Here is a 144,179-nt window from a genome sequence, read left to right as displayed (position 1 = left end):
CTCCACACCCTTCTTTCCTTTTTAACCCCTGACCCATGAAGAGGGCCCCTGGATATGTTCGCCTTAGGCCCCAAAATTGCCAAGTCCGCCACTGGCTGCGAGCCATTTGCTGTCATGTTGTGGCAATTGGGGATCGTGTTGTGGCAGTTTGCATTCGTGCTTTTTCCTTTTGCAAAGCGTTTGCAATTGGGGTTCGTGCTTTTTTTCTATTTGCAAAGTGTTTGGACATTGCATTTCGCCTGACACCTCTCGGCCACCGTACTAATTCGTGTGAAAAACAAAAGTCCCAGTGAACTTGAAATAACTTCATCATCTGTGGCTTCACAGACACAAGCAGAAAGTAAGCTAAAAATATGCTAAAGACTTGCGGTACAAAGTTTCCCAAGGCCAGAGAAAGGAAATAGACAGACAGTTTCTCCCTGACCCTGTTGCCCCTCCTCCTGTAACCTCCTCTTAACAACCCCCATGGGGGATCCTGTCTCTATGTGTAAAACAGACAGCCAAAAAGCATCCTGGAAACTTGAGAGGAGGAAAACAAGAGGAGCTAGGAAGTCCAATAAGCTTGAATGTAGACAGCTCAGTCAGTGGATAATCCTGTGGCCACACAGACCAGGTGCCAAAGCCAAAAGCCTGAAAGCTGCATGGTCATTGTTGTCTTGGAAGCCAGTGGTGTGAAAGCCACCACGCTACTTGGGTGTCTACTCCAGATCCTTCTGCTGACATACAGTGCAGGTGCAGGCACCCAATGAGACTGCATCAACTTTAAACACACACACACAGAACACGCAGGGATATATGCACCATAACATATCTACAATCTCTCTTAATATGGGCAACAATCAGCAAGGCAGAGTTAACACAGGGCCCACAGAGATGCAAACAATGTCTGGATTCTTCTGGCCTGAAGATGGCTATGGGAAATGGCAGGGATGCCAGCGCTGATAAGTGACCGAAGGGGCCTCAAGTTACTTCCAGCTGTCTACAGCCGTGCATGCCTCTGTGGAACGTATAGCTCACACGTAATGCAAACCATTTCATTTGCACAACGCTTATAAAAATCTGGCAGGGCTGTTCAATGAAGTCAACAGGCTCACACTTCAGCTTGGTTTACATCACGGGAAAGAATTTCCAGTCTTCCGAGGATGCGAAGCCATGCATCCTCAGCTGAGAAAACACAGACGCTTAAAGACTGTGACCTTGAAAAAGAATAACTAAATTCAATAAAACCTGCATGGCAAGAATGAACACAGCATCTGGAGAGAGTCTTACTCACACTGTGCGGCCAATTACGGTGCTTTAATAGCCGTACATGTTAAATAGTGTCCACAGAGAACTGTTTATAGTGTTGGCTGCGCTCGTTTTTCCACTTCAACCGTAAAAATCTAGAATTGCAAATAGACAGCAGAAAATGATTAACAAATTGTCTTCTTGTATTTTGAAATTAAGGGGGAAAATAAGGTTTCAAGCAAGCCAATAAAAAGGTAAACAGTATTGCATACAGACAACTAGAAGTGGGAACCTCTTGGTACCTCATGATACGATACGATTTGCGATACAAAGCTCACGATAACGATGATCTGACGATATGGTGATGCAACGATTATCGATCCATTGGTCAGGAAATCATTCTAGGATATTCTACAACAACTAATAAACAGAAAAACAAGCTTCTGCTGCGAATTGGAATGTGTTTATCACCAGTAAATAGGGGTGTAACGGTACACAAATATCTCGGTTCGGTACGTATCTCGGTTTTGAGGTCACAGTTCGGTTCATTTTCGGTACAGTAAAAAAACAAAATGCAAAATATAAATGTGCTAGTTGTTTATTACACACTTTTGTGCTTTCAACAATTGGAACATTAGCCTACACAAAGCTAGAATTCTGCTCAAAAAGTAGCTGGTATTTCAAGATAATCCAACATCCAAAGCTTTCTTTCTGAAAGAAAGAAGAAAAAAGAAGTCCTGTGCTAAAGAGAAAAGCAAACCCAATGACAAAGATTTTAACATGTATTTTACAAAGGAAATGCCTCAATGAAATATTTTTTTTCTTATGAACGGTTTTCAAAAGCTTTATTGGTGGATTTTCTCAAGTTAAAGCGCCACACAGAAATTAATAAATTTAATTGTCTAAGCAGGATGTGTGTATTATTCTTATTATTTAATTACAGGTGTTTTAGCTCATCTCAATTTATTTTATCTAAATGGGCAATTACTGCTTTTAATATGTGTTTATATTTTACAAATGTGATGTAGTATTCATTTATACTGTATATTTTATGTTGTATAACTTTACTTCCTATGCGAATATTAGTTCCTACTTGTTTTGTTGTGGTAGGAGGTTTTGTATTGTCCACGGGGCCGTGTTGGTTTTTTTTATAGCAGAGAAGACAGCAGTAAATCAACAAAGACAAGTCAACTGTGCCCCGATCTACCACTCAAGAGATCTGATGGACTCAAAAAGTGGGTTACGATTGCATATTAGTTTGAAAATCGACCGGATCCACCATATTTTTACACGAGTGACTTCCGGTCTGCCCGGTCTGCTAGCTAGTAGTATTGACACAGGAGGACCGCGTCTCGCGTCAAATAATAAACTCTGCCGTTCTTTTTGCGTGCGTCGCGTTGAGCCGCTTCTGGGACGCATCTAACGTGCGGCCGCACTGCGACTGGTGTGCATTCCTGATTGACTCTAATGCCCGCGTTTCACTGCGTTCTCGCGGCGGCCACGTTGTCGCGCCGTTGACGTTTCTGTCCTACCGTATTGGTCCTCATTATAGTAGAGAAGACAGCGTAAATAAGTAAGTAAGTAAGAGTAAGTAATCTACACAAGGAAACTGTAACCCGATCGACTCACAGCCTCGAAAAGTAAGGGTTATATTACGTCAGAAACTCGTTTGGTACGCGTCCGTTCCGAACCGACTACCACGTACCGAAACGGTTCAATACTATTACATGTACCGTTACACCCTTACTAGTAGACGTCCAATCCATTTGAACCGGGAGGGTTGGCAGCGAATGAACGAATGTTCATTCGCTGCCAACCCTCCCGCTTCAAACGGATTGAACGTCTATGGCCGTGAGTGGCAGCCAATGCCAGACAATGAGGTTTTTTTGGGCCATTTAAGGTCATTTACCTGTTGATTTTCAGATACTTCCTGTTGATTTTGGGGTATTTTATGGGTCACTTCCTGTTTATTTTGAATTACAGAACAGGAAGTGACTTGGGAATCACCCAAATAAATAGGCAGTGACTCAAACTCAACAGGAAATGACCTATAAATGCCCTAAAATGAACACCCAGTAAATGCCCTGAAAATCGGACAGAATGACTTGGAATGCTCTGGTTTCGAATGAACGAACATTCCCAGCCTAAATGGATTGGGCGCTGAGCACTGTCAATGCAGCCTTAGATTTAACTGAGACACTATTTTGGTGGAAGATTTTGGTAGCAACTTGTTGGTTCCTTTTGATTTTTTTTAGACATTGACACCTTTTTTAAAACGATATCTCGATTCTTGGCAGGCGCATATCGATAACCTTTTAGGATACAAAGTATCACGATATATCACCATTTCGATGTTTTGTCACACCCCTACAGACAACACTACTTTGAAAACTCACCCCCAAAACTCATTAGCATCATCTCACCGGTGAGGGCCTTTTTCTCCCATTTTGAAAATGTACGTACATTTTCAAGCCAGTGCACACTTCAAAAGAAGCGCGTTCAGCTTTGAAGTTGTCAGAAAATAATGCACCTTAAAAGCATCCTATACAATACTGAGAAATGTGAACATGTATTTCAGACAAGAGGCTCAATGAACCCTACCTGGCAACTACAGAGCTATTTATAAAGGTTTTATTATCCTTAAAATGTTTTAGCCTTGCAAAAATATTACTAAGTGGCTTTTGCCGATGAAGAATCACCACTGTCTTTTATTCAGGAAAAAATACATATTATCTGTCGTAGCCTTTAGAACAGGGGTCCCCAACCTTTTTTGCACCACGGACCGGTGTTATTTGGTTTTTTTTTTTTCACGGACACCGCGCTCACCATTAACGACTTCGCCTTGTCGTTAAACATTAATTAAGAAGCCCGCTTCACAAAGATACGATGTTGGAAATTGTAGCAAGGTTTTCAACGCTCTTGTCGGGATGTCAGGATATTCCAGAATGACTTTAATCCAGAACCTCGGTAGAGTTGATGTCTCAAATGTACGTTTAGTAAGGTCGCCGTCATTTGCGATCTCTCTGTTTATTCACAAACGGGTCACGAATCCACTCCTTCGCAGTTCGTGGGTCTTCGAGGTTGTAGGCTCGTCAGGTGCCCTTTTCGCCGTAAAAATATCCTTTTCGCCGAAAAAATATTTCCAAAGACGTCTGTTTTCCTGTTATCTTCGCTCGTGTGGGGGCTAATTATTTCCGGGAACAAATGTGCTGCGCCGCGGCCTAGTAATACGCTATTATCGAGGACAAGTGCGCATAGATATATTATATACACAAACAAGATGTACTACTAGCAGTCCAATCAATGGACTTCTATGACAATATTGTAATCTATCCCGTAGTATTATATCTAGAGTAGACAAAGATATTGGTGTGTTAAGCAGGGGCACAGGGTTAATTCCGCCAGAATGCGGTCGTTATTAAATTATTTTTTCTTTGCGGCCCGGTCGCAAATGCGCCACGGACCAGTACCGGTCCGCGGCCCGGCAGATGGGGACCCCTGCTTTAGAAACATGCAAGATCAAATTCAGCAAAACTGTGGTCATTCATAGATTTAGGGCTTACATTTGGGATCAAATTGTAAGGAACGCCAACCGATTCATATCTTAAGTTTTCCACTGACTGTTGAACAGAGGGAAAAGACTCCCTTGTTGTGAAATCAGGACCCATCTGGAAAAGGTATCCTGTGAATGCAATACTACACCAGAAAGAAGGAGAAAAGCAGGAGCACGACTTTGCAACTAAGTATTTTGCCCCCCCACCCCCACCCCACCATCATCACTGTTTAGTGTTTCAGTTACACCCTACAGGCAGTAAAAACTGTCATCTAATCATATACTCACACAATCTTAAATGTTATTTACTCCCATACCAGCCTGGAAACGCGACCTATCTATGGATTAGAACGGATGTAAGTTTGTTTTTTTTTCTTCAAGATCCATGATTGAATGTGCCACTCCCAGGCAGATGTAGTGCAATAACTGAGGAAGTGATCTTCTGTACGGCATATGTACGGCACATGGTGTTGCAATTAATTTTGTAAATTTAACTCTTATGTTGGGGAATAATTTAATATTTAATGTTTGTTTAAGAAAATGCGTAACAATTGCATGACTGATCATTTACAATGCTGTTGACTGTTGATTACAAAGTAATTGAGGAAGAAAGAAGTTCTCGACTTGCATTCCACAACACAGGAGCTGCTGACTCACCCTCAACGTAAAGTCAAATGTGGGAAGTTGCGTTACACCCACTCCACTAAACTTTGCCTTGTCAGTATTAATTGGATCAATTTAAGGTTGAAACCTGAGTTCAAAGATGGATAACACAACCAATAGAAAGTTATACCAGATAGCCAAATACAGTGAGGAAGATAAGTATTTGAACACCCTGCTATTTTGCACGTTCTTCCACTTAGAAATGATGGGCAGTTTTAAAATTTTCATAGTACGTGCTTGTCCACTGTGAGAGACAATCTAAAGAAAAAAAAATTAGAAATCACAGTGTATGATTTTGTAACAATTTATTTGTATTATACTGCTGCAAATATAGTGGGGCAAATAAGTATTTAGTCAACCACTAATTGTGCAAGTTCTCCCACTTGAAAATATTAGAGAGGCCTGTAATTCTCAACATGGGTAAATCTCAACCATGAGAGACAGAATGTGGGGGAAAAAAACAGAAAATCACATTGTTTGATTTTTAAAGAATTTATTTGCAAATCATGGTGGAAAATAAGTATTTTGTCAATACCAAAAGTTCATCTCAATACTTTGTTATGTACCCTTTGTTGGCAATTGTTGTTGCCAAACGTTTTCTGTAACTCTTCACAACCTTTTCACACACTGTTGCAGGTATTTTGGCCCATTCCTTCATGCAGATCTCCTCTCGAGCAGTGATGTTTTGGGGCTGTCGTTGGGCAATATGGACTTTCAACTCCCCCCACAGATTTCTATGGGGTTGAGATCTGGAGATCTTACGAAACCACTCCTTTGTTGCCCTGGCAGTGCGTATGGGATCATTGTCATGCTGAAAGACCCAGCCACGTCTCATCTTCAATGCCCTTGCTGATGGAAGGAGATTCTCACTCAAAATCTCTTCATACATGGCCCCATTCATTCTTTACTTTACACAGATCAGTCGTTCTGGTCCCTTGGCAGAAAAACAGCCTCAAAGCATGATGTTTCCACCCCCATGCTTCACAGTGGGTATGGTGTTCTTTGGATGCAATTCAGTATTCTTTCTCCTCCAAACAAGAGAACCTGTGTTTCTACCAAAAAGTTCTATTTTGGTTTCATCTGACCATAACACATTCTCCCAGTCCTCTTCTGGATCATCCAAATGCTCTCTACCGAACCGCAGACGGGCCTGGACGTGTACTTTCTTCAGCAGGGCGACACGTCTGGCAGTGCAGGATTTGAGTCCCTGGCGGCGCATTGTGTTACTGTGGTCCCAGCTCTCTGTAGGTCATTCACTAGGTCCCCCGTGTGGTTCTGAGATTTTTGCTCACCATTCTTAATATCATTTTGACGCCATGGGGTGAGCTCTTGCATGGAGCCCCAGATCAAAGGAGATTATCAGTGGTCTTGTATGTCTTCCATTTTCTAATAATTGCTGATTGCTGACAGTTGATTTCTTTATACCAAGCGTTTTATATATAGTATATAGTATATATATAGTTATATTTATAGTGTTTTTTATACCAAGGGCTCCATGCAAGATCTCACCCCGTGGCGTCAAAATGATAACAAGAACGGTGAGCAAAAATCCCCAAACCACACGGGTGACCTAGTGAATGACCTACAGAGAACTGGGACCACAGTAACAAAGGTTACTATCAGTAACACAATGCACCGCCAGGGACTCAAATCCTGCACTGCCAAATGTGTCCCGCTGCTGAAGTATGTACACGTTCAGGCCCGACTGTGGTTAGCTAGAGAGCATTTGGATGATCCAGAAGAGGACTGGGAGAATGTGTTATGGTCAGATGAAACCAAAATATAACTTTTTGGTAGCAACACAGGTTCTCGTGTTTGGAGGAGAAAGAATACTGAATTGCATCTGAAGAACACCATACCTACTGTGAAGCATGGGGTGGAAACATCATGCTTTGGGGCTGTTTTTCTGCAAAGGGACCAGGACGACTGATATGTGTAAAGAAAAGAATGAATGGGGCCATGTATTGAGAGATTTTGAGTGAAAATCTCCTTCCATCAGCAAGGGCATTGAAGATGAGACGTGGCTGGGTCTTTCAGCATGACAATGATCCCAAACACACAGCAAGGGCAACAAAGGAGTGGCTTCGTAAGAAGCATTTCAAGGTCCTGGAGTGGCCTAGCCAGTCTCCAGATCCAAACCCCATAGAAAATCTGTGGAGGGAGTTGAAAGTCCGTATTGCCCAACGACAGCCCCAAAACATCACTGCTTTAGAGGAGATCTGCATTGAGGAATGGGCCAAAATACCAGCAACAGTGTGTGAAAAGCTTGTGAAGAGTTACAGAAAACGTATGGCCTCCGTTATTGCCAACAAAGGGTACATAACAAAGTATTGAGATGAACTTTTGGTATTGACCAAATACTTATTTTCCTCCATGATTTGCAAGTAAATTCTTTAAAAATCAAACAATGTGATTTTCTGTTTTTTTTTTTTTTTCCCACATTCTGTCTCTCATGGTTGAGGTTTACCCATATTGACAATTACAGGCCTCGCTAATATTTTCCAGTGGGAGAAATTGCCCAATTAGTGGTTGACTAAATACTTATTTGCCCCACTGTACCTCGTAGGTGCTAAATGATGGGGAATGAAGAGTGGTGAGGAAACACTCAAGAACTACACAGGGGGAGCTGGTCAATGACCTGAAAAGAGCTGGGACAGACCATTTCCAAGGTTACTGTTGGTAATACACTAAGACATCATGGTTTAAAATCATGTATGGCACGGAAAATTCCCCTGCTTAAACCAGCACATCTCCAGGCCCGTCGTAAGTTTGCCAATGACCATTTAGATCAGGGGTCCCCAAACTTTTTCCTGTAAGGGCCACATAACTTTTCCCTTCTCTGATGAGGGCCCGGGGTCAGTTTGTAACAGAAAAGTGTGACGATTGCAAGAGTGCCAAAATGTGAAGATTTATTGTTTTTCAGAACGCCACAATCAAATAACCCTTTCTGGATTCTTCACGGAACAAAAGTAGATAAAATAATAATATAATATATTAATAAATAGTAATACCACGATGAATTAAATAGATAATAACCAAATAACCCTCTCTGGGTTCTTCACAGAAAAAAGCCAGGAAATAAATAACACTATTGATAAAAAAAAAAAAAAAAAAAATTCACATTTTTTTATTTTGTTCAGGGGGCCGGACGGACCAAATGTGGAAGCGGGCCGTAGTTTGGGGACCCCTGATTTAGATGATCCAAAGGAGTCATGGGAGAAAGACATGTGGTCATTTGAAATCAAAATGGAACTTTTTGGTCTTATTTCCACTTACAGTGTTTGGAATATGAAGAATGACGAGTACCATCCCAAGAACACCATCCCTACTGTGAAGCATGTGGTTGGTTGCATCATGCTTTATTATTTTTTTTTCTGCATATGGGACTAGACAAATGCACTTTATTATGGAGAGGATGACAAGGGCCATTTATGGTGAGATTTTGGGGCATAACCCCCATCCCTCAGTTAGAACATTTAAAATAGGTCATGACTGGGTCTTCAAACATGACAATGGCCCGAAACACAGCCAGAATAACCAAGGAGTGGCTTCGTTAAAAGCATATCAAGGTTCTGGAGGGACCTAGCCAGTCACCAGACCTAAACCTAATAGAAAATCTTTGGAGGAAGCTCAAAAGACGTATTTCTCAGTGACAACCCAGAAACTTGATTGATCTAGAGAAGATCTGTGTGGAACAGTGGTGCAAAATCTCTGCTGAGGTCTGTGCAAACCTGGTGAAATGTTACAGGAAACGTTTGACCTCTGGAATCGTAATCAAAGTCAACTGTACCAAATATTAACATAGATTTTCTCAGGTGTTCATATATTTATTTGCAGCAGTATAATGCAAACAAATTGTTAAAAAAAAAACCATACACTTTGACTTCTGGATTTTTTTTTAGATAATCTCTCACAGTGGGCAAGCACCTACCATGAAAATTTCAAATCCGCTTATCATTTCTAAGTGGGATGATAAATAAATAAAACTCAAAATCGCAGGTTGTTCAAATACCTATTTTCCTCACTATAGCTCTTACATCATAGCATGCAGTATCTACCGTACATAAAATTATAAACATGGATTTTGCATTTCACGTTAGACCAAAGTGGGTCAAATCCTATTTAATCTAATTGGGGTCAACCTCGGAGTTGCTTGTTTGGTATTGGTAATCTGTCATATTGTTCAAGATAAGTGAAGAAAACTTGCTTGAGAAGATTTCTAAGATACTCGATCTATTTATAGTTCACACTCAATCACAGCAACATTAACCATATTTGCACACATGAACATGTAACAGTGTCCAATGTGAAAATTGTATTTTAGGGTATGTAAAATGTCAGAATTTTTTAATTATGATACTGTTCTATACCATTGAAAATAAAACTACATACAATACCTCCATCTATTCATAATCTCTAACTACTTATATTGCTGAGGGTGGTGATAAAGCATATCATTGTTGGCTTCGGGCTAAAGAGACAAAGGAAGTTGCGTTGAGTGGAGCAATTTAGCATCGGTGGCAATAAGATTAAGTTACAATAATTGCATCAACAAACATGTGGATAACTCTTTCAAATACCAGGAAATCTAATATTTTAACTTTAGAATACCCTCGGGCCAGACATACATGACACATACAAATGTGCATACACTTTCAATGTTACAATGACTATTTCATTTTAATCATTTGATTTAAAGAGCATACGACAGGAGAAAAAAAAGTCTTAAATAGCATTATTATGTGAATTAGAATCATATTTTGAGACGATTCGACTATATACGACAATTTAGCAAAGCGCAGATGACGAGAAATTAGTCTTTTAATCTGCCGGTTAGCCACGCCTACCATAATAGGGCTCAAGCGTCCCCAATAGGTGGATGACGTCAGCGGGTGACTGGGCTCATCGGTTTTACTATACAGCCCATTGAGGGGGAATTATTCAGAACGAGGAAAACGCGACGAAGAGCGGGAAAATGTCATTGTTTCAGTCTCTCTACTCCAATATTTTTACAGGATATTCTTTTTATCCAAGTATTTTTCCCCAATAGCTAAATAAATGGCTTGAGAAGGACCAGTCAGCCCGTCGAGGGGGAACTATTCATAACGAGGAAAACGCGACGAAGAGATCTGCAAAATGTCATTGTTTCTATCTCTCTACTTCAATATTTTTACAGCATATTCTTTTTATCCAAGTATTTTCCCCAACTGCTAAATAAATGGCATGGTCATGACAAATAACAGTCTTGTGCTAAATGGAATATGAAATAATAAAAATACACTTATTCAGGACGACATAGCAAAATTACTCTAAAATGGTCAAAACTGTCGACTTCACCTTTACTGTCGCACCTCCCGAACGATATTTTATGACACCTAAATCGGACATATGTCATTTCCCTTCCCCGGCTTCGGAGAATGTAAACAAACCAAGAGGCGTGACAGCTATCCGATATGCTAACCCGAACCGAGTGATGTTTCAACGTCTTCGAAGCGGAAAATCACACATAACTAGCCCGGATTATTTGACATGACGACTGGGTCGTCGATTGTCTTTGTGGATTGGCAAACCGCCCGGCGGAGAGCAATTTACAGCTCGTTCCTCGGAGGAGGGCGGCTGCAGTTGTTGTGCAGCTAACGTGCAGCTAATCTGCACGAAGAGAGCTTTTTACATGCCAATCAATGATCAAACGTAAGTAGTCCTTTATTTAAAGAAAGTTTGTAGTGTTTACTTTGTAAATCGCTGTATTCGTATTTGACATAATTCACAACAAGATGTTTACTCACTTCCTTGTAAGTCCAATGGTCCCACAGAAGTAGGGCTTGTTTTGGGCAATATCCACGGTGAATGGGAACCTTTTGAAACTCCAAAAAGGCGCACACGCCTCTCCCTCATACAGCAAGATTTTTCTGCAGCCGTTTGGCTGGCGTGATGCGAAAAATAAACGTATTAATCCGAAAAATCAGCTGAATCCTTAGTCCTCATACACAACAGTACGGCTGTATAGTGAAGAGGACGCCTTCACCCGTACACGTCACAGCGCCCTCCTCCTCAATGCCAGACCGAAGCCGGAAGTCACTCATTTTCATGGCGCGGGCTTAAAAAAACTAAATAAATATAGCGATCGCTTCCACACACATCCAAGCGGTCCATATCATTCAGGAGCATAAAATACCGCGTGTATTATGAAATAAACATGCTTTTTCGTGTCACATGGACTTTAAATCAGCAGTTTAAATTAACATTGTTTAAAACTGAAATAGTCTATCACTGATTTGCAGGGAGAAATAATTCTAAAGATAAATTAGCTCTGTTGGTATTCAATTGTATTAGAATGATTCAAAGATGACTGTGGCACCATTAAGAGATAATAAAGAGCAATGTAGTTCACATAAAGTAACATTTATGGTTCATATTGTAGTATTGTACAATGTGTGCTCTACATAAAATAAATAAGCATCACTAGAAAGCATTACCCAATAGCTTTGACCTGGCAAGACGTGTTGGATGCACTGCAGCAGATCAGAAAAAAAAAAAAAAAAACTCCTTTTGTAGGTCGCAGGTGAAAATATGATGAGATGGAAATTACTGCTGAATTAAAACACCACTTTGATTGGAACGTAACTGCCCAATGGTTGGCAAAACATGAAGGATGACCTTGAAATCTCAGAGGAAGTGAGGATTGGCTCGCATCATCTCGACCCCCTCTTTTCATCTCCTCGCCCTGCTGAATTTTCCCTCCAACATGACAGCACACACACACCACCACAAATACCTCGTGGAACACAGATCAGTATTTGCGGCCTTTTCACACTCGTTAAAGTGCGAGAGGAGAATGAACCAGTCATGTATGACATGCCAGAGCAGAGGGAGTAACTTCAAAGAGAGGCAGCTGTAGGGACAACATCCTGTGAATACATTTTTCTGGCCACCAGTCAGTCTGCCCTCGAGCAAAGATTGCGCCTGTTCAAATCTCTTCTGACCCCTCATCATCTCGTCATTAAAATAAATTCCAGTCCAACAGCACAGTTTCAGGTGGAATTTTAGAATATTATGGTAAATATGATACGAGGGAGGCAAAAATCTCCCGTTTACGGCCGCTAAACATTTATTATCTTGCATTTAGTGCTCCAATTATTGTTTGAATAGTCGGTTCATCCCTTTTTTTTTTTGTTTTTTTTAACTGATCAAGGAATTGGATTGAAACATTTTTCATTTCATCAAAAAGAGCACATTTAATTTAAAAGTGCACATGTTGCTGCGTGAACATCACAAAGGTCTGAAAGTAATAATGATAATCAGTAATTGTCAGTGAAACGCTAGCACATACAGTGCCTTGCAAAAGTATTCGGCCCCCTTGAATCTTGCAACCTTTCGCCACATTTCAGGCTTCAAACATAAAGATATGAAATTTAATTTTTTTGTCAAGAATCAACAACAAGTGGGACACAATCGTGAAGTTGAACAACATTTATTGGATAATTTAAACTTTTTTAACAAATAAAAAACTGAAAAGTGGGGCGGGCAATATTATTCGGCCCCTTTAATTTCAGTGCAGCAAACTCACTCCAGAAGTTCAGTGAGGATCTCTGAATGATCCAATGTTGTCCTAAATGACCGATGATGATAAATAGAATCAACCTGTGTGTAATCAAGTCTCCGTATAAATGCACCTGCTCTGTGATAGTCTCAGGGTTCTGTTTAAAGTGCAGAGAGCATTTTGAAAACCAAGGAACACAATGATCCAAAACATAAAGCCAAATCTACAATGGAATGGTTAAAAAATAAACGTATCCAGGTGTTAGAATGGCCAAGTCAAAGTCCAGACCTGAATCCAATCGAGAATCTGTGGAAAGAGCTGAAGACTGCTGTTCACAAACACTCTCCATCCAACCTCACTGAGCTCGAGCTGTTTTGCAAGGAAGAATGGGCAAGAATGTCAGTCTCTCGATGTGCAAAACTGATAGAAACATACCCCAAGCGACTTGCAGCTGTAATTGGAGCAAAAGGTGGCGCTACAAAGTATTAACGCAAGGGGGCCGAATAATATTGCATGCCCCACTTTTCAGTTTTTTATTTGTTAAAAAAGTTTAAATTATCCAATAAATTTTGTTCCACTTCACGATTGTGTCCCACTTGTTGTTGATTCTTGACAAAAAATTAAAATTTTATATCTTTATGTTTGAAGCCTGAAATGTGGCGAAAGGTTGCAAGGTTCAAGGGGGCCGAATACTTTTGCAAGGCACTGTAATATTAAAAAAAACAACTACAGGCCATAAGCGGAGTTTCACTTTTGGGGCAGGGGGGCACAACATGTTGATGACCCCGAAACACAGTGTCAGCAATAAAATTAACTTACAAGAATATTTATCATAATAAGTTGAAAATAAGCGTTTTTTTGTTTCCCATTATTCTTGAGGGTAATTCTAAATCAGGCTGCTGGCAGGACAGCTATACTTTTCACCAAGATCATCATCCATTGAATATGGTACGCCCGCCGGTGTCGTGCCAATATAGTTACCTCAGTCAAAAATTGTATCCCCTGGGAGGAGCCATATGGAGGTAGATTTGTGTCTTCATTATTCGATTAAAAAAAATGCTTCAATCAAAACAAAAAGTTGCTTCAATCAAAATATATTTTTTCAATTAAAAAAAGTCACTTCAACAAAAAAATGTGTTTGAATGCAAAAATAAATTTGAAACCCCAAAAAATGCATTTGAAAGCTCTTTTTATTTATTGATTTATTTTTGACTGAAGCAGCTTCTTTGATTGAAGTAATGTTGTTTTGTGTTTGGACCACATTTTGGCTAGGACATAATCAAAAATTAAGTTGCTTCATACAAAAAAATATATTTTCAAAACAAAAATCACTTCAATCAAAAAAAAAAAAAAAAAAAAATTCAATCATAAAAATGTTTTTGAATGCGAAAAAATATTTGAGGTTCAAAAACTTGGTTTTGAACACTTAATTTTTCATTTAAAAAGTTTAGCAGATTTTAGCAATCCTTTTTGTGTTTGGGCCATATTATGGGTAGGACATTTGTGTCTAAATTATTCAATCCCCCAAAAAGTTGCTTCAATCAAAAAAATATACATATTTTCAATCAAAGAAAAAATAATTTGAAAAATAAAATTGCCCTCTCCTATTTTTATGGGCCACACAAGAGTCGTTACATTTTTCCTATTTATTCTACATATTAGATTTTTTTTTTTAGTAGTAGTAGTATTTTTAGAGTAGCTCTTCCAATTTCACCAATGCGATGTCGCAACAATAATCACATGACTCCATTACACTAATCAGACTCGAGCTTGCCATTCTAAGATCACGCCAGCCTGTTCAATGACGTGGCGTCTTTAAAGCACTGTAAAAAATGAGGTATTTGACATGGAACGCTGCCCTCAACGTGACTCGAAAGTCCGTATTTAAACTTCTCTCTCACTTTTTATTTGGCACCGATTGACCACGGAAAACCGGAGATATGATCCTTTTAATTTCATAAAAGTACCTATAAAGGAACTACAGTATTTACTATCCAAACTAGGAACTATTTTCTTCACTAGAGGCCACTCATGCTCTTTGGACGAATAATGCTTCATTTCTGTCTTATTTTGTCTCTCGCCGGAATTCAATTATTATTATTATTATTTTATTTTATTGGTATTTCTTTGGCTTAATTTGGTTATTTAATGGGTTATTGTACAGTATCATTATAACAACAGTTCAGATAGATAAGTTTGTGCTGAGAGAAAAAAAATACCATTATTTAAAAAAAAAAAAAAAAAAAAGGCAATTACCGTATTTTTCGGCCTATAAGTCTCACCTGAGTATAATAAGTCGCCCAACGAAGAGGAAAAAAACATATGAGTCGCACTGGAGTATAAGTCGCATTTTAGGGGGATATTTACTTGATAAAATCCAACACATAGAACAGATATGTCACCTTGAAAGGCAATTTAATATAAAAATACAATAGAGAACAACATGCTGAATAAATGTACAGTATGATAATGTTACATGATGCATGAACAACGAAATGAATCCTGCTGCTTCTAGTCCAGTGCAGCTTATTTGTTGATTTATTTGGGTTGATAGGTAACACATGCCTCCTAGCATGCATTGCAGCGCTACAAATGTATATAACAATCAAAAATCATGTTCTGTGCTAATTATTTATTCAATTACTGTTTCAGCTGTTTTATTAATCTTTCATTATTTAATTATGGTATTTGGTAACAGTTTATTTGACAGTGGCATCATAGGACTGTCATTCAGTAATGCCCATGACATTATCATGGGCATTACTGAATGCTTATGACAGATGTTATTATATATCATCCGGGAAATTATGTTACTACTAACACCATTTATGTCCAGCTTGGATCTTTAAATCCATTCAAAAGTGAGATAATTTGCCGGATAACACTAAATGACATCTTTTACAAGCATTCATTGATGCTCGTAAGAGTGTCATGTCATAATTATGTCTTATAACGCCACTGTCAGTAAGTGTTACCAAATACCATAACTAAACAATTAATGGAACAACTCGAACAGTAATTGAATAAATAATTAGCACATAACATGAATTTTGATTGTTATTTACATCTGGAGAGCTGCAATGCATGCTAGGATCCATGTTGAACAACAACAGTGTTGACAGCAGGTGGCAGAAGAGGTTAACTGCGTCCTGCAGGGAGCAGTGATGGCCAAATGAAGCTTCTTGAACTAATTAAGTTTTGCAGCCAATTGACTCAAAGCTTCATGGTTGTTCATTTGGTCTTACGACAGTCATGTGATGCCGCTGTCAAATAAAGTGTTACCAGTTATTATCTTTTGGTGTAAATATCCCATAATACAATGAGGACAGCTGCGGCCTATAGTCCAGTGCAGCTTATCTATGAACAAATGCCGTTTTCGTGTCACATTTGGTGGGTGGCCGCTTATAGTCAGGTGCGCCTTATAGTGCGAAAATTACGGTACTACCTTATCTGAAAATAATAATAATAATAACAAAATCCAGGAAACACTTAGTGGGCATATGCAGGTGGGCATTGGTGGAGATGAAGAAGCAGTAATGCATTGTGGTCCACTATTGTTGATTTGTTTGGTATATGGCGGAAAACACAGACAAGACTGAAAAAGCAGTTTCTGCTCTTGCACTCCTCTTTAAAAGAAACTGCAGTTTTTTAAGCCAAAAGAACTGTTGTGTTTGATAGAACAATATGTCTATATGCTTCCATAGCAGATTCATGGCGCATCACGCCCCCGAACTATTTTTAATTTGTCCGTTTTACCCTGAAAACCCCCGTTTACAGACTTCGCGCAACTGCTTTTGTTTCAACCTAGCCATATAAAGACGGTAAGTAGTCGTATTTATTATTCAAAATGTCTGTCATTTTTAGCTTAGAATCATTAATTGATGTCTAATATTTAGTTTAAAAAAGAAAATAACTTTTAATTATTCACTCGCATATTTTAAACTTTTAAACAAATTGTCACAATGAAAAATTTGGCGTCTGTTAAAAAAGTCACGGTTATCTACCTCATAACTATTGCTTAATTGTATTTTTTTGTTGTTGTTACTGTCGCATTTTCCCCGATATGTAAGATGATAATCGATCCACACAAAGAAAAATTGAAACATAACGTTTAAAAGGGCATTTATGTGAAAAAGAAAATCTCAACCACTCCTTGTTGTCTGCGATTTCCACATCGCGACCCTTGTTATATCACCATGTTTCACCCGTAAAATCCCCCAAAAATCTGGTTGTGGCCACTCACAGCTGTGTCTTGACACTCGGTGATACATGCTACATGGAGTTTTTGGATCGAAACATGGTAGGTACGCGATAACGTCTCGTTAAAATCGTGGCGTCTTTAATTCTGCTCTTGCGTGCTCTCGCCTCCAGTTAGGGTTTTGCTGTTTAAAATTTTTTTTTTTCAAAATGACCTCCTGTTCAAAATTTTTCTTCCCCCACAAAATTGAGATTTTAAGCTTTCCAATGATGTATCACACATGCATATCAGACAATTTTGAAATTTGGCCAAATGGGGGGTCTCAGAGCGGAACTTCAAGTCACCTGAGTGTTTTCCGCCATATACAGTATTTTCACGGGCTCAGTCTGAAAACTTAGCATACATCTTTACTATTTTCACAGACTGTTTTCAGATTCTAAAATGAGGTGTGTCAAAAAAATTTCCAATCGAAATGTTTTCAAATGATTGTTGTTACGTTATTATTGTGTATTGTGTCTAAAAGGATGTTGTCATGTTAATGAATACCTAAACTGACTTGTCCTAATATGATTCTTTTCTCCTTTTTGTTCAAACTGTGATGTCCTTTAGTTTTCATTTTCACTCCAACAACCACTTTCTGCTGGAATAAAACATCTCGTCTAAGATTTGTGCATTTGTCACTAGTGTGTTATGTCTCACTGTGCTGCTACATTGTACTGTGTACAACTGGGTTCTGCCTTCATGTGTATGCTAGCTGAGATATAGCATATAACTGACTGTGATACTGTACCGCTATTCTCCAATGACGAACGCAGGCTTTAATAATTTATCTGCATCAATTTGTTTTTGATATTTGATTTGCACTGTTAATTATTTATAAGCTGTGAAAAATAACAGTTGCACCTGCTGGGGGGAGCATGCTTCTTGTCTATTATAACCCTAACCTTCTTTTGAATGTTTCCCTTTGGACTTCTTTGAGGTGAAAACAATTTAGTTTGTTAAATACATCATGGTGGCAATAAACATTTTCAGGGAAAGTAAATACTGTATGTCATTATATTTGGTCATTACATATAATGAATTTTATCATTCATTGCATACTATAGCTGATGAAAACCAAGATACTGTATGCTAGCCTGGGGGCAAATAGCCACATATGAACTGGTGAATGCAAGTGCAAACGTGTATTTATGCAAACAAGCAAACTGCGACCCTCAATGCAATTTTCAGTGATGCAGTCAACTATAGGTTTCTTTTCACAGAATACAGTTACACGCGCACACACCCAGGGGCAGTGGACATCTAATGAGGCCCGTGGAGACATTGGATTGTCAGTCAGTCCTCAGTATCCTGACACACAGGCCATAACATGAAGGAGGTCTTCTTTTCAATAAGCAGAAATCTGTCAAATTGCATCAGAACTTTGCAGTTCGTTGGATGTAAAGAGATAAAGTATCTAAATCAGGATTAGGGAAGCATCATGGCGTCAACTGTAACAATGCTGTGTTTTTGTGACCCCACATTTGAAAACATATCTGCGTGTCCACGATTCTGATTTATGAGTAGGTTACAAGAAAAAAATATTCTAACCACTTCCCTTGTTCCATGACTGCTTGCAACACGGGCCCTCCAATTCTGTTCCTCAAATCAACAATGTGGTTCACAGTATTTAAGTCTTGTGTGAGAGGAGGCCTTGGATGGTCCCAAACTTGTCTTTCTTGCCTTGAGTTGCGCCACCAACATACTGATCCCAGGTGCTCACTCTTGTATCCCTGCCAAATTATTGCTTTACAGCACATGCAATTATGGCAGCATGTAATTATGACACCCTTACTGTGCTTATGACATGTCAGTCATTTAGGTGGAGTCCACTAGGCTTTGTTTAGTCTTGACAACATGGATAGATTTCTTCCCAAGTCTGGCACAAGTAAAACTTTAAAGATGAAGTATATTATAATATTGACAAAACAATATGGTATAAACATAAAGAATGTTCACTAACCACAATGTTAGGCACACTTTCATTAACTTCCCATACTCTACAATAAACTTAACCCAAAATGTTTTAGTTTGGTTAAATATACATTTATCATATTTACTGTATGTCAACTAAACACCAATACAATAAATAGGTACAGGGTAGTCAAAAAGGTACAATACTTCATCATAGAAGGGAATGTTATAATATTTCGTGATCCATTAGGAACACGACTCATTATGACAAAATGGAGTGGTTTACCATTGCAAATCATAACTATAATAATGAAAATTTAGTAAAACAATACACAGTATACGAAAAAGAAACTTTATTTAGCCTACCTGATAGTTTTAATATATATATGAGGATCTTTTGTGACCTCATTAGTTTATGTTTCGTGTTGCATGATGTTAACGTGTGTCAAGAACAACCACATTTGATATGTACTATAGTTCGATTGTTTTGTACGTTTGGAGGATGATTTAGTACGTAGATGGTTCACTCTTGCAAGTTCCGGTGGAGCCCTGATAGAAACTTTTTTCGAATTCCCACCAAAATAAACTGCGGAAAAATAAAATAAAAATATGCGGGCGATCAGGTGATTAAATCCAGTGTTCTGTCAGTTTCGCATACCGGTATGCTTTTATAGCTCTTTTCCTTATCTTAAATGTTGCTCAACTTAATTATACTTGTTAATTTACAGACATAATTCTGGACTAACCACGTACACTGAACTGCATTTCATTAAGAACAAACAAATAATGTATTTGTTGTTGTTTGTTTTCTTCTTCTGTCTGCTTCCTTTCTTTCTGTCCCCCCTAAACCCCATCGTGTTCGTTGCTTTCTCCTGATAAATAAAGGATAACGAACAACCACAATGGGAACAAGAGAAGTTTAACACAACAACAACAACAAAAAACAAATCCAGCATTGTACCAACAAGACCAGTACAAAAATGAAACAAAACAAAAAAAACACGTATTTGTTTGTTTGTTGCGTTACCAAACAACATACAAACAAAAAAATATATTATTTGTTTGTGTTTTGGTACTGGTCTTGTTGGTAGAGAAACCAGCATTTGCTGCATTTCTTGGCAATCCGCGATCGGGTTGTAGAGCCAGCAGCTTCAACAGGGAAGCCCAGACTTCCCTCTCCTCAGCCACTTCATGCTGCTCTTTCGGCGGAATCCCAAGTCATACACATGTGCTTTTTATGGAAAATAATTCAAATATTTTTGTTCTGATGGTAATAATGTTGAGCTGTGGCTGTGGGTTTCGGCCCACTTAAAGGACTGCATTTATTTAAATTTGTTTTAACTAAGGCTGTCAAAATTATCGCGTTAACGGGAGTTAATTAATTTTTTAAATTAATCACGTTACAATATTTGACGCAATTAACGCACATACCCTGCTCAAACAGATTAAAATGACAACAGTGTCATGTCCACTTCTTGTGTTTTTTGTCTCCCTCTGCTGGCGCTTTGGTGCGACTGATTTTATGGGTTAACATCAACAATGGCGAGCTACTAGTTTATTTTCTGATTAAAAATTTTATTAAAACGAAAACATTAAGAGGGGTTTTAATAGAAAATTTCTATAACTTGACTTTTATGTACAGTATGTTGAATGTATATATCCGTCTTGTGTCTTATCTGTCCATTCCAACAATAATTTACAGAAAAATATGTCATATTTTATAGATGGTTTCAATTGCGATTAATTACGATTTATATAATTTTTAAGCTGTGATTAACACGATTAAAAATTTTAATCGTTTAACAGCCCTAGTTTTAACTTCACATTTTACTTATGTTCCAATTTGCCACTATGTTATGAAAAATAAAAATACTGTTCAATGGAAAAAAGTTATTTTTTTAAAACCCAGATATCTCAAAAGCCCTTTTCACGTTGGCTGAAACACCGTTAAAATCCTATGATTTACATGGGCAGCCCTTGTATGTCAAAGCAATTTCCCGGGTCGACTGACACGGCAATTACACCAACAATTTCCCAGGTCGCGTCTTGGTATGTGAAAACAATCGTTAAATTCCAGGGTCACAGCACGATGGCTGATGACATAAATATCATGGCGGGTTGATCTCACTTCCTCTTTCTTTCCATCATTTTTGAGGGAAGTTCTAACTCAGGCTTTTCAGGACAGCTATACTTTTCGCTAAGATCGTCATCCATTGATTATGGTACGCCCGCCGGTGTTAACAGGTGTTCTGTCAAATTTTGCACCCCATCAGAAATTGCAACGTTGTGTTAAAAATGAACAATTAGTGTCTTTAGTGGGGCAAACTGAAACTCCGCTTACCATTTTGGTGGAGCTCTCTGGCTTTTTATGGTCCAGATTTTTAATCCTTGGTTCTTGCTCAGTAGTTGTTGTCGCTTTTGAAAGCTTAGATTTGAAAAAATTACGCACATCCATCGTGCCTCTTCGTTCCTCAGGTGGTTTTGGTGAAGCAAAGCTAGTTGTGTTACTTTGTATTTGTGGGTTTCTTGAATAAAACAACTTACTGAAAGGATTGATTGTTTTTTACTGATAGATCTTTAGTTACCGAACAGAAGAGAGGCATCATCAACATTAACTGTCCACTGGTGGGCTTTTTATCAGCTATCTCGAGCTTGCTGCGTATCGTAGGCGTAGCAAGGGTCCCCGGGGGCCCCAGGCAACAAGCAAAATGGGGCCCTTCGAGCGTGTGCAAGTAAAGGGGACAGTTGGACTTGGAGCAATAGGAGAAAGAGTAGCAACACAAAAATACCACCATTGGATGCGGAGGTATGTACCTTTGTGTGAAATCAGTAGTCAGATTGGCCGTACGACCCACTAAATTAAAATTATTCCGTAAAAACCACTGATTGGTGGACTACCAACCGAAATGAGTATTAAATTTGCTAATAAAATTGTTTAGGATTATTTTAGATACATATATGTTATATTTTTCGGATAAAGTATTTGACGAGGAATATGATAGACCCATTAATTGACATTAATAGCTACTAATAATAGCTCAGACTGGAAAAATCACCATTTCGTTAAGTAGTCACATGAATAATGAGGTGGCGTGTGAAAATCAACGTGAAACAACTCGGCAAGGACTTTTCAGAGAGTACTTAGTGAGTCACTCTTTCAACAATCATGTGGTATTAGTAGCTGATTGGACTTTCTTAAACATGAATAATCTACGTGACGTGGTTAGTGCTGATTGGGATTGATAACAGAATCGTTTGATAATCTGTCAAATGATTCCATGGTATTGAAACACTCCCTACACTTGTCGCTGTGACAGTGCAGTAAAGCTGCAAGTGCTAAATCTGTTGGCCCTCTGGGGGCCCCAGCTGGCTGGGGGCCCTGGGCAATTGCCTGGTTTGCCTAATGGGACGCGATGCCTCTGCGCATCTGTGACTTCCATGTGCTGTGACAAGCAGACATTTCTAATCAAACATGCAGACACGATTTGCTCATATCATTACAATAGTCACATGATCTGTTCGAAAAATAATTTTAACCCATTATAATTTTTTTTTTGCTCATTTCATTCATTTTTATTGTTTGTTTTATTGCTTTACAACTTTTATAGACAATATTTTACCGGAAAATTTTTCATTTTAAAATCATATATGGGGAAAGTCAATTACATGCAATGACACTTTTCGGCCAACTGCCCCCCCCCTCCCTTCAAAACCGCTTATGCCTGCACATGCCTAATTGATGGATGTTAACCTATTTATTTATTTATAATAGTTTTTTAAGAAAACATCTCATTAGTCTGTGCTGGTGCGCCTTATTTTGTGGGAAGTTTAAAGAAGCGCAAAAGCTGGATGTCCTCACTGTGTGCTGGTGCCTCGAGGGTTAAGAATAGCAGTTTTGCTGGACGATTAAGTGTCGGTTTTCAGTTAACTCCTCCTCTATACGCACGCTGGGGCTGCACTCTTTCACTTGAGCAGCCAACTTGTTATCAGGGCGCATTCTCGGGCTACGATGTGGAGGGAAAAGGGGACCGCGGCCAGATAAAAACACGCTACTCTTGACTTATTATCGTTATTGACGAACGAACAAACAAAAACAATTCAAACAACCTACTTAACTCTTTTTCTTTTAGGAGCAAAACAGCAACACGTTGGCGCAAACTTCGGGAGGCAAGTTTAGCCGCACATTGTCGCGGTTGTTTTTTTTTTTTTTTTTTTTCTTTCTTTTTTTTTTTTTTGGAGGGCGCTGTAGCCATTGTTTCCTAACACATGGATCTTTAGTACATCGAGGAGCCTCTTGCTGGCTTGGACTGCTGTAGTTTTTGTGGCCCCCGGGGCTCTACATGAGGACATCCCACAGTGGGGACGCACGCGCTTCCAAGGAGACCCACTTTGACAAGTTGTTGCAAATACCGTGGATTATTATTGACATGGACGTCAGGACATCGTCCAGAAGATGAAAAATGGACATAATCTTGTAGTTAGTTGTGCCCCTCCACTGAGCCGTTTGGACGATCTGATTACAAGTGGTTTGTTCTAACTCTTGCACCCACGTTTTTTTTTCTTTCTCCCACCCTTGTCGATCCACTTCACTTCTTTGCAAAAATGCCTCAGCTTAATGGAGGCGGCGGGGATGATTTGGGGGCTAATGATGAAATGATACCCTTTAAAGACGAAGGGGAGCAGGAGGAAAAGATTTCCGAAAATGTCTCGGCAGAAAGAGACTTGGACGACGTGAAATCCTCGTTGGTAAACGAGTCGGAAAACAACAGTAGCTCGTCAGACTCCGAGGTAAGAAAAAAAAAAAGGCTTTATCTTTTCCCCTCTCTTATTTGCATGAGTTTTATTTGAATTTGTTGAAAAGTTTAACTAGTTTGTATATGCGCATGCCCCTTGTCAGCAAGCAGAGAGGCGTCCCCAAACCAGAGCTGACTCGGAAAGTTATGAGAAAACAAGAGACTATTTTGCTGAAGGTAAGAACGACAAAAACGTCCAGTGTGCACTTATAAATAGTTTTGCATGTTTTGACTTACTTATCTTTATATTTGCAGCATTGAGAAGACAACACGATGGCGGTCTCTTTAAGAGCCCCCATTATCCTGGCTACCCCTTTCTCATGATCCCAGACCTCACTAATCCATACTTGTCCAATGGCTCTCTTTCACCCAGTGCAAGAACAGTAAGTTTCCATGAACTTTGCTAATCTCTAACACTCTTTCCTGTAGTCTCTCACACACTTCACACACTTGGGCAGAGCCTAAAAGTTTCTTGTGCACTGCCAGCCCGCCATGTTCCCCCAGAGCGGCCTCCTGAGGAAGTACTTCTTTGTCCTTTTGGGGGTGATCGAAATTATGTTCAGTCTTGCAGAGTTGCATTTTACTCTGAAAATGATAGAATAACTCAAAATTCTTCTACCGCTTAATCACTGGATGGTTACAAATGACAAAACCCAGATAGCAGACCGACGTTGAAAAGATGTTGGATCAACATTCCGCTGTCGATCTTATATGGTTGAATCAACGTCACTTTTGCACTCTCAATTAATATTGTTTCAACGTTGAAATCCTTATAAAACATAAACGTCATTTCGATTGTTAATAATATTGGAACAACGCTGAATCAATGTTATGTTTTCGACCAAAACGCCTGGTCATCTATAATTCAATGACTTTTCAATCATATTTCCCGGTCAATCATAAATCAACTATTTGTCAACATTAGTTCATCAACTATAAAACAATGTTAACCCAACCATCCCCTGACATACCTTAGAATAACAGTGTTTCAACGTCACTTGAAACAATCGAAAATTTCCGTGTCAACCAAACTGATGATATTCAATGTCTGTCTGCTATCTGGGAAAATGCATTGTAACATCGAACATTTGGCAGGGAATGTGTTTGTAATGTGCAGAAACTTTTAATCTTTAGCAAGGCTACTGTATATATGCAATTGTTTTTAATAGTTAATAATACCTATAAGCTCCGCATCTTTACACTGTGTATTGATCGTATAAAGGAATTGCTGAAGTCACACCCTATAGTCTCACCAATGTAATACTTTGCTTTGACACACACACACTCACACACCGAATGTATCACACTGCAGTGCCTGTGACAGTTGTTGTCCACATCCATTTTTGTAAGTTTCAATGAGAGCGATTTAAAGTGCTGATGGAGAGCTTGCATGGACTTGTTCAGTATGTCACGCTGTGTGTAGCTTTAATGCTAAAAATACTATGCTTTTTTTGTTATTAGGGCTGCAGCTATTGAATATTTTAGGAATCGAAAATTTGATCGATTAATCAAGTAATTGGATAAAACATGTTTTTACTTGGTAAAGAGCAATTAATAAATATACATGAGCAAACAAGACATTTCACCTAATATTGAACCATTTTTAGACAGTCAATGTCCTTATTTTAGATGTACATTGTTTTAAACAGCCAACAATTGCATCTCAGATGTGACTAGAAAAAACAACAAATTCACTGCTTTTACTCAAAAAAACCTAAAATCTTATGAAAAAAAATCTTATTCCTTACCTAAAAATGTCTCTACACTTGATAACACACATCACTTAAAAATTAAATGTTTTTCCCCACATGTTTCAATTGAATTTCCATTTGTGCCAAGCTATTTTTATGTTTTAGTTGAGTTTTAAATTAGTCTAAATGTAAGTCCTGATAGAATTTTGAGTTTTTGCAGTGTTGAAAATAAATGCACGATACCTGCTGCATTGGAACACATTAGGCGCCATTGCTACTTGGTGTTTATCCATCAATGAATACTGAGCTAAAATTGACAGTTAGCTTTATTATGTTTTTATTTTACACCCTCATCACTCTACAACGCTGTGTTTTTACAGATTAAATAAATCCTGTATGTAAGACACGTTAGCCATGCATCGACATTAGTCATAATTAATAGAAACCTAGCCTTTCGCAGTGCTAACGTTACATTAGCAAGGTACAGTAACGTTAGTCTTATTTATTAGTGCTGAGAAGTCTACTGCTTTAAGATGGCGGCTTTTTACTAACGCCGGCGAGTCTGCCATTTCGCATCTAGTCCTATATACATGCAATATCTATGAGCCGCATCAGATGCTACCACTGTAGCATCATGTGGGCGTAGTTTGTAGTAGCTGTCGGCTGCAGTCAGGTATTATTGCTTCTTCCTCTACGCACATGACATCAGCGCGTTGTGCCTCATTAAAAGTAGTCCGGGCAAAACATCATGCTTAGAGCTGGCAAAATTAAATGATTCCTCGAGGTGGAGAAAATACCTCGATCAATTTTTAAAATGGAGTTACTCCAATTATTCAAGTAATCGTTTCAGCTCTAGTTGTTATTGTTACTATTATGTTTAGCACAATATTCATAAAATGGTGATATTTCAGATAATTTAAAGATACCTACTAAAATAAACGCAATTCACCATGTTCATGTAATTAAACGTGTTTTTCTCCAGATTATATTAGGGAATTGACTATACTTTGTACAAAGTAGTTTCTTATAAAAAGAGTGATGCTGGTTGTAGTTCCTCAGATTTGTCCATCCCCCAACTCTTGTCACCCCCGCCCCCCAAAAACAAGTACTTTCGTTAAGGCCCGCAGGCATCAGACTGAAAAGACCCCCTCCCATCTTTTTTTTTTCCATCGTCTTTTCATTCTTGCAGGCCCTCTCCCTTCACCTCCCTGTACCTTCCATTCAATTAGAAAGGCGTTAGTTCACCATTGTTATTCTGAACAGTCTTGATGGCTTCATTGGAGGTCTCCATTGGGGCTCATTAACTAAATGGCCACTTCGGTCTCACTGGGCCGTACACAGCAACTTGTAGCTTATATATATTGTTTATTTTGGCCACCAAAGTCGATCTATATAGTACAGCATTTATGTGACATGGCTGTTGTAGGTCATATTTGCACGTTCGTATTATCTTGTTAGCTAATTGAGTGATTCAATTTGTCTTTAGTTGTTTTCATTTAAATTTTAGCTTGTTTCTTTAGATGAAATAATAAAAAATGTGAAAAGCTTAGACCCTTGTCATGTGCAAAGAAAAAGAATGAGGTCAATGGGGCAGAGCAAGCTGACTGCATCTATCATCACCGTAGCAGAAAAAAAACAAGCTGACAAAAGCTAGCATACTTAAAAGCCATCTTGGGGTCTCCTTATTGCATTCTTTAACATCAAGTATGGTAGTCTTATTTAGGGATGTGACAAAGTATCGAAATGGTGATATATCGTGATACTTTGTATCCCAAAAGTTTATCTATATGCTCTTGCCAAGAATCGAGATGTCGTTTTAAAAAGGTGTCAATGTAAAAAAAATAAATAAATAAAAAGGAACCAAGAAGTTGCTACCAAAATTTTCTATCATAATACTCAGATAGCAGACCGCCATTGAAAAAACGTTGATTTTCCATCAGAATCATCAGTATGGTTGACATAAAAATTTTCAACGTCAAGTGACGTTAAAACAACGTTATTCTATAGTATGTCAGGCGATGGTTGGGTTAACATTGTTTTATAGTTGACAAACTAATGTTGACAAATAGATGATCTATGATTGACCGGGAAAAATAATTGAAAAGTCATTGAATCATGGATGAGTGGGCGTTTTGGTCGAAAACATAACATTAATTCAGCGTTGTTCCAATATTATTTAAAATCGAAATTAGTGCTGCAATGATTAATCCATCAACTCGAGTATTGGATTAGAAAAAAATATTCAAATTAATTTTTATTGCTTCGAGTATTCGTTTAATTCCAGTGGCGTTGTAATGGTTTATTTTGAAAGTGTTTGCATTTAGTTTTATTGATTAGGGTGGATACACAGGCTCTCTAGTCTGCCTCATTTCACATTCCTGAATCCAACTGCTCCCTGTTAAGACCAACGTAAGCTAAGTTTTTGTTTGAGCTAATGTTTTTTAATGCATTCATAATTTAGTTTATAGGTATATTTAGCCATTTTTGTGGGAATATGTGTCTGAACCATTTGTTAAGAGGATTGTAAATTTTTTTTTTTTAGCATTTTATAGCATTCCAGCTAGCGGAATTTTGCTATGTAAGTTAACCAATTGCTCTTTTGTTGTCCATAGATGCTCATTTATTTATTTATTTATTTTTATACCATTTGAGGCTCAGTTCGTGCATTTTAATTTTTCATGTTCCTGATCCGATTACTCGATTATTCAAACTAACTAGTTCATCGATTAATTGACTGCTAAATTAATCGATAGCTGCAGCCCTAATCGAAATGACGTTTAGGTTTTGTGAGGATTTTAACACTGAAACAACATTAATTGAGGGTGCAAAAGTGACGTTGATTGAACGATATAAGATAAACAGCGGAATGTTGATCCAACATCTTTTCAACGTCGGTCTGCTATCTTGGTAGTGTTTGTTAACTCTAAGGCTGCATTAACGGTGCTCGACGCCCAATCCATTTAGACTGGGAACGTTCGTTCATTCGAAACCAGAGCATTCACAGTCAGTCTGCCCCATTTTCAGGGCATTTACAGGTAGGAGTGGGAACCTCTTGGTACCTCACGATACGATATGGTTTGTGATACAAAGCTCACGATAACGATGATCTGACGATATAGCGATACAATGATTTTTGATACATTGGTCAGGAAATCATTCTAGAATATTCTACAAAAAAAACCTAATAAGCAGAAAAACAAGCTTTTGCTGTGAATTGGAATAAGTTTATCACTTGTAGACGTCCATTCCATTCGAACTGGGAGTGTGGCAATGTGGCAACATTCGTTCATTCGCTGCCATCCCTCCCACTTCAAACGGATTGAACGTCTATAGCCGTCAGTGGCAGCCAATGCCAGGCAATGAGTAATTTTGAGCCATTTAAGGTCATTTACCTGTTGATTTTCAGTTACTTCCTGTTGATTTTGGGGTATTTTATGGGTCACTTGCTGTTTATTTTGCGTTACAGAACAGGAAGTGACCTGGGAATCACCCAAATTAATAGGTAATGACTCAAACTCAACAGGAAATGACCTGTAAATGCCCTAAAATAAACAGCAAGTGACCCTGCCAGTTCGAATGGATTGGACGTCTACAAGTGATAAACTCATTCCAATTCACAGCAAAAGCTTGTTTTTCTGTTTATTAGTTTTTTTTTTTTGTAGAATATGACTTGTAAATGCCCTAAAATGAAAAGCAAGTGACCTGTAAATACCCCGAAAATCGGACCGAATGACTGTGAATGCTCTGGGTTTGAATGAACGAATGTTCCCAGTCTATTTATTTATTTTTTTAATTGACACCTTTTTAAAACGATATCTCGATTCTTGCCAGGAGCATATCGATAACCTTTTGGGGTATAAAGTATCATGATATATCACCATTTTAATATTTTGTCACACCTCTATTTACAGGTCACTTGCTGTTTATTTTAGGGCATTTACAGGTCATTTCCTGTTGAGTTTGAGTCACTGCCTATTCATATGAGTGATTCCCAGGTCACTTCCTGTTCTGTAACTCAAAATAAACAGGAAGTGACCGATAAAATAGCCCAAAATCAACAGGAAGTAACTGAAAATCAACAGGTAAATGTCCTTAAATGGCCCCAAATTACCTCATTGCCTGGCATTGGCTGCCACAGACGGCCATAGACGTTCAATCCGTTTGAAGTGGGAGGGATGAACATTCGTTCATTCGCTGCCACCCTCCCATTTCAAATGGATTGGACGTCTACAAGTGATAAACTCATTCCAATTCACAGCAGAATGTTGTTTTTCTGTTTATAAGTTGATTGTAGAATATCCTAGAATGATTTCCTGACCAATATTTCGATAATTGTTGTATCGCAATATCGTCAGATCATCGTTATCGCGAGCTTTGTATCGCAAATCGTATCGTATCGCGAGGTTTTCCCACATTGAAACCCGGGGTTTGGTTTTCTTTTAGAAATTTGAGAAAAGTACCATGATATAATTCGTCCAACAGCCTTCTCTGATGTTTGGGTGAGAGTTATTCTTTTGGTTTTTACAGTTACATTTATCACACACATTTGTAGAAAAAACAGAATGTCTTGTGAGATAAGATTTGTCCCAAGGGTACCCTGAAATGTGCTGTCATCCCTTGAGCCTGAAGAAACAAACAATCCATTGGCCTGGGCATGGTTTATTTATTGTGTCGTGTTGCTTTGGGCCCGACAAGTTTGTTTTATGTGCAGTTATTTGTATGTTTGTGCAACATGAGATATGCTCAAGTTGCACACAGATCATGTGATCTTTTGCCTGTGTTTGCATGCCGAGAGCTGCCAATTAAGAGGTTTAAAAGGTAATCTAAAGTTTTGTTGTGCTTACGTGTCCAACAATGTGTGTTGGCTTGCTTTTGTTTTCATATAGCCCGATTAATATGTATGCATCATTTTAGAGGTTTAGCCACCTTACAAAATATAAATTGGATATGGTAAATATTGTGAAATATAGTAGAGTAATAAGCCAATGATTTTTCTGGGTGTGGAGGCTTTAAATTTGGCTGTGGCGAGCCTATCATGAGCAATGAGAGACGGGCTACATGGGATCAGCTCAGACTTCCCCTGAGGGCCAAGCATAACTGATTTAAAGCCCATTCCGAGCTGACATTCCGTTGTAATCCAGCGAGGGCTGAGGAGGAGGTTTTATGTTTGCAGAGATGTTCCACCAGACGCCTGCCTGTTCAGAGGCGGAGGTTTGTCCTACTGAGTCTAAATCCAGCTTGTTGTTTGTCAATCCACTGACACGATCGTCACCTCATTGTCCCAGCAGTGACAGAGCGCTGCCAGATTTAATGGCTGAATCTGCTCTACGGTCACGTCTGACAGCCTCATCAGCACTTTGAAACAATTCCGCAAGTATCATCATCATCGCCACCAAAGGGCGAAATACCTCTTGTGTGTGAGAAGTTGCGAGTAAGCAAAAGCGAGGTTAGCCTCTCAAATATATCTACATCGAACATACAAACACATGAGCATGATTGTTGAATAGAATTTTGTGGGAGATTGAGCTATGAATGGAGAGCTTGTGTAAGTCTGAACTTGTCAGAGGCTACAATTGCATGCCTCTCCGACTTCTCCCCCCCACCCCCCCTCTGTTGCGTTTACTGCTTAAAACAGACAAAGAAAAGTCAACACAGACATTGTCCTGATGAATAAAAGGGCCTCTCCCTACAAAAGCAAATGCTGTTTGTGTGGAGGCGTCTTTTCATCAGGTTGCGCACTCTATTCACCTTGATACGTGCGTGCGTACGCGTGCACTCATGCGTGGAGCACGTTTGTGTGTGTAAAGTCTGCGAGGGTTAGAGGAGGTGCTGACGGCGTGTTCAGGTGAAGCCCTGTGGATTCTTTGCAACAGAGGCAACAGTGTCCAGCGCTCATATTATAACAACCCCTAGTGTTGTATTCCTCTGCTGCAAGTAATCTGAATGCTAGAGTGCAAATATTTTTTCAGCCAAGCACTGTGTCAACAGAGCCACCATTTTGACTGGCTTTTTAGTTTTTAAAATATTTTCTCATCAATGTTAAACATCTGCATCGGTTTAATGGCACTGATTAATTAGAGACCCATTGGCAGCAACCACAAAAATGTGTTTGCTGTTTTAAATATTTGCTAATATTCAATTCAATACATCAAATACATCCAATTATTTTATTCAGTATGCCATCCATCAATCCATCCATCCATCCATCCATCCATCCATCCATCCATCCATCCATCCATCCATCCATCCATCCATCCATCCATCCATCCATCCATCCATCCATCCATCCATCCATCCATCCATCCATCCATCCATCCATCCATCCATCCATCCATCCATCCAGTATCTATGCTGCTTGTCCTCATGAGGGTCAAAGGGCATACAGTGACAAATAACAGTTCAGAACTTGGGGTCATTTCCTCTTCAACTAATCCAACATGCATGCTTTTGTAATGTCATATAGGACTGCAGCTATCGATTATTTTAGTAGTCGATTAATCGATAAACTAGTTAGTTTGAATAATCGAGTAATGGAATAAGGAACATAAAAAATGAAAATACCTGAGCTGAGCCTCAAACGATTTAAAAATATATATAAATGAGGTAGAGGTGCACGATAATCAGTCCGATAATAGGAATTATGACGTCATCCCAATAAATCCAATAACATTATATATTATCGGGCCTATCGATATTAATTTTGGCACGGTGTCGGTGGATTGGGATGTGTGCGTTTGAGTTGTTTCATGGACCAAGACCACAAAAGTCTCCTCTCCTCTGGCACCGAATGTTTAATCTGCTGACAAAGCACAATACCTGTTTGGTTTATATTTGTTTGAGTTCAGCGCTCATTGTTCAGGGGAACACATCATCAATAATATTTACTAATTGATGGTGATTGACTCAAATTTGATTTATTTGAAAAAATAAATATGGGCACTCTATTTGAAGTCAAAACTGTTCTCGTCTTTGTTTTTTTCATTATAATAATGTTCACGTCATCATGAAAATTCTGGTTAGGTCAAAGGCAAGTCTATGCTGAATCCACCAGTAGTATTTTTGGCCTACACGTGTTCAAAAACCCATGTGAATATACATTCAAAAATTATATATATATTAACGGTTATCGTATCGGTATCGGCTTTGAGGACCAGGAAGTTATTGATATCGGTATCGGTTTGAAAAAATGGATATCGTGCACCCCTAAAATGAGGATCTATTTACAACAAAAGAACAATTTGCTAACTCACATAGCAAAAGTCCGCTAGCTTACATGCTATAAAACGCTCGTTTTTTTTTTTTTTTTTTTTGCTGTTAACAAATAGTTCACATATTCCCACAAAAAATGGCTATAGACCTATAAACTAAATTATGAATGCATTAAAAAAACATTAGCTCAAACAAAAACTTAGCTTAAGTTGGTCTTAACAGGGAGCAGCTGGATTCAGCCATGTGAAATGAGGATGACTAGAGGGCAGTTTATTCACCCAAATCAATCAAACTAAATGCAAACACTTTCAAAACAAACCGTTACGACGCCACTTTAATTAAATGAATAATCGAAGCAGCAAAATTGATTTCAAATATTTTTTTCTAATCGACTTCTCGAGTTAATCGTTGCAGCACTAATGTCATGCTTACTTCAGTAATACAAGAGCTATAATCAGGTACCCAGTTATAATCTAAGCAAGGATTATAAAACAGTTAGGCAACTCAGGCTATGTCTACACTAGGACAGACAGTGGCCTTAAACGTGTAATTTGTTAGACTATACGGCTTGTCGGCTACACTAATGTACCTCTTGTCCGGATTTTATTATATGGGGTAGGTGGCCGTGTAATTTCATAAACTTCGGACCTGCCGCCTAGTATAGCCGCAACATCCATATAATAATCAGATACAAAGGAAGTGACATCATAGAGCACACCATTTTTTGTATGGCATTACAGCATTGTAAACAATGAAGGCAAATGGTACAGATGCGGCTTTCCTGCGCTTCTTTTTAAAACTGAAAGAGCTTTTAAATCTTACGCTTGAAAATGTCCGGAAAAAACATCGAATAATCCCGAAAAAAGATAAGCTTCTGGTTCAGAGTGCGGACAGGTCTAAAATATTGTCCGAATATACAAGGCAAAAAAATTATCCGTCTTAGTGTACGCGTAGGCTAAGGCTACACGTGTAGGTTTCTGTTGCAGATGCGACTCATGCATTAGCATTCTTATGACATATAAAATAAAGTTAACCACTGTTAAAAGTAAAAACTCCAAACATATTCTGAATTATTTTTTATGTAAATCCCATTTTTCTTGACACCTGAGGCTTTAAATGAGTCCGCTTTATCTGACTTTTTTTATTCTTCGATCCTTACTTTCTACTTGACTAGTTAGCAAAAACAGCTACTAAGTGCTGAAGAAATAGGGTTAGGGTTTCTACTGGTTTCAAGAAATGAATATATATATATGTATATATATACATTATGTCGATATAGGATCTTTATTCATGAATCACACAGGGTGCCCATAGCACACAAACCAACAGAAAAGTGACATTATAAATGACATCAATAAAACCAATCGCGGGAATTCCTCCCCACTAAATGGAAGGGGTGTGACAAAATATTGAAATGGTGATATATCGTGATACTTTGTATCCCAAAAGGTTATTGATATGCTCCTGCCAAGACTCGAGATATCGTTTTAATAAGGTGTCAATGTTTAAAATCAAAAAAAAAAAAAAAAAAAAAAAGGAACCAACAAGTTGCTACCAAAGTCCTCCACCATAACAGTGTCTCAGTTAACTCTATGGGTGCCATTGATGGTGCTCGAACCCCAATCCATTTAGACTGGGAGGGGCAAATGAAGGTTCGTTCATTCGAAACCAGAGCATTCACAGTCACTCTTCTCAATTTTCGGAGGTTTTACAGGTCACTTTCTGTGCATTTTAGGGCATTTACAGGTAACTTCCAGTTGCGTTTGAGTCACTCACTGCCTATTCATTTGGGAGATTTCCGGGTCACTTCCTGTTCTGTAACCAAAAATCAACAGGAAGTGACCCATAAAATGCCCCAAAATGAACCGGTAGTGACCCATAAAATGCCCCAAAATCAACCGGAAGTTGAAAAAAATTACCTCGTTGGCTGGCATTGGTTGCCACTCATGGCCATAGACGTTCAATCCTTCAGAAGTGGGAGGAATGAACGAACATTCATTCGCTGCCACCCTCGTACTTCAAATGGATTGGACGTCTACTAGTGATAAACTCATTCCAATTCACAGCAGAAGCTTGTTTTTCTGTTTATTAGTTGTTTTGTAGAATATCCTAGAATGATTTCCCGACCAATGTTTCGATGATCGTTGTATCGCCATAATGTGAGCTCATCGTTATCGTGAACTTTGTATCGCATATCTTATCGTGAGGTACCAAGAGGTTGCCACCCCTGCGAAATGTTTTCTAATTTCAATTCAATTAATTGGGTTTGGTTTTGTGGAAATTACAATAATTTTTCTTTACTGCTTGGAAATTTCTCGGACACAATTTCACACAAATGCAGCACAATTCAACATTAATGGATTTTAAGACTTACCTGACGAAATTCAATGCATTTTAGGGCACTTTGTAAAGATTAGCAGACATAAGACTTTTAAGACTTTTTTTTTTTAAAAAGCCCGTTGGAACCCTGAATTCAAATAGGGAAAAACAAAGTAGGGCCAAGTATTAGCAATTTACATCCTGTCAGATTTATAAAAGTACTCTCTGTACTACTGTCAGATCAGCAGATGCCATGTCAAGTGACACTTAAATAATGCGTTACCTCTGTGGGTTTATGCACAACCTGTCTTTCTGGGTTTTATGGGAGCGCACGTTGCTTTACTGGTTCTCTTCTTCTATGCAGCGCAACTGTTGGAAATGGTGTCAGTCCTGGTCCTTTTGTGTGTTTCTGTGAAAAGCAAGACGTGGCGTCAATGACTGCCTCAACCCTAGCTAGTTCACTACCTACCCAACCGCCCGCCTGGCATTAGGAATTCTGTTTAAAGTGCACTCTGGCTTCTCCATCAGGAGCATCTCAGCACCCTTTGAGAAAAGGATCACCAGCATTTCGCCTCTCAAGCCACACACTCCCCATGTTCAGTGACATCAATGAATCCCTTTGATGTAACAGCATGAATATGTGTGCAAATGTGTTTTTATCGATTGATGTGTTTTTCCTCTTCACGTTTGGCAAATGCAACTACACAGTCTGGGGTTTTAGCTACATAGTTCTGCCATGTGAACATTATGGACAACTTTGGTGTTAGACAAAGGTGAACTTGAGTCGCCTGAGATTGCTCTGCCGTCTCTTTTATATTTTCTATTCATAGCTGTTAAAATATGATGTAGACTGTATAATTTCATAAGAAAATAGACATATTCTTCCAGAGATATCCATGAAAAAACAACCCAATCTAATTTATTCCTCTAACAAAGCACTGTAGATTTCTTATCTACACAGGTTATGCGTTATCAGCTTACATTCATAGAGATCAGCAGATCAGTGTGGCATTTAGCTCTTGTGGGTTTGACAGAAGAGGATTCTGAAAACTTTGATCGGATACACTGAAAAATTAAAGTTTTTGCAAATTAGAAAATGTGTAGTTTCTCGTAAAAAAAATAATTCATCATAATTAAAATAAGATCAAATGTATCATTTCATTAAATGGAGAATACCTATATAGCGCATTTACAGTCATGTGAAAAAAAATAGGACACCCCATTAAATATTATTTATTAAAAGATGTTCCACTGTCTAATCTTGTTTTTCTTTATCTCTGGAATAGAAAGTGATTTAATCGTAGTTAAACAACAAAAAATCACATTGTTATACTTCTTAAACCAAATATAAAAACAAAAATGCATATTCTAACTAAGGAAAAAGTTAGGATACCCTACCACCTCCAGCAGGCTCCTGCTACTGTAGATGTAGTGATTTAATTGTAGATAAACAACAAAAATTAACATTGTTTTACTTGTTAAACCAAATATATCAACAAAAATGCATATTCTAACTAAGGAAAAAGCTAGGATACCCTATCACCTACAGCAGGCTCTTGCTACTGTAGATGTGAAAGTGCATGCCTCTACAATCAGAAAGAGACTTCACAAGTTTAACCTTCATGGGAGGTGTGCAAGGAGGAAACCTTTGCTCTCAAAGTAGAACATGAAGGCCAGACTGAAGTTTGCCAGAGTGAATGTAGACAAAGACCAGGACTTCTGGAATTATGTTCTTTTGACAGATGAATCTAAAATTGACTTATTTGGACACTAGAACAGAGGACATGGTTGGCGTAAACCCAATACAGCATTCCAGGAAAAGATCCTTATACCAACTGTGAAGCAAGGAGGTGGAGGTGTAATGGTTTTGGGATGCTTTGCTAAAGCAGGACCTGGCCAGCTAACCATCATAGAATCCAGCATAAATTCTATCATTCTATCATGTATCAGAGGGTACTTGAGGAACATGTGAGATCATCTGTGAAAAAATGAAAAGCTGAAGCGAAACTGGACCCTGCATCATGACAATGACTCAACACATACCGTTAAATCCACCAAGGACTGGCTGAAAAGGAAGAGAGTCCTGGAATGACCGAGTCAAATCCCAGCTCTTAATCCCATTGAGATGCTGTGGGTTGACTTGAAATGGACTGTACAAGCAAGAAATCCCTCAAACATCTCACATCTGAAAGTATTCTACGTTGAGGAGTGGGGCAAACTTTCTTTAGACCGATGTCAAAGACTGGTAAATGGCTACTAAAAGCATCTCACTGAAGTTATTTCAGCCAAAGGGGGTAACACTAGCTATTAGGTGGTAGGGTGTCCTAACTCAGTTAGAATATGCATTTTAGTTGATATGTTTGGTTTAATGAGTAAAACAATGTTAATTTTTGTTGTTTACCTGCAATTAAATCACTTTCTTTCCCAAAGATAAAGAAAAACAAGATCAGACATTGGTATGTGAACATTTCTTAATAAAGAACTGAATATTTCATGGGGTGTCCTAATTTTTTTCACATGACTGTACCTATTTTGCCATTCCCAGAGTGCTTTACATTAGCTCACATTCACCCATCACGCACACATTTACGCACCAATCATGATGTTGCCATACCAGGTGATGCCAATCCACTAGGGGCAAATTAGGGTTTAGTGTAGGGCTGCAGCTATCGAATATTTTAGTAATCGAGTAATCGACTGAAAATTCTATCGATTAATCGAGTAATCGAATAAAACAAATATATTTTTAGGTGAAGAGCAATTATAGATATACATGACAAAACAAGACATTTTATCATTTTCAGTCAATCAATGTCTTTATTTTTGATGTATATTGTTGAAAACAGCCAACAATTGCATCTCAGATGTAACTAGAATTTTAAAAAATGACTAATTCACTGCTTTCACTCAAAAAACCTTTAGATCTTATTTTAAAAAAAATATATATATTATATATATATATATAAACACACCTAAAAATGTCTTTACGCTTGATAACACACATCACTTAAAAGTTAGGATTTTTTCCCACGTTTTTCAATTCAATTTCTATTTGTGTCAAGCCATTTTTAAGTTCTAGTTAAGTTTTAAGTTAGTCTAAACTGTAAGTCCTGATAGGATTTTGAGTTTTGCACCGTTCAAAATAAATGTATGATACAGGCTGTATTGGAGCACATTAGGGACTAGTGCTACTTGGTGTTTTATCCAGCAATGACTACTGAGCTAAAATTGATAGTTAGCATTATTGAGTTTTTATTTGACACCCTCATCACTCCACAACGCTATGTTATGTTAAAGCCTGTATGTAAGACACGTTAGCCACGCATCGAAAGCGGTCTTAATTAATTGAAACCTAGCCCTCCGCAGTGCTAACGTAAGGTGAGCTAGTAGTGACAGTAACGTTAATCTTATATATTAGCGCTTAGCGCTCTTTATTAGCGTTTAGCGCTCTACTGCTTTAAGATGGCGGCTGTTTGCTAACGCTGCCCAGACGCGGCCTAGTCTGTCACTGCGCATCTAGTTCAACATAAATGTGATCTCTATGAGACTCATTGGACGCTAGCTGCCACTAACGTAGCATGAGCGGGCTAGTATTTAGCAACGTCGGCGTCGTTTGTAGCGGTTGTCGGCTGCAGTGTTTGTTTGTTTTTTGCTTCTTCCTCTACGCACGTGACATCAGCGCGTTGTCCCGCATTAAAAGTAGTCCGAGCAAAACGTGATGCTTAGAGCTGTCAAAATAAACGATTACTCGAGGTGAATAAAATTACTCGGATCAGTTTTTAAACTCGAGTTACTCGAGTTGCTCGAGTATTCGTTTCAGCTCTAGTTTAGTGTATTGCCCAAAGGCACTTTGACAGTGGGCAGTCATAGCCAGGAATCAAAAACTCTGTCTCTTTGGTCCCAGGTCAAATCGAGCCAACCACTGCGCCACGGCCACCCAAGATAAGGTTTAAAGGCTTATTTTGAGATTTTTTCCGTGCTTGTTATAAGTAAATATAAAGCTTTAGTAATTTAAAAAACAAAAAATGAATAATTTTAGATGTGGTATATTTTTCCAGTATAATCATTACAAATAGTGCTGGCCAACAATTTCTATTCTGCATAGTAACTAGTCACATTATTCCTGTAATTAATTATTCGATTAATTGCAAAATTAGTTTTTCTCAAACTTCAAGAAGTAAAAAAAACTGCTTTTTGGTAGGGAAAAAAATATACCTTCCACAAGCCTTTACTCATAACAAAGTGCACCAATGTTTTTCTTTCCATTGTAGCCCATTATAAAATAAAATAGACAACAATTATTCTTTAGACTTAGCAAGTAGGTGTCTTTTTTTTTTTATTTCTTCCTAGGAATGAAGGTTCTTCCTTGGGTTAGATATGTTCAAAATGTATGATCTGTTTTTGCTTCTTTAGGACGTTTTGAAACATGGACTTCAATTGGACTACGTAGGCAGGGTCGTTTTCAGAGCGCTCCATCACTCGATACACATGGCACAAATAAGGAAGGACCACCGACCATTAGAACATGACACATACTTCTGACTTCCCAGAGATTCAGTCATTTTTCTGCACAGAGTAGAATAAAATAAAAAAATATTTACTGAAATGACACTGATTGCACGCACCGGCCCAACACACCCCTTCTTACATTTCCTATAAATTTATTCTGCCATATACTGTCACTGTTATTATTCAAATTTTGAAATGTATTTCTATAGCCCTTTACAGAAACCTGAAAGGTCTTCAAAGTGCCTCTAACACATTCACTTTGCTTTTACACACACCCAAACACACTCAAACCATATTTCTTTCCTCCATTTCCTACTTTCTGCCATCTACCGTAACTCTCACACATACACACACGCAGCTCCCCCCCCCCCCCCCCCCATACAAACTGTCATAATGACTAATATAAAACAACTATACCTGCCGGGCTAAAGTAGTATTTATAACTTGTGTAAGTTGTCCGTTTCAGATGTTGTTGGTATTATAAATTTACATCTCTTTCTCAGTGGTTGTTGTTTTTGTGGACACTCTTTGTCATGTCAATAGCTGAATTCCACCTGGTTAGGACATCTTAGAATAGCGACTCCCCTTGTAGCCCGTGCTTTTGCTGTTTTTGTCCTAGGTCTGAACCGTTAGCTGGACTGTGTTTAAAATTGGCCAACAACTTTTATGCATTTTGCAAGTGCATGCCTGTGTGAAGTAAAATGTTCATTTATTACCGTGTTTTGGTTCATGGTCAGCAACGGTGACTCTGTTCGAAACATGCTGTGGATACTCTTATTGGTCGCTTGCTGGTTGAAAAACACACGTGTAAATGAATCACAAACCAGTTTTTCCTCAACAGCTTGCCTGCCAATCGTTGTAATTGTTTGTTGTTTCGGCACAGTTTTTTTCAGGGGTTTGATTATTTTAGTAGTCGATTAATCGATGAACTAGTTAGTTCGAATAATTGAGTAATCGGAAAAGGAACATGAAAATTTAAAATACCTGAGCTGAGCCTCAAACGGTATTAAAAATAAAATAAATAAGAATCTATGTACAACAAAAGAACAATTGGCTAACTTACATGGCAAAAGTCTGCTAGCTTAAATGCTATAAAATGCTAACTTTTTTTTTCTCCAATGCTCTTAACAAATGGTTCAGACTCATATTCCCACGAAAAACGGCTAAATATACATATAAATTAAATTACAAATGTATTAAAAAACATTAGCCCAAAGAAAAACTTGCAGAGGGCAATGTATCCACCCAAATCAATAAACTAAATGCAAACACTTTCAAAATAAAACATTACAATGCCACTTTAATTACACGAATACTCGAGGCAACATTTTATTTGAATATTTTTTTCTAATCGAATACTCCAGTTAATCGATTAATCATTACAGCATTAGTTCAGACACATGTTCCTACAAAAAAACGATTAAATACACCTATAAACTACCGTATTGGCCCGAATATAAGACGGCCCTGATTATAAGACGACCCTCTCTTTTTCAAGACTCAAGTTTGAAAAAAGACTTTTTGAACACCAAATTAATTTGTATACAGAAAATAATTACAGTACATCTGAAACAAATGATTAAAACAATATATTTGAGAGAAAAAGCATGTTATTTTGCCTCATTCAAATCTTAATATCTGAACATTTAAATATGTAAACTAAAGTGCAATCACATTCGTGAATTAATGGCTTCTGGTTTTTGAAATGTAAATAAACCAATCTATTGTGATAAAACAACAAAATTGCAATAATTGCATTAACCATCAAAGTGAAGTCTAAATGTAACTGTAGTCTTGAAACAAATCTGAATAAGGAAAAACATTGCAATAAAATAAAATACTGCAAACTGGTTAAACTAAAAAGAGTAGCTGAGATCTGTCATGACAGAACATCGCTTCAATGATATCTCGCGCCATCTAGCGTCGTGAATGGGGAGAGTAGCTGAGATCTGTCATGACAGAACATCGCTTCAATGATATCTGGCGCCATCTAGGGTCGTGAATGGGTATAATGTCTAGACCGCGAATATAAGACGACCCCCGCTTTTTCAGTCTTACTTCAATGCAAAAAACACCTTATATTTGGGCCAATACGGTAAATTATGAATGCATTAAAAAACAGTAGCTAGAAGAAAAACTTAGTTTACGTTGGTCTGAACAGGGAGCATTTGGGTTAAGCCATGTGAAAAGAGGCGGACCAGAGGGCAGTGTATCCACTCTAATCAATAAAACTAAATGCAAACACTTTCTTAATAAACCATTAGAACGCCACCTTAATGAAACGAATACTCGAAGCAACTAAGTTTAATTCGAATATTTCTTTCTAATCGAATATTCGAGTTAATCGATTAATCGTTGCAGCACTAGTTTGAACTACGGATGCCCCTTTTTTCGCGTTATGTGTTAAAAATTTTAACACTGTTAATACGGCGATAAATTAACGTGGCGTCATTTCGGCCACCATTAATTGCAAACTACAGTATATATGAGAAGGAGACACGTAGTACTGGATGTTACATGAACAAATTTATTCATATGACTTTCCTGTTCTGAATTTGGATTTATAGTGCATGGTCCAATATTTCTAGGATTCTTGTGTCACCCTGGTGTAAATTTAATTAAACATACACACACAAAATCTGTGTTGATCTGTTATTAAATTTAAACTGTTAAATATGATGTTTGGTCAAATCTCAAACGTCTAATATGCTGTGGTAATGAAATCGGAGTCCATCAAAATTCTCCTGTGAATGCAAGTACACAAAGCTAAATTCATTCTAAAGCTTTTTTGTGCAAGTCTCAGGCCTGCATCATACGAAGTGTTCGAGCCGTACACATTGACCAACACACTGCGACAGAAATACTTGTATGTGCATTATTTTTATTCAACCTCAAAAACTTAATGATAAACTCGAAGAAAAAAGAAGAAGACAGATGACACTATGCATCAGTAATTTATTCAACATTTAATCACAACAAAACCAGGACTGCCTGCTATTCATAAAAACTACTTGCCCAGCCCCTATTGCCAACAGTTCTGTTGTTTTGGCAAGCATCAGTCGGTGTGCAGCGGGTTTATGTTACGGCCATGCCATCTCATCTTATTAGCTATTTTCTTCTCATTTTTCTTTGAAAAATGAAAGCATAGTTTCATTATGCAAAACCAGTAATTGGTAACAATTGGTTCAGAAGAACTTGTTTTTCTTTAAGACAAATTGTTTTTCAGAGGGTTTGGGGTGGCAAAGCTCTTGGCTATATCATATAAAAAAATGCTTTCCCTTCATAATTGTACTTTAAACTCCTCAATCCATGCTAATAAAATGTGATTGTACAGCAGGAAGAAAAAGAAAATGCTCTAAACAGGGTTTCAGCAGTCTGGTATTCCAAGCAGCTGTTTTCAGTTTAAACTCTACATGCAGCAGCAGAAGAGGGAGAGAGCGCAGGCAATACAAGGGAGATTGTTGACGATATGCTGGTGGAGGGATCAGAAACTGGGGCAGATATGGGTCCTGCTATTCCTTGCCTGTTATCCTGTAGTGGGCCCACTTCCAGACCTTGAGGCACTCACTTATCGAGGGATTCTTGTCTCCCACAGAGCGCCATGCCTCTCACAGCCCAATCAGTAAACAGCAGGAAGCTATCAAATCACATACATGTCACATCAGTCCTGCTAAGATTTCTATCGGGCTTCCCCTTGCCTCTCATACACTCCTTCCACGGAGGGATAGCTAAAGGCCATGTCATACAGTATGTGTTTCATATCAGTGAGGTTCTAGTGGTCATACTAAATTAAGAAGTGGATGGATATCAGTCGAGGAAGAGTAGTTGACAGCAAGCAGAGCAGCTGTAGTTCATGTTAATCCTATAAATCACCTTACCTGGTTCCCACTGAGTTTGCTCCAGCAGTGGTCATGCAACTTTACAGCAGCCAATGAAAGAAAGGTCAAGTACAATGTATTAAAGTAATTATACTCATGAAACCATCCATCGAAATGTCAACTTGTTTAAATATCTGCTGAAGGATTTAAAACAGTCTGATATAGGGATGTCCCGATCCGATCACGTGGATGGAAATCAGGCCGATTGCGCCATTTTTCAGAGGATCAGAATCAGTTGAAAAGAATTGTTTTTTTTTTTTTTAATTAAAATATACTGTATACTGTAAATGTATTTCTGTTTCATTCTCCTACAGCCTCTCACCCTCCCTCCGCAGTGCATCTTGCGTTTGTTACTTAAAGTTAACAATGATTGACAGGTTTGTAGCTTTGATCTCGCCATCGAAGCCTCAGTTGCTTTACGATCAAAGGCACAAATGTGTTAATCAACGTTTAGCTTGTTACACGAGCGGTAGCCCAGTCTGTGGCAACTCATTGTGTAAGTGAGGGGCTGTTCTTGGCAGCGTTAGCATCAAATGTGAGTGAATTTAAGCGAACTCACTCATATGAATGATATGAAACTTTTGGAGAGTGATTACATTTATGGCGTTAAAGGTGATGCAATGAAAAATCTCGGTGCGCCTACATTTTATGTTGGTTTCCCCCTCAAGAAAAAGTTAGATGCAGCAGTGCAACCAAAGCAAAAAGTAAGTGTGGAGCCTTGGCAATTTACATTACAATGTTAATTTATTCTAATATCATTCAGGCCTATCCCAAACAGAGCTATTCAAGTTATCGGGTGAAAATTCTTCTAGTTTTAATATCGCAATATAATTTCGCAATGTATCGGAAACCCCCCGAAAATCGCAATGATAGTTTTTTCCAATATCGTTCAGGCCTAGTTTCATTACCATTTACTTTTTAAGGGCTAAAAAGTGACAAAATAATCCAGAAATACAATGACATTGCCAAAAAAATACAAAAATATATACGTTATATACTCCAAAACACTTCCAAGAAAAGCGAAAGAGGAAGTACTGTAAAAAGTACAGCACTGTAACATGTTTGAAACTCTTATTCAAATAAGAATTCGGTATCGGATCGGTACTCGGTATCGTCAGATTCCCAAAATCAGGTAACTCGGACTCCGTTGCAAAAATTTGCGATAGGGACATCCCTAGTCCAGTAATATATTATGTTTCCATGGAATCCACATTGAAGCTGTGAGCCAATATATATCAGTAGTAACTTACAGGAGAGTTTTCCTTTGACATAAAGCGATATTAAAAAGCAAAATCAATATTTATTTGTGCTGCCACTCAGGGGGACACCATAACTTGACTCTATGGTAGGGGTCAGCAACCCGTGGCTCTAGAGCCGCATTCGGCTCTTTAACGCTGCCCTGAAGCTTTTTCAAAAATGTTGGAAAAAGGGAAAAGATGGGGCATATGGCGGAAAACACTCAGGTGACTTGAAGTTCTGCTCTGAGACCCCCAATTTGGCCAAACTCAAAATTTTCTTATATGCATTTGTGATACATCATTGGAAAGCTTAACATCTCAATTTTCTGGGGGAAGAGGAATTTTGAACAGGAAGGCATTTGAAAAAAAAAAAAAAAAATTAAACAACAACACCCTATCTGGAGGTGAGCGCACGCGAGAGCAGAATTACAGACACCATGACTTTAACGAGATATTATCGCGTACTTACCTTGTTTCGATCCCAAAACTCCGTGTAGCATGTATATCTGAGTGTCAAGATACAGCTCTGAATGGCCACAGCTGGATTTTTTGGAGATTTTATGGGTGAAACATGGTAATATAACACGGGTCGCGATACAGAAATCGCAGACATCAAGGAGTGGTCGAGATTTTCTTTTTCATATATTTAACCTTTTAAACATTTAAAAAAAAAATTTTTTTTCTTTGTTTGGATCCATTATTTATCATCTAACATACTGGAGAAAATGAGAAAACGTTTTTTTTTTTTTTTTCTTTGTTTGGATCCATTATCTATCATCTAACATACTGGAGAAAATGCAACTAACAAAAAAAAAAATACAATTAAGCGATATTTATGTGGTAGATATCTGTGACTTTTTTACAGACACCATTTTTTTTCATTGTGACGTAATTTGTTTAAAACTTCAAAATAGGTGAGTGAATAATTTTTTAAAGCCGTTTTTTCTTTAAAAACAAAATATTAGACATCAATTAATGATTCTAAGCTAAAAATGACAGACATTTTGAATAAAAGATCTAATTAATTACCTTGGATTTATGGCTGGGTTGAAACAAAGCGTTTGCGCGACGTCTGTAAACGGGGGTTTCCAGGATAAAACGGACAAATTAAAAATAGTTGGGGGCTTAATGCGCGATGAATCTGCCATGGCAGCTTATAGACATATTGTTCTATCAAACACAACAGTTGTTTTGGCTTAAAATGGAGCAGTTTCTTTTAAAGAGGAGTGCAAGAGCAGAAACTTCTTTTTCAGTCTTGTCTGTGTTTTCAGCCATATATATTTGTTTTTTCATATCGTTTATTTTGGATGACAAACATTCTTCAAATTCATTAGTATTCTTAAGAAGTTCAACTTGAGGCGGCATCGTACAACAGAGTAGTCATGTGGTGCGTCATACTCTGGAGGATGCACTGCAGGGAAAATAAACATTTAGTCATGAAGGCTCATTATGTATTTGCAGCTAACTTAGTCATTTTGATAGTAGGCTAATATATCTAATATAGATACATACAGCATATGTTGCCTTCATTATATGGCTTTTAATTTTATGCGACTATAGACATATTTGTTTTTTTTGTTTTCTTTGGTACAATATGGCTCTTTTAACATTTTGGGTTGCCGACCCCTGGGGTCAGATTTGTGCCACAATTACGAGCACATAATGGGAAATACTGAACATTAAAATACCGTAATTTTCGCACTATAAGGCACGCCTGACTATAAGCCGCTATCCACCAAATTTGACACAAAAACCACATTTGTTCATAGATAAGCCGCACTGGACTATAAGCTGCCCTTACTGTATTATGGGATATTTACCCCAAAAGATATTAACCAGTAACACTTTGACAGCGGCATCATACGACTGTCATAAAACCAAATGAACCACCATGAAGCTTTGAAACAATTGGCTGCAAAATTTCATTGCTTCAAGAAGCTTCATTTGGCCATCACTGCTCCCTTGTGGGAGACAGTCAACCTCTTCTGCCACCTGCTGTCAACATTGTTGTTGCCCAACATGCCCTCCTAGCATGCATTGCAGCGCTACAGATGTAAATAACAATCAAAATTCATTTTCTGTGCTAATTATTTCTTCAGTTACTGCTCCAATTGTTTCATTAATTGGTAGTTATGGTATTTGGTAACACATTACTTGACAGTGGCGCCATAAGACCGTCATTAGACAATCATAATTATGACATGACACTGTCATGAGCATTAATGAATGATTATAACAGATGTCATTTATTGTTATCCGGCAAATTTTGTCACTTTTGAATGGATGTAAGAGATCAGAGCTGGACATAAATGGAGTTAGTGACATCATTTGCCGGATGCATTCAGTAACACAAATGATAGTGTCATGTCATAATTACGAGGCTCTTATGATGCCGCTTTCAAATAAAGTGTAACCTAGTAACCGAAATAAATCAGTAAATAAGCCGCACTGGACTCTAAGGATTCAAAATGAAGGAAGAAAGTAGCGGCTTATAGTAAGAAAATTACGGTGAATAAAACAAGGAAAATGAGCATAAAGCGCATTGTTTTCAGCCAATTCATGTCCATATTGGAACGCACATGAAGATGAGTTCACCTTCAAGCTCCAACGTCGCATAATTGTGAAAACACATTGCTGACTTTGGCAGGCCAGAACTTCAAATATGGTGTCTAAAAACTAAACTAAACTAACTAAAAACTGAGGTCAAACCCTGAACTTTTTTTTTTACAAGGCACTAAGATAACAGATTTGCCAAAATTGTCATTTTGACTGTGTGAAAAATTCTACATTTGGTGGGCAAACTTTGTCCTTGACTGAGCATTGCCGCTAGTGATGTTAGCAATAATAGTTTCATTCTTTTCATACAAGTGTCCCATGAAATTGGAACTTTGCATTGGTAATAATGCAACCTCTGGATGCCCCCTACTTCCCTCAGTTACCCTCATAAACCAATTGTACTTGTTAAGGAGTCACAATGTTCTGGCAAGCATCAAATTAGATTAAAGCCAAGCAAAAGCACAAGTCATCTGAAATGTGTAGCAGCCTTATCTCAAGACCAACTTGTGGGTCCTGTTGGAATAAACTGCAGTAACATCTGATGAACTACTGGTATCACATCTGCCTCACTCACAAGATATCACTCTTTCCTGACCTTATCTGCTTAATTTAAAATGTTGAGGTAATGTTCTTGATTAGTTCGAAGCAATGACTGTGGTTAAGAAATGTTGTCTTCTTTAGACATAACACTCTAGTGAGATTCCCCTTTCGCCTGCCTCGGATGATCAGCATGATTAGGTTTCTTTGTTTAGAGACTTAATCATGAGACATTTTCAGGTTGAACTGTCTGTTCAAGCATGAAGGGAACCTTAGTGAGGGAATGCTGGGATGGCACATTGTTGACATTGTCATCCAGTTATTTCTATGCCTGGACACCAAATCCTTGCAAATGTTGCTGGCTTTCGTCTAAAATTTAAAGTTCTCGTCAGCCTTATATGACATGGAATTGGCCACGGAACCCTTTTGTTTGATTTTGTACATAGGATGAAGGGGCTGGCCATTGGAGATCCCTGAAACAGGCTTTAGGGGCAGGTCTGATTCTCGTGTGAAATGGGCAGGCTCTATAGCTCTCGGCTGACTTAACTGGGGCTGTATGGGTGTGTTGGCAGGGGGAGCGCCGACCATGAATAGATTCTTTGACTACCTCAGACTTGCCCTGAAAGGCAGGACAAAAACCCTAGGGCAACGGCTTAGAGCCTCACAGCTGAGCTCCAGAATGCTTGGCCCAGTCTTCCTCCCTCCTTGGCTGATTTAAATACTACAGTGGCTTTCAGCATACTGGAGACGGAGGCTTGCATTCACATGGCTGCACATACGCCACCAACTTTTCTCTCTGTTTTTGTTTACAGTATACTTATGCCAGAACTCTAAGAACCAGTCCAAAGAACCCCTCTGAGGCATAGGGGAAAATGCATCAGCGAGTCCGTTAAAAAGTGAAGATTAGCTTCATGTTGTTCTGATTAGGAGGAATTTATTTTGATACTCCCTAATTGTAGGCATGTGTGTATTGCTCACGATCACTACGGTGCTTTGAGTCATTAAAAATGGAGCATTTAACTCATCTCTACACAAGATGGATATGCTTAGAAGTAAACAAGAATGAATAAAGGTGTCTACTTCTAACAGCTTCATCGTTCAGATCTAAAAAAATAATTACGTAAAATGCAACACATCTTTTTTCTGCAGAGTTAATGGGGTTATTGGAGTCCTGAGCAGACACTCTCTCTCCAAGAGTGTCTAGTTTCAGATGTCACTCAGAGCTTTGTTTGCCCCCCAGGGTGAAGGGTTAGAGGCCAAGGTTCAGGGCCAGTTGGCTGAGTGGCCACAAAAGCCCAGGCTAGCCTCGGTACATCCGATCCCTTCTTACACACCAGCCTTCTCCCACAATGAAGGGATCAGCTTGCAACATTTGTCTTTTCTTATTATAATTGAGAATTCATTTCACTTATATTACAATGTAATAAAGGTAGTGTTTCACAATAGGGTCAGAAATCTTTTCTTGATACTTAAGAGTGTAAGCCATAGTGTGCTGCACTTCCTTGTCATGTCAAGAATTCTGAAAGTTTTTCCCCATCCAGCTACTGTGAATAACCGATATTAACTTTAAAAACAAGCCTTGATCTGCATTCTTTACTTTTTCCTCTGCATCCATGCTATTTGCTGAATTAGATTCTCTCATTTTTGATTAGGCTAGATTTTAGGCAATAGCACTTTGGCAAACGTTTACATCGGGTAATGAAAAAAGTGCTCAGATTTCCTTTGTTTAAAACACCTCTGGAAGTTTGGGAGCACATAACCTCACCCTCATCAGCCCCCACCCACGATCTCAACTTTTCTCTGCCCCGCCACCACCCAAACATGTCCTCCAGCCAGGTTTATTATGCCGTTTCACGCAGACCAAAATTGCAGCTGCATGGAGAACAATCTGGAGCACATTAGCACAGGCACTGTGATTTATAAATTGTTTCTCAGGCCATAAATCCCTGCTGTAATTGTGCACAAGCACCCCTCTCCTCCTCCCGTCACTCCCCCTTCACTCTCGCTCGCTCTCTTTTTCTCAGTGTCTTGCTCAGAACAACTTACAGTTCTTGGGTTTACTCTAATTGTTTGCAGCAGTGAGCAGTTTGCACAGATTTGAGAATTCAGAAGCAGCTCTTTAAGAAAGATCAACTTTCTTTCTCGCATTCTGTTCTTGAACTTTGAGAGGAGGGCTGCAGCTATCGATCATTTTAGTAGTCGACTGATCGATGAACTAGTTAGTTCGAATAATCGAGTAATCGGATATGGAACATTAAAAAAATTAAAATACCTGAACTGAGCCTCAAACAGTATGAAAAAATAAATAAATAAATGAGGATCCAAGTACAAAGCAAAAAACAATTGACTAAATTAGATAGCAAAAGTCAGCTAGCTTAAATGCTATAAAAGTCAAACTTTTTTTTAACAATACTCTTAACAACTGGTTCAAACAGATATCCCCACAAAAATGGCTAAATATACCAACTAAATTATGATTGCATTAAAAAACATTAGCACTAACAAAAACTTTGCTTATGTTGGTCTTAACAGGGAGCAGCTGGATTCAGCCATGTGAAATGAGTTATATCATATTCACTGTTGCCACTGGAAGGCAGTGTATCCACCCAAATCAATAAAACTACATGCAAATACTTGCAAAACAAACCATGACAACGCCACTTTAATTATACTGGCAGAAAAATTGAATTCAAATCTTTTTTCTAATCAGATTACTCGAGTTAATCGATTAATCGTTGCAGCACTAGTTGAGAGCAGTGTTGTTTTTGGGTGCCCTTTTAATTTCCGTCTTAGTCTTTGTCTTTTGGACGAAAATACTTAGTAGCCATAATTTACTTATTTCAAAATGTGTTCGTCTTTGTCTAGTTTTAGTCAGCGAAAACTCAGGCAAATTTCGTCTAGTTTTAGTTGACAATTCTGAAAATGTTTTCGTCTTTAAATTTTAAAAGTTTTAGTCCATGAATAAATTAAAAATAAATAAAGGGTTTCCGACAATTTTGAATGAACATTGACAGACGAGCAAATCATTGTATTCTCCAAGGACATCAACATCTTCATGATGATAATACACACGCAGCAGAAAAACAGCACATTATTTGCAATTGATTAAACTTAGCTGGACTCCAAGAACTACATGTAAAAAGTTTTCCAAGAGTTTAAGAAGACACTCACTGAGTCACCGCGCTAAATGTTAATGCTAACGCGAACGCTATGCTAACGCTACAAGTTGCTTTGGTGTGTGATGATCACTCAGCACAGACCTTTAAAAGCTAAAGCAACATGGCATAGCCAAGATATGAGAACAAAACTTATGCTACATCACCATATTCCTACACTAGGCCGTTTGCTCCGCAGGTTAGCATACAACGCCATTCCGTTTCATTCAAAAACGCTCAACAAACTTCGTTTTTTCACTTTTAACACGGTATATTATCATCCTGAACACTTCCTAACAGTGATAATATATACTAAACTAATGGATGCACAGTTTTAACCAACCTGTGATGACAGAATAGAGGATACAAGTTGAGCTACAAGCCGTATTTACTCAACAACAAAGAAAAAGTAATTTCTTCCTCTGTGGCGCCTCCACTATTCCCCGTAATGTGCCCTCCACTGGCCAAAGTAGGAATTACATTTAGCTCAAAAGAGCTCATGTTAGAACCAATTAAAATATAACATTCACATTTGAATAATTTAACAGAAAGAAAGAAAGAAAAAACAGAAGGTTGTAGGGGGTGTATAGTTATACTTTAACATCTCCAAGTTGTTTGTAAATATTCGACACAGTAATTGTTTCATCGGTGAGCAAGCCTGTGTGTGGGGCAGATGGGTCGGGGGGAGCCGCAGCACGTCACATGAGTGACATGACCAAACACTGTTAAATGCGTGCTAACTACACATAGGATAAGAAAATCTCACACATTGTGAACTTTTGACGGAAACTGGCGAATTTCCCTCTTTTTTTGTTTTTTTTTGTATTTTTTGTTTTTGCTTTTGTTTAACTTTACTAGTTATTACTACAGAGTTTAAAGGGATCCATGGATCGAAAGGTTTGTAGTTCTTAAAAGATAAACGTCATTATGGGTTAAAATAGTTTTAGTATTGAAACCCCTCTTGATATTTTCGTTTTTATACAATTTGTAAAATTAGTTTAACTATTAGGTCTACATTGTTGTTGACGTCGCGGAGCAGTAACGTCGCATGGTTACGCTGCTGGGCATCCAGAGTATTACTCTAGTGACATAAACATGTCATCTTTTCAATCCTTTCAATTTGAACATGAGAGGAACATGAATGAGCATGACAGCACTGTCGATATTTTACAAAACGAGCAGCAAAGGCAAAATGAACAGGAAAGATGGCATGAGACGTGACGTTACTATGGCGAAATTTCATCTCCTTCTCGTCAGACGACAACTAGCACCCATCTTGTTATGTTTTAGTCTCCCAAGATACGTTTTAGCTTGTCATCGTCATGAAAAAAAATAGTTTGTTGACGAAATATTTTCGTTATCGTCATTGTTGACGAGAGCAACACTTTGCCCCTTCCCCCCCAAAAAATGAACGTCTATCTATCTTGTTAATGCTTTGCATTCCTAGATTCTGTGCAATTGTAAGGGAACTCTCCTTAACAAAGTCTGCGGAAATCTGATCTTTACAGCATTATCACCTCCAGGTTCTAATTAGATCGTACTAAAAGTTAAAGATAGCAACAGCTGTACTCGTTGAAAATGTTCAAGTTCAGCCTTAAGTGTTAAACATTAAAACATTAAGCTGATTTAAAGCAATCTGAAACAACATGCCAGTCTGTATATGAGGTGAATGTTCTTAACAGACTCTCAACATATAACCTAGTATGCATAGATGACGATGAGATTTTGGGTTTAATTACATTCCGATGAAAACTGAATAACATTTCAACTGGAAACACTTGTATAACAAAATGCCCAGTTAAACGTATAACTAAATTATGTATCACTGTGTCATAATTCTATCCTGAATACCGTGTGAACAGCATTGTGAAAATCAAGCCTCCAAATTGCAAGCGAGGACTTTTAACAAATGTTTTGAGATCTTAAAATCCTTGGCTGCTATCCAGCTCATGCTGCATTCTGCTGACAATACGCATAGCTAACCCTGGGGAATGTCACAGTAGTAAGTTGGGTTCTGCGTCATATTGTGGTAGGATGAATCTGCTATGAGAAACATTTCTTGTTCATATAGCGCCTTAACTTTGTATATAAAACTAATTCAGGTTTTAAATAAATAAATTACAACTGGATTATAGTTTTGCTTGCAGCATCTTTGACAATTTTCTTCAACATACTTTTCGATCATACGTGTCAAAGTAATACAAAACACACAATCCCCACAGCCTAAGTGTCAGAGCATACTTGTGGCACGCCAATGTGTGTGTGTCTGTTTGAGTGGGACAGAGCTGGCGTACAGGTGGTGGGCAGTCAGACAGGAGAGTCAGAGTGGGTTTAACAGTGTGGTGTTAGGGATGTCAGGTAGTAAAATGTGAGATGAGGCAGGGCCCAGAAGTCTGTGGACCCAGAGATTTGTGCTCGTGTTCGCAGAGCAAACACAGGAGGTATCTGCAGGCAGCTGTGTAGAGGGGGGAGGGGGTAGACTCCTGCTCGGGACAGAGGGTGGGGGTGGCTTGGGGAAGCTGGGTGGTGTTAGGTGGTGGTGCAGAGTGGAGGGGAAGGGGGCATGGGGGTGGACCAGCAGAGTGAACACAATCAGCCCTCTGTTTTCATAAGACTTGTGGTATGTGCGAGCAGAAACAAATGTGTTTAATTTAGTCACTTTAAAAAAAGAAAGAAATCTTTAGCTTTCCTTACACACACTTCTGCCCACCTTATTACTTCAAACTTCTTCACTACTGAGCCTGTTGTCAGCAATTATTTTTAAGGAAGTTTATATAAAAGAGTAGCCAAGAAAAATCCCTTACTGTCCCCCATCTGAGAAAAGCAAGATGGCGGTGGGGGCTTGTGAAATGTGAGGGAGCCTTATCATTACCTCTAATGTGTTGGCAGGAAATTCTGCATTAGATCAGTCTGGGTTGGAGCATAAATGAAAAGTTTTCACTTTTGTGCAACAAGACTCGACTTGGAGGTGCACACTCATATCGTATTCTAAGTCCAGCTTTGCTATAAACCTCCAGCTGAGTGCTGCTAACCACCTTGTGTTCTGGAGTTAATTATACAGACGTTTACGGCTGTGAATTTCAATGAAATAAGCCTACTCCCTGAACAATAAAAAGTTGTGTTCCTGTGCAACTGGACGAACAATGCAACAGGATGCAAAATGTGACAGCACCCATCAAACTGGAGGTGGATCCCGCCATGGAATGGGAGCATGTTGACACTGAGCAGAGGTGCCAGTGACAATTGAAAACAGATCTCGAAGGTATAAGAAACCACATAACTAACTTCTTGTAATTGACTTGAACAGCTTTACACCCTCCTCTCTGTCTTTATGAGATGGCATTGCCCCTCACCAGAAGCATAATTATGTTCTGCAGTGTTTAATTGAACAGTGAGCTCTACATGAACCTCCTAGCACACAATACCTCACTTATTCTTCACTTTAAACATAGGTTAAGAACTTTACTGCCATTATACGTAGTTAAAATGACTTGAAAATCAGCTAGTTAGAGTAGCAATGCGGTATATAAGCACATGTGAGCGTTAAGGCTCTAAAGCTGTGGATACAGGAAGCAATAACTCAGGATCGTGTCATGCAAAAGGAAGAAAAAAAAATCCTGCTAAAGTTGCTTGACTTGCAAAAACTCAAACTCACTGGGTTAGAATGTTAAAGAAGCTCATTTGGGGGTGGGTTTATCTTGGCCTTGTATTTTGTTCATGCTGGTTTATTACTGAAACTGCAGTAAATCCGCTCCCAGGACTTTTCAAATAAACCCAGTTTGCAGGCCAGTTTGACGACGTACAGAATACACATGAGTTAGCGTGTTGTAAATGGTAAAATGTGGATTAGAACACTGTCTTTTCCTGTTACGAAAACCATTTTCTCCAACTATTTTGGAATCATCAAAAAAATATACTCATGTGACAGAGGTACAGGCGGCTCCATCGTAACCATTTTAGAAATCTTGGAAACATATTGAAAGTGTGTTGCTAGGACCTCCCTTACTTTGGCTTCACTCTTCACTCGCCTCTCTCCCTCTTTGCACTAATAGTTCTTTTGTGTACAAGAGCATGTTAAGAGGCCAATGAGCCTGGCCTTAATAGGCCATGTTACCATAGAAACCACAGCACTCTGGATGTCTGACCTTTGACCCATTTTTTTACTGGCTGTGAATAAGAGTGCAGGATGACCAAACAGGTCACAATAGAACCCCGGCAAACCGAGGGAGTGTCCCTGACATAGTCACTTAACTTCATTCCTCAGTAGGCTAATGGACACTTCAAATGTGGTTGCCATTAACAGGATGCGATCTCCAACCTAGAAACACTGGCTTTGCGACAAGACTCCTAACAAGACTCTTTTCATGAGAAAAAAGTTGCGAAAGTAGTTCATATGATTTGTCTGTGGTTTAAAGTAGGGGTGTGACAAAATATCGAAATGGTGATTTATCGTGAGACTTTGTATTAGGGCTGCAGCTAATTATTTTATTTGTCAATTAATCGATAAACCATTAGTTCGAATAATCGAGTAATCGGACAAAGTACATGTAAAATTAAATTACCTGAGCTGAGCTTCAAACGGTATAAAATAAAATAAATAAATGAGGCTCTATGTACAACAAAAGAACAATTGGCTAACATCACAAAAGTCCCCTAGTTTAAATATTATAATATGCAAACTTTTTTACAATGCTCTTAACAAATGGTTCAGACACATATTCCCACAAAATTAGGCTAAATATACCTATAACCTAAATTACAAATGCATTAAAAAAAAACATTAGCTCAAACAAAATTTAGCTTATGTTGGTCTTAACAGGGAGCACCTGGATTCAGCCATGTGAATTGAGGCAGACTAAAAGGCAGCGTATCCACCCAAATTAATAAAACTAAATGCAAACACTTTCAAAATAAACCATTACAACGTCACTTTAAGTAAACGAATACTCGGAGCAGCAACATTTAATTTGAATATTTTTTTTCTAATCGAATACTCGAGTTAATCGATTATTCGTTGCAGTACTACTTTGTATCCCAAAAGGTTATCGATATGCTCCTGGCAAGAATCGAGATATCGTTTTAAAAAGGTGTCAGTGTCTTCAAAAAATGAACCAACAAGTTGCTCCCAAAATCTTCCACCATAATAGTGTCTCAGTTAACTCTAGGGCTGCATTGCCGGTGCTCGACGCCCAATCCATTTAGACTGGGAACATTCGTTCATTCCAAACCAGAGCATTCACGGTCATTCTGTCCGATTTTCAGGGCATTTACAGGTCACTTGCTGTTCATTTTCGGGCATTTACAGGTCCTTTTCTGTTGAATTTTAGTCACTGCCTATTCTTTTGGGTGATTCCCAGGTCACTTCCTGTTCTGGAACTCAAAATAAACAGGAAGAGACCCATAAAATACCCCAAAATCAACAGGAAGTAGAGCTGAAACGAATACTCAAGCAACTCGAGTTTAAAAACTGATCCGGGTAATTTTATTCACCTCGAGGAATCTTTTAATTTTGCCAGCTCTAAGCATCATTTTTTGCCCTGACTACTTTTAATGCGGGACAACGCGCTGACGTCACGTGCGTAGAGGAAGAAGCAATAAAAAAAAATAAAAAAACTTAACTGCAGCCGACAGCCGCCACAAACTACGCCGACGTTGCTAAAAACTACGCCGGCATGATGCTAGTGTGGTAGCAAGTAATGTCCGAGGCGTCTCATAGATATAGCATGCATTTAGAACTAGATGCGAAATGACAGACTCGGCCGCGTCTGGGCAGCGTTAGTAAACAGCCGCCATTTTTAAGCAGTAGACTTCTCAGCGCTAACAAATATAACGTTACTGTCACTCGCTAACGTAACGTTAGCCCTTCGGGAGGGCTAGGTTTCTATTGATTATGACCACTGACGATGCGTGGCTAACGTGTCTTACATACAGGCTTTATTTAATCTGTAAAAACACAGCGCTGTAGAGTGATGAGGGTGTAAAATTAAAACATAATAAAGCTAACTGTCAGTTTCAGCTCAGTAGTCATTGCTGAATAAAACACCAAGTAGCACTGGTCCCTAACGTGCTCCAATACAGCAGGTATCATACATTTATTTTGAACACTGCAAGAACTCAAAATCCTATCAGTACTTACAGTTTAGATTTACTTAAAACTTAACTAGAACTTAAAAATAGCTTGACACAAATGGAAATTCAATTGAAACACGTGGGAAAAACACGTAGCTTTCAAGTGATGTGTGTTATCAAGCGTAATTACATTTTTAGGTAAAATTTTTTTGTTTTTTTTTAAATAAAATTATTTTTTTTTATAAGATCTATAAGTTTTTTGAGTGAAAGCAGTGAATTTTTTTCTAGTCATATCTGAGATGCAATTGTTGGCTGTTTTCAACAATATACATCGAAAATAAAGACATTGATTGACTGAAAATGGTTTAATATTGGATTAAATGTCTTTTTTCTCATGTATATTTATAATTGCTCTTTACCTAAAAAAAAAAAAAAATTCCATCCGATTACTCGATTAATCGATAGAATTTTCAGTCGATTACTCGATTACTAAAATATTCGATAGCTGCAGCCCTACCAGGAAGGAGCTGAAAATCAACAGGAAAATGACCTTAAATGGCCCAAAATTACCTCATTGCCTGGCATTGGCTGCCACTACCAGCCATAGATGTTCAATCCGTTTGAAGTGGGAGGGATGGCAGCGAATGAACGAATGTTCATTCGCTGCCACCCTCCCAGTTCAAATGGATTGGACATCCACAAGTGATGAACTTATTACAATTGACAGCAGAAGCTTGTTTTTCTGTTTATTAGTTGTTTGTAGAATATCCTAGAATGATTTCCTGACCAATGTATTGATAATCGTTGTATCCCCATATCATCAGATCATCGTTATCATGACCTCTGTATCGCAAATCGCATCGTATCTTGAGGTACCAAGAGGTTACCACTCCTAGTTTAAAGTGTAGTTTGGAGGGTAGCGAAAATGCTCTGAATAGAATACAGAACAAGATGTGCCGTTGGAAAAAAAAACTTTCGTTGTATTCTGCCATCTAAAATATGTTTGTTTGTCCCTTTTTTGTACCCTGTTTGTAGATAATCTTAATAAATGGCTTCCTCCTTCACTAATCTACTTACTTTTTAGTGATGGGATAAGAAGGTCTGGTGGCCATTCAAAAATTTTGCTTTGGCCCAATAGGCTTTGCGGGTCTGACCAGCTGAGCTGCTTGTCGTTTCCCCATCAATTACACGCTAATTAGCACAATGACTGCCGAGGTTTGCTTAAGAATTGTCAGTGTAATTGCCTCTAATGTTGGCAAACAATGAGTTTAATGCAAACTTGGAGTCAAGGCAGGGAGTACTTATCACAGTTTCTTTGTCTTGAAAGCTTTAATTGTGTTTCATGCATAGATCAGGTTGAAGTGTCAATAGCACCGCATAAGCAGGTGATATCAGCGGAGAGCAAACCAGGGAGGGACTGTTGTGTCGGGACCTGACAGGCTTATTGTCTGGAGCTGCTGTTCATATGGGCAGGGGATGGTAATTAACACCTCAGTCAAAAGAGCAAGCTGTGTGGCCCATTTGTTTGCTGTTGGGGGCTAAAAGAAAACAATGGGGAGGGGTTCGCCACACAGTAGGTGATTGACATTATCTGCTGGAGCAATCCGTGGAGGCATTCCTGCTGCTATGCTATTCACTACAAGTTAGGCGAAGCCATTTCACAAGCGTGAGGCCTCGTCTGAGCGCACATTCACTCTTTTATTTGCACTTTGACTTTGTCTTATTGGATTTGAGCGACACGAAGCAAAAATTATCCTGATCCGACTAGTTTTGTATTGAATTTTAAAGATTGAATCATTACGTCGTGACTAGACACGAGCCAATTACCGGTTTTAAAGTATACCGTGGTATGAAAACGTTATGGTTTCAAGACCGTAAAAATTTTCTGTCATACCGTCCCTAAGGTATTAGGTATTTTTTATGTCCGAAAAATGCATGTAAAAATCCGTTGCTTGCAGCTGCAAGGCTTGACCCTCCCCCACCGGTTGTCGCTCACTGTCAGTGTAGCTGTGCTACACGATGGCTGGAGGAGGTGAAACTCCAGAACTTTCTGGTATGGGAACACTTCAGCTACAGAAAAGTTACAGACGGCTGCGGCTTAGAAGAGGAGGGGGAATTGACATGTCAAACATGTTTGAGGAGGGTGGCTGCCGAGGAGGCAATACGTCCAATATGATTTTGCATTTATACAAAATGAAACGTTAGTAAACACTGTCTTGAACGGTTCCCACCAACTACGAGAGTTACGGTACCTCCAGCATGTTTAGTGTGTCTAGCGGTGGTAAAACATGCAGTGTTTTTTTTTCTCTCCGGCAACTGTCTGTGTTGAGAAAAAGAGTGTGTGTATAATGTTAACATGATACTACTCATACACCCATGTTTTTATGGAAAATAATTAAATCATTTTTGTTCCGATGGTAATAATGTTGACCTGTAGGTTTAGGATCACCTAAAGGACTGCATTTATTTTAATTTAATTTAGAATATTTCGGTAAAAAAATTTTTGACTTAACATTGTATACTTTTTTTAAAAAACATATCTCATTTATTAAGAGAAAGCAGTGAACAGGAAGGGGTTATGGGGGAGCAGAAGAAAAGAAGGATAGAGAGACAGAAGAAACATTAACTTAACATTATACTTATGTTCAAATTTGCTCATGTTTTGAAAAATAAAAATCCTGTTCAGTGGAAAAAACATTTTATTTTAGTTTTTTCTTTAAACCCAGATATGTCAAGGTAACACATTTTAGAGCTGTAATTGCAATACTGTGATACCGTGAAACTGTGATATTAAATATCATACCGGCACATGCCTAGTCGTGACTATTGCTGTACTCATGAAATTTTAAGTTAGTTGCATATGTAGTTCCCTATTTTCTCTATTGGCAGAATGTGCAACTTAGTTTTGACAGCAAATGTCCAGACATCTGTCTCTTTTCCACACTGTGATGTTGGCCTGCAGTACGGCACCACGCACTTCAGAGATGACAAAGACTCTTGGCTGTGTTTTCCACCACTCTGTGAGAGCAGTGCAACAATTAGAACCCTACTCTGGCAGGACACATGCCCCAGAGCATATGTCATATTCACTCTTCAAAAAGGTTGTAGTTCCAGTTTGGAAAAACTTTGTGGCATCATTGCCACTTTTGTTGCATCTGGGTCCTGTAAAAGTAGCACATTGATTGATGTTTATTCTGAGTGTTGGAGAAGTCAAGTAAGGTTGGAAGACAATTAAAGAATTGTAAAACTGGATCAACTAAAAATCACTAGTCTTTGTCTATTTAACAGTGCTTCCAACTGTCAAGCTGAACAAGACAAATCTGTGGCCGAGGAACCCAGCAATAAGTCTGTTCCAGTTAAACCAAAGTAAAATAAAGCCAGTTAGTGTGTGATTTTTTTTCAACTATACACACAGATATACAAGGCACATTTATAGGGCTGCAGCAAACAATTATTTTAGTAGTTGATTAATCCATCAACTAGTTAGTTCGTATATTCGAGTAATCGGATTAGGAACATTTAATGCATTGCAGAATATATTTTAGGAGATGTAAAACAAAGGCGTGCTAAAATTGTACTTTCAAAAAAGCATTAACTCATTCACTCCCAGCCATTTTCACCAGAGCAAGGCCCTTCGCTCCCGGCCGTTTTTCTGGATTTTGACTGATTTTGCAAGGCCCACAGAAAATTCTGTTCTATTGCTATATAAACATGGAACCCACCAAAAGAAAGATTAGACTCTCTTCTTTCAGCAGAAAAAAAGTTCATATCTTTTTCCATTCTTTAGAAATCAGCATTAGAAAATAGCTTAGTTTGAGCAATTTTCCAATTTCTGATGAAAAAAACGGGGAAAATGAGCTTTTTGTAAACGCATACATTTCAAACTGACTTTAACACAGCTATTTTTTGCATTAGTTACATCCCAAACATCTGAATAATGTTTTCTTTTTACAAAATATCATAATGAACAAGACAAATAGAGCTTTTGATAGCAAAGTTACAATTTGTTTACACATGACTACTGAGAGATGACGCCTGTTGTTGCCGAGATGACGCCGTTGTCGCCCTGTCTGCCGTGTAAACTTTTCCCTCCTCGTTGTTTGTCTCACAAAGATGGATTCTTTTTTAATCTCTGCGGGGTCTGCTTGGCGAGCCCGCTGCACGGTGGTCTGTCGTTTTGCTCTGTCGTCCAGCGCCTGGCATTCCAGGCATCCTCTCGGTTGTTTTGTTTGGTCGTCCGCCGCCTGGCATACTGCCGCCAGCGCTCCGACCGTGCTGCCCGGCCTTTCATTGCTGTTGAATCGGGTTGCGGGTCTTTACAAAATGCGCTACTGCCCTCCAGTGGCCAGTTTTATTGCTTTAAAATGGGTTTGGAGCCTTGTTTTTTGTTTCTCTGGTAGATCGCAAGCTATAGATTCTTCTTGTAAAAAACCCAGCAAAAGACGTATGAATACGTTTTTGCGACAATGAAGCATTTAAAAATAGTACGTATTCTATTTTCTGGGAGCAAATGAGTTAAATGCGAATACAAAATAAAATTCCCTGAGTGTTTCTTCAAACTATTCAAGATTGCACTTTCATTTAAAAAGGAATTAAAATACCTGAGCTTAGCTTCAAAAGGCATACAAATTATAAATAAATGAGGAACTAAGTACAACAAAAGAATAATAGACTTACTTGCATAGCAAAAGTCTGCTAGCTTAAATACTATAAAATGCTAGCGTTGTTTCACAATGCTCTTAACAAATCGTTCAAACACATATTCATATTAAAAAACGGCTAAATATACATATAAAAAGTATATTGGCTCAAACAAAAACTTACCTAATGTTGATCTTAACAGGGAGCAGCTGGATTCAGCCATGGTAAATGAGTTATGTCATATCCACTGTTGCCACTAGAGGGCAGTGTATGCACCCAAATCAATAACATTAAATGCAAACACTTTCAAAATAAACCATTAAAAATGCCACTAATTAAACGAATACTTGAAGCAACAAAATTTGATCCGAAGCTTTTTTTCTAATCGACTACGTGAGTTCATCAATTAATCATTGCAGCACTTGTCAGTTATTCTTTTCTAACAAATTTGATGAGTAAAGATTTTGGGAAGGAATACAGCTCACAACACCTGGCCATTTGTTTCCAGACATAACTCACATCCCTGTATGCCCTTACGCCCCCTCTCATTTGTTTGCGAGTGGCTGTAGTTTGGATCGTAGGCCTGACAGCTAATGTGACAGTGAGCGCCTAGGAAATATGTGAACAGTTGCTCCATTGGGCGCACTGGCAATTAAAAGAAAGGTAGGTGCTCTGAAAAAGGGGGCCTCAGGGCACGTTCCTCATTCTTGGCTGAAGCTGTCAAAAATGGTTGGATTGGGTAGGAGAGTCATGGTGGGCAGGACTGGGCTGAACCAAACGCTCACAATAGCACTTGTTTCGCTTGTGGAAGGCCTCATGATTGACATAGATTAGATGTAGAAAACTGCATTGTTTTGAATTTTATCCTCACAGTGCAGCATTCATTAGGCACCATGCACACAGCAGCAGAAAGTTTCAATAGTGAGCTAGTAGTCCATAAAAGCAACTGCCTCCTGACAGTTGTATGGACTTGGGCCCATTAGTTGGAAGCCACAATTCAGCCTTGTGCGAAAATAGTGAAAATGAAGAGGGCTGATGTCAAGAAATTCCCTTCTTTTTTCGAAGAGAAAAAGGGTCCCCTTCCCCCTGGTCCGGTACTCAGTTGGACCCCAGCTGTCAGGAAACAATACCCTTCTCCTGTTCGACAAACTCATTCCTGAAAATGTTTTTTTTCCCCTCTTGTCCCCCCCCCCCCCCCCCCCCCCGCTATAATGTCTTTTCCATTTTTAACCCACATCCATCCAAGCTTCCTTCCTTCTTACAAACCAGAGTGATGAATGGTGTTTTAAAAATCTAAATTGAAAGCATGAGTTTTTCCAGCAAGCTTGTTTGTCATCATTTATCCTCGACCCATTTTTGTAAACGGGACAAAAGTTTGAAGATATTTTTTCCAATAGTACTATTGCCAATCAAAATGTAAGATATAATCCATCCTTCAGATGTTTTTGTATCAGTGGAGCTCAAATTGATGATGAGCAGGGATCCAATTTCTTTATGGTATTATGTACTGTAAGTACCGCATTGGCCCGAATATAAGACGGTGTTTTTTTTGCATTGAGATGGGACTGAAAAAGTGGGGGTCGTCTTATATTCGGGGTCTAGACATTATACCCATTCACGACGCTAGATGCCGCCAGATATCACTGAGGCGAATGCTGAACTTGACTCCCCAGGCCAAAGCGACTCCTTATGGTTAATGCAGTTATTGCAATTTTGTTGTTTTATCACAATAGATTGGTTTATTTACATTTAAAAAAACAGAAGCCATTCATTTACGAATGTGATGGCACTTTAGTTTAAAAACTGTTCATTCTAAAAACTGAACATAGTTTTTAAATGTTCAGATATTAAGATTTGAATGAGGCAAAATAACATGCTTTTTCTCTCAAATATATTGTTATAGTCATTTGTTTCAGATGTACTGTAAATATTTTCTGTATAAAAATTAATTTGGTGTTCAAAAATTCTTTTTTTCAAACTTGAGTCTTGATAAAGAGGGGGTCGTCTTATAATCTAGCCGTCTTATATTCGGGCCAATACGGTATATGACAATTGTGTAACAAGCTGTAATTCAGAGCATGTGAAGCATGTGCCCAAAAGAGACAAATGAAAATAAATAAATAAATGAATACATATATTTAAAGCAATACTGGGTAACTAGGTAATCTTTATAAAATATTTTCATAACATTTGTGATAATATGTCGACTGAAAACTAGTTCAATGACACCTCTTTTATATCTGAAGGGTGTCTGTATCGCTTTCACCGGCACTAATTAACTTTGAGGAGAGTGGCAGGAACCCTGCCACAATAAAAAAAACTATAAATGTGCTGATTGCTTTACAGCATACGTCCCTTCCCCCTTGATCCATTCATTATAAAGACAGAAGTCGACGCGAACGCTTTCACGCAAATGCTGCAAAGATGGCAGAGCAACAAGATACAAAAAGTTTTGTCTGAGGAGGGAAAAAAGAGAGGCTACCAGGATAAACAGAATAAACATTGACCAGGCTTTCACTCGCTGGTGTGACGCCCCCCACCCCTCTAACCGAACTCGTCAGCGCTGGCGAGTTCAGGTGGGATGGGGGCGTTAGCCAAACACTAAGACACACACTGCTAACCGTCACATGCTATTGTTTAGCCACAACTGGATTCATTACCATATTACTATTCGTCCTTCATAGAGGCGCTGGAAAGAGAAATGTTGTTTAATTCATCTGCAGGTGACCCGGAGATTGATTTTTGAGTCATTGATGTTTTTACAACTCTGTTCAGGTGTGCGCTGGTCTTCATGGGAAACGTAGTTTTACTAAAGGCAAAACACTACAGCCTTTGTCCACCGGTGTCGCTAAAATTGACCAAACTGAAAAGTTGCAAAGTTTTGTTTTAAATGAATTTGCGATCACAAAAATCCATATTCATGACGAGCTGTTGTGTGCGACACTTACGGCGCTCACACCAGCACTAGAGTTCCTTTGGTCAGATAGTCCGCTTCGTTTTGTAAAAATGTGAAAGCGCATACGAACTCTAGTTCGAACCAAACAAACGAACTCTGGTCCGCTCAAAGCTCGTCGGTCTCGGTCCGCTTCAAGCGCACCAGGCTTCGCTTGTGAATGCAACCGGAACAGGGTGCGCTTTTGCTGCTTTATGTGTAGCGTCACAGCGTGGAGCTGTGATGTTTCAGGCTGTGACGTTACACGCAGGGCATCCTTGGAAGTGGAAGTACAGCGCGCACGCTATTCAAAATCAACAATGGCAGGATGACGGACAATTAATCATGGCCAAATGTTGTTGTCCTGCACTAAGCAGTTGCATTTGATACACAGAATCAGGTTCTAATGTGGTGGCAGTGTTTTGCATGCTGTTCCTGAACAGACTGTGTGAGAGTGACAGTGACCGAGACAGGAGGAGCCTCTCGGGGCGGCTGTTTCGTGTGTATCGCTGTCCTGGAAGTGGCGATAATTTGACAGTCCAAAAAGTCTCGAAAGTGAGCGCGATCGCAAGCCTGTGTAACTTGGAGTACCACGCAGTTCCCTTTCGTGGTTTAATTTTCCCATATGCATTTTATATATAAAGTGATCCCTCGTTTTTCGCGATTAATGGGGACCAGAACCCGCCGCGATAAGTGAAAAACTGCGAAGTAGCGCCCCCCCCCCCATTTTTTTTCTTTTTTGTGTGTTCAATGTATTTAGATTTAGCATAGATACACACACACATATATATATGTTAATAAATAGTTTTTCAGCACTTCAAATGTAATAATTATGGTAAGTTCTAAACATGTCACTGTCCCACCAAATAATTTTAAAACAAGAATAAAGTAAAAAAAAAAAAAAAAAACCCTTCATTGAATGAGTCCACTCAAATCCGCTCAAGCTCCTCACTTGCACACGAGTTGCCACAGCAACTGTTTAACAAGTTAAACGATGATTGACGCATGCAGCGCTTTGAAGTTTCGGCTTCCAAGCGTATCTGGCAAGATCAACCCTAACCTTAACATCAGTCAATCATCGTTCACTTTAATAACCAACTCCAGTGCACTGCCAGACCAAGAAAAAGCAGCAGGAGCAAGAGTGAGGGACTACATGATTGGATCGGGACATCTCTATAAAACACTGGATTTATTTATTTATTTTTTAAGTTAGAAAAAAAAAATCCGCGCTGGACTGAGGGCGCGAAGTAGCGAGGGATCACTGTACTCCAGTTCACACTGCATAGAGTCGTGAGGGAGTGACTTTATGACTTTATGCTACATTATGTGTAGCGTCACAACACCACGCTGTGATGCTGCACGCTATGTAAGTATTTCCTCTTTGTCCAATCGATGACTGCGCCTTTGGTTCAAGTGATGCCACTCGGAAAGTTCGCTTGGTGCTCTGTGAATGCTGAACCTTTTCAACAAGTTATTTGCAAGTGTTGTTGCAAGGTAGCTCTCCAACCAGAACCTGGTCCTCTTGGTCTAATGTGAAAGCGCCCTAAAAGTGATTCATAAACCAGATGGTTGAGACATGCTTTAGAAAATCTGGCTTCACGCTATCTCGATTGCGGGAGGGCAAAAAATATGAATCTTTTTGCATTTTACTATAAATCAGAGGAAAAAAAACAAACACACTTCTGTTTTCTGTGGCTTCTTGTGCGCGTCTGAAGGCGCATAATTACAAAAGTTTGTGATAACTGTGAAAAATGTATGAAAATTGTGTAACAGAAGGTGGGACGAAAGGCCAAATCAATTGAGACAGAGCTTCAACTCTGAAGCCCAACCTTTCGTTGCACTCTTGTTGGGGCTTCCTTCCAGCTGTCTCTTTCCACCCGCTCTACGATGGGCATCCACAGGTGGCCACTTGTTTTTCCTTAACAAATAGCAATTTCACAGCCATCCACTAGTCTGTTGTTGACCACATTCACTTTTACTTTAGCAAAAGGTGTGGCCTTTAAATCAAATAGGCCACAATTTTTTGATGCAACAAATCTTATGTCTATGCATGATTGTCTTGCAATAACCTTAGTGTTGTTTCTTTAATATGTTATTATTTATTTTCTCCGCAGTACCTGCAGATGAAATGGCCTCTTTTGGATGTCCCTGGCTCCACAGGACTCAAAGATTCCCGTTCTCCAACACCGGGCCATTTAGTGAGTGAACATAAACACTATAAGAAAGAAACTGTAAAGTAAACACTTTAATTGAAATATTTAATTGAACTGAGAATCAAACTTTGAGTCGGTGTTGCCTGATTTAAAGAGTATATAATTTTAGATTTTTCACATTGGTGGGATGTTTGTTTTGATGTTTGCCCTTGAGAGAAAGGGAGATCAGTTTGATTCAAGTGCAACATGAATAAATGGGGTTCATTAAAAAACAAACACAAACAAAACAGTCTGCCTACACATTTTCTAAAAAATGCTGCATCCTCCACAGTAATGAGACGTTTCCTCCAGTCTATATATCCTAACAATCTTAATTAAATTATCAAACCAATCACGTTAGTTTATAGGTGGAATCCATTTACAGTTAGGAAAATAAATTATTTAATCAAACTATCACCATAATATGGTTACTCCCAATAATAAAATTAAGGTCTGGATTTAAATCTTCTATTTGACATCCCTCCACATCCAGTTCTAAACAGCTGCAACACCCAGGGGCAGACTGCTGACTTCTTTGTCTGTCTTTATGGCAATAACTCAGTTTCTTCCATAAAACTCTCAAGTTTGACTCTGTGCCCATCTTGAACTTTCCCACACAGGTGCAAACATGTAGACCTCATAGTGTCTCACTGCTGTTAGATAATGCGTGGTATCATCAGACCCACTTGGTTTATGTTCGGGCTGTGACCGAAAACATTCCCGTTTTTAGTGGCTTAACTTTGCATGAAATTTTTGGCATTCATCAACATCCTCACCTGTTTAAATGTATTGATAGAGAGATAATGCCAAGCAACGCATGAAAAAAAGAGTCACTCTTGACCAAAGAAGCCGTTGTGACTCAGCTGTTTGACCTTAGATACCCTTTCTAGACATGCTTTGCTGGGTATGTGGTCGATTTGCCACATCCCATAATCGCAATGATGCACATGACAAAGTCTTCATCAAGAGAATTCAATTCATTGGGTTGGAATGGTGTTGGCCCGTGGGAATCTTAACGCTGATCACTTTCAATTGAAACCAAAGACAATTATTTTAATAGAAAAAAGTCTTGACCTGCACTGACCCTAATGATTTTTTTCTTTTAACACTTACAGCTGATTTGCTACTTTACTGTGTGTTGTTCACTTAGTTTTGAAGTACCAAAATGAGTAAAAAACCTTGGAACCAAAAGGATTTTCAATAAATTATATTATTAGAGCATATAAAATATTTAAAAAATTCAAAAAAGTTTAACATGGAAAATATTTTAGGCAAGGATCAGAAAATAGTAACAAGGTAAATGTTTTACTATTAACTAATCACTTTTAATATTTTATTATATTATTATATTGTTTATTAAAAGTGGTACTTTGTAATTACCGCAACCTCCGCACCTGACTATAAGCTGCCACCCCCCAAATGTGACACGAAAACGACATTTGTTCATAGATAAGCCGCAATGGACTATAATGCGCAGCTGTCCGCACAGTATTATGGTATATTTATACCAAAAGATATTAACCGATAACACTTCATTAGACAGTGGCATCAAACAACAGTCAGAAGACCAAATGAACCACCATGAAGTTTTGAACTTATTGGCTGCAAAGCTTCATTGCTTTAAGAAGCTTCATTTGGCCATCACTGCTCTCTTGGGGGAGAAAGTCAACCTCTTCTGCCACCTGCTGTTAACACTGTTGTTGTCCAACATGCCCTCCTAACATGCATTGCAGCGCTACAGGTGTAAATAACAATCAAAATTCATGTTCTGTCCTAATTTTTCTTCAGTTACTGTTCCAGTTTTTTAAATTAATTGCTAGTTATGGTATTTGGTAACACTTTATTTGACAGTGGCACCATAAGACTGTCATTAGACCATCATTATTATAATATGACACTGTCATGAGCATTTATGAATGCTTATAACATATGTCATTTAGTGTTATCCGGCAAATTATCCTCCTAGCATGTATTGCAGCGATACTGGTGTAAATAAAACTTAAATTCATGTTCTGTGCTAATTATTTACACAGATACAGTTGTTTCATTAATTGATGAAACATGATAGTCTCATGTCAGAATTATGAAAGTCTTATAACAGTCTTATGACGCTGCTGTCAAATAAAGTGTTACCAAATATCAGAACAAGCAATTACTGAAACAACTAGAACAGTAACTGAATAGTTAGCACAGAACATGAATTTTGATTGTTATTTACATCTATAGTGCTACAATGCATGCTAGGAGGCATGCGTTGCCTTTTAACCCAAATAAATCAACAAATAAGCCACACTGGAAAGGATTCAAAATGAAGGAAAAAAGTAGCGGCTTATAATACGAAAATTACAGTAAAAAAAACAAACAAACAAAAAAAAAAAAACATTTTTGTTTAAAATTGACAACAGGACATGAAAAATATGATCTGTCAAAAACATCAGAAAACCACTGATCCTGCAGAAAAACAACTGATCAGGCTTAACTTGCAAGGTGACAATCATTTGTTGTGCACTCACAGGCACATTAAAACTTCAATAAAAAAAGGGGTAATAAGGTAAACCATTTTAAATTAGGCTTTTTTAATTGTTTCTTTGTTTGGGTTCTTTTTAAATGACAGGCACAAGATGGGGCCAGAGACGTCTGATGATCGTGTAGTATTATAAAGTCATTATGACAGTTTTAATAAATGACAAGTAATTGTTTATTTTGTTTTGAAAATTGCAAACTAATCATTTAACTCATTTGTTTTAGTAAGCCAGAACAAATGGAGATGTGATCAGCATTAAAAAAATGAATTAACCACATGGAAACTAGAACAACATTAATACAGGAGACACAAAATAAATATAATGCCATGTAATATATATTTTTTTCATCTCATTTTATATGATCTCAACTATTTTTACTGACACGATTCCCATATAATATTTCAATCACAAGTCATAAAATTACAATAGTAATTAGGGATGTCCTGATCGCATATTTTTGCACCTATCACCTGATTTTTAGAATCTTCCGATACCAAGTCTCGCTCGATAACGGGGAAAAAAAAGTTTGTTAAATAAATAAATAAATAAATAAACAAACATGTAATATTAAACATGTTAATGTCCAACTGATTTTTTAAAAACAAGAATAATTTAGAAAAATGCTTGTCTGCATTAAATGCTTCATTGAGTGAGTCCACTCACACTGCTGAGAAAGTATCACAGCTAGACATGTGCCGATTACCGGTTTCAAGGTATACCGTGGTATAAAAACATCAAGGTTTCAAAGCCACAAAAAATTTCCACCATACCGTCCCTACGGTATTAGCTATTTTTTATGTCCCAAAAATGCAGGGAGAAATCCCTCGCTTGCAGCTGCAACGCTCAACCCTCCCCCACCGGTTGTTGCTCAGTGTCAGTGAGTCAGTTGTGCTACACGATGTCTGGAGGAGGTGAAACTCCTGAACGTTTTCCCCCATCGAAGGAAATGAAATTGCTGGTCATGGAATACTTCGTCTACAGAAAGGTTACAGACAACCGTGGCTTAGAGGAGGAGGGCCAACCGACATTTAAAACATGTTTGCGGAGGGTGACTCCTGAGGAGGCAATACCTCCAATATGATTTCGCATTAATACAAAATTAAAGGTTCGTAAACACTGTCATGAACGTTTCCCACCAGCTGCGAGAGTTAACTCCAGCGTGTTTAGTGTGTCTGGCGGTGGTAAAACATGTGTCTCTCTGGCATCTGTATTAAGAAAGAGAGTGTGTGTATAATGTAAACATGATACGAGTCATACACACATTCTTTTTATGGAAACTAATTCTTTTTGTTCTGATGGTAATAATGTTGAGCTGTGGGTTTAGTCTCACCTAAAGGACTGCATTTATTTAAATTACAATATTTTGATTTTTAAAATTTATTTTAACTTAACATTTTCTTATGTTCCAATTTGCTAATGGTTTGAAAATAAAAACCCTGTTCAATGGGAATTTTTTTTTTTTTTTTTAAACGCAGATACCCCAAAGTAACACATTTTAGAGCTGTAATTGCAATACCGTAATACCGTGAAACCGTGATATTTTGGCTAAAGGTTATCATACTGTCAGAATATTATACTGGCACAGGCCTAATTACAGCACACTACCGCTAGTCTTTAACAAGCTCAAAGAGCTCATAAATTCGGCGCCTTTAAGTTAGCGCTCCCAAGCTTCTCTGACAATATCAAAGCTTTCAAAGCTGTCACTCATTGTTAACTTAAACAAGCATCTGCTTGGTGAGCAAGAAAAGCAGCAGGAGGGAGAGTTAGAGGCCGTGCAAGCATGATGCAAAGAAGCATTTATATTTTTTAATTAAAAACCCAAACCCGATCCTCTTCACCCAATTCCAATCCTCTGAAAAAAGGCATGATCGGATCAGAACATCTCTGATAATATCAATAATAAATTAATCCAATTTATGACTTTTGATGATTATTACGGAATAAACAGAATGGAAAGCGCACTAAATTTTCTGTAGTTAGAGGGAATGTATTATGCTTTAGTTGTGACCAGAGGATTATTTGATGTATGGTGGTAAACATGCTAATTTTGGATACCCTGGGTACAGTGGATTGAAAGTACCCTTACACCTCACTTTGGGCCAGGTGCCCACATTTCCCTCTGCTGTCTGGCTGCTGAAAGGGAGTGAGGCTGATTATGTGCTCATTACGCCAACTGAGGAGGGTGGGTGTGGGAGGGTAGTGGAAGGCTGACTCCCCAGGACTGCAGGCTCCCTATGGCCTCCAACCCTGCACTAATGAGAGCAATGGGAACACGTGGGCACCCACAGGGGTCCAAGGATTAGTGCCCAGGGTGAAATGGGAGATGAGAACGACTCAAGGAGAGGGTGAGGATAGGCAAGCTTTCACTTATTTCCTAATATGGCACACATCATTTTTTTCTTTTTATGATGCACAAATAAGGATCTAATTTGGAACTTCTGTAAATATTACATAATAAATATTATAACCATTGCATCACAGTGTCCAAGCCATTTCAGTTTAGTTTTATGAGACATACTCAATAGCCTAATATCCCTAAGTACCTCACTAAATCCATTATCTCCTCCATAGATGACTGTACTGAGACTATGCTATCAGGATATGCAAACAATATTATCAGTTAATCTGTGAAAAGCATAATATTAGTTGGCATTATCTTACTGTGCTAATTCTGGTGTAGAACAAGGGAGAATACTGTAAAATCAGAATCATAGAAATTGGCAGCTAGGACTGTCAGGGAAAGACCTGTCACTATGCAGATTGGGTCCATAGGGCCTCTATGCTAATCAAAGCCTCCTTTGGCCTGAGATCCTCAATTATTCAATAGAAAGGTTTGTTTAGCATTCAGTGAGTATTGCATTCGGTATTAATGATGGTAGTGGAAAGCCTGGGATAAAGGGAACAATTGTTTTTTTCTATGAAGATAGCGGACATTAGGCAAACAATGCACAAACCCCAAAAGCCCTCATATGTGTTTGTGTTCAACTGGCTGCTTCTTTATTCATTAAGTGTGCTAAAGGGCCCGGTAATGCCCTTGTCATCCTATCAGTGGTGGCTAAGAGGGACCCGAGAATAGAGATACTGCTATATGAATTATAAGTGCGTCATTTTCTAACACAGTGATTCACAGACATTAACGCTGATCTGATAAACGCTATGCATGGCACTCATTGAGCTCATTCCGGCACTGACAGTAATTTGTATACAGCCCTGTCTTTTATAGTACCCTCTGCTGTTATACTTGATTAGTAGAAGCTGCAACTCCTTAATCGGGAAAAAGTGACCAGTGTCTGACCCCAAAAGGCTTCTCAGATCACAGCTGAAATATGGGTAAATCCTCCCTTGACATTAATTTAAGAATTGATCCCTTTGTTAGAATGTTGTCTGACTGCAAATTGCCAATAAGTTCCTGTCAACATGTCATAAGTTACTGAGTCACCAAATTTTTCAAGTAATTGAAGTAGCATGGTCAAGAGGAGAATGTTATGTAGACGTATTCTTATGTGTCCACTTTGGTAGCAAATATCATTTAAAAAGCTATGTATACTTGTAAATGAAACAGCCTAATTCAAAATTGTTGTTTTTCATTTTTAATGGTCCAATTTTATCTGGATCAAATTTCATACTATAACCAAATATGCAACTCAGGCAAGTTTTTTTATGTTGTTGCAGTGGTTAGCACTTGCTGGCTGGCTTTTCAAGCCAACCGGCTTGCTAGCTCTTTCGGCTTCCATCCTGATGATATAGAAGGAAGACACTCAACCATGCTGTAGTTAACCCTGCCCTGTTTATAACTGTTTTCTGTCTGCCATGCGATGGTTAATCCTGCTGTACATTCTCCTCCCCAGCATTAGCAATCTAAGTCCACCTCCAGTGTTGCCAGTGTTGTTAATAATGGCGTTAGTTTCACACTTAGACAAGATTTAGCGGCCTCAGATGCAGAATTCAGTCTTTTAATATCATACCGGTAAATGGTCAGAGGTAGGTACAAACTGAGTAGGAAAAAACAGGCTATGAAACAAAAATAATACAAACGAGAAACAAGAGAGCCAGGCAAAATGCACTGGAGTTTACAACTACAACAAAGGGCTATGCATGAGGCACAAAATAAAAAAGAGCTATGACAAAATACTATGAAGTAGGGCTGCAGCTATCGAATATTTTAGTAATCGACTGAAAATTCTATCGATCAATCGAGTAATCGGATAAAACTTTTTTTTTTTTTAGATAAAGAGCAATTATACATATAGATGAGAAAACAAGACATTTCATGTAATATTGAACCATTTTCAGTCAATCAATGTCTTTATTTTCGATGTACATTGTTGAAAACAGCCAACAATTGCATCTCAAATATGACTAAAAAAAAGACTAATTCACTGCTTTCACTCCCAAAAATTTTAGATCTAATAAATATAAATATATATATTTCTTACCTAATGTTTTTCCTACGTGTTTCAATTGAATTTTCACTTGTGTCAAGCTATAAATTCTAGTTAAGTTTTAAGTTAGTCTAAACTGTAAGTATTGATAGGATTTTGAGTTTTTGCAGTGTTCAAAATAAATGCTGTTCTGTATTGGAGCACATTAAGCACCAGTGCTACTTGATGTTTTATCCAGCAATGACTACTGGGCTAAAATTGACAGTTAGCATTATTATGTTTTTATTTTACACCCTAATCACTCTACAGCGCTGTTTTCACAGATTAAATAAAGCCTGTATGTAAGAGTTAGCAACGCATCGACAGTGGTCATAATGAATAGAAACCTAGCCCTCCGCAGGGATAACGTTACGTGAGCGAGTGAAAGTAACGTTAATCTTATTTATGAGCGCCGAGAAGTGTACTGCTTTAAGATGGTGGCTTTTTTATTAACGCCGCCGAGTCGGTCATTTCGCATCTAGTTCTACGTACATGTGATATCTATGACATGCATCAGACGCTACCTGCTAGGCTGCTACCACAGTAGCAACATGCGGGCGTAGTTTTTAGCAACGTCGGTGCAGTTTGTAACGGCTGTCGGCTGCAGTAAAGTATTTCTTTTATTGCTTCTTCCTCTACGCACGTGACGTCAGCGCGTTGTCCCGCATTAAAAGTAGTCCGGGCAAAACGTGATGCTTAGAGCTGGCAAAATTAAACAATTCCTCGAGGTGAATAAAATTACTCAGATCAGTTTTTAAACTCGAGTTACTCTATGAACAGCTTACGACTAAGAATATCTTTGGCTATGGACTGGCTTTGGTGTCAACGAAGGGCGAAGACACTTTGGCACGAGACTAGGGAGTGATAAACAATTTAAGTGCATGAGGAATGGGGCACAGGTGGGAACAATAGGTAATCATAATCAGAGACAGGTGAGACAGCAGGAAGGGTGAGTGGTGGAAACAGGAGGGTGAGGCTTCAAAATAAAGCAGGAAGAGACAATATACCAAGACGTGACAACCCTCACCCAGCCGTGACAGTTGGAGTATAACGGCTTTATTAACGGCGATATTTTTTTCAGTCGTGAGTAATCTAATTACTTTTCTCATCTTTGCAATGCCATTACCGTTACGGAGGATTTAAAGTCGTGCGTTACTTTCATACTTGGTGTTACTATGTTGGTTGAAATACGCGAAAAAAGTATGCGAGACACGGAGAAAGAAGAGCGTGAGTGGGAAAGAGGAAGTTGTGATGCCGTTGCAAACGCGATGCTAGGCTAAGTGGCGCCAGTGATACCTGACTGTAGCCGACAGCCTACAAACTACGCCCACATGATGCTACGCTAGATATCACATGTATATGAACTAGATGTGAAATGGCAGATTCGGCTGCGTTAGCAAATGTAGAGAGAAGTAGATGTGAAATTATACACTTGCCGGCGTTAGTAAACAGCCGCCATCTTAAAGCAGTAGACTTCTCAGAAAGTTCTGTTGTAGAGAACCTTCCTAGCGAACCTAAGTAACTTTTATCTAAAATACTCCTAGAGAATCGTCAAGATCTTGACTTGAATCTATCTTTAAATGATGAAACAGTTTTAAAACTTTCACGTGTAGAAAGTAAGGCAAGGCAAGGCAAATTTATTTATATAGCACAATTCAACACAAGGCAATTCAAAGTGCTTTACATCACATGAAGATCATAAAAATCACATTTAAATCAACACAACGTAAAAACCAAGACAAAGGATCGCATTTAATCACAGAATAAAAAATAAAATAAATAAAAATAAAACAAAAATAAAACAAAAACTACTACTAATAATAATAATTGGAATCAGCAATGGAGATAAGCACAAGAGGAATAGAAAGCAGGTAGATTGAAATATATAGACAGTTATGGATATGCAGTGCTAAACAAAAGCGTTTTAGCCCTGATTTAAAAGAGCAAACAGTTTGAGCATACTTCAGACGTTCGGGTAACTTGTTCCAGAGGTGAGGAGCATAATAACTAAATGCTGCCTCACCCTGCTTGGTTCTTGTTCTTGGAACATGCAGAAGACCGGTTCTGGTCCGGTAACTGAGTTACTAACTCAATTACTTTTTGGGAGAAGTAATTTGTAACTGTAGTTACTTACTTAATTACTTAAGTAAGACTAACAACACTGAGTGTTGCTACATTAGACGTTATCTGCAATGCTGGTTTTGTTCAGTTTTTAGACTTTTCGGTAGGTGTAAATGAACGTGTGAATTTATTTATTTATTTTTTAAATTATTTTTTTAGCTGTGCCCTGTTATTGAATTGTGACCAGTTTAAGGTGTACCCCACATACCTCCCAAAGCCGGCTTGGATTGGGTCCAGCTTCTAGTTCAATAGATTCTTGTATGCGTTTTATTGAAATCTTTCAAAACCACATGTACCATATTGTCTGTCTATCCATTAAGATTCAAAGAGCTCCCACCATTGACATGTTATGGTAAATGCAAATGTTTTATCAGCTAAAGAAAACAACTGGAATGAAATAGCTCAGAGGCTGAGAAATTGCTATGTTTACACTGCAGGGCATGATTCTCGATTCAGATTTTTATTTTTATATTATCTTTTTATGTGGTCATTCACAGTTCAAACATAAAAGCACTCCTAATGTGAATTGCAGTGCACCCGTTGTAAGGGCTTTGTTGTCTTGGGAGTAGAGGCAACAGCTACTTGGGGTAATTGTAGTTGTGATTTTTAAGAATCTTTTATTTATTAGCACTTTTTTCATTTTTGCTTCTTCATGTCGGGTGGCATGGTTCCCAACTGATTAGCGCATCAACCTCACAGTTTTGAGGTTGTGGGTTCAAATCTGGCCTCTCTTACATTTCTGTATGAAGTTGGCTGTTATCCCTGTGGGGTTTCTCTATGGAGTTCACCTTTTTCACAGATGACAAAAAAATGCAATAATTCACAATAATTGAAGAAATAAACATATATCCATAGGTGTGGATGTGAGTGTGAATGGGTCCTGGCTCCAGCACATCCGTGTTTTTCATGAGGATAAACAATTCAGAGAATAGGTGGATGTTATCTTCATGCTGCTATCTATGTTCAATACGGGTGGGAAACTTTTGGTACTTCACGATACAATACGATTTGCAATACAAAGCTCTTGATAACGATGATCTCACAATTTGGCGATACAACGATTATCAAAACGTTGGTCAGAAAATCATTCTGCAAAACTACTAATAAACAGGAAAACAAGCTATTTCCATCATTCAGTGGTAAGTTTATCACTAGTACATGTCCAATCAATTTGAACTGAGAGGGAGGTAGCAATTAAACCCCTCCCACTTCAAATGGGCCCCTCCCACTTCTATGGCCGTCAGTGGCAGCCAATGCCAGGCAATGAAGTCATTATGGGCAATTTCAGGGTCATTTCCCGTTGAATTTGGGTTACAGACCAGGAAGTAACCCGGGAATGAATAGGCAGTGACTCAAAACTCAACAGGAAGTGACCATTAAATGCCCTAAAATGAACAGAAAGTGACCTGTAAATGCCCCGAAAATCGGAAAGCGTGACTGTGAATGGTCTGGTTTTGTGAGAATGAACCTTCATTCGCCCTTCTCGGTATTAATGGATTGGGCGTTGAGCACTGTCAATGGCAGCCATAGAGATAACTGAGCCACTATTATGGTGGAAGACTTTGGTAGTAACTTGTTGGTTACTTTTTTTGTTGCTGTTCTTTTTAAACATCGACACCTTTTTAAAACGATATCTCGATTCTTGGCATGAGCATATCTATAACCTCTTGGGATGCAAAGTATTACCATTTTGATATTTTTTCACCCCTAATTTTCAATGGTCTAATTGCTTAAAGACAGTGAAAATACATAGCAGCAGGACATGAAGAGAATTTGTAGTATGGATTGACGCAGTCTACACTGAATTAGCCCCAGAAAACTGCCAGCCTATAACAGGCGGGCCCATTGACCAGTAAAGCGTTTGTGTAAATTGTTTTTGGGTGTCCAGAAAAAAAGTTAAAAAAAAAAAAAAAAATTCTTATTAGTTTTATATTTTTGAGAAATACCTTTAAAAGCTCTGTGAGAGGATGTCCTTGGAGAATTTCTTGTTTTGCACTTGGGATGGATAATGAAATCAAAGAGTTCGGAAGGAATAAACTGAATTAGACACAAGATCCTCCTACAAAAAGGAACAAACCTGTTTTTATATTCCATTAAGAAAGAATTCAGAATATTTCATTCAGTGTCCCATCAAATTTTTTATGATTTGATATGCCTCTGAGTTTAATGACCATTGGAAATGTTCAGTCATATAAAGCCTTGCTCCTCTTTATTATTATAAACCTAGAATATTTACTTTGGTTATTATGGCAATGACCAGATGTGAAAAACTAGTTGCTTTGAAGAATGGCAGTATTTGGAGTGGTTGATTTTAAAGCCATAGAACACGGTCAGTCTCCCTCTCACGTCCGCTTCCTGTTGCCGTTGACAAACAAGGCTTGAATTTCTCAACATGCCAGGCATTCTTTTCACCCTGTCTTTCCTGAAGTTTTGAAAGGCCTCTGAGCCTCCCACCCAGAAACGCCAAGCATAAAGACACACAAAGCTGCAGGGTTATTCAGTTTGTTCTAAGCTCTCTTCCCCATCGGCTGTTTGCCTAGTAATTCAATTCAGATGTGCAGGATCCAAAAACATGTTTGCCTGAATGAAATCCACCCCTCCACCCACATTGACTAAGGACTATGCTTTTCTTAGCGCCATTCCAAGTTGGACAGCCAAGCGAGGTACTGCCACCTTGGTCTTTTTAGTTAGCTTCAGAACCTCTTAAATTGAGACAGATACAGTACATTTTCTTCTGCGCTGGCTTATTTTCTGCTGGGTTCTTTTCTGTTAAAACTTCCTGTTACTATATCATCATATCACTGCAGGACCAGTCTTTGTCATTTTTTTTTTTTTTTTTTTTTTTACAAACTGATTTAGAGATACATGCCACTACAGATTTCTTTGTAGAAAGCAAGTCTGTGTAAAGAGCGTAGTTTTTATCTATCATTGTCAAAACCATCTGGTTCCAAGTTTCTTGTCATGTGTGCTACCACGTAGATGTTGTTTATATTTAAAACACGGCTCATATTACATGTGGTTTCCTTAGTACACTTTGTTTGTGGGTCATGAATGCTAGTATATGAAGCTGTCATTGGCTGGAATATATTACCAATACAAATAAAAGTTGGTTGAGCCATTGACACATTAGCATTTACAGTGGGGCGAATAAGTATTTAGTCAATCACCAATTGTGCAAGTTCTCCTACTTGAAAAGATTAAAGAGGCCTGTAATTGTCAACATGGGTAAACCTCAACCATGAGAGACAGAATGGAAAAGAAACAGAAAATCACATTGTTTGATTTTTGAAGAATTTATTTCAAAATTAGAGTGGATAATAAGTATTTGGTCAGCTACAAACAAGCAAGATTTCTGGCTATCAAAGAGGTCGAACTTCTTCTAACGAGGACTGGAAGAATGTGTTACGGTCAGATGAAACCAAAATAGAACTATTTGGTAGAAACACAGGTTCTCGTGTTTGGAGGAGAAAGAATACTGAATTGCATCCGAAGAACACCATACCCACTGTGAAGCATGGGCGTGGAAACATCATGCTTTCGGGCTGTTTTTCTGCAAAGGGACCACGATGACTGATCTGTGTAAAGGAAAGAATGAATGGGGCCACGTATTTGTTTTTTTTTTTTTTCCACATTCTGTCTCTCATGGTTGAGGTTTACCCATGTTGACACTTACAGGCCTGTCTAATATTTTCAAGTGGGAGAACTTGCACAATTAGTGGTTGACTAAATACTTATTTGCCCCACTGTAGGTTTCAACGATGATTTTAGTTCTAAATTTAAACTAACATTCAATTACGTTGGGAATAATTAATCAAGTGCAATATGACTTGAGCATCTTTTACGTTAAACTACAGGAAAAAAAAAAACGGGTCATAATAATTTTGGCATTTTGTCAAGCTGAACTCAACGGCAGTTTGGAGTTGAAAGTTGTGTCTTCAAACTCTAAGATATGTTTAGAGCACACTATTGGCATATTCCAGGCAATAAATTATTAAAAGGCATCATCTCAAATTCTCACTGAACTGCTTCCCAAAATGTGTTGGCACTCAGGTCTAGAGGTCTCAAACAGCCTTCACAATATAGGGAAAATTCCAGCATTTCATACACAAGTAGAACAACAAAGCACAACTCAAATATACATGACATGTGGGACCTGGGATTCTAAACAAGCAAGTCCATCACAATAAATCTGGTTTGAAGCTTCCTCTTTGTTTTAGTTCGTATACATTGCCCTTAAATGCTCTGGATCTGGGGAAACTAAAAAAAAATCCCTAGGCAAAGTGATCTTAATATAGTCATGTTTAACACCAGTAAATATTTTCCTCTCTCAATCTGGCATCGCCAGAATCAAAGTATGCTTTGGACATAGCAGAAACCAATTTGTTTAAGATTTAAAGGGAGGAAAAGGCTGAGCCCACCTTAGAAATGCCAGAAAAAAATAGCATGCCAAAGATTTGGAACAATTCTGAGCAGAGTGAAGCAAGAGCGTGTACAAATGACTCAATGCAAACCTTGTTCCCTTACAGACCAAGTTGGAGAGACGAGAGGTTGGGAAGGGGGTGGGGAAGGATATTGAAGAAAGGTTAGTCTGGATGAACAAGACTCTTTTTTTCGCCCCCCTCCCCACCCCTTGACCCTCCCATGTGACAAGTTGAGCCAACAAGTGCTCTATTCAGCTGGCGGCCAGAGGGAAATGACTGCTAGGCTCAGCGTTGCCGAATGAAAGTACATGCTAGTTGTTGTTATTAGCTTCATCCTCATTGGAGTGGTAACGCTGGTCAGATCTCATCAGTGATCTGTCTTTTTCACTCATTCTGATGCAATGTTTGTGTTGGAAAAAATAACAACATGCAAGTGCTCCGATTTTTCACGGGACTCTCTGTTCTCTATGAGGAACGTGAGGTGATTTTGTGAGATTGGGGTTGAAGATAGCACGGTGTGGCAGTATGATCCACCAATTCCTGTCTGTTTCCCACATATCCATCAGTTTACAGCTGTCAAACTGAGTGAGAGATGATGTCTGCTGTTGTTTACTAGCATTAAGTTTACCTTAGCCCGATTGTTTGCGGGTTACTAGTGTGACATTTGGGCATAGTAGTGCTGTTGTTTTTCTTGTTGGACTGAACAAACAGTTCTTTCCTCTGCTAAATGGTCGTAATGGTCTTGGCATGTGTCTGCAAGGCTTTTTAAGTGTTCTTTGGTTCGGATCCAGATTGCATCAGAGAAACGGTCAGACATGCTGTGCATGAAAGCCTTTCACAAATGAAGACCTATGTTCCATTATCAAACAGTACCCAACTGCGGTAAAATGTTGCAGCTATGCTTACTATGATTTGTTATTGTTGTCTTAGCAATTGATCCTCTCCTAAAATGATCTTTTCTTTTCTTGCATCAACAGTCAAATAAAGTTCCTGTGGTCCAGCATGCCCACCATGTTCATCCACTGACACCCCTTATCACCTATAGCAATGAACACTTCTCCCCTGGCACACCACCGTCACACCTTTCTCCGGAAATACTTGACCCAAAGACAGGTAATGCAACATGGATGAAAATAATTTGATTAAAATGCATTTTCTATTAAACTCCCTGTTTAAGGATAATGTGGCATAGTATTACAAGGATGCAATGTATTTTAAAAAAACTGATTTGTTTTGATTTTGGCATTTGTAGGTATTCCTCGTACCCCTCATCCATCTGAACTTTCACCATACTACCCCTTGTCTCCTAGTGCAGTTGGTTCTATTGCCCACCCGTTAGGATGGCTCATGCCACAGTAAGTTTCTTACCACACACAAAAAAAGCTAAATGTTGAAAGCAATTTACAATGCCAGAACAAAAATGTTTGTGATAAAAAAATACACCTAAAGTATCAGTTAAAGGACAATAGGAATTATTCCGGGAGTCGTGGAATCATTTGCCATGGTGCTTTTCCACAAGCAGGGGATTCGAGTTGATGAGTAGGGGATTAGTTCTGCTGGGTTTACTGTCAGCTGTGTGTGATATACCTTACATTTTTCTTCTATATCCCAGGCAGGGCCAGCACATGTACTCCATCCCTCCAGGGGGATTCCGTCACCCCTATCCAGCACTAGCTATGAATGCATCCATGTCCAGGTAAGTGGATCAAGTTCAGCAACAACATCCCTGAGAGACAAAATCTACACTAGAATCTTGCTTTCAAATGATCTGAAAAAGAAAAAAACCCCGAAATATTTGGTATACAAAATAGGTTTTTGAAAAACAAATAGCTTGGGTCACGTATTATTTCTGATTACTGAACAGTTTAAGCGTGGATACCTAATGTTCAGTTGCGCTATATCACATGCCACATAAACATCAGTAGCTCTGTGCATCACACATTCTAAGTATCATTGGTTTGCACTAAATTAACCCCATTTTATGCTAAAAAAACAGAAAAATGCTATATAGTGTCAGTTGGATGCCTTATAGTATTAAAGTTGGGAAAAAAAGTACTAGTCTGCTACTACAGACTGAAAACTGTGACCAAGAGTGTGCAAGCCCTGACCTGGCCAATCCTAACCTACAGGCAACAATGCTTCCTCAATTAACTCATTCACTCCCAGCCATTTTCACCTGAGCAAGACCCTTCGCTCTCGGCCGTTGTACTGGATTTTGAATGATTTTGCAAGGCCCACAGAAAGTTCTGTTCTATTGCTAGATAAACATGGAACCCGCCAAAAGAAAGATTAGACTCTCTTCTTTCAGCAGAAAAAAATAAGTTCATATCTCTTTCCATTCTTTAGAAATCAGCATTAGAAAATAGCTTAGTTTGAGCAATTTTCCCATTTCTAATGAAAAAAACCGAGAAATTGAGCTTTTTGTGAAAGCATACATTTCAAACATAATTTTGACTTTAACACACCTATTTTTTGCTTTAGTTACATTCCAAACATCTGAATAATGTTTTCCTTTTATAAATAACAGAAACAACAAGACAAATACAGCTTTTGATAGCAAAGTAACTATTTATTTACACATAACTAACTGAAAGATGACGCTTCTGCGGCTGCTACTGCCGGTTAAACTTTTCCCTCATAGTTGCCTGTCTCAAAAAGATGATTTTTTTTTTTTTTGAGTCTCTGGGGGCTCTGCTCTTGAGCAGCACAGACTCAACGGCATCTAGTGGTCGCGGTCGTTCTGCTCGGTCGTCCAGCGCCTGGCTTCCCGGGCAACCTACCGGTTGTTCTGCTCGGTCGTCCGCCGCCTGGCATCCATTCGGTCGTCTTCCGCTGGCACCCCGGCTTTGCGGCTTGGCCGTTCATTGCCGTTAAATAGGGTTGCGGGTCTTACCAAATGCGCTAGTGCCCTCCAGTGGCCAGTTTTATTGCTTTAAAATGGATTTTCAGCTTTGTGCTTTGGAGCTAAATTGAATCACAACCCAGAGATGTCTCTTTTGGAAAAAAAAAACGTCTTTGGGACACTGAAACAATTAAAAATAGAACGTATTTATACATTTTTGGGAGCAAATAAGTTGATTAATCACCCCCGATGAAAAAAAAAAAATCAAAAATCGAGATCCTCTGATCGAAGCATATAAATTACCTACCAAATTTAATTTTGATCTGCCCACAAATTATCGACTAGATAAGAATGATAGTATACACACCCACAACAACACAAACATGAGCGAGGAATTGATAGGCCTTCAGCTGAGAATGGTGTGTGTAAATCTCACGGTGCTGTTTAGTTTGGTGAACTCCAACTGTACTGTTTTAATAATAGAACTGGTAAATAATACATCTAATTTGTAGGTAGTCATGGCTTTCTCAAAACCTAAAAGGCTGAACCTAGGTCCTTACAGACAAAAAATATGTAAAATATAAACTTAACCACTAGACATGTGCCGATTACCGGTTTCACGGTTTGAAAACGTCAAGGTTTCAAAACTGCAAAAATTTTCCGTCATACCGTCCCTAAAGTACAGTGGTACCTCTACATACGATCGCTTCGACACACGAACTTTTCGACATCCGACGTAAAATTTGACTCGCCATTTGTTTCTACATCCGACGACATGCTCGAAATACGACGACAATGGCAGCACCGCAGACGAATGCACGGCGGATTTTCTTGTGTGACAAATCAACACAGGTTTCAGAAAAGGTTGGTACAGGTGGTGAAACAAGGAAAAAGTTGATGCTTACCTTCGAAATGAAGATGCAAATGACAGAAAAATATGAGCGTGGGGTGGGCATCCGTGAAATGGCTCAACAATACATCTCCACGGTCCTCCTCCGACCATCGTTCGCCAGTCTTTATAAATTAAGCTGACAATTCTTATTGTCTCCAAAGAAATCGCCAGCTTCGCCACGTTTTCATCATTTCTTTTACAACTTATTCAACACAAAACGCCTGCTGTCTGCCTCAAATGATGGTGTTCTCAAGAGAACATTCAAAGTGAAAGTGAAACTCAAGCTCACCGGTCTGTTTCTGGCACGTGAGCCCCGCGGTGCGTTCAGGTACACAAAAAAACGTCCGCCTTATTAGAACCCGATTCGTTACACTATTACAGGAATTATTATTATTCTTTTTATTACATTATTCCAATTTTGATTTATAATTTATTTGTTTTGCTACGTGTAATTGCCATTTGTAATAGCACCAGCAGTATTTTTTAAGGATTTAGTGCAGGTTTTTGGGCTGTGGAACGAATTAATGGAATTATAATGTATTCCTATGGGAAAATCCTGCTCGACATACGACCATTTCGACTTACAAACAAGGTCCTGGAACGGATTAACTTCGTATGTAGAGGTACCACTGTATTAGCTATTTTTTTATGTCTCAAAAATGCATGGAGAAATCCCTCACTTGCGGCTGCAAGGCTCAACTATCCCCCACCGGTTGTGTCAGTGTCAGTGACACTGAGCAACAACCGGTGGACACAGTCACATGTGCTACACAATGGCTGGAGGAGGTGAAACTCCTGAACATTTTTCCCCATCAAAGAAAACAAAATTGCTGGTATGGGAATACCACAGAAAAGTTACAGACGGCCGCAGCTTAGAGGAGGGCCAGGCGACATATAAAACATGTTTGCGGAGTTTGGCTGCCGAGGAGGCAATACCTCCAATATGATTTCGCATTTTTACAAAATTAAAAGTTAGTAAACACTGTCATAAATGTTTCCCACCAGCTTCGAGAGTTAACTCCAGTGTGTTTAGTAGAGGTGTGCAAAATTTCCGATTCTTAGATTATTCGCGATTCGGCCGTGGAAGATTCGAGAACGATTCACAAACATCCAAATTCCGATTATTGAAATATGCGAAGTAAAGCGGAAGTACACAACACTCAGCGTGCCGCGCGGTCTTGGGGACGGAACGGAGCGAGAGTAGCTAAACATCATGCTTCTCATTACCCGGCCCCTCGGGTAATGCCAATGCTCAACTCACGGCTCTAGCTCAACTCATGCAACGAGATAAAAAAACACAACAACATACCTGACTGCTGCCGAAAAGCTGCTACAAAGTACATCCATATAATGTTACGGTGGATGTCATTTATATAGGACTAGATGCAATATAGATTTGGTAGTGTTAGCAGCACATCTACAAAAAGCTAGATGCGGCGTTAGTAAATGGTCGCCATCTTAAAGCAGTACACTTCCCTGCAAGGCTGTTGTAGCGAACCTTCCAAGCAAACCTAATTAACTTTTTATCTAAAATACTCCTAAATCGGTAAAATATTGACTTGAATCTATCTTTAAAATAGTTTTAAAACTTTCACATGTCGAAAGTAGACAAAAGGGAAATTATGGAATAACGGGAGCAATTTTAACAAATTTAACGGTTGATTCACAACATTAAATTAATTGAATGTAGTTTAAAGCTGCTGATACAGAATGGGGACTGTAGTTTTTTATTTAATGTTATTTTTGTATATTTTTTTACTGCTATATGTTAACTTGATACTGAAATAGTAGTGTGGTTTAGCCTGAGAGTATTTTTGAACAATTTTGGAACTAATGTACAAAACATTTACAAAAAAAAAAAAAAAGGAGGGGGGTGCATCAATAATCGTTTTATAATCGAATCGGAGCCTCTGAATCGTAATCGAATCGTTAGGTGCCCAAAGATTCCCAGCTCTAGTGTTTAGTGTGTCTAGTCGTGGTAAAATGTGTTTTTTTCTCTCTCGCAACTGTCTGTGTTAAGAAAGAGAGTGTTTATAATGTAAACGTGATACGAGTCATACACACATGCTTTTTACGAAAAATAATTTTTGTTCTGATGGTAATAATGTGGAGCGTGGCTGTGAGTTTAGGCTCACCTAAAGGACTGAATTTATTTTAAATTTATTATTTTTTTAAGTTAGCATTATACCTATGTTCCAATCTGGTAATGTTTTGAAAAACAAATGCTGATGATTGGATTTTTTTTTCCAACCCATGTGGCTCAAGTAACACATTTTAGAGCTTTTATTACAATACTGTGATACCGTGAAATCGTGATATTTTAGCTTAAGGTTATCATATCATCAGAATATCATACTGGCAGATGCCTATTAACCACCGGTGGATGCAACGGGATGGCGAAGTCAGGAGCCTTCACCTCTGTGTAAAGAGGAACCTTGCTAGTGTCACCACCGAGAGAGAACGTTTGCCCATGTTTCACCTGTCACCACGAGCTGAGCGCTCACTTGTGATAGCATTAGTGTGGCTTTGTGGGTTACTGTTTCTTTGTAAATCACCTTTTATATGCCACCTTTCACAGCGCAACTAAACAACCTCGTTTACCGTATTGATTTTAAAAATATTTCTAGGAGTGGAACTTAATAACTGCATTTCCATTCATTTCAATGCGAACATCAGTTCACCAAAATTTTGGCTTGTGAATGGAGTCACATATGGATTGAATTTGTGAACGGAGGTTCCACTCTGCCACTTCCAGGGCATCCATGGTATCTGTGGTAATTTACAGAATAAAAAAACATGAAAAGAAAACAGTAAATTGTACCATTTATAAAATCTTAATAACATTATAAATAAACAAACAAAACTTTAAATTTTGACACCTTAGCAGACACATCCTGAACATAAAAAAAGTAACTATTCAAGCTCAAAGTTTTTGTCTGTAATCTTTAACTTATCCTCATGTACCAAAGAAAGCACAGATCTGGTTGCAATGACAATGTTAAGCTGATTTTACATGTAGACGCAACCTTCATTGTTGGATGGTGCCAACAGTGATCTAGGATAGGCTCAAGCACCCCTGCAACACTCGTGAGGATGAGTGACGGAAGACAGATGAATGAATAAATGATATTATGCTAACTTCATATAGAGCAGTCTTAAAATGTAAACCACGTACAAGTATGACAAGATATGATATCTTTACATTTGAGAAAAAAAAAAAAGAGTACATATACTACTGTACTGCTTCAGTTTACACTGGAAAGTTTTAGGTACAGTACAACACTATTTGATGAATTTAACATATGTGGCAAGTCAGTTTAATAATAATTCCTAAATAAAGTGAGGGAGGGAGACGTTGTCATAATTGCTGTATACCTTTCCAGCAAATAATTAAAAATATATTATACTGTATTTTAGCATAACGCGATATAAAATGGCCCATATCATGATAGGATGTGAGCTATTCACGTCAGTAGTGTCCGACACTTAAGTTGTCTGTGTAGAAACTGTCCCAGGACTTTGGTTCCACACAGAGTGCTTAGCTCGCACCAAGAACACATTTTATGAGCAAAAAATGCATAAAACATTACTGAAATAGTATGCAAATAAAAAAAACCAAACATGCAAAACCGAAACGGTTACTTACATCCCCTTGAGCTGTTACACCCCTGCGATACAGTAGTAAACTCTTAACAGTCACTCAAGAGTAATTGTGGCTAGTCTTATGGTGGGATCTGATAAATAAAATTTCAAAAGTGTTTTGAAATAAAGTGGCTTCAGTTGTAGATGCACTCACAAAGGGGAAAAAAATCGCACCTCTTTTATTCAAAAAACAAAAACAGAATCAAACAAACTATGTAATACTATTTTGTGTGTGGTTCACATGAAAAATATTGGGTTGTGTATCCACGCTTCAGCATAGAAGGAATTTATACTTCATAAGTATAAGAATCTTGAAATAGTGAACTTCAGCAAATCTCTTCAAAACCACTGAAACAACCTTCACACTGTATTTAGGCAGAAGCTGACTCAATCCATGCACATTACAAGGAAAAAGCTGCAGACTCTGCATTTAACTAGGAAATGACACAAAGCTATATTGTATAGTGTCTGCAATTATACATATAACCTTACTGAAAGACTTAAAAATGAGCAGTTGTCTTTTTTAAAAGGACCTATTTCAGTTATGGTACCTAATATCTCCCACAAAGCTTCATTGTACAAAGCATTGGGAAAAATGGAAAGATACTTTTAAAAGGTGTTCTGTGCGGAAGGTTGTCAGAACACGCTCCATCTGAAACATGGCAAGGAAAGTGGTTTCAGGTGTCACGGCCAAACTGTCACTATGGTAACAACACACTTCACATTTTCTACCCATTGCTGAATGAAGGGGTCTTTTGAAAAAGTCTTTTATTTGAACAAAAAAAGCAAGCATGTAACTGATAGTGTATGTGTATTAATTTACACATGCTTAGCATGTTTCTATGAACGGTGAGAAGGAGCGACCCTTTAATGTTGAGTTCATGGCTTTTTTATTTTTTATTTTTTTACCCCTACCCTCTTTTTGTCCCTAGCTTGGTGTCCAGCCGTTTCTCCCCCCACATGGTGACTCCTCCACCACACAGCCTCCATCAAACTGGCATTCCCCATCCCGCCATCGTTTCGCCAACCATCAAACAAGAGCCCAACAGCGACAACACTACCCCATCGATGCATGCGTATGATTGTCCTTCTAATTCAAAACCCAACCAAGCATTTGCTCAAACAGTCGCTTTATTAACATAATCTGTCCCTATGCTCCGTATCAGCAGGAAATCTCCCATCCCTCCCAAGAAAGAAGAGGACAAGAAGCCTCATATCAAAAAGCCTCTGAATGCTTTCATGTTGTATATGAAGGAGATGAGAGCCAAAGTAGTGGCAGAGTGCACTCTGAAGGAAAGTGCTGCCATAAACCAGATCCTTGGAAGACGGGTAAGTGGCCCGGACGGAAGGTGGTGTATTTTATCTTTTGTCCACTGGGATGATGACAAAACCTTTGATATATGTTGCCTATTTTTCCACAGTGGCATTCCCTGTCAAGAGAGGAACAGGCCAAATACTATGAGCTGGCTAGAAAAGAGAGGCAACTCCATTCCCAGCTCTACCCTGGATGGTCAGCGCGAGATAACTATGTGAGTAGGATTGTATCATGTACTGTACCATCACTAGGGTTGGGCATCGTTTGAATTTGAACGGTTCTGATCCCGATTCCACATTTCGATTGCGGTTCCAAACGGTTCTCGAGTCCGAGTCTTTTAATAGGCCGGTTTAAAAAAAAAAAAAAAATTGCATAGTTTGTAAGGGTGTAACGGTACATGTATTTGTATTGAACCGTTTCGGTACGTGGTGCTCGGTTCGGAACGGAGGCGTACCGAACGAGTTTCTGACGTAATGTAACCCTTACTTTTTGAGGCTGTGAGTCGACCGGGTTACAGTTTCTTTGTGCAGTTTATATTTACTCCGTCTTCTCTACTATAATGAGGACCAACACGGTAGGACAGTATAACCCAGAAACGTCAACGGCGCAACAACGGCCGCAGTGAAGAACGCAGTGAAACGCGGGCGTTAAAGTCAACCAGCCAATGCACACCAGTCGCAGTGCGGCCGCGTGTTAGACGTGTCCCAGAAGCGGCTCCACACGACACACGCGAAAAGAATGTTTATTATTTGACGCGAGACGCGACCCTCCTGTGTCAATACTACTACCGGTAACTAGGATCGGGCAGACCGGAAGTCACTCGTTTAAAAATACGGTGGAACCGGTTGATTTTCAAACTAATATGCAATCGTAACCCACTTTTTGACTCCATCATATCTTGAGTGGTAGATCGGGGCACAGTTGACTTGTCTTTGTTGATTTACTGCTGTCTTCTCTGCTATAATAATAACTAACACGGCCCCGTGTTCAATACAAAACCCTACTACCACAACAAAACAAGTAGGAACTAATATTCACATAGGAACTAAAGTTATACAACATAAAATATACAATATAAATGAATACTACATCACATTTGTAAAATATGAACACATTATAAAATAAAAGCCCATTTAAATAAAATAAATTGAAATGAGCTAAAACCCCTGTAATTAAATAATAAGAATAATACACAGATCCTGCTTACACAATTACATTTATTAATTTCTGTGTGGCGCTTTAACGTGAGAAAACCCACCAATAAAGCTTTTGAAAACTGTTCATAAGAAAAAAAATGATTCATTGAGGCATTTCATTTGTAAAATACATGTTAAAATCTTTGTCATTGTGATTGCTTTTCTCTTTATCACAGGACTTCTTTTTTATTCTTTCTTTCAGAAAGAAAGCAGACCAATACGCGGGGTCTGAAAGGCAAATTGTTGTTGGATTATCTTTAAATACCTGCTACTTTTTGAGCAGAGTTCTAGCTTTGTATAGGCTAATGTTCCTATTGTTGAAAGCACAAAGGTGTGTAATAAACAGCTAGCACATTGATATTTTGCATTTTGTTTTCTTACTGTACCGAAAATGAACCGTGACCTCAAAACGAGGTACGTACCGAACGGAGATTTTTGGGTACCGTTACACCCCTAATAGTTTATGTTAATTTCTTAACTTCTCGATTATTTTTTAAATTATATGAACTATCAATAAACCTTGCTAAGAATTTCTCACAGGGCTATATTTTAACTTGTACATAAATATTTTAGTCTTTGAAGTTGAATATGATGAAGTTTCTTTCCACAGGAGTGCACTTTTACAAAGATGTTTATTTTTCAAAAGCTAACGGAGAAAACATTTACACATATTCTTTTGCCTATGTTTTAGAGTGTCTTATGCTGCAGGCATTTATTGTATTGCATTGTTTGTTTTAAGTGGTATTTCTACAAGTTAGTTAAGGGCTGACATGTCAGACAGGGAGTGTTCTGTCCCTTGATCCTAACTACTTTTTAAGTTTCTTTCTAAATTGATATATTGTTCATTCGTCCACAAGATGTCACTATTGTAACTCCGGACTCCACAGTTTTTTTAAAATTAATTAATTTATTTTATTTATTTATTTATTTTTTGCTATGCGCGCTTGGCTTCCCCTGGTGGTGACTTACTGGAAGCAGCAGGCAAAAAGAACTTTGGTTGGAAAAGAATCCTTGAGATGTACAGACGCTACACACCTCCACTGCACTTACACATCGTTGGGAACCCTTGATAAAACAAAATCTTTTAAGTTTGCACGTTTTAACGGAGGGTCTGATATAATGTCGGTGTGTTTATTTTGTTACTGTTGTCATTTATGTGAAGCAAATCAACACATTTTTGTGCTAAGCTAAATTAGCCACTTCAGATCATTTGCTCATGTGGCCTCTTCTTCGTGGTGTTCGGCAGCTATTTTTCCCGGTCGGAAATCGAAATAAAAAAATTCGAATGGTTCCGGGAGAACCGGAGTGTTTGTCCCGTATCCCATCGATGCTCAACCCTAACCATCACTATTTTAAACCAAAGCTGATGTGTGTACATTTTCACTACTGTGCAGGGAAAACGGAAAAAGAGGAAGAGGGACAATAAACCTGACTCAAAACCAGAAGGTAATAAGTTTATTACTTATATTTATTTTCTAACTACTACAGAACTACTACATTGATGTTGTATTTTCACTTTACTTCACTAACACGACTTTCTTTAATCTACACTTTGACAAGCAGCTTATGAGGTACAGTGCCAATAGCGGCAGGTATGTCTGCTGTTGTGCAAAATATGATAAAATAAGTTGACCAAAATTTTGGGTCCCTCCACATTTGCGTTGTCAGTGTATCATGTTTTAAGACATTCATGTTGTACCGGTTGAATCTTTAACATTTTTCACTTCTGAGTAGGCGTGTGCCGGTATGATATTCTGACGGTATGATAACTTACGGTATTGCAATTGCAGCACTAAAATGTGCTACTTTGAGATACTGTATTTTGGTCTAAACAAAAAAAAAAAAAAAAAAAACACCTTTTTTCCATTGAACAGGATTTTAATTTTTGAAAACATTAGCAAATTGGAACATAAGTGTAATGTTAAGTTAAAATTGTAAATAAAACTAAAATAAATGCAGTCCTTTAGGTGAGCCTAAACCAACAGCCACAGCTCAACATTATCATAACAAGAACAAAAATATTTGAATTATTTTCCATAAAAGGCTCGTGTGTATGACTTGTATCATATTTACATTATCATTTCTCAACACAGACAGTTGCCAGAGAGAAAAAAAACATGTTTTACCATTTACCACCGCTAGACACACTAAACACGCTGGAGTTAACTCTCGTAACTGGTGGGAAACGTTCACGACAGTGTTTACTAACCTTTAATTCTGTATAAATGCGAAATCATTTTGGAGGTATTGCCTCATCGGCAGCCAAACTCCGCAAACATGTTTTATATGTCGCTTGGCCCTCCTCTAAGCCACGGCCATCTGTAACTTTTCTGTAGCCGAAGTATTCCCATACCAGCGATTTCGTTTTCTTCGATGGGGGAAAAATGTTCAGCAGTTTCACCTCCTCCATTCGTCGTGTAGCCTGGTGGGGGAGGGTCAAGCCTTGCAGCTGCAAGCAAGGGATTTCTCCATGCACATCTGGGACTTAAAAAGTAGCTAATAGCTCAGGGACGATATGACAGAAATTTTTTGCGGTTTTGAAACCTTGACGTTTTCATACCACAGTATACCTTGAAACCGGTAATCGGCACATGTCTACTTCTGAGCATTTCATTGCTACCATCTCCACTGTTTTAATAATCACTCGTTGACTTCTGTCACTGGCGGCACTGAGGGACGTGTACCAGTTTTTAAGCCAGCACTAGATCCATTATTCAAACACTTCCATCTCTCTTTTGTGTTTGTTAGACTTCTCAATAAGAAGCAAGAAACAGTGCGTTCAGTACCTGCCCTCAGAGAAGATGTGTGACAGCCCAGCGTCATCCCACGGAAGCATGCTGGATTCACCAGCCACCCCATCCGCAGCGCTGGCCTCACCAGCTGCTCCTGCGGCTACTCACTCCGAGCAGGCCCAGCCGCTGTCGCTCACCACCAAACCTGAGGGGCGCATGCACCACCACTTCTCTGTCCTTGGAAAAGGTTCAGGAGGAACTTCTTCCTCATCATCATCTGCCTCCCAGCCGACAATTTCTGTCCCTCTGTCTTCTATTGGTACTTCAGGTAGCCAGTCGGCTGCACCCATCCTGACCCGGCCGATTCCTTTTACATCCCTGCACCCTTCCATGCTCTCACCCCCTTCACCTTTCCATCAGGCAGCTCTTCACTCCCACCATGCCCTGTTCCAGTCACAGCCTTTGTCCTTGGTTACCAAACCAACTGAATGAATCAGCAAAAACATTTTTTTTCTACCATTTATTATGCTGTATATTGCTTTTCTTTAAGATAGGTAGTAGAGCAACCTTTTTTTCTAAGTAAAGAAGAGGAAAAAATATTATTAGTCAATATTTGACTGTCTCCTTTTCTACATCTCTCAATGAAACAAATTGTATTTTTTGTAAAGTTTATTGCAGAACCAGTTTTGTTTTGACACATTTATTCAACGAACCTCGTGTATAAAAGAACCAATGTAAATAGTTTCGTTATAAAAACAAAAATTGAACAAAAACACATATTCTTTGTAGCCAAAATCTGATTAATGTTAGTATTGTTTTTTTGTCGTTGAGCTGGCCAATAATTTTGCAGCCGTTTTCAATTCACGAGTGTGTGATCTGCCTTTGACATGTTAAATAAACATTTGAAATGGTTTCTTACAGCAAATGTTTCCTGTTTCTCATGTTAATTTAATCCATGTGATTTGATAACATTGATTTTTATAGTGTAATTTTGTATCATTAGGATTAATATTCTCGTGATCACAACAAAAGCTTTATTGAAGAGTGCTGTTATATGAAAGTCACACTTGAATAATAGCCTAGAACATCAGTGTGTTTAGCTCTAAACTGGAAACTGCTGCATAACAATCTTGCTGATGCTGCCATACAGTTTAATGTTTAATAAACCCCAATTAGACAAACCACATTGGATAATTAAAACCTGAACCAGGTTGATAAAAAAAGAAATCAGGCTTGAAGTAAACACAAATAAAATAATAATGAACATCTGCTCCTTTTCATCATATAGTGTCCCATATCAATGACAAAAAAGGAGGTCAGCACTGTCCCAGCACAGTGAAACCTGCACAAGATCCCTGTTCCTCTTGCAATCTTACTGCATCTTTATTCACCATTTGGCAAGCATTTTATGCTTTAATTAATTCAGAGGTAATGGGCTGTAGCCCTTGGGACCTCATTAGGCATTTCAATTAGGGAGAAACACACAAGGTAGGTTACAGTTTTTGGTGCCTTTGGAAATGAGGAGCAATGTCAGATATGGGCCAATTATGCCAGAGTAGGGGGACTGACCTGGACAAACACTGACGTCACCAACATCTTCAGCTGGATCTTTCTGTAACTATGAATAATTGTGTAAATAAGGACTGGAAAATTGGCCCATAAAATACATATTTTCAATGTAGGCAAGAACAAGGAATTTTCATGATTGCAACAATAAATAATATATGAAAAGTAGTGCTGTATATATAAGTATTTACAACTATGCAATCTAATTTAATCCAACAAAATATGGATCGAAAAAATATGTTAATATTTGAATTCACTTTCAGAGATGTTTTAATTAATTTATTTTTTTAAATCGGAAGCAATTGCATGCGGTCCATAGATGAATTTGCGATCAAGAATAAAACATTTTTTCGTAGAGTTGTCCATTATGATCGGAAACCAGATCAATCTGATAAAAGCATGTTATATCGGCTAATTTCGACATTGGTTTTTCATTATCGGTTTTGGGCCAATATGCACGAAGCCTTCAAAGTGAATGTAGAACCCTTCGGTCTTCTGCCTTTGTACAAGGGTTGATCACAGTTTAGCATAGCAGTAATGCTTATTGACCACTAGATGTCTCCAAAGATGCTTGGGATTTGTTATGTGGGCTTCATCCTTATTGGAGCATGCAGAGGGGCATCACAATAAAAGTAGCCATAATATGTTAAGTATATGACCGCATATAGTAGGGTGACCATGTGTCCTCTTGCCTGGACAAGTCCACTTTTCACGTCCTCTCCGTAGCGTCCATCCGGGCTATATAAATTCAGGAAAATGTCCGGTTTTCTTGATTTTTCATGGGACCAATATTAAGAGAATCCCTCCGGCCACTGGGGAACTGCGCCTGCCTCGTTGACCTGGCTCCTACTAGTAGGGGGAGAAGGAGTAGTTCTTATGGGGTTTTGTTGGCAGTTTACCCCTTGTATCATGGGGCATTCCTGCCATCTACTGGGTTGACGGTATGGCAAGAAATCAGGCAGTTACAGACTATAATAAAGAGTAGTTCTAAGAGACATTTATGCTGTTGTAATTTATAAAAATGTTTAGTTGCCACATAGCCTACTGTGTGTATGCATTGACTGGACTACATTTCATTGGGTCTGCATTCTATTATCTTTTTATCATTATTTAATTCTTTTTTTTTTTTTTTTTTGCGTTTTTATTGTTTATTTTATTTATTTATTTGTTTATTTGTTTTTTAGGAAGAATGAAGCCTGTTAAGTAACCCGTACCCTGTTGAGTAAAAAAAAAAAAAAATTCATATAGTACATAATATATGGCAATATATATATTAGGGCTGACAAAATTATCGCGTTAATGGGCGGTAATAATTTTTTAAAAAATTAATCACGTTGAAATATTTGAAGCATTTCACGCACATGCCCCGCTCAAACAGATTAAAATGACAGCACAGTGTCATGTCCACTTGTTACTTGTGTTTTTGGGTGTTTTGTCGCCCTCTGCTGGCGCTTGGGTGCGACTGATTTTATTGGTTTCAGCATCATGAGCATTGTGTAATTATTGACATCAACAATGGCGAACTACTAGTTTAGTTTTTGATTGAAAATTTTACAAATTTTACTAAAACAAAAACATTAAGAGGGGTTTTAATATAAGACATCTATAACTTGTACTAAAATTAATCTTTTAAGAACTACAAGTGTTTCTATCCATGGATCGTTTTAACAGAATGTTAATAATGTTAATGCCATCTTGTTGATTTACTGTTAAAATAAATACAGTACTTATGTACAGTATGTTGAATGTATATATCCGTCTTTCCATTCCAACAATAATTTACAGAAAAATATGGCATACTTTAGAGATGGTTTGAATTGCGATTAATTAATTTTTAAGCTGTGATGAAGTTGATTAAAAATTTTAATCGTTTGAAAGCCCTAATGTGTGTGTGTGTGTATGTATGTATATGTATATATATACTGTGTATATATATATATATATATATATATATATATATATATACAGTGCCTTGCAAAAGTATTCGGCCCCCTTGAATCTTGCAACCTTTCGCCACATTTCAGGCTTCAAACATAAAGATATGAAATTTAATTTTTTTGTCAAGAATCAACAACAAGTGGGACACAATCGTGAAGTGGAACAATATTTATTGGATAATTTAAACTTTTTTAACAAATAAAAAACTGAAAAGTGGGGCGTGCAATATTATTCGGCCCCTTTACTTTCAGTGCAGCAAACTCACTCCAGAAGTTCAGTGAGGATCTCTGAATGATCCAATGTTGTCCTAAATGACCGATGATGATAAATAGAATCCACCTGTGTGTAATCAAGTCTCCGTATAAATGCACCCGCTCTGTGATAGTCTCAGGGTTCTGTTTAAAGTGCAGAGAGCATTATGAAAACCAAGGAACACACCAGGCAGGTCCAAGATACTGTTGTGGAGAAGTTTAAAGCCGGATTTGGATACAAAAAGATTTCCCAAGCTTTAAACATCTCAAGGAGCACTGTGCAAGCCATCATATTGAAATGGAAGGCGCAACAGACCACTGCAAATCTACCAAGACCCAGCCGTCCTTCCAAACTTTCTTCTCAAACAAGGAGAAAACTGATCAGAGATGCAGCCAAGAGGCCCATGATCACTCTGGATGAACTGCAGAGATCTACAGCTGAGGTGGGAGAGTCTGTCCATAGGACAACAATCAGTCGTACACTGCATAAATCTGGCCTTTATGGAAGAGTGGCAAGAAGAAAGCCATTTCTCAAAGATATCCATAAAAAGTCTCGTTTAAAGTTTGCCACAAGCCACCTGGGAGACACACCAAACATGTGGAAGAAGGTGCTCTGGTCAGATAAAACCAAAATTGAACTTTTTGGCCACAATGCAAAACGATATGTTTGGCGTAAAAGCAACACAGCTCATCACCCTGAACACACCATCCCCACTGTCAAACATGGTGGTGGCAGCATCATGGTTTGGGCCTGCTTTTCTTCAGCAGGGACAGGGAAGATGGTTACAATTGACGGGAAGATGGATGCAGCCAAATACAGGAACATTCTGGAAGAAAACCTGTTGGTATCTGCACAAGACCTGAGACTGGGACGGAGATTTATCTTCCAACAGGACAATGATGCAAAACATAAAGCCAAATCTACAATGGAATGGTTAAAAAATAAACGTATCCAGGTGTTAGAATGGCCAAGTCAAAGTCCAGACCTGAATCCAATCGAGAATCTGTGGAAAGAGCTGAAGACTGCTGTTCACAAACACTCTCCATCCAACCTCACTGAGCTCGAGCTGTTTTGCAAGGAAGAATGGGCAAGAATGTCAGTCTCTCGATGTGCAAAACTGATAGAAACATGGGACTTCCGGTCAGCCATGTAGGACGTGTGTAGCCGGCGGTCCGCGGGAATGCGATATCTCATTCTGTTATATGAACTCGTTAAACTGTCAATCGACTAGATTTAAAACACACTGTGTTACGACGCATTTTGAGAACAGCCCTTTTTTTTTTTTGGAAATGACGAGCCTTCGACAAAGAACGGATTCATCGAAAAGTGGCCGGGGTAAGCAGCAACTGCCTACGGCGTCTGATTCCCCTCCGCAGCCCATGGCTAACGAAGACATGCTACGCAGCATCAAGGATATGATGGATGAGCTTCGAACCGAAATTGTCACCAAATTTGAGGCAATAATCTCCGAAACTGTTAAAACTGAAGTGGCCCGGGCTCTGAAGCCCATAGAGGCGAAAGTTGACGCCCAGCGAGAAACGATTTCGGACCTTGAAAGCGCGGCTAATGCACACGAAGCCCAGCTAGTTGATTTACAGGCTAATGTGGCCAAGCTATCGGAAACGGTGGCGTCCCTTAGCACAAAATGTGAGGAACTGGAAGCCCGCTCACGGCGAAATAATATCAGACTTGTGGGCTTACCTGAAGGCGCCGAGGGTCCCGAACCAACCAAGTTTGTTGCTAAACTCTTGAGCAATATGTTGCGTCTCGAGAACGAACCTGAGCTGGATTGGGTCCACCGCACGCTGCGTGTTAAACCTAAGAGTGGCGAACCTCCGCGACCCTTGGTCATCAGAATCCACATGTTTCAGGAGAAGAGTACAATCCTGCGTCGGGCTGGAGAAGCTTCGCCGTTGCTGCACAATGGAAAAAGGCTCCACATCTTTCAAGATTTCACTCCTACCGTGGCTAAACAGAGGGCAGCCTTTGCGAGGGTGAAGCGGGAGCTTCACTCGTGTGCTAATGTGAGGTTCGGTCTCAGATACCCCGCCACGCTACACATCACGTTGCCTAGTGGTTCAACTCATCGGTTCGAAGATCCGGATAAAGCTTTGGAGTTCGCCAACAAAGTTCTCTTGAAGCCCCAGGATCAAGAGGGAACCTGACTTTTTCTGTGTTTTTTCGTCTGCCTCCTTTTTTCTTCTGCTCAGATGTTGCGCTGGTGGGATTATAGGATTATTTTTTTGGGGGGGGGGGGGTAACATCTCAGCAGCGTTGGCCTGCTGATCATCTTGGAAGAGCCCGGCTTTTCCCACCTGCTACATTTTTTTCTTTCCTTTCCTGTCTTTTTTTATCTTCTCATCTGGATGGTGCTGTGGAGGGACAGACTCGAGATAAGTAAAGTCTATTTCTTCCGTGCCTACAAGGTATGTTGTCCCGGTATGACAATACTAATGGGGATCATTATTTTGTGCCCCGACCATGTTTGTATGTACATTATACCAAGTTTATATTACGATCGGGAATGGGCACAGACTTGTTTTGCATTGTTTTGCTTTCTCTGTGTGTATTTTGAACCCGTTGAACCCTGGTCATCGTTCATCATCTGTGCGACTATGAGTTACATGGGGCATAGTTACTTGCACGGTCCTAATACTTTGAAGTTTTAGTTCCTCATTCCGAGTAGTGTGTGTTTAATACTAATATCTTAACGTTGTTAGACAGTTCATACTAGCATTCCCCAGGCCGTTAGAGTGAACGGTAGTTAGTTAAGCTATGACTGCAATTAGCTTGTCATTAGGTAAGGTAGCATGCTCCCCTTTTGGGATGCTTCTGCTAAGGGAGTGTTTTTTCTTTCGTTTTCATCTCCTTTGTTGTTGTAGGGTTTTTTTTGTTTGTTCTTGTTTTGTTTTGTTTTTGTTTTTATGTGTGATATGGGAGTTGAGACCCAGGGTGCGCTGGGTTTTCAACATGGGGAGGGAAGCACATATCTCTTTTTGTATGCATATGGTCAAGTTTATGAGTCACAGACCGTTTCAGATATATTCTTTTCCAATATTTCCCCTTGTCTGCAATGGCCAATGCTAGACTAGGTGGAGATGTCAAGTTTGTGAGCTGGAATTGCAAAGGTCTAAACAATCCTATTAAACGGAGTAAGGTCCTGCATCATATTCATCAACTTAATGCTCATGTTGTCTATCTACAGGAGACTCATCTTAAAAATACAGATGCCTTCAGACTGAAGCGGAGCTGGGTTGGCCAGACATTTCTTTCCTCCTTTACCAGTAGAGCAAGAGGGGTGGCTATAGTTTTGCACAAAAACATTCCATTTGCCCATACCAAAACCATTTCCGATTCTAATGGCAGGTTCATTATTGTCATTGGCCACATTTATGAGGTCAAGGTTATCCTTGCGAATATATACGCGCCAAATTGGGATGATGTGGGTTTCTTTAAACAGATTTTTTCAATGTTACCGGACTTGGCACAATATAAATTAATTCTGGGTGGTGATTTTAACTGTTGGTTAGATCCCTCATTAGATCGCTCCTCTTTAAACTCAGTGCCACAGTCAAAATCAGCTAGAACGATTAGAGCCTTTATGGATGAGTTTGATGTTTCTGATCCTTGGCGCTTTTTTAATCCGGATAAAAAGGAATATTCTTTTTTCTCGCATGTACATCGAACTTTCACTCGAATTGATTTCTTCTTATTAGATAATTCTATACTTACGGCTTGCTCTGGCTGTAAATATGACTCTATTATTCTATCCGACCACGCCTTAGTTTCTATGAAGATACATTTTCGCAAATTTATAAACACTCGCCCACCGTGGCGCCTTAATACCCAACTCTTACTGGACAAAGACTTTGTTGAACATATGACAGAGCGATTGAATTTTTACTTTCAAGTTAACAGAACTCCAGGTATTTCGGCTGCGGTGCTATGGGAATCCATGAAGGCATTTATGAGGGGGGAAATTATTTCATATGAAGTACATCAAAAGAGGACAATGAGCTCAAAATTGGCCAAATTATCTCACAATATAGCTGTGCTGGATTCTCAGTATGCCATCTCTAAATTACCAGAAACTTATAAGGAGCGGATGTCTCTACAGGCAGAGTATGATTTCATCACTTCTCAACATACTACAAGGCTCTTACTCCTATCAAGGTCAAGATTCTATGAGCAGGGAGATAAAGCCAATAAACTCCTCGCTCACCAACTACGTCAAAGGTCATCCTCTCAGCTAATTTCACGTGTGTGTACCGACTCGGGTATTACTTCAGACCCATTAGAAATAAACAAAACATTTTTAGAGTTCTATAAACTATTGTATACATCGGACCACTCTCTTGGTCCTGAACAATTTGAGCCATTTTTTGGCAAAATAACGCTCCCTGTCTTGAATCAAACATTGAGAGAGGAGCTGGAACGCCCTATTACAGGACTTGAACTGGAAAAGGCAGTCAAATCCTTACAAAGCGGGAAGAGCCCAGGATTGGATGGAATTCCGTCTGAGTTCTATAAAACATTTTGGAAGCCATTAGCTCCGCACCTGTTGGAGGTGTTTACAGAGGCTTTTGAACTTGGTCAACTTCCCCAAACATTAAATCAGGCATGTATATCTCTGATTCTCAAGAAGGGTAAAGACCCATTACAGTGTAGCTCATATCGCCCTCTCAGTTTGCTGAACGTGGATTTTAAACTTCTGTCTAAATTGCTGGCTCTTCGCTTAGAGCGAGTCCTACCATTGATCATTTCGCAAGACCAAACTGGTTTTATTCGTGATAGACACTCTTTTTCCAATCTTAGAAGGGTTTTTAATGTTGTGTACAACCGTTCATCAAAAGCTCGGTCGGAGGCCTTGGTGGCCCTGGATGCTGAGAAGGCTTTCGACCGAGTGGAATGGGATTATTTATTTTACTGTTTGGGAAAATTTGGGTTTGGAACCAAATTTGTGTCTTGGATCAGACTGCTGTACTCGTCCCCGCAAGCGTCAGTTAGAACTAATAATACTAATTCTGAATATTTCCACCTATCCCGATCCACCAGGCAGGGCTGCCCTTTGAGCCCGCTGCTGTTTGCAATGGCTATGGAACCTCTTTCGGCTGCACTGAAGTGTTGCCCTGACCTAAGTGGTATAGTGCGACATGGAGTGGAGCTGAAAGTTGGACTTTATGCGGACGACCTTCTGTTATTTTTGTCTGACTTATCTCGCTCCATTCCTGCAGCACTCTCCGTTTTAAATGATTTTAGTAAAATTTCAGGGTACAAACTGAATTTGGGGAAGAGTGAAATATTTCCTGTAAATCAGTTAGCCAAGGTTTATCCATTAGAGAACTTTCCATTTACAGTATCTAAATCAGGGTTTGTCTACCTGGGGGTTTATGTGGCTGACACACTAAAAAACCTGCGTAAGATGAATTTTAACTCACTGCTTGTGCAGCTCAAACAAGACTTCGAAAGATGGTCTTTGCTTAATCTCTCCGTCCCGGCTCGGATAAATTCGGTTAAAATGAACATTCTCCCCCGCTTCCTTTATTTATTCCAATGCATTCCAATATTTCTCCCGCTTTCTTTTTTCAAATCGGTGGACAGCCTTATTACTGATTTTATATGGAACAAAAAGAAACCCAGACTGCGCTATCAGGCACTGCAGAGACCCAAAGAATTGGGTGGAATGGCTCTTCCAAACATTTTGTTCTATTATTGGGCAGCAAACATTAAGAACTTGTCATACTGGCTCCATGGTGAGAGTACTGATACCACCCCATTGTGGCTAGTTGCTGAAGCCAACTCTGTTAAACCGGTGACATTGAAATCCTTATTGTTTTCACCGCTTATGTCACCTACATCCTCGTATTCAAAAAACTTTGTGGTATTATCTTGTATTAGGATTTGGAACCAATTTAAGAGATACTTTGGTTTACAGGCGCCTTCTGTTCGAGCTCCAATTTCACTAAATCATGCCTTCCCCCCTTCTCTATTGGATAACACATTCACAATATGGTCTAGGCTGGGCTTAGAAACATTTGAGGATTTATATCTGAACTCAACTTTTGCCTCCTTTCAACAGCTAGCTGAAAAGTTTTCATTGCCCAATTGTCATTTTTTCAGGTATCTCCAAATTCGCAGTTATGCTCGCTCTATTTGGCCAAGTTTCCCAACACTCCCTGCTGCCTCTGCCTTAGATATCTTTTTAAAACCCTTATTATCGTCAAAGGGTGCAATAACTACGGTTTATTCTAATATTTATAAAATCAGCTCAGATAGTACTGTAAATGCCCTTAAGGCAGTCTGGGAATCAAATTTGGGAATGAGTATATCTGAAGAGGTCTGGAGGAAAATTTTATGTAGGACACACAAATCTTCAATCTGCGCCAGACACAGTTTCACTCAGTGTAGGATTCTACACAGAGCTCACTATACCAAAGCTAAGCTAGCTAAAATATTTCATACAGTCTCCTCCACGTGTGATCGCTGTAAGCAGGCCTCAGCCGATTATGCACACATGTTCTGGTTTTGTACGTCTTTAACTTCATATTGGTCTGATATTTTTACTGCTCTATCAAAGATAACAGAGATAGATATTGCTCCAAATGCCTTGACTGCTTTGTTTGGTGTGGTTCCTTCTGCATATGGTCTACCTCCTCAGAAGGGGGACCTCATAGCATTCGCAACCTTGCTGGCCAGAAGGCTAATTCTTTTGAGGTGGAAATCTTCAGTTCCACCTACGCAATCATATTGGATCAAGGAGATGTTTTTTTTTCTCAAATTGGAAAGGATAAGACTGACACTCTGTGGATCAGTTGCGTCCTTTGAGAACGCTTGGAACCCGTTTTTTGCATATGTCAGAAGCACAAATTGCCATCTCTGTGTGGATTCTTGAACTATGCCTGAAAAATTACACCAATATAAAGGTGTATATATATTTATATATGTTTTTTTTTTTTTTTCTCCCGTTTCTTGGTCTGTGCTCTTTTCCCCTTTAAAGGGAAATAACTATATTAACAATATATTGCTTTTTGAGGATATGTGCTATGGGTATTGGTTGGGTGAGGGTTTTTTCTGTTTTTTTTTTTTTTTTTTTTTTTTTTTTTTTTTTTTTTAAGGTTCAATGGGGGGGAAAAAAATGCTCGAATGTTGTTACCTCATTTGCTTGTACTATATTGCTTCAATAAACAAAGTTTAAAAAAAAAAAAAAAAAAAAAAAAAAAACTGATAGAAACATACCCCAAGCGACTTGCAGCTGTAATTGGAGCAAAAGGTGGCGCTACAAAGTATTAACGCAAGGGGGCCGAATAATATTGCACGCCCCACTTTTCAGTTTTTTATTTGTTAAAAAAAGTTTAAATTATCCAATAAATTTTGTTCCACTTCACGATTGTGTCCCACTTGTTGTTGATTCTTGACAAAAAATTAAAATTTTATATCTTTATGTTTGAAGCCTGAAATGTGGCGAAAGGTTGCAAGGTTCAAGGGGGCCGAATACTTTTGCAAGGCACTGTGTATATATATATATATATATATATATATATATATATATATATATATATATATATATATATATATATATATATATATATATATATATATATATATAAAAACAATTTTTCTATCCAGAAGGGCGAGGCACACTTTAAATATATTAAAGTAACATAGGCATCTTTGAGTGAATTAGTTGAATTTTTCTTTTATCCTAGACAATGTGTTTTGTTGTTTTTTTTTTTTTTTTACCTGACATGTTTTGGCGACTACTTCTGCCTGAGACATGTCGAGGCAGGGCCGAGTGTCCTCTTTTTTCGGATATCAAAATATGGGAATATTAAGTAAAAGTCATTATCGGATATCTCTGACCGCTACTTTTTTCTCTGTTTGTACTCTGCAGCTTTTATTATGAAGTGGCTAGGGCTAGCACTGATGGCTGTTAGCACTGCATATATCAGATGCCATCATGGGGATTTTTAAGAGGACTTATTCCGCTTCAAGCCCAATAGACTTTATCAGAAAAAGCTTTCCAATGACAAATTTTTCTTAAGAATAACAGGATGCATGTTTTTGTATCATGTGGCTTCCAAAAGTGAAATTAGTCAGTAGTTTCTGTAACAATATCTGACCTTAGCGAGACTCAGTTGCTGCTTTTGTGAAGCTAGGTATACAGTAGCTGGCTGTGAGCTTAAGAACCCTGTTAATGTATTATTCATACGTATTTGACCTTATAGATGTGAATGCTAATGTTTGTCAAGAATGAGGGATTATTGGTTTTCAAATGTCAACTAGCACAATTAAGATATATTCATTACAAAAAAACTGAGTCCCTGACACCCTACTAAGATGTAAAACACCCTCAGTTAACATTTATAGACTTACCTTATCTCATCTCTTATTAACTCTAGCATATACAGTATATAGAACACAAATGTGGGTAGTAATGCGTTACCTTTACTCTGAAACAATTACCGTAACTTTTGGAGAAAAATGTACTTTGAAGAGTAGTTTTACCACGCCATACTTTTTACTTTTAGTTGAGTAGATTTGCGAAGAAGAAACGCTCTTATGCTTACTCTACGACTTTGGGCTACAATAGAGTCATAACATTTTCCCTTTTATTTTACACATTATGTTATATATTATTTTTGCCAGAGATGTCTGTCAATTGTGGCTCTACCAGTTTCATCAATGAGACGTCGCAACAATAATCACATTCCAACAATCCATTATACCAATCAGACGTAACAATACAGTACAGTTACGTGACCACACTCAAGCTTGCAGTCGGAAGTCCTATTACGCAGGACTGTTCAATCATGTAGCGTCTTTAAAACGTAAAAATAAACTATTTCACACGCTGCCGTCAACATAACTCAAAAGCACAGATTTCACCCTTTCTCCTAGTTTATATTTGGCCACCGATTGACTACGGAAAACCGGAGATATGACTGAATAGGCAGTGACTCAAACTCAACAGAAAATGAACTGTAAATGCCCTTAAATGAACAGCAAGTGACCTGTAAATGCCCTGAAAATCGGACAGAATGACTGTGAATGCTCTGGTTTCGAATGAATGAACCTTCCCAGTCTAAATGGATTGGGCGCTGAGCACCGTCAATGCAGCTTTAGAGTTAACTGAGACACTATTATGGTGGAAGATTTTGGTTGCATCTTGTTGGTTCATTTAAAAAACAATTTTTTTTTAGACATTGACACCTTTTCAAAACGACATCTCGATTCTTGGCAGGAGCATATTGATAACCTTTTGGGATACAAAGTATCACGATATATCACCATTTCGATATTTTGTCACACCCCTAGTGAGTAGTGCACTAAAAATACAAATATATTTTCATTCTATTTGTCTTTTTTCCCTTACTACATGATATTTGTTGTTGTAAGGTGAATGTAACTTCAAGATTTACAGGCCTGCACAATGAGAATGAAGATTATCAATCCAGTGACTATAATACTGTATGCTCAGGTAACATGCATGAGCACTCCTTTGACCTGGTGCAAATCAGACAGAATAGAAACTGCAAATCATTTAGTCCCATATGGTGAGCGATAAATTATACTGTACTTTGGCTAGTGCAATATTTTAAGAGTTAACACTGTTTAAGATATTTCTTGGAAGCTTGTCCTATATTTTGTTCGCTGGTACTGAAAATGGTTAACCTGCAAAGACCTGCTACCAGCAGAACCGACAGAGGTAGGTGGGAGGGCCACCAGGTGACCAGGTGAGTTTTAAATAGCTCATGATGGTTGGTGGCTAGCGAGCAGTTAACCATTACCATAATTTGTGGTGTTATTTACAAATTGTACTTATTTACAGCATATTGTTGCAGCTGCAGTTATCCTTAAATTACTATATACCAGAGGTGGGTAGTACCGCGTTACATGTACTCCATCACATTTACTTGAGTAACTTTTTGAGATAAATGTACTTCTCAGAGTGGTATTACTAAGGCATAATTATTACTTTTACTTGAGTAGATTTGTGAATTAAAAAACGCTACTCTTACTCTGCTACTTTGGGCTACACAGGAGTCGATACATTTTTCCTCTTTAGTCCCACGGAAAACCAGAGATATGAAAATTTCAATTTCATAATAGTAACTACGAAGGAGCTATTCACTATTCAAAGTAGGAACTATTTTGTCCACTAGAGGGCACTCATGCTCTTTGGACAAATAATGTTTCACTTCTGTCTTTTTTTTCCCCCTCTCGCTGGAGTTCAATGATATTTTTTTTTTGTATTTCTTTTGCTTAATGTGGTTATGTAATGAGTTATTGTACAGTATCATTATAACAATAGTTCATATAGATAAGTTAAAAATACGCAGTTACTCACAAGGTTACTCATTACTTGAGTATTCTTTTCACTGGATACTTTTTTACTTGTACTTGAGTGCATTTTTGGATGACTACTTTTACTTTTACTTGAGTAATAGTATTTTGAAGTAATGCTACTCTTAATTGAGTCAAATTTTTGCTACTCTACCCACTTCAGCTATAATATGAAAATACAATTGAATTAAACAATCCCAACACACACACACACACCCACACACCCACACACACACACACACACACACACACACACACACACACACACACACACACACACACACACACACACACACACACACACACACACACACACACACACACACACAAAAAATCACATTAATGATAGATTCAATTTACTGTAATACGAGACATTTGGTGACATTGTTTTAATAAAGTGCTAGAAGTCAAAATTTGTTGGCTTCATCTTTCAAATTGATTTTTTTTTTTTTTTAAACAGCAGAATGAAGTTATTGATCCTAATACCTTATGATGTATATGAAAAAAGAAATTGTCAAGGGTAATGTCACTGTAAGTGAATGAAAATGTCGTGTTGGGAATAGACATGTGCCGATTACCAGTTTCAAGGTATATATCGTGGTATGAAAACGACAAGTTTTCAAAACCGCAAAAATTTTCCATCATACTGTCCCTAAGGTATTAGCTATTTTTTAAGTCCCAAAATTGCATGGAGAAATCCTTCGCTTGTAGCTGTAAGGCAGGGGTGTCCAAACTTTTTGCAAAGGGGGCCAGATTTGGTGTGGTAAACATGTGGGGGGCCGACCTTGGCTGACGTCCTTCATGTTGAACACTATATTTAAGCAAATTTTAGCGAGCCATTATGTGTGTCACATTTGCTTTATTATTATTATTTTTAATTAATAATTTCAACAATCTCGCAACTAGCCTTTGTGGCTAAGCTTTCGACTCTCGGGCTCTTGTGAAACACTGTTGCTGTAACATTAAACTAGCTTCAAGTTGCTTCAATTTCTCGCTACGTATCTTCCCTGTAATCTTGTCATTCATGTCAGCGTGTCTTGTTTGGTAAAATCGCCATACATTGAACGCTTTAAAAACAGCAACTGTCTCTTTGCAAATGAGGCAAACACAGTTGCTGCGTATTTTAGTGAAGAAAAAGTCCAATTTCCATCTATCCTTGAAGCGTCGGCCATCACAGTCAACTTTTTTTTGTTGATTGTCGCCATTTTAGAAAATTGTGAGTAAAAGGTCACACGGGGTAATGTTGCTTAGAGTAATGTTGCTTTTTAGTGGGTAAATGAGGAGCAGCATTTAGTGTGTAAGCTACCTCATATGCTAGTAGCAGTACTGCTGACCAATTTATTAAGTCTGTGTGCAGGCCAGACGTTATTGATTTTATGACAGAGGCTGGGGGCCGGATGAAATTTGACCACGGGCCGCATTTGGCCCCCGGGCCAAACTTTGGACATGCCTGCTGTAAGGCTTAACTCTCCCCCACCGGTTGTAGCTCAGTATCAGTGAGTCAGCTGTGCTACACGATGGCTGGAAGAGGTGAAACTCCTGAGCTTTTTCCCCCATCAAAGAAAACGGAATCGCTGGTATGGGAATACTTCGGCTACAGAAAAGTTACAAACAGCCGCGGCTTAGAGGAGGAGGGCCAACTGACATGTAAAACATGTTTGCAGATGGTGGCTCCCGAGGAGGCAATACCTTCAATATGATTTTGCATTTATACAAAATAAATTGATTGCATTTTTTTCCAATTTTATTTAGAATATATGTATATGTATGTATGTATATATATATATATATATATATATATATATATATATATATATATATATATATATATATATATATATATATATATATATCAAGGGGCGGCACGGTGGCTGAGTGGTCATGGTAGGTTGATTGAACACTCTAAATTGTCCGTAGGCATGAATGGTTGTATGTCTCCTTGTGCCCTGCGATTGGCTGGCAACCAGTCCAGGGTGTCTCCTGCCTACTACCTGCAGTTAGCTGGGATAGGCTCTAGCACCTCCACGACCCTCGTGAGGAAAAGCGGCATGGAAAATGAATGAATATACAATTCAAATAAAGTTGCTTAAAAGTTGGGTGAGAGAATTTGAGCATCCTGAAAAGTTGATAGTGTTATGTCCCTATGCAAACCTACGCCCTTGATATATATATATTTAATTTATTTTAAAATTAAAATTATACTATGTTTCAAATTGCTAATATGTTTTGAAAAATAAAAATCCTGTTCAATGGAATTTTTTTTTTTTTTAACCCAGATATCTCAAAGTGACACATTTTAGAGCTGTAATTGCAATACCGTAATATTTTTGGATTTAGTTTATCATACCGTCAGAATATCATACCGACACATTCGTAGTTGGGAATGTTATGCCTAATTCAAGTGCGGATTTTTCAAATAATATGATGAAAACAGATTGAAGTTGATTGAGAGTGTATATTTATTATAAGGTATTTTGATTTTAAAAACATGTTACTGTTGGATTGGATTGAACGAACGGAGCGGACGAATGGATAAATAAATGACCATATATAAAACTACTGACTCTGGCACTCACCTGATCTCCAGATGGTTAGCATATGATGACTGATGACACTATCAATGAGTGTGTGGAGTGGCCATAAGTCAATTTGGGGAGAGATTCTGCTTTCTTGTACTGGCAGCTCTGCTCCCGGCTGCGGACAACATTAAATAATTAAGAAACAGAACGCAAAAAAAATAAAAAAAATAAAAATCCAGGCTAATGATACATGTCAGATTAGCTGCCTCTGAAAGTGATGATGGGGAAAAAAATGTTAAAAAGTTTCGTATAATGTAGAAAAAGAAACTTGGTAGTTTCTTTGAAAATGCACAAAATACTTAAAAAACATTCACCATGCAACCCGAAAGCAAGTCGTCTTGTTTAAATTGAGGATTTGAGGGGGGAAATGTCAGAAGTTTTCTTTCTCAGTGTGCTATCAAAATGGCGGTCACGTTATAGCAGTGACATCTAGCGGCGGATTTAAGAACACACTTTTATCTGACTTCCACCTCCAGGCTCTAGATATCAGTAATGAGCATTTTTCGTGTACGCGGAGCAAAGAAGAGGCTAGCGCGTACACGGAAGAAGGAGTGACGCCACAGAGGCTCTGTGTCCAGTCATATTTGTCAAAGCGGAATTTAATCTTAGCATAAATCTGTGAGCTCTGTGAGTTACAGTGGTTTGCGTTCCTTTGCTAGCATCATGAGGATTGCTTTCCTGGCATGTGTTACGGTTGTGTGTTTCTCCATGTTGATAGGTGAGTGGAGGTTCACATTTAAACATCGTCCCAGTTCTGTCGATATAAATGATTGATGTCTCGACAATCCCCGTCTTTTCGTAAACTCAGCCGGACAGTGGCTTTCAGAACCAGTATTTTTGGATGAGGAATTCTCAAATGACGGCCAAAAATATTTTAAACATGATACGAGCGAATTAACAAATCATTAGTGAAACTATTTGCACGCTAAAAACTGAGTAATGAAAAACATTACTTATTTAAGGTTATAATTTCATTCGCCACAACTCTTGCCAATCTTCCTCTGCACATTCAATGCGGAAACACTGAATTTGTATGTTCTAGTGTTGGACTTTCAAACAATGCATCATGATTAGCCTAATCTGCAAACCATTTTAATATGAATTGGCTAATTTTCAATTAAAGTGCATTCATTTTATGCGTTTTTAACAACAAAAAGTGACGCATCAAAACGAAATACACACGATATAACTAAGGTGAGATATCTTACGTGATAAAGCAGTCTGTCCAAGGTGCCCCAACTACTTTTGACTTTGAATTATTTCGAAATATAATGTATGCCTTCCTTCCTAAAACTAAGATTTAACCCATTGATCAACTTTGCTAATTTTGTTGAACTTGAATTTTACATCTATTGTTGAGCTGTGTATTTTCCAAGAGATTTTTTTTTTCGTCCTTTAAAATGTTTATGGTGGAAAACACTGAGGTGTCTTGAAGTTCCGCTCTGAGACCCCCAATTTGGGCAAATTGGTGTGATACATCATTGGAAAGCTTGAAATCTAAATTTTCTGGGGAAGAAAAAAATTGAACAGAAGGGCATTTAAAAAAAAAAAAATTAAACAGCAAAACCCTAACTGGAGGTGAGAGCACGCCAGAGCAGAATTAAAGACGCCATGATTTTAACTAGAGGTGCACGATAATTATCGGTCCGATAATAGGAATTATAACATCATCCCAATAAATCCAATAACAATATGTTATTGGGCCTATTAATAATATTTTTGGCACAGTGTCGTATTGGGATGCGTGCGTTTGTTTACACTCCTGTTTTGCCAGTATGCAAAGTTTTGTTATTGTTCTATATAGGCTGTATTTTTTTCTTCTCTGAGTTATAAACATTACTATGGCAATTAGCAAATGTTTGCATTTTACAGTGTTATGTTTACAAGTTCTTGAGAGGCCTTTTGGTTAATAATAGGCTTGCTGTTCTATAATTGCCAGGTTAAGAAAGTTGTTTCATGGACCAAGATGACAAAAGTCTCCTCTCCTGTTTCACTAAATGTTTCATCTGCTAAAAAAGCACAATACCTGTTGGGTTTATGTTTGTTTTAGAGCAGTGCTCATTGTTCAGGGGAACACATTGTCAATGATATTGACTAATTAATTGTGACTCAAATTATATTTATTTGAAAATTTTAATATGGGCACTTTATTTGAAGTGAAAACTGTTCTTGTCTTCGTTTTGTTCATTATAGTAATGTTCCATGTCATCATGAAAATTCTGGTTCGGTCAAAGGCAAATCTATGCTGAATCAACCACTAGTATTTTTTACCTACAGGTCTTCAAAAACTCATGTGAATATACATTAAAAAATTATATATACATATTATCGGTTATCGTATCCGTATCGGCCTTGAGCAGCAGGAAGCCATCGATATCGGTTTCAAAAAATGGATATCGTGCACCCCTAATTTTAACGATATATTATTGCGTGCGTACTTCTTTTCGATCCAAAAACTCCATGTAGCATGTATTACCGAGTGTCAAGACACAGCTGTGAATGGCCACAGCCGGATTTTTGGCGGATTTTATGGTTGAAATGGTAATATAACAAGGGTCGCGTTGCAGAAATCGCAGACATCAAGGAGTGATCGAGATTTTCATTGTCATATATTTACCCTTTTTAAGTTTTTTTTTTTTTTAATTTCTTCTTTTTTTTTTTTTTTTAACCAAATATTAGACATCAATTAATGATTCTAAGCTAAAAATGACAGCCATTTCGAATAAAAAATACGATTACTTACCTTTTTTTTACGGCTAGGTTGAAACAAAAGTGGTTGCGAGAGGTCTGTAAACGGGGGTTTCCAGGGTAAAATGGACAAATTAAAAATAGTTCAGGGGCTTAATGCGCCATGAATCTGCTATGGCGGCATATAGACAGATTGTTCTATCAAACACAACATTTCTTTTGGCTGAAAATACAGCAGTTTATTTTAAAGAGGGGTGCAAGAGCAGAAACTGTGTTTTCAGCCTTGTCTGTGTTTTCTGCCTTATATTTTTACGTGTTGTTTTGACTTATGAATTTGAACAATCTAATCCCTTCAGAAAAAGTCTAGCCAAATATATAATTAATTTTAATGCCGCAACGATTTAAACGATGAACTCGAGTAATTTCGATTTGAAAAAAGATTCGAATTAAATTTTGCTGCTTCGAGTAATCATATAATAGCGTACCGCACGTAACACGTCACCTTTGCTCGTTAATATTCATGACTTTAGCAACTGTTGCTAGAGGAGGGTCAAGCTTGCATTTTTCCCTCATGCTAGATGCATATAAATAGTGTATGAACGAGATGTTTACTGAGCTAAACCTACCAATTCTGTCTGAAAATGATGTCCCTGGTGCCAAAATCACTGGTAAAATGTGGAAGAACATACAAATGTTCAGTTAAAGAGGAGTGAAAAAGACGAGAAAAAGAGTCAACCTGATCCAGAGGTAGCTGTTTTTATCGACACCTTTTTCTTGTGTGCATTGCCTTACGCCACTGACAATGACATTCTCCTTTTTCAACAAGTTATCCTTTACCACCATATGCCCTTTGTTTCTTATATGTTATATCCTCTGGTTGTCTTGCGTCTCTGACTGTTCTTGGGGGTAATTTATATTGCTATTTTTGTGTAGCCATCGCAAATGCTACTTAGTGACAGCCAACGAACAATTTTAATTTTTTCATTAATACCAAATCTTATTTCTATAATTTATTTACACTTCCCCTTACTAAAGTTTTTTTTTTTTTTTTTTTACAACAGAAAAGGTAACAGCAGTGGTAGTCAGATACCATTTTAATATTTTTAAGGTCATTGTCAGACAGAAGCGGCACGGCACACAGCAAAACGCCACGCTAAAAAAATAAGTTAAAATATCAAAATGGCTTACCTCTTCGGGGCATGCTGTGGCAGGCAATGGCTTAGCATTGTCATCTGTAGGACCTTGGCCCCCAACAAAATGTTTACTGCATAAGAAGGTGAATGGCTTCACCTTGCTGGCGTTAAACTGGTCTTTTGGACGTACTTACAAGTTGATCCATTGTTCACATTTTTCCCTCTTTTTTGGCTTCGGAAAACGTATAAAGAAAACATCCTTCATTTGTTGTCATGTCTAGAGTCGTTTCTACAAGTTCCATAGCATCAGTGTTTACTCGGCATGTTCTTTTTTTTAAAGAAAACCAGCAGTACTAACATGGGTTGTATGCGAGAGCGCTCCTATGTTGACCCCCTTCTGGTTTACGATGGTGACGTCACGCAGCCTTGCAGTCTAAAAATAGCATTCGTGTGGTATGCTATTAAAGAGGCGTTATAATGTTTTGTTTTGAAAGTGTTTGCATTTAGTTTTATTGACTTGGGTGCATACACTGCCCTCTTGTGGCAACAGTGAATATGACATAACTCATTTCACATGGCTGAATCCAGCTGTTCCCTGTTAAGACCAACATAAGCTAAGTTTCTGTTTGAGCTAATGTTATTTTTTTTTTTTTATTTTAATGCATTTGTAGTTTAGTTTGTAGGTATATTTAGCAGGTTTTGGGGGGGGGGATATGTGTTTGAACCATTTTTTAAGAGCATTGTGAAAACAAAAAACGTTAGCAATGTATAGCATTTAAGCTAGCGGACCTTTGTTATCTAAGTTAAACAATTGTTATTTTGTTGTACTTAGATCCTCATTTATTTTACCGTTTGAGGCTCAGCTCATTTATTTTAATTATTTATGTTCCTTATCCATTTACTTGATTATTTGAACTAAGTAGTTCATCGATTAATCGACTACTAAAATAATCGATAGCTGCAGCCCTATTTAATTTTAATGGACTCCGACAGATCACAAGCGCTTGTGCACTTGGTGAATGAAAGTGATTGAAACCCAATTTGCACCAGTCCAAAATGTGATACATGTGCCAGTCCCAAAATGTCCAATTAAAACACAAACAACGAAATCTAGTCATGTAGTCAGTGTAAATACAAATAGAAGAACAAGAAAAAAAAAAAGCGCAAAAGAAAAAAATCGAGACACCGAGAGAACAGTAGCAAGACTCTAACAACAGAAAACTAGAGTCCAGAATATTAATGACTGCGTGTTTATGCATGTGCATTCAAGTACTGTAGTTCAGTGCATGACATTGCATGGGAGGCAAATTTTCTGGAAACAGTTCCAGTCTGACCAGACTCGAAACTCTCAGCAAGTGATTCTTGTTTTCAGCACAATCCGTCTGATACTATACTGACAAAGGGAAATTCATTTTGCCAGCAGTCTCCATGTTGAAAAACTGGCAAAATCATAATAAAAATGTTTATCATAGTGTCTATGCAAATGTTTTATATTCATTTATTCACACACATACAAGAATAATATAAAATGTTAAAATTCCAGTCACATTATTGTTCAGGATAGGGGACCTGTTGAGTTTTAAAGGGTGGGAAAAATAATGTTTTGTTTTTGTAGGTGCCGCAGCACCTCCTAATGGTGGTGCAGACAACTCTAGAGCATCCATCAAAAACCAGCCTAATCAGAAGTTACCTACTCCAGATGAAGTCCAGAATCCAGATGATGTAAACACAGGTCATAACCCGCCGGCAGCGAAAACGATAAATGATGCTTCAAAACCACAAGGCACAAACCCTAAAGAAGGTACAGGGGGTGTGCAAGATTTGTCTAAAGATTCCAAGGGCGACACAGGTCAGGTAAATGGAGACTCAAAAGGAGATATCGGACAAGAAAAGGACAAGAAGGGTGACAATTCCAAAGAGGTTAAATCAGAAGAGCAAAAGCACAGATCTCAAAAGTCAGAAGAAGACACTGCAGCTGCAAATAAACCTAATGACAACGCTGCACAGGGCACAAAAACCGAAAAATATCCAGCTACTGAAAAAGCAGAACCTGAAAACAATTCTAATAAAGACCCTCCAGGGAAGGAAACCTCAACAGAGCCGCAAGAGGAGAAAGGAAAAGAATCTGCAAATAAAGGAAATTCCGAGACAGAAGAAGAAAGAGATGACAAATCAAAAGCTCATAGCAATGTGCCACAATTGGGAGAACCGGGCAGTCAGGCAAAATCTGGAGGAGATGGAGGCACAAAAAAGAAAATAGAAGACAACCATCAGGATAAGTTACCTGGTGGAAGTGACGAGGTAGAAAGCAGTCATTTCTTTGCATACCTTGTTTCTACAGCAGTGGTGGTTGCAGTGCTTTACATCGCTTACCACAACAAGCGCAAGGTAGGTGGCTTATGAAAACCTCCGTTCATATTACACTGATTACATCTGTATCAACCATCGTAATAGAAATGGCTGACACGCACTTTCAAAATCATGGGTAGCCATCAGTTAATGACAAAACACCTCAATTTATTAGTTACAATAGGTGTTCATTAATATTCAAATCAGGCCTCATAGAAGACCTCTAACAACAATTTTAGAGGAAGTATCTAAAATCATTAGCTTTTTATTTACCTCTTTATTTGGGGGCTAACAAGACTTCATCTGCCAATCCTCCAATCTCACCACCAGGAGATAACGGTGATGTCGAGTGATCTTTCTGGCTGGAATAATCAGCTTTGAGAGTGCTGTAATCCGTTTAGTTGCCATTGTATTAAAAAAAGTGCTATCTAATGCAGCAAAATGTACCTCAGGAGCTGTAAATGGTAGCGTATAAAGAGAAATGAATTTATGCTACGGTCACACTCACCCTGACCTCAACCCAGGGCTCCAGACTAATATTTTTTATTAGGTGCACAGAGCACGGCTCCTAATTTAAAAATTTAGGGGCGCAAGCACAAGATTCAGGGGTGTAATCTGTAAATCGACAGTTTTTCCTCTATTTTCACAGTTTAACTGATAAATACTGTCTTAATAAATGCATAAAACAACAAACTGAAGAATCTATATTTTGATCTATCTTCTAATCTTTAATTAACGTTTGAATTTCGTAGGGCCCTCCCAAATGATTATTTTTCTCCCGATTAATCTGCAGACTTTTTAACGATTACTCGACTTGTCTAATAATGTTTTTTTATGAACTTTTTTTTTTTTTTACACTAGCAATTACATTTTTCTTGACGATTATTAATTCACAAAAACATTTTGGAACATTTAAATTCTTAAAAGTACAAATAAACACATAAATAACAATAATAAATCACAAATAAACAATAAGGTCAAATGCTGATGGAATTGCCTAGTGCAAAGAATGGAATGTAAAGACATTCAGAACAATGTGACTTCACCTTTCCAACAGAATTCAAAACAATTCTTTCTTTTTTTGTGGTACTGTATGTCACTATTGTTCTCAGCATTAGAGTGAGCACCAGCAGAATAGATAAATAAATGTCACGTATCACTGCAGTGAAGTAAGTGAAAAAAACGTACTAATGCACGTTGATACGACGCTACGATGGAGTATTAGGGCCAAATAAATTAATTAAAAAAATAAAAAAGAACGAGATTAAAATCGTAATATTGCTACGAGAAACAAAAGTCGCATTATTTCGTAGGAGTAATGTAGCTGTGAGCAGTTACGCACTATACATACGTGTACCGTCGCTATGACGAAGCATTAGTATGAATTTTTTCTCTTGATTATAATTTGTAGATGAAGCAAAATAATAAGGATTTCTTTAATTGTAAAACTGATTCTAAAACCAGATGCTTTTAATATTGTTGATTTTAACGGAGGCGGCAACGCGCTACTTAAAGTACATAGCTGCTTATTCAGCTACATTAGCCTGACGTTACTCTCGATACTCTGTCGTATAATCCATATAAAGGCAAGCTCAATAAAAATTCCATTATATGGACTTACGATCCGCCAGCTTGTTGTCTCCTGTTGTCTTCCAAAATTATACCTTGGTGACAGGGCTTCATGTGTTGATTCACGGCTGACGTGCTGCCGTGGTATGCAAGCTTGGTGTACAGTGTACCCTCTAAATTAATAGCTAATCAAAGTCGAGCGATGACGCACAGGCAGAGCGGTGTGTGTCACTGTCGCTTGCCGCTGCAGTCTCATCGCGCCCCGTGTGTTGGCTTTCAGCTCAACGCCGATGACTTACGCATTTCGCCATAACCTTCCGTGTGATGAGCCCGAGTGGGACTTATTCCCCCTGTCGGCCTCCTCTGAAACAGTGCCAGCGGGTTTGTTGGAAAGGAGTCTTAGGCTAGGTTCAGACCGCAGGTCTTAATGCACGAATCCAATTTTTTTGTGTTTTTCCGACTCGAGGGAGGCATTAACTTGACGGCCTGAACGTGATAAACCGCATAGAAGTGGACCATTTCAATTCCGATTAGGTTCACTTTCGTATGTGTATTCCCTAAAAGGAACGTTCAAACTAGGCACTAACGCTAATCCACAGCTACATCGCTGCCGTCTTGCGTGCTGCTCTCGCTCTTTGCTTACGTAATTGCTGCATGAATTCCGATTTGGGAGATTTGACAGTTCAGACCGCCGCCACATTCTGGAAGAATGTGGCCCAGATCTGATTTAAACCACATAAGAAAATGACTCGGATCGGATTTGAAATGGTCTACTTCTATGCGACCCGTCACGTTCAGACCGTCAAGTTAATGCCTCACTCAAGTCGGAAAAACACAAAAAAATTGGATTCGTGGATTAAGACCTGCGGTGTAAACCTAGCCTTAGTGTGCATGTGTGATAGTTGAATGGGCTCAATGGACAAAGGCAGTCTGAATGGGCTTGCCAAAAAACACAATAACAAAAATATCTGAATTTTGCATTAAGACCTGCAGTATGATCCTTTAAGCCATTGTTTGCAGGTGCTATCAAGTTTTATCCCTTCCCCAATTATAACCCGCTCCTCACATCGCCCACCTCTACCTTCATTTTCTTCCTTTTGTATTTCCCATGGCAAACTAGCTTGTTACATTACCACCAACTCGAGGATTTAACAGTGAAGGAGTTTTTCAGGAAAAACAAAAAAAAAAAGCTACTTTTCGCACATGTGCGACAAGATGAAAAAATACTCGTATTGGTTAATTTTATTCGTAAATGTGACCATTTGGTCGCAGTCAGGAGCCCTGTCTCAACCTATTGAGAGGCTGTCCAAAATATCTACAAGTGTCCAAACAATAACTCGGGCAGTTTGCCTCCTCTAAATGAGATACAGGGAGATGGCAGATCCCATTCATGGATAAATGATATTCACTGCTGGCCAAAAGTACTGGCATCCCTGCAATTCTGTCAGATAATGCTCAATTTCTCCCTGAAAATTATTACAGTTACAAACGCTTTGGTAGTAATATCTTCATTTATTTTGCTTGCAATGAAAAACAAAAGAGAATGACACACACACACACACAAAAAAAATTCATATATCATTTTACACAAAACTCCCAAAAAATGGGCAGGACAAAAGTATTGGCACCCTCAGCCTAATCCTTGGTAACACAAACTTCTAATACTTGGTAACTCAAACTTGAGACAAAATAACTGCGAACAAACACTTCCGTTAAACATCAATGAGTTTCTTACAATGCTCTGCTGGAATTTTAAACCATTCTTCTTTGGCCAGCTGCTCTGGATCTCTGAGTTTGGAAGGGTGCCTTCTCCAAACTTGCCATTTTCAGATCTCTTCACAGGTGTTCTATAAGATTCAGGTCTGGACTCATAGCTGGCCGCTTTAGAAGTCCCCAGTGCTTTCTCTCAAACCATTTTCTAGTGCTTTTTGGGTCATGATCCTGCCGCAGGGCCGACCAAGGCCATTTGGGGGCCCTAAGCAAAATAATGCAAAGGGGCCCATATTTTTGGCCCACCATTTCGTCACAGTGTACTGTGAAACCCATTCATGCAATCCAAGCCATACGTCCATATTTTGTATATTAATCAGATTTTGTTGTGCTGCATACTTCAAACTTCTCACGCCAAATCATTGCCTGTACTTACAGTAGATAGCGCCAAACCTTTTTCTAAAAGAGGAAAGAAAGAAGTTAAGGAAGAACTTTTATTTTTTTAAGCTTGTAATCAAGTATCAAAACTCACAAAAGTCAAATAAAGCAAACTGTAGTAAATAAAATAGAATATAAATTAAACAATTGCCAGATTGGGGGCCCCCTAGTGGTCAGGGGCCCTAAGCAGCCGCACAGTCTGCGTATAGGCTGGGCCGGCCCTGTCCTGCCGGAAGGTCCATGACCTCTGAGGGAGACCCAGCTTTCTCACACTGCGCCACACATTTTACATTATAATGCAAAATTTGTTGGTAGTCTTCAGACTTCATAATGCCATGCACACGGTCAAGCAGTCCAGTACCAGAAGAAGCAAAGCAATCCCAAAACATCAGGGAACCTCCGCCATGTTTGACTGTGGGGACCATGTTCTTTTCTTTGAAGGCCTGTTTTTTTTTCCTGTATACTCTATGTTGATGCCTTTTCCCAAAAAGCTCTACTTTTGTCTCATCTGACCAGAGAACATTCTTCCAAGACGTTTTTGGCTTTCTCAGGTAAGTTTTGGCAAACTCCAGCCTAGCTTTTTTATGTCTCTGGGTCAGAAGTGGGGTCTTCCTGGGTATCTTACTATAGAGTCCCTTTTCATTCAGACGCCGACCGATGGTACGGGTTGACACTGTTGTACCCTCGGACTGCAGGACAACTTGAACTTGTTTGGATGTTAGTCGAGGTTCTTTATCCACCAGCAGCACAATCTTTCATTGAAATCTCTTGTCAATTTTTCTTTCTCCGTTCACCTTTAGGGAGGGTAGCCACAGTGCCACGGGTTTCACACTTATTGATGACACTGTGCACGGTTGACACAGGAACATTCCGGTCTTTGGAGATGGACTTTTACCCTTGAGATTGCCCATGCCTTCTCACAATTTTGCGTCTCAAGTCCTCAGACAGTTCTTTGGTCTATTTTCTTTTCTCCATGCTCAATACGATACGCACAAAGACACAGGAAAGAGGTTGAGTCAACTTTAATCCATTTTAACTGGCTGCAAGTGTGATTTAGATATTGTCACCACCTGTTATGTGCCACAGGTAAGTAACAGGTGCTGTTAATTACACAAATTAGAGAAGCATCACATTATTTTTCAAAGGGTGCCAATACATTTGTCTGGCCCATTTTTGGAGTTTTGTGTAAAATGATAATGATTTATTTTTTTCCCCATTCTCTTTCGTGTTTTTTCATTGCAAGCAAAATCAATGAAGATATCACCAAAGCATTTGTAATGGCAATCATTTTCTGGGAGAAATCAAGCATTATCTGACGGAATTAGCTTCTTTGGAGTGTCCTATTAGCTTCTTTGGAGTGTCCTATTTGCCCATCTTAACATGTGAACTGCTAGCGTATGATTATGTACTGTATTTGATGATGTGCGAATAAACTGAAACTGAATTGCAGGGGTGGCAATACTTTTGGCCAGCAGTGTACATAGAAAAAAAACCATTCAATATTCAGGAAAATTCCACCTGCCTAATTTGAAACAATTTTTATATAATTTGAAATTTCCTGTCCCACACCCTTGCTTGATCAGTATTCGACAGATCACATAGCCAAAAATACTTCTTGAATCTAATATTCATTTATTTTGTTTGTCTGCAACCTCTTGCATTTATTTACGATTACAGTAGCTTTGCCTTACCCCCCTCCTAGATAATAGCCTTTGTTCTGGAAGGAAAGAGATCAAGATCTCGTCGTCCAAAATCCACAGACTATCAAAAGTTGGAACAGCAGGTAAGTTTTTTTTTCAATTTGTTCTCCTTTGGTTAAAAAGTGTTAACATATATTTTTTTTCTTTCAGTTGTAATCGGATGCCGTAGCCTTGAGACACTGAATGCACTATGGGATGGCGTCAGATGAAGCAAGCGTTTGAACTCACATGCATTTTGGCTCGTGTGGACATTTTGTAAATGGATGCTTATTGCATGACTATGCAGATGACAACTGTTGCCTTATTGATAGGTCGAGTAAAACACGGTTAAATATGCATGTTATTTTTGCACCTTTGTCGTTATTCCACTTTATAAATAGAAAAGCCCGCAACTCAGGACATTTCAGTACAGGTGAGAGCTATAGTTTTCTTTCCCGTGTTTTGTTGTTGTTGCTTTGTTTGTACAGCTATGATTGCACTGTGAGCAAAAAAAGCCATTTTGACTCCTAAAAATACAAAAGAGGAGTAGGGCCAGTAAAGAGGAAGACAACAATTGGGCCAAATTCTCACTTAGGGCAGAGTTATGACTTTATACTCAGAATTGTGACTTTAAACCCCATAACTCTCTTTAAAGCAAGAATTCTGAGAATAAAAGTGCAAATTCGCTCAGTTTTTCTTCTTTGGCCCCACTACTCTTTAGTATAAAAATGTATTTTATGTTAAAAAAAAAAAAAAAAAAGATGCTAATATGTCACTTTTGATTCCCAAGAATAATTTCAGATATTTTTTTAAACAAAATAGCTATTACTTAAATGAGTTTAAAATAAAGTATATGCTTTCATGTTGACAATGATTTAGAATAAATGTTTGGTGTTTTATCATTCATGGAATAGGTGGAAACTTTGAAAAATCAACTATTTATTGAATAAAAAGTTTCATAACTGTAGTTATATTGGTTTGTGCTGCCTATTGTGGAAGCCAGGTGTCGTATGTCCTCAAATGTTTGAATTTGGATCTGTATTGGAGGAAGATTTACCACTATCCTTTTGTTTGCCCACATGTAAATGGTACTGCATTCCTGCAGACAATACATAAAATCACAATACATTGCGATATAAATCATTCACATAGTTGCTTTAAGATATGAAATGTTACATATAACACTTTAAAAAAAAAAAAAAAAAAACAAGATGGCCTCAGTCCAACAAATGTTTAAATCTTTACCACTTGTTGGTTTCAGTGAAGGAAAATTGAATTATTTTCTGAAGTAAATTCAATTATTTTCTGAAGTAAATGGGACTACAAATGCATTCCGTAAAAGGTGTTGGCACTTTCTGAAGAATTCTATTGGTGATGGGGGTGAATAATTCAAATGATAGTAATCTTTGACTTGTATGTGCCAAATGTAGACATTGCTTTTTTTGTATTAAGTTTGAGGTTGTATTGGATTGAAAAGTACACCATTTACAAATAAGTGATCATTTATGAAGTGAATTTTGTCTAGTTTCTGCAAATCCATCATTTTTATCTGGCTTCAATGTTAGAAAAGTCCTGGGTGATTAAAATGTTTTATGTGATTAAAGTGTTTTGTGTACTTATTATCACTGAATAGCTTCCATGCATACCTCACAAAACTTTTGCGTTTTCCTATAACTAGTGATGCAGATTTTTTTTTTTTTTTTAAACTTCTTACCTATTGGATTTTTTTCAAGATGTTTTGCCAATGTCAATTCGATACCCATATTTTTAGACTAGTAAAATAATGTATTGACTTGTAAATGACATATTTTTTTGTATTAACGCGAGCCCTAGTGGTACCTCAAGAAATGCTCTGTTTACAAATATTATATGATGGTCTGGTACTATCATTAGTTTCTAAAGAGCAGTAGTTTCACTCAGCGGACATATTTGCCTAGTGCAGGGGTTGGCAACCCAAAATGTTGGAGCCATTTTGGGCCAAACAAAAAACAAATACAGTATGTTTGGAGCTGTCTTTTATAAGAATTATAATGAAGGCTACATTAGCCTACTATCCAAATTACTAAATTGACTACAAGTACGAATTATGAGCCTTCCGGATTAAATGTTTATTTTCCCTGCAGTGCATCCTATAGAGAATGACTTACAATGTGACCATGTTGTACGATCCCCCTGAAGTTCATTACAATATTAATGAATTAGAAGAATGTTTGTGTTATGTTTGTCCTCCCACAGAAACCAACTGGTCTCTGCAACAGGTCAAATTTTAAGAAATTTTTAACACCATATTGAAGTCTGACTGTTTGAGACCCATTTCACATCAATGCTGGCAAAAAATATGTAAATATAAAAAGACAAAATGAGCGGGCAGCACAGGTAGTTCTGCTTTGTAGTTAGGTTTTGATGTCTTTATAAATGGAAACATTTAAATGCGACCTTAAAAAGCTCTTTCAAAATCGTATTTGAGCCCTTTTGAGAGATGTTAGGAGAATGAAACATTTGAAGGCCTTACATTCAAATTATTGGATTTAAGAAGACTTTTTGAGACCCCACAGATACCCTTAACATATCAAAACAATATATTTCCTTCCCCCATCTTTTTACATTTTGAAACATTTTTGAAAAAGCTCTAGGGAGCCACTAGGGCAGCGCTAAAGAGCCGCGGGTTGCTGACCCCAGGCCTAGTGGTTTGATTTACAACAATCAAAAAGCACGATGGTACTGAAAACATGAGACTACTTGATCGGATCCGATACTCCAAAAATAGTTGTAACACGTGCCGATATCGATGCTGAGGATTTCATCAGGACATCCCTACCCATAACCCACATATATGGAAAGCGTTATCTGAAAGTAGGTACTGGTCATTTCCCCCTTTAAATTGAATTAACAATGACAGTTTGTTATTTCCCCTAATGTGATTTTCTCCCTGTCACCCATGTACACCTCACAAATGAAAGCACTGCGTTTTCCCCTGTCAACCACATCAACATTACAAAGCCTACCTCACAGAGGAAAGTGATCTTAAAGTAGGTCGTGGTAATTTTCCCCTTCAAATTGAATTGAAAATACTTGACAATGTTGCACAACCTGCCTGACAAGTCTACCGCAAACTTGGTAACTGCCAGAAGAAGCAGAAAACAAAACGTAGTTCATAACGAAGTTACATTCCTATCTGATAGTATCAATTGAAACAATCAATTGAAACATTTTTGTTGTAAAAGCACATTTTAATGCATTTCTTCTGAATATTATTTGTAAACCACTTTGCAAAACTACAGCTAAAGCCAAAGTTCTTTACAAGTTTTTTTTTCCCAGCACTTGTCCAAGTAGGAATAACAAAGTGTCAGATAAGTAGGCTTACACAGTACCCACAACATTGAATAGTAGTAGTCTTTTAGAGCGGCATCATATTTTTAGCCTCATTTTCATAAAAATCAGGTATCTCCCCCATGGACGAGGACACCATCCGGACAGATGTGCACCCACGATGCTCTGCCTCATATTGGATTAGTTGCTTCCAGAAGCCATTATTTGGCCTCACCATGGGCCGACAGTTTTTGACGGTAGTGTAGGCCTCCATCAGAGTAGCACCTTGGTGCTTGATTAGAAACGCCATGCAGAGTGTAGTTGAGCGGCTGACGCCCGCGTTGCAGTGCACCAGTGTGCGACCACCTTTCCGTGCTTCGTGCAGTATTTTATCTGCCACCTCGTCAAAGTGATTCACTAGAGGGGTGGACGGCGAGTCAGACAGTGCAATATGAATGTACTCCACACCGTGAACAACAGGACTGTTGCTTTTAGTTTCACTGACGTTAATGATGCATGTTATGTTATTCCCGCTCACGAGAGAAGCGCAATTTGCCGCTCTGCTGTTACTCACAAAAAGATGTTCGGTGACTCGACACAAGCCAGACAGACCTGTTAAGACCGGCGAATGCAACATAGCATCACCAAATAAGTTACATGCACAAGTAGAAAAACATCATGGTACTTCCGGGTCTGAGTACTCTGAGACAGCCAAAAGCGGCCGAATATGTGCAGATTGGCACGCTGTCGCCACCGTCTGGTGAGTGCGATGTCAAGCATTTTATAGAACATATTTTCCGAGTTATTAATCATAATCCAAAATTAACGAAAATACTAACTCTCTGTATTATAAATGTACAGCTATGTGTGTAAAAATAGACTCTGGTAAAAGTTAACTCTGATAAAAGTAGATACAATTCCAATCCAGAATTTAGAAAAAAAAAAAGTGCATTAGTGCATTCCTAACAGCCAGGTTTCTTACTCAAACTGTACTCGAATAAGAAGAAAAATGTAAATAATAATGATAATTAGAAAAAAACACACAAAAAAACACTCTCCTTGATTACTTGTACACAGAAGTGGGTAGTAACGTGTAACAAGTACTCCGTTACATTTACTTGAGTAACATTTGAGAAAAATGTACTTCTATGAGTATTTTTATTAAGCCATACTTTTCACTTTTACCAGAAGAAAAATGCTACTCTTACTCCACTACTTTGGGCTACACAAGAGTCGTTACATTTTTCTTTTTTCAACGGAACAGATAAAAAAAAAAAAAATTCTGCCAGCGATGCCAAGAGTAGCTCTACCAATTTCACCAATGAGACGTCCCAACAATAATAACATGACTCCATTACACCAATCTGACGCAAGCTTGAAGAATGAAGTATTAGACATGGAGCGCTGCCCTAAACATGACTTGAAAGTGCGGATTTAAACCTCTCTTCCCAGGTTTTATATGGCACCGATTGACCACGGAAAACCGGAGATATGATCCTTTTAATTTCATAATAGTAACTATAGTATTAACTATTCAAACTAGGAACTATTTTCTCCACCAAAGTGCACTCATGCGCTTTGGACGAATAAAGCTTCATTTCTGTTTTTTTTTCCTCTTGCTGGAATTCAATTTTTATTTTTTTGTATTTCTTTGGCTTAATGTGGTTATGTAATGGATTATTATAACAACAGCTCATAAAGATAAGTTTTTGCTGAGAAAAAAAAATTACATTGTTTAAAAAAATCAAACAAAATAAAGCAGTTACTCTCAATGTTATATATTACTTGAGTATTCTTTTCACTGAATACTTTTTTTTTTACCCTCAGAAGACCCTGATGGACGATAAAAACAGGAGTAAGTGGACCCGGCTTGGAGGAGTACCGTGCTCCGCCCTGGAGCCAAGCCTGGGGTTGGGGTCCGTGTGCGAGTGCCTGGTGGTCAGGCCTTTGCCAATGGGGCCCGGCCGGGCACAGCCCCAACCAGATACATAGGCCCGTCGTCCCGTAGACCCACCACATGCAGGCTGAATCCGCAGGGTTCGGTGCAATGTGAATTGGGTAGCAGACCAAGGCGGGGATCTTGGCGGTCTGATCCCCAGTTGTGGAAACTGGCATTTGGAACATGGCCAGTTCCCACTCTGCCGGGGAAGGAGCGGGAACTTGTGGAAGAGGTTCAGCGATTCCGGCTAGATAAAGTCGGCCTCACCTCGACACATAACCCTGGAACCAGATGGTGGACACCGGAGGTGGGGGGGCCATCAGGCTGAAGAAGGAGGCCTACAGGGCATGGTTGGCCTGTGGGTCTCTTGAGACAGCTGACTGGTACCGGCGGGCCAAGCGGAGTGCAGCTGTGGCAGTCACCGAGGAAAAAACTCGGAGGACATGGGAAGAGTTCGGTGAGGCTATGGAGGAAGACTATCGATCGGCTCCAAAACGGTTTTGGCAAACCATCCGGTGCCTCAGGGGGGGAAGGTGGCATCTCGCCCACACGAGCTACTGACTTCAATTGAGGACATTGTCAGGCGGTGGAAGGAATACTCTGAGGACCTCCCTAATCCCACCAACACACATTCCATGAAGGAAACAGAGCCGAGGGACCTGGGGTTGGTTGGGTCAATCACTGGGGCAGAAGTCGCTGAGGTAGTAGAATTACTCCATGGTGGCGGAGCTCCGGGGATTGATGAAGTCCACGCTGGCTATCTCAAGGCTTTAGATGTTGCAGGGCTGTCTTGGTTGACGCGCCTGTGCATCATTGCATGGTCATAGGGGGCAGTGCCTTTGGAATGGCAAACCGGGGTGGTGGTCCATATCTTTAAGAAAGAAGACCAGACGGTGTGTTTCAACTATCGGGGAATCACACGCCTCAGCCTCCTCAGGAAAGTCTAAGCCAGGGTACTGGAAAGGAGGGTCCGGTCGATAGTTGAACCTCAAATCGAGGAGGAACAATGTGGGTTTCGTCCTGGCTGGGGAACTACGGACCAGCTCTTTAATCTTACAAGGGTGCTTGAGGGGGCATGGGAGTTTGCCAATTCAGTCCTCATGTGTTTTGTGGATTTGGAGAAGGCTTATGACTGTGTCCCCAGGGGCACCCTGTGGGGTGTACTCCGGGAGTACGGGGTGGACGGCCCTCTGCAAGGGGCCATCCAGTCCCTCTACCACAGGAGTATGAGTCTGGTCCGTGTGGCCGGCAATGAGTCGGACCTGTTCCCGGTGAGGGTTGCACTCCACCAGGGCTGCCCTTTGCCACCTGTTCTGTTCGTGACTTTCATGGACAGAATTTCTAGGCGCAGCCGAGTGGTGGAGGGGGTCGAGTTCGGTGGTGGGAGGATCTCATCTCTGCTTTTTGCAGATGATGTGGTTCTTCTAGCTCCGTCGCACAGCGACCTCCAGCTCTCGCTGGGACACTTCGCAGCCGAGTTGTGAAGTGGCTGGGATGAGAATCAGCACCTCCAAGTCTGAGGCCATGGTTCTCAGCCGAAAAGGGTGGATTGCTCGCTCCAGGTTAGGGGTGAGTTCCCGCCCCGGGTGGAGGAGTTTAAGTATCTCGGGACCTTGTTCACGAGTGAGGGTAGGTCAGAGCGTGAGATTGACAGGCGGATTGGGGCGGCGTCCGCAGTGTTGCGGGCGCTTAACCAGTCTGTCGTGGTGAAGAGGGAGCTGAGCCAGAAGGCAAAGCCTTCAATTTACCGGTCAGTATACGTTCCTACCCCTCACCTATGGCCATGAACTTTGGGTAATGATCAAAAGAACAAGATCGCGGATGAGTTTCCTTCGTAGAATGGCCGGGCTCAGCCTTGGAGATAGGGGTCGGTCATCCGGTAGGGACTCGGAGTAGAGCCGCTGCTCCTCCATGTCGAAAGGAGCCAGTTGAGGTGGTTTGGACATCTGGTTAGGATGCCCCCTGGACGCCTCCCTCGCGAGGTGTTTTAGGCATGTCCAACTGGGAGGAGACCCCGGGGGCCAACCCAGGTCACGCTGGAGAGATTATATCTCTCGGCTGGCCTGGGAGCGCCTTGGGATTCTTCCAGACGAGCTGGTGGATGTGGCTGGGGAGAGGGCTGTCTGGGCCTCTTTGCTGAGGCTGTTGCCCCCGAGACCCGGATTCGGATAAGCGGGAGACAATGACAACGACATCGACGACGACAACTTTTTTTTTACTTATACTTGAGTACATTTTTTGAATAACGGCTTTTACTTGAGTAATATTACTTTGAAGTAACGCTACTCTTACGTGAGTAAAATTTTTGGCTACTTTTTATCACCTCTGCTTGTACAGTGCTTTCACTAATTCCCTCACTATATGAACAGCTTTGATGCAAACTGAAATCAGAAAAGATAATCAGGATGGAACGTCACAATAGAAATTAAAAAAAAAAAAATAGTAACTTGGCAGCCAGAAACGTGGATTTTATGATGGCATAAAATTACATATTCACCACTAATAATTTTCATAGCCAGCACATTAAACATTCTCTTTAATCTGGCTATGGATTTGAAATTTCTTGCTTTTCTCTGTCTATTGCGTCACAGTCTTTCCTCACTGTCCAAAAAGTACCAACCGGATTTCTTAAGTAAGTAGTAAAAAGTACTTTTATTCGGTTTACTTCTGATTCATGGAGCCACTGGTATTCGTTGTCTCTTTTAATTTTCGTTTCTGCTGTTTTAATATTTTTACAATATTTATCATATTAGTTCATTTTCTATGCCGTTTATCCTCACAAGGGTCACGAGATATTTATAACATATTATTTGTAATGTATATAATACTTGTATCATACATTAATATTTAAGAATATATATATGTACATATGTACATTATATTGTTTCTGGGTTTTGGACCACCATGTTTCTGAAATAAATTGATTAAATGTAGGGTGTTAAAGTAATATATAATCAGAAAAATAAACAATGCAAATGAAGTAGCCAATAGGGACCACTAAATTATTTGTAAGATGATATTTTTTCTCTCCTTTTGAACCCATTGGCTTTGAAAGTGACCCTCCATCATCATCACTATGATTATGATGATTATTATTCATAACTTTTGATGTTATTTTTCAGTTTTATCAGACATTTAGCTGTGAAAATCCCCAGAATGGTCTTCTTCAAACTTTTTCAGTTGGTTGTTTAATGTTTTTCTTCCCTCTGTAAACAGATGGATTCTCATTAATACAGTAGGGCAAATAAGTAATAAGTAATAAGTCAACTACTAATTGTGCAAGTTCTCCTACTTGAAAATATTAGAGAGGCCTGTAATTGTCAACATGGTTAAACCTCAACCTTGAGAGACAGAATGTGGAAAAAGAAAACAGAAAATCACATTGTTTGATTTTTAAATAATTTATTTGCAAATCATGGTGGGAAATAAGTATTTGGTCATGACCAAAAGTTCATTGCAGTACTTTGTTATGTACCCTTTGTTGGCAATAACGGAGGCTGTAACTCTTCACAAGCTTTTCACACACTGTTGCTGGTATTTTGGCCCATTCCTCCATGCAGATCTCCTCTAGAGCAGTGATGTTTTGGGGCTGTCATTGGGCAACACGGACTTTCAACTCCCTCCACAGATTTTCTATGGAGTTGAGATCTGGAGACTGGGTAGACCACTCCAGGACCTTGAAATGCTTTTCATGAAGCCACTCCTTTGTTGCACTGGCTGTGTGTTTGGGGTCATGCTGAAAGACCCAGCCATGTCTCATCTTCAATGGCCTTGCTGATGGAAGGAGATTCTCGATACATGGCCCTATTCATTCTTTCCTTTACACAGATCAGTCGTTATGGTCCCTTTGCAGAAAAACAGCCCCAAAGCATGATGTTTCCACCCCCATGCTTCACAGTGGGTATGGTGTTCTTCGGATGCAATTCAGTATTCTTTCTCCTCCAAACACGAGAACCTGTGTTTCTACCAAAAAGTTCTATTTTGGTTTCATCTGACCATAACACATTCTCCCAGTCCTTTTCTGGATCATCCAAATGCTCTCTAGTGAACCACAGACGGGCCTGGACGTGTACTTTCTTCAGCAGGGGGACACGTCTGGCAGTGCAGGATTTGAGGATTTGGGTTTTTGCTCACCGTTCACGTTATCATTTTGACGCCACGGGGTGAGATCTTGCATGGAGCCCCAGATCGAGGGAGATTATCAGTGGTCTTGTATGTCTTCCATTTTCTAATAATTGCTCCCACAGTTGATTTCTTTACACCAAGCGTTTTACCTATTGCAGATTCAGTCTTCCCAGCCTGGTGCAGGTCTACAATTTTGTCTCTGGTGTCCTTCGACAGCTCTTTGGTCTTGGCCATAGTGGAGTTTGGAGTGTGACTGACTGAGCTTGTGGACAGGTGTCTTTTATACCAATAATGAGTTAAAACAGGTGCCATTAAAACAGGTAATGAGTGGAGCCTCGTTAGACCTCGTTACAAGAAGTTAGACCTCTTTGACAGTCAGAAATCTTGCTTGTTTGTAGGTGACCAAATACTTATTTTCCACTCTAATTTGGAAATAAATTCTTTAAAAATCAAACAATGTGATTTTCGGGTTTTTTTTCCCACATTCTGTCTCTCTTGGTTGAGGTTTACCCATGTTGACAATTACAGGCCTCTCTAATCTTTTCAAGTAGGAGAACTTGCACAATTGGTGGTTGACTAAATACTTATTTGCCCCACTGTATATGGTTGCCTGGATAAAATTTGAATATTCACATTCAAACCTTTCACTCTGATTGGCCATTGGACAAGCTGGTGTGTTGGTGGCAAGTATTTACAGTATATTATGAAGACCTTGTGTGGCCGTTGACAGCGGGTGTGTTGGTGGGCAAGTGTCTATATCTTATATAGACAAAAAATAAAGACCTTGCTTTGATGGTTTGGTGTTTTTTGTTTTTACTTTGTCAAAAATGGCTTGTTTATCTCCTGCACATATCAAGAATAGTAGTGTTTCGGAGTTGAGATAGTAGCTGGGTGTGTTGCTACCCGCAGGCAGTCTTTGGTTGCCCAGGAAACAGATGGCGGATGAAGGGCGCGCATACAAAAGAGCACAAACCTGTAGCAGCAGCTGGGGAGCGGCTCCACTGACTTATTCATGTCGACGCAGCCCCTTACAGCCAACACGGTCCTTTGTTTCGGGACTTATCTACATTATCCTGTCCTCCAAACAGGATTGCACGCAGCTGCTCTCGGCACTCCCACTTGTGCTTGCAGCAGCAGCTCTGCAGCTAAACAAGATATAGGAGCGACCATTTCCCTCCTTTACTGAAGGGAACAACACAGTGCATGTTTGACACGTTGGAAGCTCTGGTGATGGGAACTAAAACAATTGTGACAACGTTGTGCGACATGTTCAACCTTCAGATGTCTGGTAAGGAAAGATCCATTTTGTATAGTGACATTTATGAGCAACATTGTATATTGTAGGGCACATTCAGTTCATCTTTATTTGAATTAAAATTCATTCATGTTCAGTGTGAATGTATACTGAGACTCTGCTATTATTCAATTGTTGGATAATAACAATTATTTATTATATACACAATCATTTGTATACATTTAAACGTAACATTGATCCAGTATAAGCTACTGCAAATAGACATTCAGGCTCTTATATTGCCAAATTTGCCTGTGATTCCTGTAAAATGGTTGCTGGTTTATATTAAAAGGAAAACCCCTATTGCAGTTATATTTTATGATCATACACTTATATGACTGTAATGTTGTTTTTTTAGGAAGGTGCTGGGATTTACTGAATTCATCTTCAAGGGCAGTTGACATGACATCGATTCAGGCTACTCGAATGAGCTAAACAAACTGGAAAGGTTATGCTCCCAAGTCTATTATCTTAACACGCTACTATGGACAGCAATCGGTGTCCAAACCCCTTTAAACTTGTAAGGCAAGCAGTGATCCTCCGCTGCCATCTCTCCAAGTTCAAATGGGTTGGACGTCCATCACAGTCACTTGCAGCCTTTAAATTAATAATCTCAAGAGAAAATCTAATTTTATGTCTTTTAATTTTAGCCAGTTTAAATAAATTGACACCAATAAACATAAAAAAAAAAAAAAGTAAATCGTATGTAGTTGCAGCAGGATTAAAAGCATTCAAGATAAGTAGTTTGAGATTTATTTTTTTTTTCTGTAGCTTTTGTTCAGCTTTGTGTTGTGTGTCCCTGGCAGTTACACCAATGCACTCCAGTTTGGGTCACACTTTTGACACATTGTGCTCCTGTACTGACTACATTGCTTGGACGGTTCTCCACGTGCTGCCTCAATTACGGTAAAGAGTGCCTCTGTATATTTGAACTAAGACAGTCCCCCCAACTGTAATTTGTTTGAACTTACATGCGAGTGTGTTATATGTGCATACAAAATGTCTATTTTTTGGAATACAGAATATGTTTTGCCATATGGTGTCTATTGCAGTGAAAACAATACAATTAAATAATGCATTTTATTATTGAATTCCAAAATGTGTAATCTTAAAATATTTGTGCTAACTTTAAATTTGTTCAAGGGACCTTTGACGGTGTCATGCTTTTTCTCCTGCAGGGATATACTGGAACTATGGCTTCCCTTCTAACCTGTATCTTCAAAGGATGATCAACTTCTCATTCTTTTGTGTGTCAGTGGAGTATGCATTTTAGAAATCAGCTTTCCACCAATTTGCAGCAGGGCAAATGTGTCATATGACAGTATTTTGTCCTTTTTTTTTTTTTTTTTTTTTAATCAGGCATGTAAATCCTAAAGTAGTTTTTATTAACCACATTTTGTGTATGAAAAAGCTGCTGCAACAGCAGAACACCTATTTTCTGCTGTATGTGTGCACTGGCCTCCTCCCGCTTCCTTGTTTACCTCTCCTAATGACACAATAAGCAAACATCTAAATTTACCAAACACAATTATTGAAAACCTCATACAGTCGTATGAAAAAGTATCTCAACCTTTTGAAATTTCTCACATTTCTGCATAAAATCACCATCAAATATGATCTGATCTTTGTCCAAATCACACAGATGAAAAAATAGTGTCTGCTTTAACTAAAACCACCCAAACATTTATAGGTTGTAATATTTTAATAAGGATAGTATTCAAAGAACGACAGAAGGGGGAAAAATAGTGGAACCATCACATTTAATATTTTGTGCCACCCGCCTTGGCAGCAATAACTCCAACCAGATGCTTCCTGTAGCTGCAGATCAGTCTGGCGCATCGATCAAGACTAATCTTGGCCCATTCTTCTCTACAAAACTGCTGTAGTTCAGTCAGATTCCTGGGATGTCTGGCATGAATCACTGTCTTTAGGTCATGCCACAGCATCTCAATGGGGTTCAAATCTGAACTTTGACTTGGCCAGTCCAGAACGTGTATTTTGTTCTTCTGAAACCATTCTGAAGTTTATTTACTTCTGTGTTTGGAATCATTATCTAGTTACAGCATCTGCCCTCTTTTTAGGTCCAACTGTCTGACAGACGGCCTCAGGTTTTCCTGAAAAACATCCTGATAAACTTTTGAATTCATTCTTCCATTAATGATTGCAAGTTGTCCAGGCCCTGAGGCAGCAAAACAGCCCCTAATCATGATAATCTCTCCACCATGCTTCACGGTGGGGATAAGGTGTTGATGTCAGTGAGCTGTTCCATTTTTCCTCCACACATGATGTTGTATGTTACCCCCAAACAATTCAACGATGGTTACACCAGTCCACAAAATATTTTGCCAAAACTTTTGTGGAGTGTCCAAGTGCCTTTTTGTGAACACTAAACGAGCAACAATGTTTTTTTTTAGACAGCAGTGGCTTCCTCCGTGGAGTCCTCCCATGAACACCATTCTTGGCCATAGTTTTACATATAGTTGATGTGTGCCCAGAGATATTGGACTGTGCCAGTGATTTCTGTGAGTCTTTAGCAGACACTCTTGTTTTTTTTTTTTGTTTTTTTTTTTCTTACCTTGCTGAGTATTCTATGCTGAACTCTTGGCGTCATCTTTGATGGACGGCCACTCCTGGAGAGAGAAGTAACAGTGCCAAACTCTTATCTGTAGACAACTTATTTTACTGTTGATTGATGAACATCCAGACTTTTAGAGATGGTTTTGTATCCTTTCCCAGCTTTATATTAATCAACAATCCTTGATCGCAGGTCTTCAGACAGCTCTTTTGACCGAGCTATGATGCACATGAGACAATGCTTCTCATCAAGACAATTCATACCAGGCCAGGTCTGTGTTTCATAGTGGGCAGGTCAGCTTTAAACCACTCAGCAGTGATTAGGCACACGCCTGACTTGAATTCTTTGGTTAAAATTGGTTTCTATTCCTCTTTAAGTCTCCTTAGGCATAGGGCTCACGTACTTATTTTACCCCTTCTGTCATTGTTTGCATGCTATCCTCATTAAAATATGAAAACCTACAAATGTTTGGGTGGTTTTCGTTAAAGCAGACGTTGTTTTCTTCATCTGTGTGATTTTGACAAGGATCAGATCACATTTGATGGTGGTTTTATGCAGAAATGTGAGAAATTCCAAAAGGTTCAGATACATTTTCATACCACTGTATTTTAAAGCTGGTACAGTTGGTTACAGAGGCCAAACAAAAAATTATTTCACTTTCAAAACTGAACACTGATCAAGAGTGTTCTATGATGATGATGCATACCTTTGGGTTTCTCTTTATGTTTTACAGTATATACAATACGTATTGTATAGTGTGCATTTTACTGAGGTGTGAATGCACGTTTGTATGCATGTGCCATCTTTTTGTGTCTCTGCGTGTCCGTGTGCATGTGTATTCTAAATCTTCTAGCTGCTAAACACACCAGACCCTGAAGAAAATATTGACAAATGACTATCTGGTATTTTTTCATTGTTTCTGAAAACTGTAGTAATAGCATGAAGCTACCCTATATAGAAAATCCTTGTGAATAATCACAAGAATGCCGCTGAAGGAGTAACTTGTATCTAGTTCATTAAAAAAATCAGGGCTGTCAAATTTATCGCGTTAACGGGCGGTAATTAATTTTTTAAATTAATCACGTTAAAATATTTAATGCAATTAACGCATGTGCGGCACGACCCACTCATGCATTGCCGCAAACAACCTGTAATGGCGCCGTTTTACTAATATACAGAGCTAAGAGGCAGCGTCAAGTGAGTGGAGAAGATACAAGCAGTCACTGTAGCCATGCTTTTAATTGACTGAAGCATTAACATCTCTTCCACAACAACTAAAAATATTGTGGGAAGCGACGTGGGGTCAAATAACAGGAGTCGATCTTTTTCTTAATACCCTGTATTGTACACAACGCAGAGAAGATATATCAATTGCTGCCATCACACACAGTCATGGTTGCACCACTTCCCATCATGCATTTGGGCAGAACAGTTAAATCGCTACAGTATAATTTACTGAAAGCTCAACAAATAGACTAGATGGCAATATTTAGTCACAATATACAAACTCACATTTATCCTCTAAGAATTACAAGCCTTTCTATCCGTGGATCCCTCTCACAGAAAGAATGTTAATAATGTTAATGCCATCTTGTGGATTTATTGTTATGGTAAACAAATACAGTACTTATGTACTGTATGTTGAATGTACAGTGCCTTGCAAAAGTATTCGGCCCCCTTGAACCTTGCCACCTTTCGCCACATTTCAGGCTTCAAATATAAAGATATCAAATTTTAATTTTTTGTCAAGAATCAACAACAAGTGGGACACAATCGTGAAGTGGAACAAAATTTATTGGATAATTTAAACTTTTTTAACAAATAAAAAACTGAAAAGTGGGGCGTGCAATATTATTTGGCCCCCTTGTGTTAATACTTTGTAGCGCCACCTTTTGCTCCAATTACAGCTGCAAGTCGCTTGGGGTATGTTTCTATCAGTTTTGCACATCGAGAGACTGACATTCTTGCCCATTCTTCCTTGCAAAACAGCTGGAGCTCAGTGAGGTTGGATGGAGAGTGTTTGTGAACAGCAGTCTTCAGCTCTTTCCACAGATTCTCGATTGGATTCAGGTCTGGACTTTGACTTGGCCATTCTAACACCTGGATACGTTTATTTTTGAACCATTCCATTGTAGATTTGGCTTTATGTTTTGGATCATTGTCCTGTTGGAAGATAAATCTCCGTCCCAGTCTCAGGTCTTGTGCAGATACCAACAGGTTTTCTTCCAAAATGTTCCTGTATTTGGCTGCATCCATCTTCCCGTCAATTTTAACCATCTTCCCTGTCCCTGCTGAAGAAAAGCAGGCCCAAACCATAATGCTGCCACCACCATGTTTGACAGCGGGGATGGTGTGTTCAGGGTGATGAGCTGTGTTGTTTTACGCCAAACATATCGTTTTTCAATGTGGCCAAAAAGTTCAATTTTGGTTTCATCTGACCAGAGCACCTTCTTCCACATGTTTGGTGTGTCTCCCAGGTGGCTTGTGGCAAACTTTAAACGAGACTTTTTATGGATATCTTTGAGAAATGGCTTTCTTCTTGCCACTCTTCCATAAAGGCCAGATTTGTGCAGTGTACGACTGATTGTTGTCCAATGGACAGACTCTCCCACCTCAGCTGTAGATCTCTGCAGTTCATCCAGAGTGATCATGGGCCTCTTGGCTGCATCTCTGATCAGTTTTCTCCTTGTTTGAGAAGAAAGTTTGGAAGGACGGCTGGGTCTTGGTAGATTTGCAGTGGTCTGATGCTCCTTCAATTTCAATAAGATGGCTTGCACAGTGCTCCTTGAGATGTTTAAAGCTTGGGAAATCTTTTTGTATCCAAATCCGGCTTTAAACTTCTCCAAAACAGTATCTCGGACCTGCCTGGTGTGTTCCTTGGTTTTCATAATGCTCTCTGCACTTTAAACAGAACCCTGAGACTATCACAGAGCAGTGAGTTTGCTGCACTGAAAGTAAAGGGGCCGAATAATATTGCACGCCCCACTTTTCAGTTTTTTGTTAAAAAAGTTTAAATCATCCAATAAATGTTGTTCCACTTCACGATTGTGTCCCACTTGTTGTTGATTCTTGACAAAAAAATTTAATTTTCATATCTTTATGTTTGAAGCCTGAAATGTGGCGAAAGGTTGCAAGATTCAATGGGGCCGAATACTTTTGCAAGGCACTGTATATATCCGTCTTATCTTTCCATTCCAACAATAATTTACAGAAAAATATTGCATATTTTAGAAATGGTTTGAATTGCAATTAATTACAATTAATTAATTTTTAAGCTGTGATTAACTCGATTAAAAATTTGAATCGTTTGACAGCCCTAAAAATATATATAATAATTATGAAAATGGGGTCTGGTCTATACTAACATAATTCCTTTACAACACTAATTTTTGCTAACAGTGGGATGACTACTAACCTCTCCGCTCAAGGCTATAGGCTTGCCTCTTATTCAGTGACTAACCCTCGGCTTAGTGGCAGCACACATGTAAAGCCTCTCTCTTGATCCTGCAACCCCTCTTATATGATTTATTCGGGCTGATCATTAAAGAAGGCCATGAATGAAAACTCTAGCATAGTGTATCAACTTTAAGAAGGGTTTCAAGATTTGGGGAGGAAACGGCATGAGCCAGAAGCAGAAAAGTGTCTTATCATCCTGGCTTGACTACAAAGTCCATAAAGATCACGGATTCTGAACAAAGAAAATTAATAATAGCATGGTGTTGTGTTTTAGGCCAAAGCCTGAAGCGCGCCCCGTCCGCGTATGACTTTGTGTGCACCGTGTGGTCAAGCTTTGCGGATAAGTGCTTTGTTGCCATCGGAAGCAACATTACTAACTCTCAATACTAACATTGGAAGGCTGCCAAATACTAACATGTTTGTGTGCATAACTCTTGGTTCTTTACGTATTTTCAAATCAAAGTATTATTTGCTCTTATTGATCACCAGACTAAAGCATGGCCTGTGTAAACTTAAAATTCTTTTTAAAATCATACAAGGGAATTATCATTTGTGTTTAACGACAACTTTTGACAAGCTGCTACATACTGTTTGACAAATACTAACCAAAACGCTTTTAATGACTAACAAACTAACATACTAAATTAACTAACAAACAAACTAACAAAGACAGTGACTAACTTTAAGCTCCAGTACTGAATGAGTCATTATGTCATCATGTAATGCAATAGTTGCATCACATATTGAGTGTACTAACAAGGTTGAATGTAGTTATCTGGAAAATGTGCCCAGACGAGTATGTGGGTGGGCACACACGGAGGACTGTTTCTGTCTGTCTTTCCGATTTGCCGTCCCAAAGAATATTTTGAGTACACTAATTAAGAACATGAATATGATGCACAATTTTGTCATGACTGAAGCATTGTACAATAATTCCTTATTTATTTAAGGTGAGAATCAAATTGCTTCTCTCGTGTAAATATTTCATCTAATTATTTGTAGCTCTTAATATGAATACAAAAATCCTGTTTTCTTTACATGTCCTAGTGCAAAATAATTTATATTGCCCATATACATATGCCTCAAGTCATACTCTGTACACTTTCTGCCCTAATCTAACATTTTGTGCAAATAACCAACATAAAACATTTTTACATGTGCAAATTTTTATTACCAAACAATAAACAATCATGTGGTCTGGCATTCTTTTTTTTTTGCACTTGACTAAATTACTTGATTATCAGAGGTGGGTAGTAACGTGTTACATTTACTCCATTACATTTACTTGAGAAGCATTTTGAGAAAAATATACTTCTAAAAGTAGTTTTACTAAGCGATAGTTTTTACATGAGTAAATTTGTGAGGAAAAAAACCCTACTCTTGCTCCGCTACTTTGGGCTACACAACATTCGTTACATTTTTCGTCTTTCGTCTACACATTAGATGTAATATTTTTTGCTAGCGATGCCAAGAGTTGAGATGTGCCTGGTGTATTACCGGGGTAGGTCTACCGATTTCACCAATGAGACTTCGCAACAATAATCCCATGACTCCATTACACCAATCAGACGCAAGCTTGACGTTCTATCTTCACGCCAGCCTGTTCAATCATGTGGTATTTAAAGCACCGTAAAAATGAAGAATTTGATATAGAGTTCTGCCCTCAACATGACTCGAAAGCATGGATTTTAAGCTCTATCCCAGTTTTTATTTGGCACAGATTGACCACGGAAAACCGGAGATGTGATCCTGAAGGAACCATTTTCTCCACAAGAGGGCAGTTATGCTCTTTGGACAAATAATGCTTTATTTATGTATTTTCTTCTTCTCTCGTCGAAATTCAATGATTTTTTTTTTTTTTTTTTTGCTTAATGTGGTTATGTAATGGGTTATTGTACAGTCTCATTATAACAACAGTCCATACAGATAACTTTGTGCTCAGAAAAAAATACCATTGTTAAAAAAAAAAAAACAACATAAATATAAGCAGTTACTCACAATGTTACTCATTACTTGAGTATTTTTTTCAACAAATACTTTTTTACTTGTACTTGAGTACATTTTTTGGACGACTACTTTTACCTTCACTTGAGTAATATTTTTTTTTAAGTAACGCTACTCTTACTAGAGCTAAATTCTGGCTACTCTACCCACTTCTGTTGACTATAAAGCAGAACCTCTTGCATTATGTAATAAACAGATTTATTATGTTTTATAGTGCCTGTGACACGAAAAAGCATGTTTATTTCATTATACACGCGGTATTTTATGCTCCTGAATGAAATGGACCACTTGGATGTGTGAAGAAGCGATCGATATATTTATTTAATTTTTTAAACATCGTGTTTTGTATTATGTCAAATACTGAGACATTTTAATATGTAGGTGGTTTGCATTTTGTGGCTGACATGCTCCTTGTCCACTCGGCTGACGACCGGCGGCTTATCGCACATCCCCCTGCTGGGAAAGCACTGTATTTGACTTATTGCCCTCTTCATGTGCCCGGTGTTCTGTCAAATTTTCCAACGGATCAGAAATTATAACTTTGTGTTAAAAATAGGCGCGAATACAGCGATTACAAAGTAAACACTACAAACATTCTTTAAATAAAGGACTATTTACATCAACATCATTGATCATGGATGGGCATGTAAAAAGCTCTCCTCATACACATTAGCTGCACATGTCAGCTGCACAAAAACTGCAGCTGCCCTCCTCCACTGAGTCTGTCACTGTTTACGACTTCGCCGTGTAGTAAAGCATTATTTTTGCCATATTCGTGTTAACCATTTGGCAGCTACACGCTCGGCCGGTTTGTCTGGCGGTCATTGTCCAGCTGCTTCCCCGCAAACGAGTCCTCTGCCCGGGGAAGGGAAATGACATAAGCCCGACTTAGGTGGCATAAAATAGCTTTTGGGAGGTGTGACAGTATAGGTGAAGTCGACAGTTTTGACCATTATGGAGTAATTTTGCCGTGTCGTCCTGAATGTCGTCCATTTTTATTATTTCATATTCCATTCAGCACAAGACTGTCATTTGTCATGACCATGCCATTTATTTAGCTATTGGGGGAAAATACTTGGATAAAAAGAATATCCTGTATAAATATTGGCGTAGAGAGACTGAAACACTGACATTTTGCGGCTCTCTTCATTCCGTTTTCCTCGTTCTGAATAATTCCTCCTCAATGGGCTGAATAATAAAACCGATGAGCCTATTCTCCCGCTGACGTCATCCACCTGTTGGGGACTCTAGAGCCCTATAATGGTAGGCGTCGCTAACCGGTAGATTAAAAAACTAATTTCTCGTCATCTGCGCTTTGCTAAATTGTTGTATATGGTCGAATCGTCTCAAAATATGACGATTCATAAAACACATGAGGACTCTCGGCACCACCCAAATATGCCAAAAAAGTTGACTTTTGGGAAATGTCAATTTTTGACTTTTTTGTAAGCGGTAAGGGGTGCTTAAAGGGTATGTAACGGCAAAGGGGGTGTGAGACATCAATAAAACCGTTATGTGCCAAGATAACAAATATTGATAAAGTTAACAAAAAAATCAATCACATTAATGAGCAATTATCGAAAATGACGAACATTTCCGAAAGTGTTCCGGAAACAGCCGAATGGGGCGGCGACGTCACAACAAGCGATTGACAGTCGAGGCGGAGCCAGGTGCTATTGTTTTTTATCGACGAGAGAGTAGCGTTTGGGTTTGTTTGACCAAAACATCACTAAAATGGTTCAAAACTGCTGTGCTTTGTGGTGTACAAATAGCTATTTATCGGAATATAGTATCTATGAGTTCCCGAACGCGAAAAAAAAAAGCTGGACTACGCAGACAATGGGTAAAGTTCGTCCGTGCAAAGAGGGCTAATTTTCTAGACCCAGCCTCCGGCACGGTTTTCTGTTATTTTCCACCTGAAATCTTCTCGAACTATGGACAAGTGAAATCGGGTTTTGCTGCAAGATTGCTGCTCAAAGCAAATGCGGTGCCCACCATACACCAGCCACCTAAATGTCCCGAGATATCAAGAAAGAGGACGATGACTGGCAAAGGAGGCTAAGGCTAAGCAAAGGAGGGGAGCAGCCAAGCTCGAAATGGTCAGAGTGAGTACTCTTTTATAATAAAAAAATATCACGCATTGGATACAGGACTGGACACATGTATAAATTATCGCTCGTAAAATATATAGAACAAATCCTCTGATCCCATTCATATTTGTGTCTGTTGGCAGAGCGAAAAACTATGATAGCGCAATAAATGATAATTATTCTATACATTACTTTATTTTGCGGTCACGGTGTATCAGCTTCACTAAAAGAAATGCAAAAAATATCATTCGTTGTTTCCCACACGATCTGCTGCCGATGTTTCATCAGTGTCATTGCTCCCCTCAATGACCGTTTCATTACGCTGCATTGGCGTTCGTTTGGGCTCAAATTGTTAACCTAAAACACCAATTAAAGCTTCGTAACTCTCCTCGTCACCATTAGATGAACATTCGTTACGCCCTTCTACGTCGGATTCGTCGCTGAAACTAGAAACGAAATTGTCTGCCATCATCGCCGCCATTCAGTATTAAAGCACTGAGCCTTTTTTCTTGTTGAAGAAACACCCCTCACTGTCAATTCTGAATTCTCTTTTATTGACAACGAGGGGTGTTTCTTCATGAGGGAACCTGGAATATGAGCAGGACGAACACAATGCAACAGCATAAACAGCTCAAAACACACAATTATATTGATGCAGACAGGCGCTGCCCCCCTAGTGGCCGGTGGCACTCTCTTCACTTGTAATGACGTCACACACACAATCTGCCAGATCTCGGGCGCTGGTAGTTTTAGCTTGACAATCGAGCCAAATTTCTCTCATTTTCTTGTGTGTAATTACACGAAGTGGCACGATATGAATACAAAAGGCATGCGTTTATGGATAAATGATGAAATATTAACATTTTCCCAGGGCATGACATACACTTTAAGCAATTTTTCAAAATTTCAAAAATGGTCAATAAAAACTTTTGGGCAAGAGAGCGCCAGGAAACGTTCCAAAAACACATCAGGACTCTCGGCACCACCCAAACATGCCAAAAAAGTTTACTTTTGGGAGAAGTCAATTTTTGCCTTTTTTGTAAGGGGGGGTGCTTACGCGTTTTTTCAAAATTTCAAAAACGGTCAAAAAATACTTTTGGGCCAAGGATCGCCAGGAAACGTCTCAAAAACATGTCAGGACTCTCAGCACAGCCCAAATATGACGAATAAGTTGACTTTTGGGAAATGTCAATTTTTGACTTTTTTGTGAGGGGGGGTGCTTACGCATTTTTTCAAAATGTCAAAAACGGTCAATAAAACGTTTGGGCAAGAGAGCGCCAGGAAACGTTCCAAAAACACATCAGGACTCTCGGCACCACCCAAATATGCCAAAAAAGTTGACTTTTGGGAGAAGTCCATTTTTGACTTTTTTGTAAGCGGGGGTGCTTACGCAATTTTTCAAAATTTCAAAAAACACTTTTGGGCCAAGGAGCGGCAGGAAACGTTTCAAAAACATGTCATGACTCTCGGCACAGCCCAAAAATGCCAAATAAGTTGACTTTTGGGAAAAGTCAATTTTTGACTATTTTTGTAAGGGGGGTGCTTACGCATTTTTTCAAAATTTAAATTCAAAATTTCAAAAACGTTCAAAAAACAGTTTTGGGCCAAGGAGCGCCAGGAAACGTGTCAAAAACATGTCAGGACTCTCGGGACATTCCAAATATGCCAAAAAAGTATACTTTTGGGAAAAGTCCATTTTTGACTTTTTCGTAAGGGGTGGTGCTTACACATTTTTTCATAGTTTCAAAAACGGTCAAAAAACACTTTTGGGCCAGGGAGCGCCGGGAAACGTTTCAAAAACATGTCAGGACTCTCGGCACAGCCCAAATATGTTAAAAAATTGGACTTTTGGGAAAAGTCAATTTTTGACTTTTTCGTAAGGGGGGGTGGTTACGCATTTTTTTATAATTTCAAAAACGGTCAAAAAACACTTTTGGGCCAGGGAGCGCCGGGAAATGTTCCAAAAACCCGTCAGGACTCTCGGCACAGCTCAAATATGCAAAAAAAGTGGACTTTAGGGTAAAGTCCATTTTTGACTTTTTCGTAAGAGAAGAGTTTTTCGTTAAGCATTTTTTCAAAATTTCAAAAACGGTCAAAAAATACTTTTGGGCCAAGGAGCGCCAGGAAACGTCTCAAAAACACATCAGGACTCTCGGCACAGCCCAAATATAACAAAAAAGTT

General features: G+C 38.8%; 3 protein-coding genes and 2 long non-coding RNA genes across 7 annotated transcripts; 3 read left to right on the top strand and 2 right to left on the bottom strand.

Annotated features, from left to right (window-relative positions):
- The first annotated feature begins 23,094 nt into the window (after positions 1-23,094).
- On the top strand, positions 23,095-94,707 carry tcf7l1b (transcription factor 7 like 1b). Of its 2 annotated transcripts, none has more exons than XM_057832603.1 (12): positions 23,095-23,922; positions 24,032-24,104; positions 24,183-24,310; positions 66,776-66,859; positions 81,319-81,454; positions 81,594-81,696; positions 81,954-82,037; positions 88,650-88,793; positions 88,884-89,046; positions 89,139-89,246; positions 91,623-91,674; positions 92,977-94,707. In XM_057832603.1, exons 1-12 carry the CDS (start codon positions 23,737-23,739, stop codon positions 93,450-93,452), a joined length of 1,737 nt encoding a protein of 578 aa, XP_057688586.1. In that variant the 5' UTR covers positions 23,095-23,736; the 3' UTR covers positions 93,453-94,707. The 2 variants fall into 2 exon arrangements, with proteins under 2 accessions (XP_057688586.1, XP_057688587.1); XM_057832604.1 differs by having other exon boundaries at positions 88,887-89,046; positions 92,977-94,704.
- On the bottom strand, positions 81,699-110,052 carry LOC130913769 (uncharacterized). Of its 2 annotated transcripts, XR_009062813.1 has the most exons (4): positions 109,954-110,052; positions 109,637-109,754; positions 94,530-94,572; positions 81,699-82,067 (listed from the first exon to the last, which is right to left on the bottom strand). It is a non-coding gene; the product is annotated as an uncharacterized LOC130913769 (long non-coding RNA). The 2 variants fall into 2 exon arrangements; XR_009062812.1 differs by lacking the exon at positions 94,530-94,572.
- A 108-nt stretch (positions 110,053-110,160) lies between these two features.
- Positions 110,161-122,825, top strand: tgoln2 (trans-golgi network protein 2). The gene is made up of 4 exons (XM_057832785.1): positions 110,161-110,357; positions 115,076-115,848; positions 121,229-121,309; positions 121,377-122,825. The coding sequence occupies exons 1-4, from the start codon at positions 110,303-110,305 to the stop codon at positions 121,380-121,382; spliced, it is 915 nt and encodes a 304-aa protein (XP_057688768.1). The 5' UTR covers positions 110,161-110,302; the 3' UTR covers positions 121,383-122,825.
- A 1,593-nt stretch (positions 122,826-124,418) lies between these two features.
- LOC130913874 (dual specificity protein phosphatase 18-like) lies at positions 124,419-125,212 on the bottom strand. The gene has a single exon (XM_057832786.1). It carries the CDS (start codon positions 125,149-125,151, stop codon positions 124,603-124,605), a length of 549 nt encoding a protein of 182 aa, XP_057688769.1. The 5' UTR covers positions 125,152-125,212; the 3' UTR covers positions 124,419-124,602.
- Positions 125,213-131,469: 6,257 nt separating this feature from the next.
- On the top strand, positions 131,470-136,161 carry LOC130913521 (uncharacterized). The gene is made up of 3 exons (XR_009062779.1): positions 131,470-131,866; positions 132,231-132,778; positions 133,051-136,161. It is a non-coding gene; the product is annotated as an uncharacterized LOC130913521 (long non-coding RNA).
- The last annotated feature ends 8,018 nt before the right edge of the window (positions 136,162-144,179 follow it).

The sequence above is a fragment of the Corythoichthys intestinalis genome, chromosome 3 (genome assembly GCF_030265065.1).
Source record: "Corythoichthys intestinalis isolate RoL2023-P3 chromosome 3, ASM3026506v1, whole genome shotgun sequence".
NCBI lineage: Eukaryota > Metazoa > Chordata > Actinopteri > Syngnathiformes > Syngnathidae > Corythoichthys > Corythoichthys intestinalis.
This window is presented reverse-complemented; position numbering and strand designations above follow the sequence as displayed.

What these genes read in the sequence shown, in the direction of transcription:
- tcf7l1b (XM_057832603.1), top strand. Translation starts at nt 23,737, where the DNA reads ATGCCTCAGCTTAATGGAGGCGGCGGGGATGATTTGGGGGCTAATGAT. An exon ending in GTAGCTCGTCAGACTCCGAG is followed by an intron (nt 23,923 to 24,031) that starts GTAAGAAAAAAA and finishes GCCCCTTGTCAG; the next exon opens with CAAGCAGAGAGGCGTCCCCA. An exon ending in GGTCAGCGCGAGATAACTAT is followed by an intron (nt 89,247 to 91,622) that starts GTGAGTAGGATT and finishes ACTACTGTGCAG; the next exon opens with GGAAAACGGAAAAAGAGGAA.
- tgoln2 (XM_057832785.1), top strand. Translation starts at nt 110,303, where the DNA reads ATGAGGATTGCTTTCCTGGCATGTGTTACGGTTGTGTGTTTCTCCATG. An exon ending in GTGTTTCTCCATGTTGATAG is followed by an intron (nt 110,358 to 115,075) that starts GTGAGTGGAGGT and finishes TTGTTTTTGTAG; the next exon opens with GTGCCGCAGCACCTCCTAAT. An exon ending in CTTACCACAACAAGCGCAAG is followed by an intron (nt 115,849 to 121,228) that starts GTAGGTGGCTTA and finishes CCCCCCTCCTAG; the next exon opens with ATAATAGCCTTTGTTCTGGA.
- LOC130913874 (XM_057832786.1), bottom strand. Translation starts at nt 125,151, where the DNA reads ATGTTGCATTCGCCGGTCTTAACAGGTCTGTCTGGCTTGTGTCGAGTC.